The sequence below is a fragment of the Pogona vitticeps genome, chromosome 2 (genome assembly GCF_051106095.1).
Source record: "Pogona vitticeps strain Pit_001003342236 chromosome 2, PviZW2.1, whole genome shotgun sequence".
In the NCBI taxonomy this organism is placed as follows: Eukaryota; Metazoa; Chordata; class Lepidosauria; order Squamata; family Agamidae; genus Pogona; species Pogona vitticeps.
In genome coordinates, this window is record NC_135784.1 from 138487235 (window position 1) to 138589939 (window position 102705).

Consider the following 102705-nt stretch of genomic DNA (forward strand, 5'->3'; position numbering starts at 1 on the left):
GTTTTTGCTAGATAAAATAACTGCTCTTTTTTTCCTATATATTTTAGGACTATGCTTGATTGACTCTAATTGTATTAACTAACTAACCTGTAGGGATTGTTTATGTTGGACCAAGTTGGACCTAGCAGCAGTCACCAGTGGCTGCCATATTGATGCATGGTCCATGCTCTGCTGTAGTTATATAATCAAAGAGACATTACGTGGCCTGGTGAAAGCGTGGAGAGTCTACCTTGATCTTGTTCCTTGTTCAGCTACCTGCTACAGCTTTGTGCACACAGCATACCAGTCATGGCCACATGGCTGTGCTCACTGCAAGGAAACCCCACTGGAAATTCTTTTTAAATTCACAAATACTGACCAGAGATTTCATCGTTTTGATGGTCAATGATGTCTGCGACTTTCTACCTCTTAACTAGGCTGCATTCTGGTTCTTAACTGATACCGCTGTAGCAGAGCATAGCCATGCACTAATCATAAGAACTGATGGTGGTAACTGGGGCTAAGGCCAGATCATATATGTTTTATCCTAGTACAGGTGCCAAGCCCACAAAGGCCAGTGTTTATAAGCCACCAGGGCTGAGACATGATGAATTCACAGGACATCAAGGCGATTACGTGCAGGATTGTAGTCATTGTGACATTGTAGTTCAGTAATCCAGGCAGGTAAACTGAGTAATGTTATTGTACATTGTTTGACTTAATTAAACTATTTCTGTTGCGCTAAAAGCTAGTGTTATCTGGTTAGTAGAACACATTCTGACACAATTTCTCCAGGCATTCCCAATAACATTACAAATCAGGTCTTGCTGAAGACAGTAGAATTTATGTTCTCTGAGTGTATCAACATATGACAACAGCTTGTCACTATTTTAAGTGTAATGGAGTCATGCTACAAAATGCCAGGAATTGAAGTGTGATGGTACTTAGAATACCTTTGCTGGAGATCATCAACACACTGCTACAAACTCTAAGGGAGTGCCTCAAAATAGTATTAAACTGTTGCATCTGTACAGTGCAGATAAACAGCACATATGGTACCACAAAATAGGTAAATAGCTGTCCACGCTGTAGTCTATTACAGACAAAAAGCATTTCACCTGGTCATTGTATTGTCTATTCTTATCTCAGGATGATTTAGAAGAAAACTTGTTTTAACATGCTGCAATGAAAAATTACCTCATGACCATTCTTAGTCCATCATATGCTTTATGGAAAAGAAATTCCCTTCAAAACAAATTTCAGAGGAGAAATTTCAGATAAATTATCATGGGTGACGTCTAGGAATTCCTGCGCTTTTCTTTCTCATGAGGATCAGGAGTAAATATGCGTGTCTCTCTTTTCACTGTATATTCATCTCTGTGGCAACCAGGGCCTGCCCTTCCCATGCTTCTCACACAGGAACTATAGCCACAGGGAAGCTATCATAAGGTAACTCCTTCCACGGAGTTTTTACAGAAGAACTGTGGACAGTCTGAGAAGCCGCCTAGAGTGGTCGAAATGACTAGATAGGCGGGGTATAAATACAATAAATAAATAAATAAATAAATAAAATTGCATAGCTGACGAGACAATGTTTAATAGAATAACAAAATAAAAATGCAGTGTCCCAGCCACTTTAAATGTCTTACATTAAGCTCAAAAATAATCAAAAGAGCTGTATACACGAGGCAGAAAAATGGAGGCATCTTCCACGCAGAATTAAACTTTGAGGAAATTGGAAGGCAGATAATGACACTGCTCTAGCTTTTCCTTGTTCTGGGAACTGGGCGCAACACTGTCCTCATCCATACCCACTTATAGGGGTTATTTAAAAAAAGGCTCTCTGTGCATCTGCATTGGAGACTAAATGTACCTGCATATACAACCCAGAGATGTAACATTAAGAAGGAAAGTGCTGAGCCCTGAGAAATGATGGAAGTGTTGAACCAACCTTCTCATGAGAGATTTTTCTGAAAAACATTCTCAGATGTTCTTCTCATCCACTTGGACATCAAAAGCCACTTTGCAGATTGATGCTCAACATTTCTCCATCAGTTTTTGGATGGCTCTCCCCCCACCAACTCCATGCCCTAGGATAGCAGAGGCTCCTGTGGAGGAATCAAAACAGTGCCCTGGCTGCCAACCCCTTTTGTAGTCACAGTATGAAATACAGTACACCAAACTTTTGAGGGCAAAAGAACAAAGCTGTACTACAGCCATTGCTAATAATGAGTCCCACCTCAGGAAAAACTGCTGGAGAATGTTTCCCTCCCCTAGAGAAACTCACTAAAATTGTCCCAATTTTTATTCCCTCAGACATATATATGGAGAGTACCAAAAGACCATTTGTGCACAACTTTAGTTTTTTAAAAAGTGAGTTAATTTGCTGACCCTTATTTCAATTTCCCCCCTCATTCTGGTAAAGCTTTTGCCTGTCTAGTTCACTCAGGCCATCTTTGAAAATCCCAAAGTACTGTCATATTGCATTAACATTCACAAGCTGAAATACAAACACTATGGGTATATAAAGGAGAAAAATTCAGTTTTAAAGAGTGGCTTATTTACTTTGAGCCAAACATTAATTTTTCTTGTAATACAGTGCAAAACAGATAAATGTGTGGTACTACTTATGCCAGGGGTTTTAAACTCAATTTACCTGGGGGCCGCTAGAGACAGAGTCTGGGTGAGGCTGGGCCGCATCAGATTTTCCGCCAAGCTGAGCAAGAGCCCAAGGAAGCCACCCAGGAGTTTCCTTAGCCAGCAGACAGGTGGGCCGGCTGGCAGGCTGCAGTTCTGGATGGAGGGTGCAAGAGGTGCTGTCTTGCGAGAGAGCCGGCGAGCGAGGCAAGGCTTTTTTTTTACTCTTGACAGAAGAGGGGCGCTTTGGGGGAGGGCAGGCAAGGCGAGGGCCACAAACTATCATCTGGGGGCCGTAAATGGCCCCCGGGCCGCATGTTTGAGACCCCTGAATGCCCATTGTCAGATACAAACATTGAAGACAACCTGACAGCTAGTCAGGTTTTAACTCTGCATTGGCCTGACGAAGATCCAAATTGCATATATAATAATTCTGACTTACGGTAACCCTTTTTCAGGTTTTTCCAGATAGAAAGTACTCAGAAGCGGTTTACCATTCCCTTCTTCTGGGGTCCTTCTGGGACTCTGAAGCTTTCCCAAGGTCACAACACACAGGAGACACAGCAAGTAATCAAACTGCCAACCTCTGGCTCCACAGTCAGTTGAGGATCTAGTCGGCTCCCAAAGGGCAAGCAAAGCATAGATATTCATTTTTAGCTTATTAAGATAGCTATGGAAATGATAAAAACTGATTGTCCTAAACCACAGGTTTTTTCCAATGAATTATTAGAAACCATAAGAATTATTAGAAATAACAGAATACTGTATGGTGATAGATCTCTTCAGCAACAAGAGTGAATGTTCAAAGAAAGATCAGGTTCAGCTCAACCCATACATGTAAGTACAGTCTCTTGGTGCTATATGAACATATTATCCAGTGAAAATGCGACCTAAAGAGCATGATATGTTTTGTTATACAGCCAACTGAAAGGAGTATGAACTTAATTCCAAGGATATTACTTTCAATGGAATAGTAACTACATTATTTGTTAAATGTGTTATTTCCCATCCAAGATTTGTCCCGATACCTTCACTTCCCTTGTTTAAACATACAGTATTTAAATACTAATAGAAACCTATCAATTATATCTCCCTGCCACAACCAAAGGATAAATGGGATATGCAACTTAGTGTTAGAATATATTTTTCATATTGAAAGTGAAAAATGTAATCCAATTAAAAATATTTATCTTGTAGTATAACTGGAGGCTTGACCAACAGCTACTAGCAAAGTGAACAGCACTGGACAAAAAAGGTCAATGATTCCACTCAATCCAAGGTATCTTCAACTGCTGCTCAAAATAGTTTCTTAATATATCTAACATAGTATTTACATCTACTGTACTAGCCTAATAGACACAAACCAAGATACAAAAACTGTTCAAGCCATTATTAGTTGTTGAATTTCAGTATGCATAGGAAGTAAAATATCACATCAGGACCTGTCTGCTCAGTTTTGCCTGATGTCCCTATATCTCTTGTCCCAATTCTTCACAACTTTTTTCCAGTTTCTCCAAAACTTGCTAAGATGCTAAAAAGCATGCTGGATTCTATTCTAAGAATTTTAACACCCACCTGATCCTAACTTAAGGCCAATATGATGATTCAGTATCTTTTTATCCCAATGGTGCCTTTAGAACACCAGAACTTGTTGGCCAAATCTGACCCACTGTTGTGTGATTAAACACTGTTGAACAAGACAACATCACTCAAATTATCTGGGGGATTTGGAAATACCTACAAGAAATATTGTTTCATGGTTTATCCTTTAAAATGCCTGCAGAAATATCCACTGTTCAGCCACAGAATAGCTTACTTTTTGTGTTATACTGCCTCACATTTCACACATTTACATTTCTAGCAAAACCACATAGCTAATGCTCTTAGTCTAAAATGTTACATACTAAGGACAAAATCTTGTTGGTGTTTGAAGAGGGATACTGCAAGTTCCTGCAGCTAGCCACAGCTAATTAACAAGGTGCTCAGTGACTAGGCATGTATCCAACGTATGCTTGGCACTTCATCAATTAGTTAGAATTAGCCTAGCGACTTGCCCAGTCTCTCCAAGAACACAATGGGATGCTCAAATTTGTTTTAAATTTGTTAAATTCATTTAAAAGCAGTTTTTATCAATTCAGCTAGAGACAGGGTTTTATTGTATATATTGCATTTTGTGTGTTTGTACGATTGCACTTAGATTTTGATGTGTTGTGAATTGCTCAGAGTGTATGTGTCCACATGTATGGACTGATGGGGGTGGTATAGTAATCGAATCAAATAAAACCAAACCAAATTACTCACTCAATCAAGCAATGGCTGGGGTCTGTTTTATTTTTAAGGAAATAAGGAAAGAGAAATCTGTATCTAACAACTACTCAAGTTTCTAGCTTATAAAAACAGCACCTACATTATCCAAAAAACTGAACAAGTCACAATAAAGGCTATTTCTATTACCGGTGTAATTTAATGGCGGCAACCTGCAGCTAATTAACCAGTGCTGGTCACATTCTGGGCACACACCCAACCACGCAAACTGTACAATGGTAATTAACTGCAATTTGCCACCATGACTTACACCATTTACATACTCCAGAGTAAAATGACAGTACGCATGTTTCTGGCCACTTTAACCTAGTTCTTACTAGAAGCCATATACAACTCAACAGTCACTCAGTACAAAATAATTTTTAGCTCATATTTGCAGTATAATAGTCAACATGAACTGATCAGGCAGACAAAATGTCAGTGGAGGAACGAATGATGAAGCTTGTTCAAGCAAAACAAATATAATAAACCGTCATGGTTTTCCAATCTGATTAAAAAGCCCAGAACATTTTCCGGCTTGCATAAGAGATTACTAGGGTGCCATGAGATGGCACAGGAAGATGAAGAATTCAATTTTTCTTACAACAACCCACTGCTGGATGAAGAACAGAGGCTTCCCTCCTCCTCATTTGCTTTCTATTCTAGGCACAGAGGAGAAGCAGAACAAGTCCTGCCTTCTCCACCAGCCCACTCAAGCACCTGCATGGAATTCCATGCCCTTGCCCTGTGCATAATTCTCTACCAACCAGGACCTACCTAGCAAATGTTTGAATACTGACTCGGCTTTGGAAATTTTGTAAGCAGCATACCAGATCATCATAATGCATCAAGGCAGCATACTACTTTACATGACTGATTAGTCCACTCACTCTCTCCACTACTGTTGTTTACCCATTAAAACAAGACCACAAAAACTGGTGAATTTTAAAGAATTTTAATACAAACTTAATATAAACTATTTCAGTCCCTCTCTTTAACATAAGACACTGACTCAAAATACTTTTATACCTTTTTCAAGTATTGCACAATGTAGGTACAAAATTAATATTTACGATTACATTTTCTTTCATAATATATAGCAAAAAATCTTTAAACTTTTTAACAGAAAATACAATTTGTGTTTCTTTCTTGGAAAAGTATTCCATACAATTTGAATTCCACTGCTTAAGGAATATTTTGTACACTTTTTAGAACTGATGTTTTTTAAGATGGATTTTATAATTTCAGTAAAAAAAATACAACATGAAACTGCTGCAGTTGTCACAGATCACTGTAGTAAAAAGATAAAAATGCAATACCATGTTGTAGAAACAATATATACTCTGATATTTTACAAACTTCGTACTAAATTAAATTAGAAAAGACCAAGAAACCCACTTATTAGTGCCAATTTTTTATATATAAAAAAATCAGCCATGTCCTTGCTATATCTTAAATACTGTAAGAGGCCATATCTTGAGTATATTTAATGTACAGTCAGTAAAAAATAACTTTGTGCTTGGTTGGCAAATGAAAAAAAAAGATGCATGTTGTCCTTATCTAACCAAGCTTGAACGTATTCATACTACAAGCTTTTTTAAAAACTCAAGAGCGAAAAAGATACACCCTTGGGTACGTGCATTTCAACTTGTACAATATGATTTGCAAATTTTATTTTATTTCATTTTTTTTTAGTTAGCCATAACAGGCTGGAATTGCTGGTTAGAGTACTGCATGCTATTTAAGCTGAAATTCAAGCCATCCACAAAAGACTTCTCATTTAGACCTCCATAGGCTGCAAACATATCAAAGGCATTACTGTACTGGAGAGGACTAAGGTTAAGGGGACTGTCACCAGGGAACAAACTGCTTGTACTGCCTTGGCCCTGTACATTAGGGAAGATGAACTCTTTTGCGTTAGGAGAAAGGGCAGACGTCTTCTGCTGCTGTTGTGGTGGTTGCTGCTGTTGAGGAATTTGCTGGCTACCTAGGCCAAGACCGTAGAGAGAGTGCATGGAAGAGGAAAGGGCCTTCTGTTTCAGCAGATCATTGACATTCAAGCCCAGGTTAGTGGGAGAAGTGCGGGCAACTTTATTGGTACGGCTGCTGTTCTTCATTTTGGTTGAGCCAAACTTGGTGGCAGCAAATGTGGCAGTGGTGAACGTTAACGGCTGAGTGGACCGGGGCATGAAGGTTGGGCTCACAGTTGCAGAGTGACCAAAGGGAGGTGAAGGAGAACTTGAGACAGAAGATACTGGATCACTTATTGGCATGAACACCTGGGCCTCTGGATTAAAGCTATTCTTGATTTCCTTATCCAATTCACATCCATTTTCATTGGAGTCATCCACATAAAGCACTTTCACTGGTCCCTTTTCACCAATTTGGTATGAAACCTCAAATGGGTCAATCCAGACACTAAGATCCTGAGGCAGATTGCCACGCACATCATCAATGTCCAAACCACTCTCTTTGGATGCTTGTTCAATAACTGGGTCCACTTTCTCTCCTACATGTATACATCTAAACCCTGATCCTTTGTATGGCTTTTCTGGATACCAATGCCCTTCATACTTCTTCTTAAGGAGTCTTTCAAGTTCTTCTCCAAAAATGTTCACACGTCGTCTGGGAAGCTTATTGTACAAATATGAAATAATGAAATTGAGTGCTACTTGTATTTCAAGCTGCATAGCTGCTACGGCACAGAATTGCAAAGTCTCCGTTTTCAAACCACAAAGACCGGGGGGAAAATGTTCAAAATACCAGAGGAAAGCAAATTTTGTTCAAAGTGCTGATTCTAGCAGACTATTCTTCACCTTGAGTAGCGTTGTTCCTTTAAGAAAAAGAAAAGCAAAGATCCAGATAAGGAAAGTGCAACAGCAAGTTGACTTAGGCCTATTATTTTAGCCTTACACTTCACTTAAAATAGGTTACATTCTCTCTGCTGCAGACAGACATTTGCAACACACTGGCACTGCAAATGCCACTTAAAAGCTGACCACATTAAACACACCAAGCACAAATACAACAGCTTTATAGAAGGAAATACAGCAATAAGATATTAACAGGTATGATACATAGCATTTAAAACTCCAAGTATGCAATACAAAAAAATAAAACAGAGAAGAATAAGTATGTATTTAGAATGTAACCTGAGCAGTAGAAAATCAATTGAACTTCAGATATAAAAAAGGGTAGCTCTGATAGCACAAAACAAATTTCAAAAAGCTATTTACGCCTTTATTAGGCCTCACTATTAATTTTGGAATCTGTCAAGGTTCAGTGATCAAACCTCTATTTTGGTGATTATTAAACCCAGCTGTAACATGTTAGCATTCTTTTCAATATGCCTAAATTAAAAATTGTTTAGCTTTAAGTGCAATGGATTATTTTCAATATTGGCAGAATTCCAAATCTATTTCACCTCAAAGACAAATGTACCAAATACAATAATACCTACATCTGGAAATAAATCAGGAGCTTTGAAAGATGTGCCAAATTTCAGAACTATTATCAAAACAGGTGTATGCAATACAAATGTTCATTAAGACAAATCAAAAGAAACCGTTGTAATTGCATAAACATTTTTAAAAATTACAAATCCAAGCCAATCTCTAAAGAATATATTAATTTCTACAATGCAAATGTAATCCTTGTACAGTACTATATGAGAGATTTGGGTTCTATTCATATCAAAGTTAAAACAATTCCTATGTAGATCTAATAAAACATGAAATACAAAGTCAACATTAAAAAAGAAAAACCATACTGCTACAAACTAGAAGGTTCTAAATAGAAAAATTAGCACAAAGTTGTATTTCCTCCCCTGTTGATGGCTTGTTTTTGTTAACAGCACTGCACTGCAACATTGGTTTTAAAATCTAGTAAAGTTTGCAATCTGGAAAACAAGGACATTCAAAATAATTGGATTTTATTTCCGTGCCCCAAATGGTTGATTTTCAGTGGCTAACTCGGCTTCTGAAATCATTTCCCTTTTGTTCTGCCCTCTTTAAATGATAAGAAAACCACCAGCTGTATGATGAGGCGACCTTTAAACGATTGCTGGATCAGCACTGGGTGGGGATAAGGAAAGATCAAGGGCAAATAGACGATATTTACAAATGGAACACATCAGGTACAGAGGATCTGACTGGGGGAGTTGTACAGAACATTGAAAATGATTTATTAATCCATCTGTTTAACCTCCCCTGCAGTATAGGAAAGATATTATTCTTTCAAGGGGGGCAAAAATTAACACTATTCTTTATCCTCTCTTCTCTGACACAGAGAGCTAAGCTAATTAAACCTGAAACATTTCAAACATTTTCTGTCTATAACAAAGCCTGTTTAAAATTAGTTAAACCTGTTAATTGCATGAATCATAGCAGTGGTGGTGTCGGAGGTGGAGAGAATTATGAAGGGAAAACAAGGAATCTTAAGCAGAGTACACGGGTTACATAACCAGGCAGTTGGGTCTCATTAGATTTCTGCTCACAGCTTTTTGAGCTCCAGCAGCAGCTAAGGAGAAAGTGCTTTCTATGAAGGGTCCAATGATTGGCCAAGTTCTCTCTCTCTCTCTCTCCCCCCTGATCAAGCCCAGCAGGCCCAATTCTCCAGTGTCCCACTTCCAGTGTCCTTTCCCCTCCCTCTCCTTTTTCCACCAGCACAGGGTGTAGAGTAGAGCACAATTTATTAAAACCTCTTCTGTGGAAACGGGATCCCTGGCCTCAAGCTCCCCCCTCCTACTCTTCTCCCTGGAGAACCTACATCCCCTCCCTGCCTCCTCCCACCCACAAAACCAAACTGGCCTCCCAGTCTCAGCCCAGCTCCAGACTAGCTGCGGCCCTTAAAAAAAACAACTGCCCTTCCCCTCCCCCGACGCGCCTCTTCTCGGTGGGATTGTGCCAGTCCCTCCCCCCCACACACACACCGTCTCCAACTGCACTCCCCCCCCGACAGGCTGCGCCCCCCCTTCCACCCCTGCCAACCTTCGAGGGGGCAGTCCCAACACTTCAGCCGCCTCTCCCTCTCTCCTAACCAGGGGCGGGGCTCTGCCAGCCTCCATTCCCCACACAAGCACCCAGATGGTGGGAAGGGGGGGGGGAGGAGGAGAGAGCTGTGCCAAGCAGCAGAACACCCCCCCACACCTTAACCAAAGAGCCCCTCCCGCCGCGCGAGGCGGGTCTTGTGCCAACAACGCTGGCCCAGCCCCTCTTTCCCCCCCCTCCGAGGGGCTGCGCCCGCCAGCCATCTCCGCCTCCCTCCCTCCCTCCCTCCCTCCCTCCCTCCTCCTTCCTCTGCAGGGCTGTGTCAACACCCTCAGCCAGGGCTGCCCTGTCAAATCTCCTGCCAACACCCTTGCTCGCCTCCGTCCGAACTAACAGGCGAGCCTCCCTCGGCCGGTCAACCGTCCCGTCGTCCACTCCCCCCCCCAAAAAAAAACCCCAATTCTCCACACCCGTCCCACCCCGCTGCCTCAATGGGGGCAATGCCATCCTTCTTTAAAAAAAAACAACCACCACCCCGTTCTCCGTCACAGCTGCTCCCACAGCGTCTCTCTCTCTCGCTCTCTCTAAATATCTATCTCCTTCAGTGGGGGCAAGGCACAAAAGCTTCCCCCTCCTATACACACCCAGCCCTCCTTATGCCCCACCGAGGTCCATCTGTGGGGCTGCTTGGAACCTCCCCACTCACCCACACACCTCAAACCCGCGCTGCGAGGATGAGGGCGCGGTAATCGCTCCCCAGTACACTCACTCTCTCTCACACACACACACAACACACTCTTTCACACACAGAGAGAAGGCCTCTCCCCTCGCCGAAGCCCACCGGTCTGTGCCAAGTCACTGCTCTGCCACCGCCCGCTCTCCCTCAGAGCTAGTAGTAGGCTCGGTGGGAGCGGCTCCACCGTCCACCCCACTCGACGTACGCGCAGAGAGAGAGAAAGAAAGAAAGCGAGCGATACTCACCCGAGGTGAGTGGGGGAAGATGACGTGAATAGTGCAAACAGTCCCGGCGAAAGTCCGGGTAGGAGGGAGGGATAAAGGAAGAATGGAGGGGCTCAGTACCGAAAACCCATTCCCCAGAAAGGGCGCTAGGAGAAGGGAAGGTTGCGCTTCTCACACCCCTGGGCCACAGACAGCGGTCCCCCTCCGATGCAGCTGCTAGAAGTCTTCTTGTAGCGGCCGACCACGGCCCGCGCCCCTATATATGCCCTCCCTTGCCCCGCCCCTTCCCTCCTATGTGGTTACGCCCACCCGCTGTCCGCCCACAAGCCTCTCCGGCCCCACCCACTAACTTGCCAATCGATCGGCCCCGGCTCCGGACGCGGATTCCTATTGGGCTTCTTCTCATGCCAATAAAATTGTACTGCCAACCCACCCACCTTCCGTGTAACCCTCCTTCTGTCCCGTACGCTTCTCTCTTATCCTTGCCAGGAAACGGGGTGGTGGTGTTGCTTTCTCTCGAGCGGGCGGGGGGGGGGAACCTGCAAGCGCGAAAGCAGAAGAGCGGCCCAGAAGGTCTCTCTGTTCACCTGCGTCTGCTTTCCTCCGCCAGACAAACAACCGGGCAAAACGTATCTCCCTCCTCCTTAGTATTCTGGCCACATTTGCACCACTGGTGTTCTATTTTTCAGATCTCGTTTTTCTCTCTCTCCTCTTTCCCGGTCACTTCGTCGTCCTTCTTAGGCGTAGTGACGAAGCGGACTTGTCCACGAAAGCTCACATTAAAATAATAAATCTTCTCGGGCTTTTTTTCTTTTTCCACCGTTTTTTTCTTTCTGGCAGCTGTTTTCACACTTCTGCAGGGTTTTTTGTTGTTGTTGTTTGTTTTGAGTGTCCCCTCCCCACCTTGGAGGCTCCCCAGTCCTTGCAAGTGCCTCCTATATGTTCGCTCCCGGGTTCCCTGCCCCCGCCTTCGATACCCATATTTTCCTAGATTGGCATTAGATGGTGCTCATCGCCATTTTCTTGGCTGGGCTGCTGCTCTCCACTCCCCTTCCTCGGAGGGGCCAATGAGCATTAGTCCTTCCCTACGTTCACTCCCACCTCCCGCTGCTATGGGGCTGGCAGTGACGTCAAGCCTGTACGTCTGTCCTCTGGGCTTCTCGCCTCCTTTCCAGGGTGGCGGAAACTACATCTCCCAGGATGCTCTTCTGCCTTGGGCGTCGTAGAGGAAAGCGCCCCCTCGCCTTTACCGGGAGACTGCAGGGAAGGAGAGAACCGGGACCCAGCGCAGCGCCCCACCCGGGCGGATGCGGTGGCTTCCTTCGGAAAAAGGCCCGTCACCCTTTCCCTTATTATATATTCCTTCAGATGAAACAAATAAATCACTTGCCTGCTGGGGAATGAAATGATACTGTTGGGTGACGGAAGTGCCATTTAGGAAGGGGGCACGTCTCTCCGAAACTGTCCTACAAGATGGGCTCATTGTTCAGCAGCACCTCCAGCTTTGCGGAAATCGATGTTTTTATCCTTCAGGACTACCAACAGAAGGTAATTCCATCCCCCAAACTGAAGGGAGATTGAAGGAGCGCCGCACTTCCCAAATTTCTAGGTTTTCCTCCTCCTTCTCGGTACATGCATTTCTCTCTCTCTCTCTCTTGGGGGAGCAGTTTTTGCAGTTTCTAACAATTGTTTCTGGTGAAATCCGTTTGTCCAAAACAACAGTGTCTGCAATTCCTAGCATGCCAAAGGCACCGCGCTTACTTGAAATTTACAAAAAGCAAAAGGAAGACCCAGTTTGATCGGATAGTTGCTACAGTTATTATCTTTATAAAACCACCCCCGCTACTGTATATCATCAGACCCACACCTAGCATGACCAACAGAGGCCAGGGCATTCATCGAGACAAGAGGTGGCTTTATTAATGGCCCAATTCACCAAGGCAAGGAATCAAATGACCATAATCCACTAAGTGCACTCAAGTGAACCTCTTCATTTTTTTGCCCTTCTGTGAGGGGAAGTCAAGCACCTGTGAAGAGAAAAAAAAAACACAAGCCCACACTCATCTTGGATGGACTGAGTCATGACAGACGGATGTGTATGTGTGTGAGCTCGAGTAAGAAGAGTGTGCGCTTGCAATGCGTTTTGTGTATACAGCTACAGGCTCTCTTACACATACACATGATAGAACCCCTCCCTTCAAAAATATCTTTGCTTGCTGTCATGATGACGCATATTTTCTTAGCGCCATACGAAAGAAAATGCAACAAATCTTCCTAAAATATAAATAGGCTGCTGTTGTCCTTTGTTTTGTGAGTGCTCCCCCCCCCCCCCCAAGATCTGGCCTTTGGACTTCGGTAGAAAACCTTCCTCTTCTACTCACATTTTTTGCACTTAACCCTTTTTTTCGAGTTGTCCTTCTCCTTATATTCTCCGGCAGTAGTCCAGGGAGAGCCAGATCACTTCCCCCCCCACACACACACACCGCTCCAGAGGAAACAGAATGCGCCTTGTTTCGGATATATCCATACTAAAGATGAAAAGTACCCACAACTGAACATAATGGGGGTGAGCATGTCGGGAAAGAGGGGAACAACTGAGGACATCGGTGGGGAGAACATTTCCCCCCCCCCCCAGTTCCCTGAGTGCCAGCCGCAAGAGAAACAGAGCTCGGGAATGGCTAAGTGGGACCATCTCCCCATTAGGTAGAAAAAGTATCACCTAGTCCTACATTTGAAATAATTAAATCAGTCCCTTCCTTGTGGGTGTTCTCTTTTTCCCCCCACCTTGCAGGTAATGGGAACTGGCCTACCCAGGTGTTCCAACTCTTAATTTTTGCCATAGGACCGAGGCACTCTGGGTCAGCCCTCCCTTTTGTTGTCTTCGGATTGGCTCCCAAACCTGTCAGTCAGTAGTGACTGGGCAGCATACTCCGGGCGCGTCGCCTCTCCCTCTTTCCTTCCCCCCCACCTCCTTCCCGCCGCCGCCGCCCCGTCGAGGTGCGCCTCTCGCCCTGCGCGCTGGTGCGGCTGTAACTCTTTGGGCTGAACCAGGGTGGAAAAACCGGCAGCGCGACGGCGGCGGCAGGAGCGGAGGGCAAGACGCGGACCAGAGAAAGGGTGGCAGCCAGTTTTCCCCGCTTGTTGAGCTGGTGGGAGAAGGACGAAGGAAAGCCAGTGGTCGCGGAGATCCGCCCGCCGTCAGAAGGGAAATCCGGCTCCCGATTCTCTCTTTTGAGTACACCTAAAGGAAGCTTTGCTGTGCCGGGCAGGAGCCCTTGCAGTCTGGTCATGGCTCCGAGATTGGGAAGAGTTAGGCGCTCCTTCCTTTCTTCGCAAAAGCGGCTGCAATCCGCCCCAAGTCCTGGATGGGCATCCTCAAAGGTGATGCGGCGGCCGTCCGTCTGTGCCGGGAGTACGCGAAATACCTCGTGCGGTGGTTAGGTTGGCAGCAGTCCGTCGGCTTTCAGCAGGCAGGGGCATCTGGTTTCTTAACGTGAAACTGACTTTTCGGGTTATACGCATTCGGTTTTTCTCCGCTTCTTTCGCGGTCATAGGTTGCTTTTTCTAAATGACACAACTTACGCAAACACGTGGTGCAGTAATTGTATGAAGAGAATAAAATTCTTTTATTTTTTTCCCCCTTTCCCTTCTCATTACATTTCTTTTTTAATTCCTATTCGAGCTAAAAATATTGTCCACAGGTAGTAACGATTGCCGATTGGCTCCGTCGCCTCCTCCGCCTCCTCCGGATTGGTCCGCCGGTATCCAGGAGAAATCACGTCAAACATGCTGGGAGGGAGGGAGGCAGGGAGGGGGAGAGTTGGAAGGGAAGAAAAGCGGGGAGGGGAGGGTCAGGCGGAGGGAGGCCGTCGGGGGGCTTCTCCGCGGCGGCGCGCGGAGGCACGTGGCGGAGCGAGAGGACCGAGCATCGCAAAAAAAAAAAAAGCGCGCATTTGGCGCGCGGCCCCGCACCTCAGCTCAGAGGAGCCGCAGGCGTAGTAGACGAAGCTTTGCGCGCGGCTCGACGACCCCCTCCCCCCCGCCCAGTGAGGTGGAAACGGTTAGGGTCAAGGCCAGGTGGTTTTCGTACTAGAAAAGCCTCAACGGGGGGCGGGGGGGCAGCTCGTGAGCTCTCGTTGGTAGTGGAGGAGGGTAACGCTTCAAACACGAACTGTACATCTAGAGCTGCTGTTCTGGGGAAGGGCGTCCTCCTTCAAATGCCCGTTCAGCCACGGAGCTCACTAGCTATAACCTTTGGAGTCATCCCCATCTCACATGCTCAAGGAACATGTGTGCATGGGGAGGGCTCGCGCGGGGGGGGGGGAAAGGCAGGCCGTAGGAAAACATGAACTTGCCTTACCTGCCGCTCCCGCCATGCCGCGCAGCCGTGCGCCAGCACTATCCAGACACAGAGAGTACATCTTCCCACCTTTGGGACGGAGGGGCAGCCTGGGGAGGGCAGCGGCCTTCTGGGGGGCGCCTCTGTTCTATGCACGTGCCAGCGGACTTGGATTCAGTAAAGCCCTTCCTTCCTTCCTTCCTTCCTTCCCAGTGCGTTGATGGGGGTCACTGAGTGGCGCCCTGACAAGAAGAGACTGCATAACTTTGCAGCCGCCCAGGCCTTTCTTGAAAGAGGCGGGGGGGGGAGGGGGGAACGGATGGGGGGATCTGGACATCAGTCTGAAGTACTGCACAAGGTTGCTAGCAAGATAAAATGGGGCTAGGAAGAAAAGTGTGTCACTTTTGTGCAAAAGAATAGCAGTGTAACAATAATTGCATTGAATAATAATAATAATAATAATAATAATAATAATAATAATAATAATAATAATAATAATAATAATAATAATAATAATAATAATAATAATAATAATAATAGTTTGTTAAATCTTGTGCATGTTTGCTTGAAATAAATCTCACTGGTCAGTGGGACTTACTCTCTATTCAGTTGGTTCTGATCTCAGCCTTAATTCAGTTTCTATAAATACAGTATATAAATGAAAGAGGGAGTTCCCTTTGTAAGCATAGTTTAAGTGTTCTTATTTGTGGAGCTCACTGCAGCACACAGGTTTCTTTTCTCTAGGTCCATTTTGTCATAACAGTACTATGAGGTGTAAGTTAGGCTATAGGACAGAGTGACTGGACAGTCACTTTACAGCTTCAAGTCAACCTAAGTGTCTGTAGTCCAGCATGTGGGCCACAGCATGACACTAACTGTCAGTAGCCCTCTTATGAGGCATACACCTCATAAGATGCATCCTTTCCAAAGAAGCATTCCCCATAGGGAAAACAGAATACTTCAAATATGGCACATCCGCCCACATTCTTTTCTAACTGCCATATTAAAATAATTGCATAGCTTTAAAATTTGCTGTTGGATGAATCAGGAACACCTTTACAGTTTTTCATAAAAGTAAGGAAGCAATTTAGCCAATTATAAAAAAATAAACATTACAGCCTCAGAAACAGGATGAATACAAACACAGGTCATACACAAAATTCATAAGAGTATGACTTTGTTGCAACCATGGATCAAACTGTGAAAATTATGTTTAAAATGTGGGTGTTCATGAAGTTCTGAGCTGGCAGCAGAGCTATAAGATAGGAATTTGTTCTAAAGGGCTCATCTCCCAACTTTCTAGCATAACATACTATATAATCTAACTAGGATGTCCAGATTTGGTCATCCTTCAAACAAGCCCAATACAATCACTGAGTGAGCCATAACTAAATTCAGTATCACAGCTGAGTTCCTACAGGATAGAATCACTGTGTATTAGTTGTGTATCAGTGCATGCAGCCTTTTAGTTTGTGGCGCCTACAACTTGGTAAACAAACTTCGAATAATCTGTTTTCACAGTTAGTCCAACCCTACGATCCTGATTTATTGCTCTGAGCAATCTAGGATTTATAAGCCAATAATACAGTAAATACTTATTTTAAGTTCTGTCTCATAAAGGAAGACAGAAGCCAGGATCCTTGGTTCAGAGGCACAATTTCTGGTTTGTTCCAAGCAGGAAGAGCCATGCAGGAATGATTGGGTTGATATAGATTCATAGAACCATAGACTCATGAGGTTGGAAGGGGCTCATAAGCCATCGAGTCCAACTCCCTGCTCAATGCAGACATACAAATTGAAGGATATCTGCCAGGTGGTTGTTTCACTTGAATGCCTCCAGTGCTAAAACACTCACCACCTCTTGAGATCATTGGTTCCATTGCCGCCCTGCTCTAATAGTTAGGAAGTTTTTCCTGATATTCAACCGGAATCTGGCTTCTTGTAACTTGAACCCATTATTGCATGTCCTACACTATTCTGTGGGATGATCTTCTGTAAGAGTTAGTACTGCTAGATCCAGTCATTAATTCCTATGATCAATCATGAGAGCTATTCTTCATAGTATCAGAAAACTGCTGGAACCTCAATGGTGGTTTACCATTGGGGCTATACTGGGGATCTTGATGGGCTAAATGCACCCCATGGGCCATATGGGTCCCGCCTCTTATTGGCCTGTTTACCAAGTTCATGTTGACAGTAGTGCAGTACTATTAGAGATTATTGTGTCATTCTGGAATAGTTATTATTAATATGGGATAGAAAAAAATAACACTGCTGTGAAATTTCTATTGTGGATTTATGTTGGTATAAGTGTAGTTGTATAACTGCAGTGACAGATTATTCCTTAATACTGTAGTACATTGCTACTCACAGTCCTAGTTGTGCACCAGTTTATATCACTTCTTAATTAATGGCAGTTTGGCGTATTCTGTGCAATGAGAGACAGAGAGATTGGTCAGTGATGTTGTAGAATATGTGGCTGCAGGTGTGTCTATGTGAATATTCATGAAAACAATTGCTAAAGGCAATAATGACTATTGTGGCATAGAATATAATTCTCATCAGTCATGGGTTATCTCCAGATATCAGGCTACAGAAAGCATCCAGAGAAAGATGATTTTCCTGTGCCATCCTCTTTCTGTCAGCACTTAGGGCCCCTTTCTCCAGTGATGACATGGTATGTTTCTGTATCTTTAGGGTTATGCATCAAAGCTTGGAAATGTTGTGTTTTTGGACTTTGGTTCCTAAAATCTCCCTGGCCGTTCTGGCTCTAGGATATTGAGAGGTCCAGTTCAAAAAAGAATTTCTTCTAAACTCTTTATGTTATGTTAAGTCCTGTCAAGTTGGAATCAACTTATAGTGACCCTAACAGGGCTTTCAAGATAAGTAATGTATTGCATATGAATGTAAGAGAAGGGAGGTAAGGATAGCTAGTCACAGTAGTTTAATGGCACTTTTACGACTACAGGCAGAAGGGTATGCCTTAGAATTCCAGTTGGTGGGACGACAACGGGTAAATAGCAAGGGGAGGAGGATGCTTTGCTTGTGGACGTCTCTGAAGCATCTTGTTGGCCAACTGGTGGTCAACTGGAGAAGCCTACAATTAGATCCAGCCTATGAAATCTCATGCTTGAGCCATGTACATGATTATTGGCATATGACCCAAATTGAGCAGTTCTGCTTTCATTATTATATACAGTAGTGGGGAAAGATTGGTACACATGCCATCTACTGCACTTAGTTCCAGTAACTCCTGCATTGTGCCAGCTTCCAGAGTGATGCCTAAATTGATTAAGCCATTCAGGGCCATAAGGATTAAAGTAGCCTTACCAAGCAAAGATGCTGAAGATGAGTGAGAAATTGGTTCTATTCTTTGTGGCTCAGTCCTAGCATAATACAATCCATCCTTAATTCCCCAGCCCCCCCCCAGTAATAATTTATACATCTGGGTTTTCACCCACATTTTTTTCCTCAAGGGCGTATCTGGTTGATGCTGTCACTCCAAGGACAAATCCATTGAATTTGCTTTTGTGCAATTACTTGAATGTCATAATAATACCATGTGACCTGAAATATCACACAGACATCTGGACATTCAAGGCCTTTTGATCCTGTACTTGGAACCATGGTGCTGTTTCTCTTTCACCATATGACCCACTTTCACTGGGACAGAAGAAATCAACAGTGTACCAAGGCAACAAGAACTGCACTATAGCAGCATTGCTCCCCACCTTCAGAAAAAAATATATGTCCGTACACAGCCTGAAAATAAAACTTAACACTACCACTGCCATGTAACTCCTTTGCCTTGGTGTTTCCTGCAGACTAAGCTGAACCACTAGCAGATTCTTCTTCTTGCAAGTAAAATTACAATTCCAGGAAAGCTTTTTTCTAATTTCAGAGGAACTATGACAAAATATCTCTGCTTTGAAGAAGATTACAGTAAAATCTAAAGTACATTTGAATGGTGACAGAAATAACCCACAGACAATTAAGATGACAGATTATTTTTTAAATTGCCATCGGTGGATTTCAGTAGTACTACTTTCAGAGCTCTTATATAGGTAAAATAATACTTGGCCACAGATCTTAGGAAGAGGGATTATTTGTGTGTTTCAAGTAACTATGAAATGTAAGCTGCATGGTGAGATTATAAAATGCAGATAAATTGCCGCAAAATAGAGATTAGTATCTCCCATGAATAACCCTTGTTAAATTGAGAAACAGTTTGTAGACTAGACAAGAAATGTCTCTTTCCTCAAAAGCATGTGCAGTTGATTACTGGTTCTTTGCATGGTTGAGTAAGCACAACAAAATTCCGCTACAGTATTCTGTCATTCCTCCACAGCTCGCAATACCTTCCTGATTCTGGCAAATATTTTTAAAAGACTGTCACCTAAAATATCAGAGAGAGCATTGCCAAATCTGCTAGGCTTTTGATAAACATGAAACATGTGACCAGTTCCAACTTTCATTTTCACTCTGTTTTTAGTTTTTTGAGTGGATGTGAAGGTATAAAAAAATTAATACTGTTATGAAACCGAGTGGTGTTGGTAGGCAAAGCAAGGAAGGAAGAGAAACAGGAGAGGTCAAGGCACAAGAAGGGGAAGGGGTTGCCAAGAAGGAGGCATAAAAATTTCAAACACAGGAAAAGAAGAAACACCCATCCAGAGTGGGAAAGTGGGAAAATCAGGAACTCCCACTACCACAGAGCAAGTACACATTCATTATGGGTATACACAACAGTCACAATGCTGTCTCAGTGTGGGACACAAAAAGCCCTGAAGCTAACCTGCAGCTTACCCAAAGCCAATGCAAAGGTTATTTTGCTAGGGATTTTCCCCTTCTGTCATGTGAATTTCACGGATCAGATGAAGGTCCGTACCAAGATATATTGCCAGTTTGGTTCAGTTTGCGGCTGATGAGAATGTTCCTTTCTAAAGAGTCCTGCCAGTCAGATCAGACAACACCCATTGCTCATCAAGACAGACAAATAATCTGACCTAGCAGCTTCCTATGTTCTTGTCATTATGTTAACTCAAAGGAAGACAACCCTGTGGTCAATAGGCTGCATCTATTTTTCATTACCAAGCTTATCTAGCCACAGATGGCTCTACCTTTCAAAAATAAAAATAAAGATAGGTAAAAGAGTTGCCTGAAGTATTATTTTACTTTTCAGTAAGAACAACAATAATAAAAATATATTTTCACCATTCTCATGTTTTGTTCATACTGCTCCTAAAACTGTTAGGCACTATACTGTGCACTTTACTATACTGTAAAGACAACTCTAGGCTGAGATGTTCAGTGCTCACAGAGCCAGGAGGGAACAAGGCTGTCTAAATTAAAGACGAGCCTGGACAAAGCATAAAGAAAGAGGAAAGAGGGAGAAAGCAAGGGAGGATAACTAGGCAGAAGGAACAAGACCTTACAATGAGCTTAAATATAAGGAGTTTATAGCAATTACAAACAAGGTGGAATCTAGCTACGGTGGTAAAGGAAAAATAAGGAAGCGTTATAAGAGCCAAATGACAAGACATGAAAACTGAGGGTTTAAATGGGAGATGAAAGATGTGATAGGAAGAATAAAAGATTTATCAACAAAGAAAAGAACCAAAAACTGAACTCATTTCGGAATTAAGTATGTTATGTTAAATGCGTTGTATGCAATTTTAAATTTCTGTCTTTTAAAATTAGCTACATCTCCCACATGAGGCAATATGTCGACTGAGGTGGGCAACTCCCAGAGGGACAGCACAACTCCCATGCCCCTGCATGCCCAAAATATATATTTGTTAGAAATATATTTTTCTTCTATTTTTTCTATTGTAAAAAAATGCAATTTTTTAAGGCAAGTGGTGGAGCAGGGACGGAGGGACATGGCAGAATTGCCACCCTAAAGGGTAGAAGGGGCATGATTGGAGCAAAACAGACTAAAAGATTTGTTTGTTTATTGTATGATTTGTTTATGTGTGAGAGGGTTGGGGAGTCCCTCTGGTGATCCCCAGGAACAATATGCTGCCCGTGGAATACTGTTTGCCAAATCCTGGTTTATGCCAGACTTTGAACAGATCTAAATTATTGTCCTGCCCTTCAGAATGGAAGGTAATGGTAAACAACAAACAAAAAGAGAATCAGAGTAGCAAATATCCTTCCTTCCTTCCCTTATGCCCTGTCCTGTCAGCAGAAGCCCAGCAAGGCTTTGGGTGTAATCACAGAGTCTTCTGACCAATCTGACTTAATGGTAGGATCGTCCTCTTAATAGGTGACAGTGTAATATTATTAGCTCTGCCCATAGAAATGTGACAGATTTAGATTTGTCCCTGTTCAAATTAAGATGGTGGTGTTGAAAATAAAACAGCAGTCAATTTACAACAAAGAATAGAAGAAAATAACACTGAAGCATAAGTATGACAAATTCAAACCAAGCAAAAATTAGAAAAATTGTGTGTCGTCCTTAAAATTTCATAAATGAAAGAATTTGGTGACAGACCACTAAAAACTGAATAAACAGTGAGCTTTTGTGGATAAAATCCACTTCTTCAGGCTTAAGCACCAAAATTATATGGAGAGTGCAGATAATTTGTAAATAAGAGTCCAGAAATTTAATGTCAGATGTCTGTGCCATGTCTGCTTGAGGTGAGTTAAATGCTGGCTGCTGGTGCTTGAGCCTGAAGAAGTGGATGTCATCTACCAAAGCTCACTTTTTAAAAAAAAAAATTGGTGGTGGTCTAATAAATGTATCATCTACCCTTGTATTTTTGTCAAACCAAAGAAGTGACTCTGTTGGGCCATCAGGAAAAAGACAAGAAAAGAGGGGGAAAGACCTCCGTAGCAGAGAAAGATAAGATAGAGAGAGTATATCTCATGCTTCCCCTTTGTATTTTGCATAGTATATCTTGGCTATGCATGAATAGTGCTCTATAATTAACAGCCCTTAAGTGTCAAAGTCTGTTAGATGGATGATTTTAATGTGAAAGCCAGTCATCTCTGCCATAGCTTTCACCATTCACAATGCTCTGTTATTTATTTTGACCTTCACCCTACCTTTGCTTCTTATCTAACACCAGGACTTTACACTGGGGTGAAAAACAGTAGCCCTACAGATATTTTTGGCCAATTCCCATCCTAATCAGTGGTGATGGCTTATGGCAACTGTTGTCTGAAATAAAAAATGGGGAGGGTCACACTTGCCTTCCTTGCTTAATGGCTCCTGCACTACAAAGTGGTGGGAGTACATGGCTGTTAAAGTAATATCAGTCTTCCAGACCATTGGGGTTGCTAAAATAATATTTAATTGCATCAGAGATTTGCCCCCAAAGATCCAGAACGTCCATCAGTGAAACCCCAGCCCTGCCCTTAAAGAGATTCCTTGCTCTACTGTTTGAGGACTGAGAGTGCCCCTCATGTTTGGTCATAGCAAACATATACCAGACTAGTGGCTTTCTTTTCCATCTCTTTGTTCTCTTTGTGTTTTCCGTGGCTGGCATGAGAGGTGCTTCCAGCCAGAGGGCTCCTGGCACTGCCAGTCGAGAGACATTGTGTAGCTCGTATTCTGCCTTCTCTTCCTCAACAGAATATTTTGACAAAGGATGGAAGAAAAGGTAGGAAAACATGGGGAAGAAACTAGTGGTTGGCACCGTTGTCTGGACTCTTCCACTCCTTTGTGAAAACATCCGTGAAGGAGGCAGGTCACATTGCATGATGAAAGGTTCATCTAGAAATATCCTTAGAAGAAAATGTAGAACATTCCTATATGCATAGCCTTTGCATTACAGAACTGGGTTGAAAAGGATTTTTTTTTTTTTTAATTTCCTACCATGATTAGATCATACACTCTAGCAGTAGATCTGATAACTCGTGGTTTTGGCTGGCTTGCTTCAACTTTTCGAGTCTCATCCCATTTGAACAGTGAAATGAAAATCTGCACCTACTGGATCTATTTCTCTTGCACCAAGGTATAAAAATCTGAATAAAAACTGGATAAGGATGATTTATCACTGGCTTGCCCTATGATTAGATTAAATGGTGAAACATTTCAAACTATCTTCAAGCTCCCTGCCTCACCCCTGCACAACACTCATGCTAGAAGATGAAAGTTCCCTGCATATCTCTCTGTCCCTTAAACAAACACATTATGTGCTTTTTCTTGACCCAGCTCCCGTTTCCTCCTTCTCAGAACTGGATGTTTTAAAAAATCCACCTGCTGTCAGATAAAATCTATCTCTTTTCCTCCTTAGACTCTTGAAGAATTTTGCTGCTTATTCCCATATCTGTGCTTATATCTCATCAGGCACTTCTTCCAATTTCAGTCTTAATGTATAACAACCCCAGTCTCACCTCCTCTCATTGGACTTCTAACCTTCTAAGCCAGGGGTCTCAAACTCAATTTACCTGGGGGCCGCTAGAGACAGAGTCTGGGTGAGGCTGGGCCACATCAGATTTTCCGCCAAGTGGAGCAAGAGCCTGAGGAAGCCGCCCAGGAGTTTCCTTAGCCAGGAGACAGGTGGGCTGGCTGGCAGGCTGCAGTTCTGGATGGAGGGTGTAAGAGGTGCTGTCTTGGGAGAGAGCCGGCGAGCGAGGCGAGGCTTTTTTTTTTACTCTTGACAGCAGAGGATGTGTGGGCGCTTTGGGGGGGCAGGCAAGGTGAGGGCCACAAACTATCATCTGGGGGGCCGCAAATGGCCCCCGGGCCACATGTTTGAGACCCCCTGTTCTAAGCTGTGATGAGAAACCAAGGCTGTGATCTTAGGAAAATGTACTTAAAATGTTATTCTCTGTAGAACCAAACTGTTCTGTCAGGCTGCTTGAAAAATCTCCATATTTCCCACAGCATGATCTCTCCTCCCATTTCAAATGCCCCCACTCCAGTATATTTTTACAACTATCTAATTTTGCATTTATGAAGCTTTCATAATGGCATCTTTGAAGAATTTTAATGCGAAACAATATGAGAGAAGCAGAGGGAAAATGAAACATGTTTTGCCAAGTGGTACTCACAACTCATTAAACCTGGGAAGCAGCCATGATTTTTATGTAGGATAACCTCACTTATCTAAATGGCCTGTGAAATTTCCAAACCCTAATTAGACTTTAATTATGTTTTGAGTAAATAAATATACTACTTGGAGGATTTAATCAGAGTTTGAGTAAATACACATACTGTACTAGTTATATGAATGCATTGATATGGAACAATATGAACACAGTTCTACAGAAGAATTTGTAGAGAGTAGAGATGGGCATGAACCAAACCACGAATTGGAAATACTGACAAACTGGGCTGGTTTGCAGTTCAGTTTGTGACCCAGTTTGGGAATCCATTTTGCTGAAGCAAAAGAAAGCACCGAACTTTTTGCCCCTTGGCACTTGGCACTTGCTTTGGCAAGTGCCTTGAAAACTGAAATTTTACACATCCTTGACACATGCAGTTAGCAGGGCTGGCCCAAGACTATTTATTACCTGAAGCAAAAGACAAGATGTTCTTACACACCTTAAATGCCTAGGAGGTGACTTGGCTAGCAGTTTTAAGTTTCCTTTAACATATAGCAATGATAGGTTCCTGAGAGTGGGGTGGGGTGCAGTTTAGAGTGAGCAGGAAAGCAGGCCATTTTAGCTGTATAGAACACAGATCTGACCTCCGTTAAGAGGGAAGGACCGGAGACTTATGAACCATTGCTTCTACCTTCTGGTGACCTTAATAGGGTTTCCAAGGTCAAGTAGATGTTCAAGGCGTGGTTTACTATTGCTACCCTCTTCCCCACCCCCTGTGAATTTCCAAGAATGCCAGTGCAGGTCTTCTATTCTGGTTTGTCTCTCTGTTACCCCCACCCCCCCACCCCCAACACAGAGAGAGAAAGAAGTAGTAGTGAGTGTGGGATCTCCAAAGTGGATCAGAACTACAGTGCAGAGGGGAGGAGACCTCCCACAGCTCATATCTGAATCACTTGTACCTTATAGTTGCAGTGGGGGGGGGAATCCCATTACAGAATGCAGGCAGAGGGTATCTGATTCTGATGAGGAGGGCTTGGCAAGGAGACAATGTTCAAGCTCCTCTCCGCTCCGCTGCCATAACCAAGGAGGCTCTGTGCCCAGTCACACTAAGGCAGATATGTGGAAAAAAGCAGGGCTGCCACTACTTTACAGCAAAGCAAGGCTGCCATCTTATGTGCCAGGAGTTGTGGCCCACCAGGAACAGCCTCTGTCCTTTTCTCACGAACTCTCTCCACAGCTGTTCTCCTATTCTGGGTGACAAGAGCTGTGTCAGCCATACAACCTACATTCCAGGGCTTTCAAACTAGGCTGCCTATTCCAATAGCAGAGTTACAGGTTCAGCTGGCAGTCCAGTTGGCTTCTGTACATGGGACCTAAGTGGTACAGTCGTGGTTTTGCCTTACACAGCAAAAATGTCTTGGGCTGACCATGAAAAAATGGCTGAACACTGAGAGTATTAATTACCTGGACCCATACATTTGGCACCAGGCAAGTCTTCATGGAAAGCACATTCCAGAGTTGGAGGAGTAAGTGTACAGTTTGTGTATGGTTCCAAGGGCCCCCCAATGATAGTTTGATAGTAGCAAGTAAGCATCAGATAACAAATGGTGGTCTTTTACATATTTCAGGTCCAAGCTGTGTAAGACTTTAAAGGGGCAATAGCCACTGAATCAAGAAAGCAGGCCAAGGAAACCCCAACTTTTTAAATGCCACGAAAAGTTTCCTGCATTAAAAAAAAACCTAAATAAACCAAATGCTTACTCTTTAGTGTAATAAAAGAACTAGACTAATGTGTTCACTCAAGCTTGGGGAATATTAAATGGCTTCCAGGGTTGGGAGTTTTTGTTGGGTGGGGGCTGGATATTATCTTGGAACAATTTTAGGAATCAGTTATGTGCCTAAGGGTTGGGCCAGGCAACCTTGATTAAATTAAAGGACAAGGACACCAATCTCAAATTCTGCTGGCTCTAGCAATTAGGCATGCTAGCCCTCTGACCTTTTACTTCTCCCTGGAGGCGCCTCCTGCTTTGAAAGCAGCATGAGAAATAAGAGTGGAAGAATAACCATGACCTTAGTGTGGTAATGGAGGGAAGGGGCACCTGCAGTCATTAACCAAGTAGCCCACAACCCAATGCACAGGCACCGAACACAGGGGTCAGACTTTGGTTAATGGATCTTAGAGGCAACCACAGCCGAAATCAATCACATTTAACTTGGTGTTACCTTGCCAAGGCCATGATAGGGCCATGCATCACATATATGCTTGCTCAAGCCTGATATTCTGGATGTTTACTTTGAATTAGACCCTCCTGATTTCAATGCAACTTTCTACTATGTGAAGGGTACTTAGAATTATGTTGTTATTGTTGATATGGGCATTCAAGTTGCCTGTGACTTATGGCAACCCTATGAATGAGCAGTCTCCAAAATGTCCTGCCCTCAGCTGCCTTGCTCAACTCTTTGGAAACTCAGGCCCATGGCTTTCTTTATGCAGTCAGTCCATCCTATCTTTGACCTTCCTCTGTTCCTGCTGCCTTCCACTTTTCCCAGCATTATTGTCTTTTCTTGGCTTCTCATGATGTGCCCAAAATAGAACAGACTCAGTTTCAATATTTTTGCCTCCAGAGACAGTTCAGGATTGATTTGAACTAGGACTCACTTGTTCATTTTTCTGAGAGTCCAGGATATCTGCAGAGCTCTTTCTCCAGCACCACATTTCAAACAAATCTCCCCCCCCCCCCGCCACCCCCGGCAGCTTTCTTTCTTTTGTTAAATATATATTTTTATGAACATTTTAGTAATGGGAACCAAGAACAAAAACAACAAATGTAACTTTCAACTAAGAAACAACTAATCATGTGATTGGGCGTGCATCATATACAATTTAAAAATTAAACCAAATATTATATACAGTTGTAAGCAGTTTTTCCTTTATCAGGGTTATTTATCTAATTAACAATACAAATTACACTTAGTGGACTGTATGACACACTTCCACATCGCACTAAGCCTCAAAAAACTTTGGTATTGTATATGTGCTTCATGTGTTTGATAGGTACAGTATATCACAGAAGTGAGTACACCCCCTCACATTTCATAAATATTTTAGTATATCTTTGCATGTGGCAACACTGCAGAAATGAGACTTGGCTACATTGTAAAGCAGTGAGTATACAGCTTGTATAACAGTGTAAATGTGTTGTCCCCTCAAAATAACGCAACACACAACCATTAATGTCTAAACCACTGGCAACAAAAGTGAGTACACCCCTAAGTGAAAATGTCCAAATTGGGCAATATTTTGTGTGGCCACCATTATTTTCTAGCACTGCCTTAACCCTCTTGGGCATAGAGTTCACCAGAGCTTCACAGGTTGCCACTGGAGTCCTCTTCCACTCCTCCATGATGACATCACAAAGCTGGTGGATGTTTTACTTCTTTTACTACCTTGCACACTTCCACCTTCCGTTTCCCTGAAATTGAGCTGCAGCACAGTGGCCAAGACCATACAGTGGTTTAACAGGAGAGGTTCCACTCAGAACAGGTCATGCCACGGTCGACCATACAAGTTGAGTGCCTGTGCTCAGCGTCATATCCAGAGGTTGGCTTTGGGAAATAGATATATGAGTTGGTTGTGGGTTTTTCAGGCTCTTTGGCCATGTTCTGAAGGTTGTTCTTCCTAACGTTTCGCCAGTCTCTGTGGCCAGCATCTTCAGAGGACAGCACTCTGTGCTCTGGTGTAGTTGGCTTGGGAGTGGAGTATTTATGGCTGTGAGATGGGCTTTTGTCTTTTTCTGTAGATGGGTGATTAGTGTGTCTTGTGGGTGTATGCTGCCAGCATTGCTGCAGAGGTTGAAGGGGTCCAGCGGGTCAACCTGCCAGTGCTCAGACCATACACCACACACTGCATCAAATTGGTCTCCAGGGCTGTCATCCCAGAAGGAAGCCTCTTCTGAAGATGATGGATAAGAAAGCCTGCATACGGTTTGCTGCAGACAAGCAGACAAAGGACATGACTTTCTGGAACCATGTCCTGTGGTCTGGTGAGACCAAGATAAACTGATCTGGTTCAGATGGTGTCAAGTGTGTGTGGTGGCAGCCAGGTGAGGAGTACAAAAACAAGTATGTTGTGCCTACAGTCAAGCATGGTGGTGGGAGTGTCATGGTCTGGGGCTTCATGAGTGCTGCTGGCACTGGGGAGCTACAGTTCATTGAGGGAACCATGAATGGCAACAGTATGCCAACTGTGACATACTGAACCAGAGCGTGATCCCGTCCCTTCAGAGACCGGGCCGCAGGGCAGCATTCCAACATGATAACGACCCCAAACACATCTCCAAAACGACCACTGCCTTGCTAAAGAATCTGAGCCTGAAGGTGATGGACTGGACAAGCATGTCTCGAGACCTAAACCCTATTGAGCATCTATGGGGCATCCTCAAATGAAAGATGGAGGTGCACAGGGTCTCTTAACATCCACCAGCTCTGTGATGTTGTCATGAAGGAGTGGAAGAGGACTCCAATGGCAACCTGTGAAGCTCTGGTGAACTCTATGCCCAAGAGGGTTAAGTCAGTTGTAGTCATGAGCTCATGTGTGGGGTTATTTGCATGCACCAGTGGGAGTTGTTGGGAGGTGGAGCCAGATAAACTAAAAGGGAGAGGTGAGGCAGATAAGAGTCAGTTAGTCAGTTGGAGAGTTAGATAGAGAGTCTGATGTGAGAAGTCAGAGAGTCAGGAGTAAGAGAGGCAGTTGAGAGTGTGGAACGTATAGAGTTAAATCTGAAACAAATTATTACAAAACTACTGACTACTTTACAGTTTTTGAGGAACCTGTTCATGTGAACTATATCCAATAAACCTGTTTTGTTAAACTTTACAAGCAGTATGGACCTCCATCTTTCTAAATAAATATTTTTGACAGAGATCAACTGGTGGCAGCGTAAAAGGGAACGTGGCATGGGCCTCAAGCTAGTAAAATAAACTGGGGACACATGGGCATGTCACAGCAGTGCTGGAAAATAATGGTTCATACAAAATATTGACACTTTGTGCCCTATTTGGACATTGTCACTTAGTGGTGTACTCACTTTTGTTGCCAGCGGTTTAGACATTAATGGCTGTGTGTTGCATTATTTTGAGGGGACAGCACATTTACACTGTTATACAAGCTGTATATTAATTGCTTTACATTGAAGCCAAGTGTCATTTCTTTGGTGTTGTCACATGAAAAGATATAATAAAATATTTATGACATGTGAAAGGGTGTTCTCACTCCTGTGATATACTGTGAAGTTCTTAAGTATATGAGATCGCTGTACAGGTAAGTGGTAAGTGGTTTCTTGAATGTCCGCTTAGAAGTATAGCATGTTTTGATATATGGGGCTGCAGCTTTCTTTACTGTTCAGTGTTCACACCTGTTCATGTGTTTGGAAATACAAGAGTATGAATGATCTTGATCTCCAGTGCCACATCCTTACACATCCTTATCTAATTCCTTCATTGCCACCCTTCCAAGTCTTAGTCTTCTTCTGATTTCTTGGCTGTCCTCTCCATTTGAATTATAGCCTGACATATTTTATTGTAGGACAGGAATCACTGTTAGATCCCCTTTCTGCCAGTGAAACACACACTGGCCTGCTAGATACTACAGTGGCATAGTAACATGCAACACACACGCACATGTGCACACACACACACATGGGGGGGGGAGGAGTTTGGAAGGGTTAATGTTTTTATTACCAGTCCCAGAGTCACCAAGCAGGATGACTGTTGCCTGTACTGGGATTTGTGGTCCAAAAAGTAACGTTTTCAAGTTCCGGCCCCACAGTATCCCCTGGGAGGTAGACTAAGCTCAAAGAGTGAAAAGAAACTGGACCAAGGGCATACCCTTTGTTTCATGAATGAATGGGGAGTATAACCCTCTGCCACTCCCAGTAGTCAGAGAATATAGCTATTATCACACAAAATGTAGTGGCAATGAATGTTTTTTTTTTTAAAAAAGGAAGAAGGTTTCATACACAGAAAGATTATTCAAAGGTCACTTCTGGTCCTCATTCCAGTTTAATGATATGTCAACAAAGTAGGTGTTATTGGTAAAAATACTACTGTTGGAGTCACTGAAAAACTGAAAACATCGGTGCCCTCAGCCCCATCCCATAATGCGTTCCAGCTAACCTAGGAGTCAATCATGACAAGGCAACACGAGCATATGAGCCCCATCCATGGAACAGAACAAAACATATAGTAAAGTACAACATTGCTTATTCCCTCCGAGGTGTTAATAGAACATGTGTGTGTGTGCTCAGCTGGCTTGGGAATTCTGGGAATTATTGAAACTGCTGTGGTAACTTAACATACGCAGCACCAGAAGGCATCCGCTAACTGTTTTCAATATTGTATTTGTTAAGTTCTGATTTTAATGATTACAGTATGTCTATTGCTGTTATTATTTAAGGTTGTTATTATTGTCTTGCTGTGAACCGTGTAGAGTGGTCTTATAGCCAGATGGGCAGTATACGAATTAAACAAAAACAAATAGCAGAAAGAAACCAGATTCCTGTGGACTTAATGCCTATAGTACTTTTGGTTACTCCTAGGAAGACATACATGATGGGTATGCCAGGGGCGCCATGTTGTAACATTAGCGTTTGGGGGCCTCTTGAGAGCCTTCGTTTACATACAGGAAGAGTTTGTTTCCAGTGTTCTGTAGCCAAAAGAACAGTTATGTCTACAAGGTCTGATTGATCTTTGTCTGTTTTCCTGCTGCCACAAAAGACTGTGGCCCTTGCCCCGATGTCTTTGGCTGTATAACTGTTGCCAATAAACACATTTTTCTGTAGCATTACAACAGTGTCACTACTCCAGTTTCCGAATGAAACTTATCCTGGGAAGCCTCCACCTCATGGGGATTTGGGAGTGACAGACATATGAAGGAAGATTTTGTTTCACAGGTAGAATTCCAGCCACGTAGTCCAACTGTTGCCCCCAAACTACTAGTGGGAAAACACAAATTGGCAAGAGACAACGGGTTTCAAAAGAAGAATCCTTTCCCGAGGCCCCTCATTTAACTGGAACGTAGCACAGCATCAGAATTGCCTCATTCAGCTAAATAGCCCTGCCCTGGACTGACCTTAGAACAGAAGCAGCATATAAAATGTAGAGGATTTGAATGGAGAATCATTTCTGGTGGGAAACCTTGGTAAAATATGTCAGATATCTAAACTTCCTCTAATTTGTCACACGTCAAGTTTCTTAGTGGCCAATACCTGCCACTCCAGGCTGTTGCCTGTTTGTTAAAAGCTGCTGGCAGGCATAATGAATTCCCAAAGAATAAATGACTGGCAATTAGAAGAGCAGGTCAGAGAGGGAGTGATGACTCATAGAAAGAACAAAACCCATCTTAGTATCTGATGACGTGCAGCCCATATAGATGGCTGCATGCATCTCCATGGCACTTTGTAAAACGACTAGCTTTCACACCATTACCAGGAAATAGGAGACAAAGCAGATGCTTCCAATTTTGCTGGAGCCCCAAATTTAGAAGCACAAGAACAAAGACGTACGTATCCAGCATTAACAAAAAGATGTCAACACGTTCTGAAGGTTGGAGTTCATGGGAGATAGAGAACTGAAGCTGCTGAGTCACTGAGAGTGTGAGAGCTGCAAGCATCAAAACGTGGTGATGGCCGCAAGCTCAGGAGGCTTTTTGAAAAGAAGGGAGGATCTTAATGGGTTCTTCTCCTACTCACCAAATTAATTGTTCTGCTCCCTGTCTCCAGTAGTGGCACTCACAGGTGTAAGCGGGGGGGGGGGTAGAGAGAGAGGTATGTGCTTTCAGAATCATATGTGAAAATAGTATTGGCACCTTATATCTCCAGGGCTGCACCCTTAACATATAACCTTATGGAAATACCAAACACAGTCCTACCCATGGAAATCCTTCAGGTGGGCAAATGCCATTCAAATACTCTGGGCATGGAAAAAGCAACTATTGTCACCTACTGTGTAGCAATGGCACTATCTGCTATATTTGGGAAATCATGGTTAAAAAACATGTGCCCACATGACTGACAGCTACTCCAGCATCAGGGAACATGGGGCTTCCAGCGCTTGCTGAACCACAATGGCCATGAGCCTTCACAGTTGCTTCTGTTGATAGGGCTGATGGAAGTTGCAGTCCACCAACAACTGAAAGGTCATGTGTTCCCCACACTTTCTGTGAGGAGGACCTCACATATGCATGCTAGAAATGTCTCCTTATAACCACAGGCTTGCCCATTTCAATAAGCAGCCATTCTTCCTTTCAACTGATGTGCTTTACTGAATTATGGGCAATGTAATGAGATCTGGCAGGCACTCCAGTTGGGGCATGGAGCCCCTGGATGTGAAATAATAACAATGATCCTAGAACTGCAGTGCTGGAAGGGATCCTATGGATCATCAAGTCCAGCTCCTATCAAGAGCAGGAAAACAAACTCCCAACCTCTGGCTCCATGGCCAGATCTCTGTTCAGGTCAATGTGGTTCCCAACCTTGGGTCCCCAGATGTTTTTGGACCATAACTCAGAAATCCTGGGTAGTAAAGCAAGTGGTGAAGGTTTCTGGAAGTTTTAATTTAAAAACTTGTGGAGAAAAAGTTTGGGAACCGCTGGTTCAAGCCACATCTATCATTGACTAGGGCTGAACACCCACGCGAAGTTAAACCACTGAAGGCCACAGTCCTTGGGAGTAAGTCTTAGTGGGAATTATTTCTCAGTGATATTATGAGTGATTTTACTAGTTGGACTCCTTTTCTCAATAATTCTGTTACTTCCATAGAGTTGCATTGCAATAAGAGTTCAGCAGGCTCACCATTTCCAGGGCTGAAATTTCTATGATGTATTTTACTCTGCATGCAAGGTCAGATTACAATATGTCTTGGAAGCGCATCTTCTCCAAAACATAAAAGGAGGCATTGTTTTCATAGACGAGGACAAAACGCTGGCCATCATTTTGTACAGGATTGATGAATCTGGATACAACAGTTAAAAGGAATTATTGGGGCAAGCAATCAAACAACCTGGAGACACAATAATATTCAGTAAAGATGAAATATCCCAGCAGAAAACTAAAAAGAAAATCAAACAATGCAACAGAGTTTTCTGTAAAGTGTAAACTAATCTAGGTCAATATTTGCAAGAAATCTCTCTCGCAGTGATACCACGGCTAGCTATATTACTGAAACCCAGCATATCCTAGTTTGTGGCACTGGATAAGGCAGTTATCTATACAGTACTGTATTAAGATAAAGGACATGATATCCAAAGTGCCAGTATTTATTGTGCCAACAAATCCAACAATGTTTAGTACTTACACAGGCAGCTGTGGAGTCGTGGGACTGCTACTGAGGGTTGCTAGATGGCAGGGCGCTGGCTGAAATGTTAAGGAAGTGCTGTGCTTCTTGGGGTCTCCAGGCAGGGCTAGAAAGAAGACTGCCAGGGGAAGGAATGCAAGAGGAAAAGAAAGTTTCATTTATTTGTATAAGGTGGCTTTGAACTATACATCTCCACCTATTCCCAGCTAGCACCAGGGATTACTCTCTCACCAATAAAAATAAAAATAAAAAAATTATTTGCATATGTGTTGTGTTTGCTTCCCTCCCTTACCTATCTTATTTCTTCCAGTGACATCATGAAAACCTGCCAGCCTGTCTCACATTTTTGGTCGTACAGTCTCAGAAAATAGGATGCTACTGATTTAGCACCTTTAGAGCTACTGCAGTTGCACGGGCTAGAATGGGTATGTTGGTCAAATATAAAATAAGTCCTTTAGTCACATTTGAGCTTTTGGGACCTTTTACAGACATTTCTTTGGTCTGCCTTCTTTCAGACTCTTCAGAGATTGCAAACCTGCAAGTCTGGGACACATTTGGAATATTAAAGCATTTCTGAGAAACATCTCAGGTCATTCTGAGACAGACAGACAGAGACCACTAATTCATTATGTTTATTTATGAAGTATTGATGAAATCACATCCAGAATTTCAATGGATTCTCTTCTATGTGCATGATTTTTACATAGCAAAGGCCCATCAAAATGCTATAAAATCACAGATTCTATTTGTTCCTATGTACTGCTAAGCAAAAACTACAGATTCAGTGCTTGTCAGAGCCACCATGACACAAAAATGTGGATGCAAAACATAAATCCTTGCTCACAATGTCTATAAGGAATCCCCTTCCCAAATCACCAGTACAGTATACCATAAGCCATTTCTCTGTGTTTTGATACTAATTTAGTTCCCATCCCATGTAAAATCATAAAGAGTAAAGAGTGATGCCTTGAATCCACATTTTTGTGTCACAGTGGCTCTTCAATCTGGGTTGATCTGGTTTGATTTTAGTTTAGTGAGGTTCACTTTGATGTCTACAGTCAATAATGTAAGCTTTAAATTTGTGATAGTGCGGAAAGGTACTGCCAAAATCATACCTCTTCCATTTGAGTCACTCTAGACATCATGCAACTTTTGTTTTATTATGTCTTGAAAATACTACTTTTAAGCAAACAGGTAGGCAGAGAGACTATTAGAGAAGATCTTCAAACAGACAGACCCACATATTTCTCTTTTAAACTACAGGTCAAAAACAGCCCAGTGGAATTGCTAGTGGGAAGACTAAGCACAGACCCACTCCAACTCTAATAGAGAATCTCCTTCCAAAGTGGCCTGACCTAAAAAAAACTTAGCATGTTAAAACAAATTGTATGCCGTCTAGTGCTTTCACTTCCAAAAGAGCTATCAGCATACATGTTCATTAATCTTATTTGTATCCATGCTTAAGTCTCCAAATTAGCAAAAGAGAACTCCTGTCTGTACCACAGAAATATAGATTGGGCCCAGTTGGGGGGGGGGGTTTCCTCTCCCTTCCCCCGAGTCAAGAAAGTGTTGGGTACAAATATGACAAAGTGCATGTTAGGGATCTACATGTTCAGTCTAGCTATGTTTAGACCCCTTTTCCCCATTGGAAGGAGCAGATATTGTGGATTATACTTTTGACCATTTGGCCAATAGACTTTGAAGGGAAGTAGGAAGATCAATGAATAATCAAGTAAAATTGCTGGATACAGAACAAATTTTCAGTGACTGGAGAAATTCAGTCAATGTAGAACTTCTGTGCCTGCAATTTATGCCCGCCACTTCTACAAAAAACTGGCAGAGGTAGGCTGATTCTGGTCAAAAATAGTCTAATTATCTTAACATTTTAGTTTGTTCTGAAGTTTACCTTTATTTCATATATGTCCATAATTTTAAATTGTGCAACATTCTGATACAAATAAAGAAAGATCAATATGATGGGCCCAAAGTGGGCAATTTACGGTTGCCCACACATAGATGGTGATAGATCTTCTGGAAGGGAGAGCGCTGCATTTCATGCAAATAACTCCAAGGGATAAATAACAGATTCATGGGCACCCAAACAAATTGTTTCCATAGACATTTTTATATAATACAGTAAATGTTAGCATTATCTATCATACAGTTTTTTTCCCAACAGCCTAACTCAGGGGTAGACAACTATGGTCTTCCAGATGTTTTTAGCCTACAGTTCCTATCAGTACTAGCTCGTTTAGGTAATCATAAGGAATTAATGGCCCACTTTTGGTCTATCATATTGACAACCAACAATGGCTGCTCCTTCCAATGGAGAAAAAAAGGGTGGCTATTTTAAACATAGTTGGACGGAACATGTCCATCCCTAACCTGCACTTTCAGTTCTTGGAGGCTTCCAGCTGTACTATAAGAGCCCATTCATTCAGTCTTCTCTCTGAGTACCTATTGTACTTCACTTGCTCTTTCCCTCCTTTCTGTGGCACTGTGGCAGCCTTGTTTGAAAGTAATCTTGATTGCAGAGCACAGTGCACTTTTTTGAAGTGCTCCCGTGTCTTATGGGTCAGTAGTTTCCAAATGATTTGCCTGTGTGCCCTGTATATCTGGAATACCAGAAAGAACCTATGGTAAGTCAGAAAGAAAGCTCTTCTGTATTCACCTCTATGGTACAGAAGCAATGTCAGAGGAGAGCAGAAGCAAAGAATTTCTTGGAACTCACCCAAGTGAATTTGGTAACAAGGACCCACGGCTTTCCAATTAATGGAGTCTGAATCACAAGGGGTAGGTTCCACATACCTTTCTAGAGTTGCCCACCAAATTTCTAGAGTTGCCCAGAATTTCTGAGGCTGAGTCATAATGCTATCGACTTACAGATTGTCAACATGGAAGGACACAAACTAAGAAACAAAATCAGCCCCATTTGGGGGGAGTTAATGTTTGTGTAGGTCAGTTGTAGTACACAAGTACACCCATATGCAGAGAGAAGTTGTATCTTTGTATAAATGGTACACATCTGTCAGGCATGTGCGCACTTGTGCACCGTGCTACCACTATGGATGTATTAGCATTCTAGTTTGTCCTTGCACAATAAATGAGAAATCACAAGAATTTTGCTTCTTCCAGCAAGATGATGAAATTTTGATAGTTAGTGTCAGAAAGAATTTGTCCTTATGCACTAGTTTTTGAGCGTTTCTCTCTGTGCGGAATACAGAAGTGAGGCACAGGAAACTAGACCTACTGTAGCATGTACCCAAAATATCTGACGGAGGAGAATTCCTTCCATAGAGAAAAAGTCTGTGTCCGATGCCAGGCACTTGGAAAACAGATGTTGACAATTCTAACTTTTTTTTTGGGGGGGGTGTATTCATACGTCAGCTGTGCTTGAATTACAGAAGTGCAGCCACCCTAAGTAGAAAGCCTCTATGTTTGTCGAAAAGATGTTTTAAGTTTAGCAAAGGAGCATCTGTGAGAAAAATGAGCCCAAAAGCAAAGGAATATCTCTGCAAAGGACTGTGTGGACAAGTTCACTTGCAATCACTTTTGTAGATCATGGGGACCAATGTCCTACAGGCTGCATTTTCCCCCCAGGCATATAGGACAATCCTTGATATATCATCATGCTGTACGTGGTGTGTTGTTCTTCTACATTAACTGCATTCAAACCAAAACCACATGCAGAGCAACTGAAAACAGTACAAGGAGAGATCTCAAAGCATGAGAGACAGGTCCTCCATCCATTACCAGGCCCACTTATAGGGGGCAGAACATGCCAGCTGCCAGCTTTTGTTGCTGTTTAAAACAATTATTTCCTTGTGTCTTCAGGAGCACTCCCACAGCACCATCTACTGTTTCTGCAGCCTCAGCATGTAAAAGACAGAGGAGAACACTTGGAAAAAAATTCAGGGAGTAGTTTTCAGGTGGGTGGAGTGTATGTTGTTTGCCATTGTCACAGCTGAAGTAAAACACATCTTGTGCAATGAGCTCTTTGTTGGCCTCTTTGTGTGTGGTTTTGCAGCTGCTGCATTCCTTATTCACCTTTGCTGGCATTGCTAGGGCAACAGGAAGCAAATGGCATGGAATGACAAGACTTTTAGATAGGCCTGATTTTGGGGGTAGGGGCAGGTATAAACCATAGCACTCAATGCAACCTCAGTCCCTCTTGCTTGTATTTTATAGCAGCTGGTAGCTCATAATTAATGGGATGGTATAGGGAGGGTTGCATCCCAGTCAGAACAAAGCTTATTCCAGCCCCTAAACATTATGGATGTTTCCCTATCACAGAGCCTGTGGCATGTTTCAATATGCTGATTCGACTAAACGGATTTGAAATAATCACTCCCAACATCAGCTGCATCTCCACAGTTTCAGTACTGCTGCTTAATATTTGCTTAGTGATCCAGCTCGTCAGCATGAACCCCTATTTTGTCTGATTGAAGACTGGCTAAACGGAAGCCCTTCACATGCTGCTCGGATACTATGGGGCTAAGAGCTTCCATGTGGGAGTTTGGTCTCCCCCCATTGATGTCCAATCTCATGTCTAGATTTATTCCCAAATTGCATTTCGGTCATTCACATTTTTAGGACTGGATTAAGAGCGAAATCTTATTATTATTTTTTGTTTTTTTAATTTTTTTAACTGAACATCTAAATCTGCCAACTACAAACAAAATGCAGTACAGTATAAGATAAAAAAAGAAAAAGAAATGATAAAAATAATATTCCCCCCTCCCCTTTTTGAGGACAGAGATTCCAACCTCATTAAGTCCCAAATTTCCAAGTTTCCAGGGAGCATTGAAAGAAAGAAAAAAAACACAAATCATTTCGCCCTAAGCTTTGATCTCTCCCTGGGCCCAAACATGTATTAAGTTCCAGCTTTGTTTTGCATAGTCCCTTGGTTGTTCTCGTAGTGCTTCTGAGAGTGTGTCTAGTTCTATAATATCCAACAGCTTCTTCAGGAACTCCTCCATCGTAGGTATGTCTTCACTTTTCCATTTTTGGGCCCAGAGTAACCTAGCCGCTATAAATATATATATGAAACAATATTTAATTTCCTTATCAGTAATTTCTGGCATAATATTTAGTAGTGCTATTTCAGATTTGAAATTTAATTTCTTTTGAGTGAATCCTTTTATTATTTCCCTGAGCTGTAACCAATAACCCTTGGCTTTTTCACATGTCCACCACATATGATAATAAGTTCCTACTTTCTTTTTGATTGCAGCTTCACCATAGCTGGGTACGCACCCCCTTACTCATCCAGCTGGTGTGTCTCTGTTTGTGTTAAATGGAAACAGCAGAATATCACACACATTCAGTCCCCTCCCCATCCATCCATCCATCCATCCATCCATCCATCCATCCATCCATCCATCCATCCATCCATCCATCCATCCATCCATCCATCCATCCATCCATCCATCCATCCATCCATCCATCCATCCATCCAGTGGGCAAGAGCTGTCACTCAGGCTGCCCATACTGATTCAAAGCAAGGATGAAAATAATACTGCTGATACAATCCATCTGCAAAAGCTCTTTTGAGAAAGGACATTGCCGATATCACTACGTCATTTTGAATCAGTTCCATTTATCTGGACAAAGAGAAGAAAGCCTCTCTTTTTTTCCTTTTAAAGGTAATATCTGCATGGGGCAGATTCTGGGAATGCTAGAACGATAGACAGATGAGACAAAAATTTCCAGGGAAATTGGTTGCCCACTTTTCCCTTTCCTTTCCTTTCCTTTTCTGGCTCGTCGGTGGCTGACTGTGCTGGCAGTCATTGCCTTGCTACCCACCAGACAGCAATTCTAGGAAATGACGGCCAATCTTGGTTCTGGGAGAAATCACCATGAAAACTGCTAGGCATGTCTTTCAGAACTCACTGCCTGCTGCAGTTGGGGGAGAACAATCCAATTGTTTCTATCTGCCTTCCTCATTTTCTTTGTAGAGAAGGACTTTGGAAAACACTCAAGAGGCAAAGATGAGCCACACCCCCTTCCCTCCATAGCTCTTGCCATTTTTTGACCTTATCCCTTTTCTTTTACATAAAAGTCCTTAGAGGTTGAATGCTTGTTGCTCAGCCTTTCATGCACAAAAGCATCCATGTAGCCTTTGAAAACAATGGTTGCTTTTTTTCAAAAGATTAAAAAAGGATTTATGTAAACAGGTCAGGACAGTACATAATGAAAGATGTTCTGCTGAGCTAGAAACATGGTGACTCTGCAGGTATTTTTCCTTTCACCAGGAGAACATTATGTAGCCTACTTATAAACTTGCCATGGAGGCAAGACAAACAATTTGTAAGCAATTAATGCATACAGCATGGTAGAGTCAGTGTGGATTAGAGGACAGTGGTGTCAGAGTAGAAGCCATAGGCTTGGACTTGCATCTGATGTCCTATGGAGGGAGGATCAAGGACAAATAATTTTATGGCTGGATTTGTGCCTGGCCCTGCTCTAATTCGGAGGTTCTTTGATGCAACTGGAGTCTCATTATTTGCCAGCGCCATGCACTGGATTGCAATCACAGCTTTTCAAGATGTAATTTATTTATTAATATTTGCAGCCTGCATAGCAGAATGAACTAAGGCCTACCTTCATGCTTTGGGCTCAGGCAATCTAGAAAGTAGTGTGAAAATAAAAGAGTGGAGTGGTGGTGGCAACGTCTTAAATGGACCACTGGCCAATTTCATTCAAACAAGAAGTACCATTCTTCCCCAACACACATCCCAAATCTTCTTAGAGTTTGTTCAGATAACAAGTTGGTGCTTTTTCTATTACTCTTCTGCAGATGTCCACGCTAGATATTTTCTGAAAGCAAGACCATGCATAAGTCTAATCCCCAAAGGATTATAAAACTGTAACCACAAATAAGGGCAGCCTTCTGTGGACCTCAGTTTAATTTCATGTAGCCCTTGGCTTAATGTCAAGAGTCCTCTGTAGGAGATCAGATCCCTGCAACAATGTCCTGTCTCTCTTCCAGCAACTGGAGGGAAAGGGGGAAATCAGTAGAGATCAGGAGGATCCTTGGGAGAAGACAAAGAGGGAGGGAGGCACAAAGATAGAAAGAGGGAGCTCTGCCCGCTCTGCCTTTGGCCAAGAGCTCAGAAACATTACTTGCATGAATTAAAAATCACAGAATTCCCCTATCCAGTGTTGCCCTCAAATGACTGTGCTGGCTGGGGATTCTGTGTGCTATCCTGCAAAAAGTAACTTTTTCCAAACTCTGCTCTGCTAGCCCACAGCCCCCAAAAATTGACCCTGGGAGTATGTGCCTCTCAAAAGAGTTCCACCAAAACTCTATTATTTATTTATTTAAAATGTTTACATCCCACAATTCTCCTAGAAAGGACCCAAGGCGGCTTACAGCATTAAAAGAAAAAGAAAACAGTATTGAAAGCAAAGAACAATAGATCATTACAATATTATCACTACAATATTTTTAAATGATTAAATGTAATATTAAAAACTATTAAATAAAAACAGTACTAAAATCACATTAAAAACAACAGAAACACCGCAGTCCTGTTTTAAGAACTTTGCCTCAAGCAGCCCTGAAGAGAATTTCCATTTCTACCCAAAGGTGATGCAAATTAACTGTTGGTTACTTCATCTCAGTTCAGGCTCTTGAGCTGCCCACCATGTTGTCCTCACTGGCTGAAGTTTGTTGTCAAAGGAGGCTCCCTGCCCCGCCAGCCCTTTTTGGAAATGCCAAGGACTGAACCTAGGGTCTTGAACATGTGCAACATCTGTTTTACCACTGAGCTGGGGGGTGGCCTTTCCTACTTCTACATTTCTGCCCCCCTCTCTCCCCCTTCCTTTCAGATTTTAGCATTTTTCTTTGTAAAGAAAAATACTGACCATGGAGACTGGCTTTGCCTCTCAATATCAGGTTTATGAAATATTGATGACTTGTTAAACCAAGTACCCTAGTTACTATCAACACTTCGTAAATGCATTATCTTGTCTGTTGTCAAAGCCCCAAATTTGTTCCATTTTTCAAAAGCCGAAACATTAATAAACCACCTTCCTAGGTGGCTTCTTACACTTCACTGCACAAGACGACATCTATCTGGGCTCAATCACATGTTCAAAAAGGACTTGAGTTATACCTGTTTTTTTTTTCCATCTCTCTCTTTTCAGCTGGTAGATATATCAGCAGGAGTGTTTACATTGTTTTGAACTGCAGCACTACATTTCTTTCTATTTGAAACATTTTTGCGGGCTACACTGCTCTTTAATTTTGTATCAATTCATTTTCTCTACTGTTTCTTGGGGCAATCAGCCCCCCCCAGTGTCCTTTTAAAAATATATATTAGAAAACTGATACAGTATATCGATAAAGTGGTACAAGCCTTCTCTACTCCCCTTTTCCCTTCCCTCCTTTACTCACTCATCCCATTTTCCTTATTTCTCTGCATACCTCTCCCTCTTAGTTCTTGGGTTTCATTTTTCTTTCCTATTTTGAACAGTGTCTGGAGGAAGTAGTGGGTTTTCAAAGACTTGCAAAGTATTGTGAAGAGCAGGGTTAAAAAAAAAGAGAGAGAGGAGATGTTGACCCAAAGCCCCTTTCTTTACAATTCAAAGCAGGAAATGTCCATTTCTCTGCTCAACCCCTCTTTCACCTACAAGGGAAGGTGGAAGGTTGTCTCATTCTGAGCAATGTATTAATATTGTTTTTATGATGGCAGCTTTTAGCAATTTATTAATATCTCTTCTTAAACATTCAGAAAAAAGGGTACAAGTGCAGTGGCCATGAGATGGTCACAGCACCCAAAAACCTGACACATTTGCAAAGGAAATAATTCAATGGCAACATTCACATGCACTGAAACAATAAGGAATGGAGTAATACATGATCGATACATTTTAAAACAACCCTCCCGGTGAAGAGGAAATAGACTGATTGCTGGGTCAAATGAATCAACATTACTGTGTGTCAGTAAAAATTTGAAATGATCCAAATAACATCAAAAATGTTGCAACTGGAGTTCTTTTGGCCAGTTTGATTGAGCCGTCTGTTTAAAAAAATAAGACCAAGGATGGCATCAATGTTCATAACTCTGCAGATGTTATTTATCTTACAGATGCAAATTATTTAAACTGATTAACAATAGCTGTAACCTCAAAAAGAAAATACCTTCAGAGAGAGAACTGTCTTGTAAGGAAAGGACACAAACACAATGGCAAAGGTGTTGTGTATGTGGGGTGGGGGAAATCCACATGCGCAGATGTTTTCATACGATTACAGACACTGACAAGAGGAAAGAAGATAAGGTCAAAATCCACAACGAGTTCGCAAGGCTGCAGCCTTCCAATAACATTCTCCTCTGTCAGACACTTTCTCGCTCTGAATAAATGGGTATTTGTTTTTGCTGTAGGCACACAGTAGAGAATTTCAAAGCACTGCATGTCTTTATGTATCCCGTGGCTTACAGTTTTCTTCAGTGTAGTGGGGAGACACAGCAGGAGACCCAAAGAGCATTGAAGCCTACAGAGTGATGCTAGCAGCTATTCTGCGGGGGGGGGGGGGGGAGGGAATGGGATGCCCATCTGCTGATGCATCAGTCATGTACTTCTCCATGGACCACTACTGTTCTCAGCAAAATATTTCCTCCTGTTCATGTGAATGGAGATGGCTCATTCAGGCTGCTGCAATTGACCACACGTTTTATCTCCTTCCTTCTGTGGCAGCAGAAAATTTTTCCTCCCAGCAGGGGTAGGACTTGGGCGGCTGCTGCAGCAGCAGAGGGAAATAGGTAACATTTGTTTCAAATTGTCTTGATGCATGATAGTTCTACTGCAGAGGTCTGATAGAAACAGTTACTGAAGAGAAAGTACATCACCAGCAGACAAAGTGGCCAACAGCCAAGCATCACTATGGATAGAAGAGTCACAAATATAAATCCACATCTAATTAATGCATGAGATGTACATGAAAATACCAGAGGTGGGCCATTATGGCCCTCTAGGTATTGATGGATTGCAGTTCCCATCCAGGGATGAGAAATGTTCCTTTTTTTTGGGAAAGAGATCTTCCAGAAACTATCTCAGGCACCATGACCACTACTCTGCAAGCCACTTTGATAAAAATTAAGTAGCAGTGCTGGTTGGTTCTCCAGCTGTGGAGTAGCTTTGACAGCCTTCATTTTGCTTCCTGGTTAATCACGATGTACACAAAATTGGCTGTTAGGCCTCATAAAAAGAGCTTTGGTTACCTAGCAACTGCCCACGCCTCATGGGGGAAACCTATCTCTCTCTCTCTCTCTCTCTCTCTCTCTCTCCCTCTCTTGTTATGCAGAACTGGGTGAAGGGATGGCTGTCATCTTTTAACTTCTCGGTTTGTGCAGCTCTTAGAGGGTACAGAATTTCCTGAGGTTCCTGAACCGAGAGATGCATGAAGAGAAGTACACATAGTTTGGGAGAGAGACGGGGGGGGGAAAGGTGGTATATAAACAAACAAACAAACAAGCAAGCAAAGAAAGAAAGAAAGAAAGAAAGAAAGAAAGAAAGAAAGAAAGAAAGAAAGAAAGAAAGAAAGAAAGAAAGAAAGAAAGAAAGAAAGAAAGAAAGAAAGAAAGAAAGAAAGAAAGAAAGAAAGAAAGAAAGAAAAGCAAACAAATAATCCTTAACCGCAAAAGTATTCTGACTGAGTTGATTCAGCCCATACAGATGACACAAATCTGGAAATGTGGGGGTCATTTTCCATTGACTTCAATCTAAGGAATTTTTTGACAAGCAATCAGTGCAACAACAGACAAGTACAATTTCATTCTCCACAACATAACAAGGAATAGCGTACTGTATTAAGAAGCAGCTCCTCCCCTCTCATCACTACATGAAGAAGAATTCTTACTCGACTCCTCCTGATGAGCAGAACAAGGAGTTTGAGTCCTACATCAAGGGCTTCCATCACCATACCAGGCTGAGATAATAAGCAAAGGACACAATTTACCATACAATCTCTACCAGACAAAGTGTGATAATCTCAAAAACTATCCTATTGTTGTCACCAAAGAGGCCAATAAATGGCGAACAGTGGTTGTCATTGACACTTTGGACTAATATAGGAAGCTGAGGCCAGAAAGAGATATTACAGTTTGCCCGTCATTTAGAGCTGAAAGCAAATTAATGTTGCAGAGAGATGACAGAGGCTGTATTTCCATGTTTGTAAAATCTGCCTTCAAATAAATCCTATACTTCAGGCCTGAAGAACAGCAGTCACTAAACAAAGCATGCTAATTTGCCTCTTCCTGGAACTGAGAGAAGGCAGTGTTAGAACCCTGAGAAGTTCACAATAGTTAACCATTGCTATTTTTCAGCCATGGGCTGAAAAGTCTGTTTCTTGCCCGAGAGACCCCATTCCAAATGCCTCTAGCCACAGACATCACTGTGGAACAACCAAAAAGGAACTACAAAATTCCATGGAAATCTTCCCAGGGATATATGTGACCACATCCAAATCAATATGCCACAAGAGTCTCGATGGGGCACATTCTATCTGCTAAAACTGAATGAACAAACCAAGCAATCCTGTCAGTGACATCATTTGCATTATGCATGAGGAGCTGCACAGCAGGATTTCAGCCAATACCTATGCTGTCACATACATATTATTTGAAGGGCCAAGGGTTCCTTGACTTATAATAAACAGAGCTACATAGAGTTCCTTAAGCTTTTCAGTTAATGGCCGTCTCAATACAGATTTTTTTTTGCTTTAATTTGCATTTACATTTAAATCTTGTTTGCCATTTTGTTTCCCATTCACCAAGAGTTTCATATAACTTGCCACAGCAGTTTCAAACTTCTGATAACAGCCATCTTTAAAATTTAGAAAGTAGCAGTGATCTTCAAAATGCAATGTTTTGTTCTAATGTTTTGTTAATACAATTCAAGCCATTTTAAAAGCATCACCTGCAATGTGGAATTAATGAAGGTTATAAAACGCTATTTCCTGGGAAATAGAAGGGGAAGATATGGAGGCAGTGAGAGATTTTACTTTCTTGGGCTCCATGATCACTGCAGATGGAGACAGCAGCCATGAAATTAAAAGACGCCTGCTTCTTGGGAGGAAAGCGATGACAAACCTTGACAGCATCTTAAAAAGCAGAGACACCACCTTGCCAACAAAAGTCCGAATAGTCAAAGCTATGGTTTTTCCTGTAGTGATGTATGGGAGTGAGAGCTGAACCATAAAGAAAACTGACCGCCGAAGAATTGATGCCTTTGAATTGTGGTGCTGGAGGAGGTTCTTGAGAGTCCCCTGGACTGCAAGGAGAACAAACCTATCAATTCTAAAGGAAATCAAACCTGAGTGCTCACTGGAAGGACAGATCCTGAAGCTGAGGCTCCAATACCTTGGTCATGTCATGAGAAGAGAAGGCTCCTTGGAAAAGACCTTGATGTTGGGAAAGTGTGAAGGCAAGAGGAGAAGGGGACGACAGAGGACAAGATGGTTGGACAGTGTCATCGAAGGAACCAACATGAATTTGAGACAACTCTGGGAGGCAGTGGAAGATAGGAGGGCCTGATGTGCTCTGGTCCATGGAGTCACGAAGAGTCAGACACAACTAAACGACTAAACGAACTAACAATAAAATGCTGACTACATTCCAAGGAGATAAACTTGCACAAGACAAGATTCTGGAAACCATCAGATGACAAAAATATCTATATCTGTGCATTACAGTAGGAAAATTTAACTAGTTTTTTTCTATGCAAGATTTATAAACCAGGTGATACTTTTTTATAAAGTATCTCCAAGCTATTACTTCTTAGTGGTTATGCTAAGACACAGAGATATGTACATCAGAGATCTACATCCGTTGATAGATGTACAACTGAATGTGTGAACTGATTTTACTAAAACCTCTTAGCCACTGATGTTCTGTCATTTTACCTCTGAGAAAGTCAAACTAGATGACACACTGATTACGTGTTCAGAAGGAACTCTCCCTCAGGTGGCAAAAGTTGTCTGTTTGCTATAGCAGTGGTCCCCAACCTTGGGCCTCCAGATGTTCTTGGCCTTCAACTCCCAGAAATCCTGGCCAGAAGAGGTGGTGGTGTAGGCTTCTGGGAGTTGTAGTCCAAGAACATCTGGAGGCCCAAGGTTGGGGACCACTGTGCTATAGCACATACTTTCCTTCACATTCTGTCTCTTACATTCCAACTTGCTTTGTTTTGGGATTGGTCACTGATTTCAAGTCCTATGGAGACAAAAACAGGCCAATCAAAGAGAACACACATTCCGTTTAACATCTCATTTGTCCTGTGATGGTTCATTTACACATATCACCCCCTCAATAAAAAATAAATTGATCTCCACCCCATGTATAATTAAATTTTGATAATTGTTCATTCATTTATGAAGAGTCAGCCTCTCTTCACCTGGACCTGCAGCAACACAGGCATCAGTAACCCCCTGTTCAAATGTATATGGCATGCATTTATGTGAGTATTTCAACTATATGGAGAGACTCAATGGCATGGATCTTTCTCACGCCACTTTTGCCTGGCCTCTTTGTCAAGGATTGCATTACAATTTAGAAGGCATCACCAGGGGTTGCTTCTGCTGTCTCCCAACATCTACCATCTGAGATGGTTGCCGCCATCGACTTAATGGTAACACTGGCACCATAGCTTTGCTTGGTATATCGCCTTGGGTTGGAACTATTGATGGGGAGGCATTACACTACGTTTGTACCTCACCCAATAATCATTTAATTCCTTCCAAACAAGACGAGTGCCTTGTGTTGAAACCAAAGTAGAAATCAGGCCACAGAAACTATTTGTGAGTCTAGTCAGTGAGTACCCAGTAGGGAGTGGATTTGATTGCCTGCTGTTGCAGATGTCCTTGTTAAGTAGGCAATCATAAAGTGTTAAGTTTAACCTAAAATCTATAGCAATTTTAGATGAGGCTTTTATCACATCATCATGCCTGTCTTATTTGCTGAATTTTCTAAGAACTTGACATAACATTGTTCTTGACTCATAATTTTTCCTTGTTTTTCCAATGTTTCTTCTGACTTTTTTTTCTTCCTACAGAAAACCAGTTAAGGAGAAAATGATGGAATATTGTACAGCACCTTCTGATTGTCAAGGTGAAGGGTCCTCCCCATCTGGAAATACCCCAAAGATTATTCAACACCAGGAAAACCATCAGTAGCTGTTTTTTTCTGAAAATGTTTGCATTGTATCAAACATTTTCAGAATTGGGCAGAACTTGGTCTTGCCTAATGAGAATAAAGCCTTTCTTCCATGCTTATCAGAACAGATAACAATAACATGATTTTTGTACTGAGGGGCTCATTCAGGGGCTGGCAGGGAAAACCCAAACTGTCCTATTTCAAAGAAATGGCAGATACACTCCAGAAGTGAAGTGGTTCATAAGAACTGATGGCAAAGCAGTGTCATGTTTTCTTGGATTATATTGATTTGCTGAAGTCTTATTTTTGAACCTGAAACTGCCTTTGGTTGTCCTGATGAGTAGCCACTGCAGAAAGAATAGACAAAGGACTGTAATCATGTTGACTCTCTTGGGTCTTTAGAAGTTGACAATGGAATCTCTGCCTGATGGCAATTTTGGATTACCTACATTGGATGAACAAACTGGAACGTCATCCAAGTAAGGCAATGTGCTATTATCTGGGGCTTCAAATAATATTGAATTAAACAGGTCCTAGTGTGGTACAGTGGGGAGAGTAATAGGCTAAGGCTCTGGAGAACAGGGTGTGAATCAATGCTCAGCCATGGAAAATCACTGGGGGAGTGGAACTGGTAAAACCACTTATTAAATATCTCACTTACCTCAGAAGCCCTATTAGGGTTGCTATAAGTTGTTTCCCACTTGACAAAACACAACACACAAACAAGCTGGGGGATTGTACTCCCTATAAAGCAACAAGAGCAAGGTGATTAAATATAGCTCAGTTTAAACTGGACATTTTAGCAGATCCAGAACATAGCTGAAAGAAACTATCCAGTCAGATCATGTCTTATTGATCTTCTATGCATTTCACTACCGTGTTTCCCTAAAAATAAGACAGGGTCTTATATTAATTTTTCCTCCAAAATGCATTAGGGCTTATTTTCAGATGTTTTATTTTTTTTTTCATGTACAACAATCTACATTTATTCAAATACAGTCATGTCATCTTCTGGTTGCTGCACAATGGTGGAGGGCGGGGTTTCACATTAACTGGGGCTTTTTGGGGGGTAGGGCTTATATTATGAGCATCCTGAAAAATCATACTAGGGCTTATTTTCAGGTTAGGTCTTATTTGCAGGAAACAGAGAGTAGTTTTTAGATTTAATTTAAGGTGTTGGCTGTGTCCATTAAAGCCATAGAGGGGTTTAGATAAGTGCTAATTAGTGCGTGGAAATGAAGCTGCACTTTCCTTGTTCAGACAAAACTGGAAACTGATTTAACAAGATCTGGCCTTTTTGTATTAGAGCACATAAGCAGAGGAAAGAGTGAAGTTCTTAGTCCAATAATGGTTTATTAAACTAGCTTGATACATCCCAACCCAGGCCAAAGTTTCTTTCAGAGGCCTGCCTTGTTCTTGTGCATTTAACAGCAATCCACTGCACAGAAAGAAAGCATGTGATGACTTCCATTGCCTTTCTACCATGCCAGGGAAATCCTTATACAGCGTGTGTGCCAAATTGCTGCTTCGGTCATAAAAGTAGCCACAGCAAGAGAAGTAGCCATAGTGGCAACCCCACTTTCCATGCGTGCATTTCTACCTGGAGAAAACAATACAGTAATGCTGTTCCGTTCTCTAAGTCTGTTCCTCCCCAGGCATTCCATTCCAGGCAATAGCAGGCAACGCATGTCAGTCAAGAGAGGCAGAGCTTGTGCCAAGCTGTCTAATGCCAGGGCATTGCCACTGAGGTGCAACCTTCCAGGCTTCCATTTGGACGAAACTGCAGGCTGCTAGGAAACTGCACCTAGTGACAAAAATAAAGGCTTGAAACATTTTACAGCTCTCAGGTGTTGACGTATTTCTGGCACTCTTACATGACTCTGCTCTGATGAGCAGTTTTCATTATTTTCTAGAACTGCTTTCTCTATTCATAAAATAGCTGTCCAAGAGTAGTAACTTTACAATGCGACGGGTAGCCCCCTTTCCCCCTCTCCAGCTTTTAAAGCTGTACCATGCTGGCTGATGCAAAGCTTTGGCTTAGCTGGATTTGGCTTTCGGCCATTTAACAGCTTGTTTAAGAAACACACACGCACACACCAAAAAAACCTGCCTCGTATTCAAGGAACTCAATGTCCTGTTAGCCAGGCAGTACGTCAATGTTTCTATGGAAACCTACCCCAAAGATTCGCTCTCCTTCGCTGCTGCTGCATATTGTATGACAAGCTTTGTATGCCGCAATTTGTTACAGTGCTCTGAGGAAATAGGAGCAGGTTCGGCCCAAAGGAGTAAAGGTAATAATAAAAAGGTAACAATAACAACACCAACAGCAGTAATACAGAAGCTGAAGGCATAAGAACTGTTGAGTCATAAATGCAATCTGCTGTTCTACAGTGTTATGTAGCATGAATCTCTTCCAAATAGCTTCTTCTGATGAATACACAATGCACACGTCTGAGCCTGCTCATGTGCACACATGCACAGAGAGAGAGAGGGAGAGAGAGAGAGAGGGAGAGAGAGAGAATTATTTTCTATTAAGACACACTCTGAAGGAGAAAGTCCATATGACTCTCGTCATTATGACAGAATTGTTTTGAAGTCCTTCTAGATAAGAAATGAACTGATCCCCAAAAGTTCTCTACCTGGAAGAAACCAAGAGTCTGATCTAACTTGGGGAAGTAAGTCAGCATCCATGCACTGAGGAGAAAACCAACAGCATTCACTACATGGACTAGGACAGGTAGGTATGACATTCCAACAACATATAGAGGACCAAAAGTTATCATATAGCCCAGTGGTTCCCAAACTTGGGTAGCCCAGGTATTCTTGGACTTCACTTCCCAGAAACCCCAGCCGGCACAGCTAGTAGTCAAGGCTTCTGGGAACTGCAGTCCAAGAACATCTGTCCAAGACTGAGAACTACTGATATATCCTCTTCCTTTCTAGAAATTGTAGGCTCCTTTTCTACTTCTTCTGTGGTTATAAGACTAAGTAACTGAAGTTGTTTCACAAGCTACTATTTCTGTGGCTGTAACACTGGAGTAATGCATAGCAGATTGTCCTACTTTGGATTTTCTGTCCCAACATTTTAATGCAATCTCTTGCTTTCCTTCTGTTTCTCAGATTTGTGTCTCTGCTTTCACCAGCCGTACTGGAACTTCACTGGTCCCTAAAACTAATACATTCAGGTTAGGTTAAGTTCATGTGGCTGTATATACTGTACGTAAATGGCTGTAGGACCACTGTTTTGAAGGTCCCTTTCCTAATTTTTAAATTTTTGTCTTTAAAATAAATATCTTATAACTTGATAAGGAAAATGTATTGTACCTCATTACTCAATCAGAAGTAATCCCGCTTCTTTCAGAGTTCCAGCTGAAGACAAGAGCAAATCCTTCCCCCCCCTTTAAGCGATTCACATGTACATTTATGTGCAGATGTATAAATAATATTCCTTGGGTTACATTAAAATCCAAATGCAGATAGTGAGAAAGTTCTTGTCACCTCTCCATCTACCTTTTCCAACAACTCCATCCCCATGCTTGACCCACTCATCTTTTCTCCTCTTTCCCTCCCAACAGCCAATCAGCATTCTGTATGCACTGGGCATGCTCAGTTTTCACAAATTTATTGGGTATCTACAAATAAACAATTGAGGGTTTTCTATTTTGCTTCCATATATTTAAAGTAGATGGAGTTTATGTAGCTGGGATTAGGCAGCAGAGCATTTTCTTAGACCTCCAAATGTCTTTCCATGAGTTCTTATTTAATATGAAAACATGCAGGAGCAGCAATACAAGGAAATTCAGCTGGATCTGCTATGTTAAAATCAATGTTTGCTTTGAGACTGTCAGCAACAAGGATGATCCAGTTGTTGCTCATCTGCTGAAAGCGACATTCACTGTTGTAATGAATTCTTCACATCATTGGGTACTGCAGGGTATCTCTCTCACTGTGTTCTATCTATACCACAGGGTGTGACACAGCCACAAAGGAAACGACGGTATAATTGATCTGATATGACTTTTTAAAAATAATTGACTAGATCATATTTTTCCTACAATTTCCTTGCTCCCTCTTTTCTCTTACAGCCAAACTAAACACCACAAATCACCCACTGTTTGAGTTGATATCACTTTAGTGTTCAAGAAAGAGACTTAATGGATATAAGACAAGGTTTCTATATCTAGAAAGAGTGCTTCCTTAAGTGGCAAAAAGTTTTTATTGTGAAATCATGTGAGAGGTAGAAGGGTGAATGTTATCACAATTTTCTCAGATTGCAAACCACTGCTTCTTTTGTGTGTCTAATTTTGGAGACTTTCATAACAAAGGAGATCACAAGTCTTATACAACGTGTAAGAGCAGGAAAAATGCGTCACCCAAAGGTTTGTTTTGGTCTTGACAGAGACCTGTCTTTGGTGTCTGAGAAATCAAATATACAAAAGAAGAATATGCTTATGGCCTAAAGAGGAACCATAAAATATAGCTAGCTGATTTACAAATTGTAGAAGATAAGAAAAGTTGAAGCTCTTGCTGTAACAACCATACAACCATACAATTGTTCTAGTTGCTTGTAAAGTGTACTGTAATTGATCTCTTTGTGTGTCTGCTTACAAAGGCAGTCTTCGTACTTAGAGTAGGACCACTAAAATGAAAGTTTTGCTAGTCCCAATTAACATCAGTCCTATTGAGTTCAAAGAGTCTACTCTGGGTAGGGTTGATGTCAGATTTAGCCCAATGCCTTTTCCCAATCAACTTTCTTTTTAAAAGCAACTATAAAATGTGCACCGCCTTTTTATTAAAGTAGAATTCTGACAGTTCTGTTATTTTTAAAAAGTTCTTAAAAATAAAAATTGCTTTGAGAACAGAAGATTTTAACTAAAAAGAAGCATAGATAAAGATTTATGTGACTAGATAGGGACAAGGTAGCTCTTTTAAATCATTCCTTAAAATGGGTGCAATAGCACACTTTCATTTCAGCATTTTTACATACGTATTTTAGGATTTGGGTTTTGTTTTTTTTTTTAACTGTAGGGTTCAGTTTTACTGAAAATGGTGGCTGTCCTGGCTATGGATTATGGCAGGTGTGGTCTAACTACAAATTGGGGAAGACTGCTTGTAGGTAGCTCAAGGCTTGGCTACAGTACATTGTGTGTTTAAAATGCTTCAAAAGGTAAACTTCAGAGGATATTATTGTTTCCAAGGAAAGAAGAGAAAAACAAGAGATTATGGCTACCCTGCTGCTATAAGCACTGGGGAGAAACAGTTTTAATGGTTTAAAAATGATTCTACCTTTCCCCGATGCCACACTGCAGAATCTTATTAACTTTAATTGACATTCTCAGTTACGTGCTCACTGATTTAATGCAAAAAGCCTCTTTATGCAGGGAACATTGTATTCCCAGAATAAAATCCAGAGTATTTCGGAGCCTTGCAAACAATGTGCATGCTTCTGAAGAATATAATTTAAACAAAGGGAGAGCTTATTGCTACCTACGTAGCACTCATGGTTGTCAATTTAATACAGGAATGAAACGCTGAACTTTCTCCCCTTGCAAATCTAGCACAAAGGAAAACTCTCATACTTTCCTTTTGCTTCCTTCCATGTACTTCCTTACCTTGGCAGGATTCTGGGGCATTTTCAAGAGGATGTAAGGTGGCTGAGCCTCCTGTCTAATAAAAGGCAGCCTTTTGCTTGAAGGGCCAACAAAAACATTCCTCTGTTAGAAGGCATCCTCCGTATGAAGGGTTCTCCAGTCCGAGCCCAGTTTAAAGACAGAGAAACAACAAGAAGGAAATTAGGGGACATGACCTTGCCTATCAGCAGGGGGTACCCAGGCAGTAGACTGAGCTGTGGGCGTACCATGGGCATGGGGGTGAGTTTTATTCTACCTCCCTTTGACTGTTAGCAGTTATTTCTAAATGTTTGTCTACATGTTTGGTGGTAGGTAAAAACGAACATGTGGGTCCTAGAGCAAATCAAGCCTGAACTATTTCTGGAGCTTAAGACATGAAACTGAGGCTGTCCTAATTTGGGCACATTGTGAGAAGGGCAGGATTCTCTGGAAAAGACCATTGTGCTGGGAAAGGTTGAAGGCAGCAGGAAAAGAGGAAGGCCACATTTGAGATGGACTGAGCCCCTAAATTAAGTTTACAAGAGCTGAGCAGGGCTGTTGAGGGCAGGACCTTTTGCGGATGGCTCATTCTTAGGGTCAACATGAGTCAGAAGTGACTTGACAGCACATAACGACAAGTGGCCACTTAAAAAGATGTGCTGAGGGGGCTTGTTGCCATTCATTCATTCATTCATTCATTCATTCATTCATTCATCTGAAAGCTGCCGTGTGCACAGAATGAATGCTGGCCACCTAGACCAGTCCCCTATCACCATGTCATGTTATGGAGACTTCTTCTGGGACAGAGTTGCTTGCTCAAGGGCAAAAGTGTACAGTCCTTAAAAATTAGGAGAAGGGGATAACAGTGGAGAAAGAAGCATCCGAATCTCTTCAACACAGAGTAGGTAACGACAAATGGTGGAGGGAGTTTTCCAGCATACCTTGCAAATAAGTAACATCCTAGGCCTACATTCCACTTTCTACACAGGAAAAGGATAAGATGGCTAGGCTTCTTGGAATTAGAAATCACTCTGCTGGCAAACACAAGGGACGGGCAAAGTGCAAACCTCCAGATGCTGTTGGGCTGTTCGTAGCTCTCAGCAACTCTGGGTGGTGAGGGATGCTGGGAACGCAGTCGAACAACATCTCAAGAGCCACATTTTGCATGCACACACACATACAGAGCGCGAGCGAGCCTAAAGATACATTTACTTTTGAATAACAGCTTCCCTACAATAAGACAAAACTAGACTTCTAAAATGGTATAGTAATGATACACCCAGTGTGGTGGAGTGGATAGAGTGTTGGACTAGGACTCAGGAGGCCTGGGTTTGAATCCTTCCTCAGCCATGGAATCTTACTGGGTGAAGGGAACTGGTAAAGCCGCCCCTTAAATAGCTCACTGACCTGGAAAGCCCTATTGGAGTCATGATAAGTCGGTGGAGACTTGACGGGACATAACACACACCGTATAGTACCAACATGATTAGCAATCATGTCATGGGGTTTGAACATTCAATACTAGTCACAGTGGGAGCTTATGTTCTGTGTAGCAGCTGGTGGGCAAGTGCCACTTGTGGGCTGAGCCAACACCCCAGAACTGGATGAAGGTAAAAATCATCCCACATTCATACACTAACCAGCATCAGAAGGAGGGCTCCCCTTGCTGGCACAATGAAGGATGGCTCATGCAGTGGGAATGATGTTGTCTTCCCAGTATACCTGCCATGTGTAGAAAGGGCGGGGATTTTATCTATCTTTTCCCCTCAACTACATGGAAATCCTAACATATGGACTTATAAACACTGGTGAAACAGATTGCCCTGGGGGCAAAATCAATAGCAGACAATAGCTAATGGGGCTGCACAAAAATGTTGTTGTTCGTATCAAATTTTAAAAAGAAAAATCTGACCCATTATTTCCCAGATAGAGTAAAAAGGATCTCAGCTTCAAAAATTCTGAATATACAATGGAATATCCTAGCCAATTAAATAGATACAAAACGGATGGGTTTATCCATTTTTCTCACTGGACTTTTCTTCCTGCCCCACCCCAGAACCCATACTTTCTCATGATCTACACAAACACCAAAACTACTCTACCTTTCATTTGAATTACGGAGAACCTTGAGGACAGATACTCTGCACTGCACCATGAGAAAGACAAACATCTGGGTCCTAAATCAAATTGAGCCTGAATTTTCTCTGGTAGTAAAAATGATGAAACTGGGGCTGTCATAATTTGGGCTCATGAGAAGCCAAAGGTCATTGGAGAAGATACTGTATAATACAAGAAAAAGCTGAAGGCATCAGAAAAAGAAGAAAGCCAAATATGAGATCGATTGATTCCATAAAGGAAGCCACAGCCTGGTGTTTATGAGACCTGAGCAGGGGAGGACAGGACATTTTGGAGACCAGTCATGAGCAGGGTCACTGACTTGATGGCACATGACAATGTGATGTTTGCTACGCTGTCTCAGGATTTTGATTCAATTAAATATATCTGTGAGTACTAGTTGAGATTTCAAGCATATGCTGGTAGTGTTTTCCTGTTTGTCCAGCTGAGCAAATATTTTAACTGATAAAAACTGGATTAATTCAACTCTTCCAAACACACACACACACACACACACACACACACACACACACACACACACACACACTCACACACACACACACACACACACACACACACACACACACACCCCTCTGGTTTATGAATGTGAGTATTGTCCTTCTATATCCATGATTCAAAACACCATGAAATGGCCAAATATTGCTGCACAATATTGTGTTCACATTGCCAGCAGGAAAAAGGGTGTCAAGCTTTACATAGCAAAGGGCAGTCGGAATGTTGACAGCACCAATGGTAGCAATCAAGATGGTCTACGGAAGATACCATTCACGAAAAGACACCAAGCAAGGGGAAATGCCAGAAGTTGCCTCCTTTTTTCATCAGTTAACCACTTCTCACCCGAAACCAAAGCAATAGTGGGCGTTATCAAACCTGCCAAAAGAACCACAGCTACACCAAATCATTTCATGCCTCTGTTGGACCAATACATTTGTTTTTGCAGTCATGTGGTATATATGCCAAAAGGAGCGTTCATATTTTTAAAACTGTATTGATTCATTTCTTTCTATTTCAACCATTATATTAAGCTACGCTGCTCTTCATTTTGTATCAATTCATTTTTCTCTACTGTTTCTTGGGCAATCAGCCCCACTTGTCTGTTTTTTTAAAAAAAAATAACAAAAGTGATACATTGACAGTGCAACTGAGTGGACAGAGCCTTCTCTCCTCCTCCTCTTTTCCCTTCCCTCCTTTACCCAAACCCTTTGCAAAGGAAATAAATCAGCAACACAATACTTTGCAAGTCTTTTGCATAGTGAAGGAAGGAGAAAATGGGTTTTCAAAGACTTGCAAAGTATTGTGAAGAGCAGGGTTAAAAAAAGAGAGAGAGGAGATGTAACACTCCTTTCTTTACAATTAAAAGCTGGAAATGTGTATATAATTAAATGTATATTACAATTAATGTATATACAGTTAAATGTATATTACAATTAAAAGCCGCTCAAGCCCTCTTCCACCCACAAGAAGACTGTATCCTTCAAGCTGTCTCCTTCTGAGCAATATATTAATGTTGTTTTTGCTGGCAGCGTGTCAATATATCTTTAAAAGAAAAATGTTTTTAAAAGGGTACAAACGCTGTAGCCACAAAGTGGCCACAGCGCCCAAAAACCTGACCCCTTTGCAAAGGAAATAAATCAGCAGCAACGTTCACACAAGCTGAAACTATTAGGAATAAACTAATAATAATCCTTTGGCTGGGAAAATGAGTGTTGCGTCCACCCTCATGCCCCTTTGCTTGACCTTCAAGCCTCAGAGCACACAAAGGCAAACACTCTCTTCTTTTACACTTGCTGCCACCAGGTGATCTCTAAATCATTATTTACTTCAGAAAGATTCAGGTCCACACTTCAAGTTCTTTTAAAGAAAACTTTGGTTTATTGATTACAGAGATTCATAAATATCTTCAGTAGCTAATCACCTTAAATTTCCCAAACAACACACTCTATTACTCTGTTTGGCTTTTCTCTCTTGCCTGATTCTTACATTTCTCTCACTAACTTAAACTAACTCTCTGACTCCACCTCTTATAGCATCTCTCTTGACTCCGCCTCTCAGCAACATGAATATTCATAAACCAATGCATAATATAATACGAACCATAGACCTAATAAATGGAGAACGCTACAATGAATCAATCTTGACCATGCATTCTGTGATCAGAAATTAATTAAACCGGTGCTCAGGGAACAGGGGTAAATTACCCCAAATGGGCTAAAAGTGAAAATCTTGGGGGTAATGAGCAGAGCGCTAACCCCCTCCCTCCCACCCCCACCCCCTGCAGCCAAACCTCAAATTGTAAACCACCTCTCCCTGTTACTTCCTTGGTTGCAGCAGGGCACCATGTAAATCCTCCGTTCTTTCAGAGATCGAAGATAAGCCTGCTTGATTGGTTACAGCTGTGGAATAGCCCCAGGGAAAAAATCAATGGGGGGGGGGGCTTGTGAATGACTGCTTCCTCTGGAAATGACTGCAAGCAAGCAGGAGGTGGGAAAGGATCAAGTTAACAAGGGGAAGGAAGGTGCGAAAGACAGAGGACTTCATCAAGCTTATTTAAAAGTATGTAGAAAATGTATGTAGAAAATGGATGGATGGTGAGTGGGTGGACGTGTGTGTGTGTGTGTGTGTGAGAGAGAGAGAGAGAGAGAGAGAGAGAGACTGACTCAAAACTATGAAAAGAACAGGCAAGGCTTAAATTAAGGCAGGAAAAAAGGGTGGCTTCATCAAATCCTGTATCATTTCCTCCCTTTCAAATCAAGGGGGTAATGTTGGCTTATATAAATTTTTTTGGGGGGTAAAAGGTAAAAAAGTTCCCTGACCCCTGAATTAAACAATCTAAAAAACAGCCAAAGAGATATGACTGAGGTTCTTTTGACAGGTGCAATCAGGCCCTGTCATGACAATTTTTAAACAATTGTGAATGAAATGGTGTGAAGCAAAGGTGTGAATAAGTGCAATACATATGACAAAGAAATAAACACACCCTTTAATCTCTCAGGTAAACTAATATTGCCATGTCTATTACGCAGAATGCAGACTAGAAAGCTATGTTCCAATTTTCAAACCCTTACTTTGGGGTAGTCAACCTGAGAAAGAAAGCTATATCAGACCAAAAAGCTCTATGAACATGTTGTGTGCATGTTTTCCAAAAGATGTCCCCTAACTTTTTGAAATGATAATTAAAAAGGAGGGTTTAGATTTAGCAAAGGTTGTCACTGGAAACCAAGGTCAAAATCATCAATACTGTTGTAAAAGAAGGTCAGTAAAGAAAGTCAGGGGAAAATTACCAGATAATTGTATAGTGATAAGATGGGTAGAATGGTTGAGACTATGACAGGATATACGCACCAAATATCTGCTAACATTGGATAAGACTATATTCGTGAAGGCTTTCACGGCCGGGATCTAATGGTTGTTGTGGGTTTTTCAGGCTCTTTGGCCGTGTTCTGAAGGTTGTTCTTCCTAACGTTTCGCCAGTCTCTGTGGCCGGCATCTTCAGAGGACAGCACTCAGAGTGCTGTCCTCTGAAGGTGCCGGCCACAGAGACTGGTGAAACGTTAGGAAGAACAACCTTCAGAACACGGCCAAAGAGCTCGAAAAACCCACAACAACCATTGGATAAGACTATTTCCAGCAACAAAGCTAAAAACAGTAACTTCACAGATTAAATGAGTGAGTTTCTGAATATTTGTTCTCTTATTTTTTTTAATATCCTGATTGACAGATTCAAAAGTTCAGATTGCCCCAGACCTAGAACTGATTTCCCCTGTGAAAACTTGTGTCAGGAGTCTGCTCTCAGAAATCCTGAGATAATGTTTACTGAAAGCACTCGGGGCTGGGATAAACACAACTGCTCTGTGCTTTTGTAATGCAGAAATACTTTAAATATGCCTTGCAGAATTGTTTGTTAATTTCCTCAAGATACTATATATGGCAAAATGTCTGGAGGACTGTCACTCAAAAAAAACCTTTTTTTAACTCTTACATAACAGCTGTGAATTTTTGTTAGCCTGTATTTCTCCCTCCCACATCTGATACATTGTGTCATCTGCCTGGCAAGCCTATACTAGACATGCACGTTTTATAACAAAGTTACTGTTTTTCTCATTTGAAATACCTCTTTTGGAGGCCAGTATTTCAGCCCTTGCAGCCTGGATCCTTTCGAAATAGAAAAGCAGCTGGGGCTAACAATTATTTTTTTAAATACACAAGATTGGCATTTTCAATTTATATTTGTAACAGGCTACCCCTCTCCTAGGGAAGACCTAACTAATACATTCACATTTTTGATGTTGTCTTCCGCAGGCAAAGTGGGCTTCGAACACTGTACCATTCTGCATAGACTTAATGGAGGATCTATCATGGAATACTGGGACTATTGTGGATGAATATCCATGTTGGCAAAAAGATTGTGGTGAATACTGAAAACAGTGAAAATCATAAGCTTAGCAGTACTTTCCTTCCAAGTAGCTCTTGGATAAATATACATATGCATTGTGAGTGTCTTTGGCCACATATGGCCATCAACATGCACTCACAACATGAACCCAGAAGGAAATGTTTGCAGCAGGAATACACCATCCTCCTGGAACAGCAAGGCGTCATATTTATTTATTTATTTATTTATTTATTTATTTATTTATTTATTTATTTATTTACAGTATATCCTGCCTATCTGGTCGGTTAAGGCCACTCTAGGCGGCTAACAGCATAAAATAGTATACATTTTTTAAATAGAAGAAACGTTAGGAGAGGGAGGAAACAATAGGAAAGGGAGAGTAACCTTTACTTACAAGGTTGTTCTTTTCCCACCAGTATTTCCCTCCCTGGGATTTACAGCAGCAGAACAGATAGTCCTTGTCCTCAAGGAACTCAAATGGTATTTAGAGGGCTTCAAAGGGACCTTGCCCAGCTGTTTCACTCAGTGTTTGCTTGTCTAACCTATCAAAGAGACAAAGCCAGGAAGCTGAGCCCTGAAAGAGGCAATGACTGGGCCCCAAATGGATCTAATAATGCTTCCTCTTGAGTTCAGCCACAATAATCTGGCAAGGCCTTAAGGTGCCACAGGTCTCTTTGGTGTGTCTGAGCAAGGAACTGTAATGCATGTAGGAACATGGACCACTCATGCCTCCTCCACCCCACCTTCCGCTTGCCGTGCATTCTAGTACTAACCCACCAAAAAGACGCCCTCTCCGGTTTAATGAGGCTGATTCTGAGGTAAATGTCTATAGGATTGCAGCCTTGGGCTTTTCATTGCAGAGAGAGAAAGAGAGGAAACAGACAAAGATCAAATAATGATTGGAGAGAGAACACAGAGAAATCAATTTTTATCAGGTTTTGCAGAATAAGTTAGTATTGCATCTAAATTCTCAGAGTCTAAAAGAGTTTGGATGATTGTTTTGGGACCATCTGCCTGTCTTGCTGAAAGCTAAGAACTGCGCTTTGTGCATGGGAAACGAATTTTATCTTCATAAAAACAAACACAGAATGTGTAACGACTTCATTACATTTAGCATTACTGTTCCATATATAGTTGAGCTCTGACATAGCTTACATAACCGGACTGTTAATACTTTTTATACATTGGTGGAAACCGAAATAAAAAAAGAGAGAGAAAGAGAGAAATGATTCTCCCGATGCTCAACCCTAATCCCCATCTGTCTGTGTTTTTAATTTTCTGCACTTCCAAAGCTCCCCTGATCAAAAGGTCTTGAACAGATACCAGATTTTCCAATCTAGAATGCTTATGCAACCAAAAAATATAATGGTTTCTTTTCCTGGGGGTGATGAAGCATATATTTTCAGTTTGTCTCAATTTCTTAGTTCCAAGAAAGCTATAAACAGAAAGGAGCTTGACTTCGGTCTATTGGATTAACATGACAAGCAACATTTGTGGGGCTTTCTTCCTTTCTTCTTTTTTAATAAAAGGAGGCACCTGGGAGATGGCCCTGAGGCTTGGTAATGCGCCAAGAGGGCAAAGCAGAAAAGAACAGGATGAACTAAATAAAACTCACTTTTCACTTTCAGATGAAAAACAGATAGCAGTCCCAATCCATTCACAAGAATGATGTGAAGATAACAGCTGGGAACCACACATGCACATGTGGAGGCCTGCTTATAGATTCACTTTGTCTATGTGTGGCTTAATCCCTGGGAAGTGAAATCCATTCTCTTCCAATCACTCACCATTAAAATGCCCTCCACAGATCTCAGCCAGACAACAGTAATGCTTTGTAGTGAGTAAAGTTGGACCATCTTGTGGAACTGTACTGTATTTCCAGAGGCATTGGATATTGAATGGGCACCTCTGACCACCACAATACTGGTCCTGAGATTGTTATCCTGAGATTCTTATGTGGCTGCTTTATTGACTAAGCTGAATCATGTTTTACAGACATATTTTCTGAAAGATTATTCCTGATCTATTTTGAACTACCTTGTGAGCAATTTTTTTTCCTGAGAGAAAATGGCATATAAATTAAAAGGTAAAGGTAAAGGTTCCCCTTGACAATTTTTGTCCAGTCGTGTTCGACTCTAGGGGGAGGTGCTCATCCCCGTTTCCAAGCCATAGAGCCAGCGTTTTTGTCCAAAGACAATCTTCCGTGGTCACATGGCCAGTGCGACTTAGACAGGGAACGCCGTTACCTTCCCACTGAGGTGGTCCCTATTTATCTACTTGCATTTGCATGCTTTCGAACCACTAGGTTGGCGGGAGCTGGGACAAGCGACAGGTGCTTACTCCGTCACGTGGATTCGATCTTACGACTGCTGGTCTTCTGACCCTGCAGCACAGGCTTCTGCGGTTTAGCCCACAGCGCCACCACGTCCCTCTATATAAATTAAAACCCTATCTAAACCAGCTCCTTCCAGGGATTTGCTGATTCTTGTGACTAGCACTGATAGCCCACTTACTAAGAGCACCAGAATGGGTGATGCGTGGTTGTCATGCAACCCTTCTGGTAAGAATGGCATCAAAAGGTTTATCTAAATTAGATTAGATTAGGCATCCTTCAGTCTCGAGAGACTATGGTGACGTGCTCTGTATGGAGGATTTGGAACAGCATCTAGTGTGGCCGAGGAGGCCAAATCAAGAGTGACAATCCCTTCCACATGGAAGACAAATATCTGAGGTTCTTCCAGCTCCTTTGAGTTCTTCCAGCTGCTATCAATAAGCATTTTCATCATGAACTTATGATGAAACAGATTCTTCTCCACATTTCCATTGCCAGTGTCGACTGTATTTTTTCTGACAAACATTGGGTTGGATTCCAACTTAGTCATACATAGAGCACAACCAATGAAACCAATGGGACTTCAGCTAATCATGTTATCTGCATTCAAATTTGAATCCAACCCAAAGTACACAAATAATATAATTTGATGCTTCATACCACATAAGATTCAACATTCAGATATACCAAAAAGAAAAAAAAAGGAGTGAAAGCTAGGGGCAGATGAACAATACACATGGGAATAGGGATTTTGTTCCTATTTCAAGGAAGTTCAGCCTGAGCAAAGTGCCAGGCTCAGATCAGAATGAGAAAATGAATGGTAATTCACCTTATCTGAATCTGGCCTCTTTCTGGTTAAAATCAGGGTAGCGATGCTTTACTGAAAGGCCAGAACTCCTGAATATCAGAAGAGGAAGAATGAACAGTGCCAAATGTTCCGTGTTTTGATGGCAGAAAAAACACAAACCCTGTTGCTTTACACTGCCTAACAGAGGGGGCACAAGGCCAAGAGCTAGAGCTGTTCCACCTCACAAGGACAGCAACACCACAGGAGTCTTTAGCATGGGAACCTTCCCATCCAGGAATAGGAAGAAACAGGCAGAATACCTGCAACAGAAGGAAGGAGGTGGAAAGTCTGCTCAAGAAGAAATAGAGATGCTACACAGAAATAAAACTTGGACACTTGTAGAGCTGACTGCAAGCAAGAAGCATGTGGTGTGTGAGGGAATGTTCAAAGAAGAGCAAAAGGCAAAAGGGGTAATCTATCCTTGCAAGGCTATACTGGTAGCTAAGGGTTATTCCCAGAGGTGTCTAGCTGAACCCTTTGTATCAATTGTGAAGCACACCACAATAGGTATACTTTTAGCATCGCAGCTTTCAGAAAGATGCATTTTGAACACTTACACATCAAAACAACCACCATCCATTGAGAAGTCAATAACAATATCTACTAGGACCAGCCTCCTGGATTTGAAAAACAGGGGATGGGCCAATCACGTGCAAACTTCAGATAAACATCTTTGGCTGAAGCAAGCGGTTAGCGTATGGAATGAGAAATTGAGTAATATATTTATCAAAGAAGGTTTCATACAAGACCAACTTGATATGTGTCTCTCCATCCAATACAGAAATGACAGATGGATCTACATGCCGACATATAATTATGACATGGGTCCTAGCCTGTGAACATGGAGCTAATTGTGAAAAAGTCCTGGGCCATCTGAATAAGGAGAATGAAGTGAAGTCAGGAGGTATCAACCTACTAGTTTGGAATCCAAATGGAGGGAATGATGGAAACTACAGTGGTGCCTCGCTTAACGAGTGCACCGTTTAACGAAAAATCCATATAGCGATCCCTTTTTGGGGATCGCTATACGGATCAGCCCCAATCGCCGCACTCGCTTTGCGACGATTGGGGCTCCGGCGGCCATTTTGGAGCCGCCGAACAGCTGATCGGCGGCTCCAAAATGGCCGCCGCATGACCCGAAATGGCCCCTATCAGCGTTTTCGTGCCCTCCCCTTGCTTACGGAGGTCGCGAAAACGCTGCGGGGGGGCATTTCGGGCCATCCGCGGCCATTTTGGAGCCGCCGATCAGCTGATCGGCGGCTCCAAAATGGCCGCCGGACGCGAAAACATCGCTGGAGGGGTAAGTTTGCACACTTATTGGAACGCATTAAACTAAGTTTAATGCGTTCCAATAGGTTTTCCTTACCCGCACAGCGATGTTTTTGTATAGCGAAGGTTAATCCGGAACGGATTAATCTCGCTATACGGGGCACCACTGTACTTTCTCCACTGAAAACAGAAAATTAAGGAATTCCTAAAATACTTCAAACTCAATGATATTTATGCAGTGGCTACATCCATGGAAATGGGGTTCAGAAAAAACCCCAAGTTATAATGGCTTGCTTTATGACCTTTCACCTCACTTTTACAACCATTTCAGTGTTACTCAAACTCCCCCCCATGCACACACACTAGAAGATATGACCAAGATGGCACTGGTGGTGGGCGGGTAGCGATTTTACCGCCGCCGCCCAATTTGTATTCTATTTTCCTCTGCTACTACTTTGCCCTTTTAAATTTTGTTTTCTATTTTCTCTTTCCGCTGAGTTGCCTCTCTCTCCCCTTACTTGTCTAAAACCACTGGTGTGTGTGCTTAGGAAGAGTTCTCTGACCCGGGCTGCAGCTGTGAGTCGGAGCGGGTGCAGATGGAGTGCAGACGGAGCTGGAGCTTGAAACGCAGAGGTCGGCTGGTGGCTGCTCGGCGGAGCTCGGATGTTCCTTGCCTACCCAGAGGGCATTGTCGGGAGAGGATCCAGGGACTGGAGACCGGTAAGACCCTCCCGACGGAGTGCGCCCCAACAGAGTAAAGAACGCCTGGACTAGAAAACACCAGGAGAGCGCTGGATCCTTTTGTGGCTGTTTGGAGGCTATCGGAGGGCGCCTGTGAGGTCCAGAAGCGTCAGGACGCTGGCGCCATGTTGGATGACCAGAGGGCAGTTTTCTTTACAAAACCTTCTCTTTCCCCTGAGTTGCCTCTCTCTCCCCTTCCTTGTCTAAAACCTTCTCTCCCTGTCTGCTCTTTCTGGCTTAATGACTGCCTACCCGGTAAAGAAAGTGCCTTCTCCACTTTGGACTTTGGTGCTTCTGATGTCTTTTGTGTTTTTTACTGAGATCTCTATCTCCACCACCGAGAACTGTGTGATCTGCCCTACTAACAAGATCTATATTCAAGCACTGTTAGCAACATCAAGCCTAACAACATCAAAAAGGACAAGGCTACGTGGCAGGGGAAGACAACCCAGGACTATATGTGGGGGGTAAACATTATGAGTTTTTTTTTTCTTTTTTAATAAGTTAAATTTTTTTACTCTTGTTTTTTGGCTTTGTTTAGTACAGTTATAAAGTTATAATTTTATTTAGTATATTTATAATTTGCTTTATATTTCTGGGTTAGTTATTATATTGTATTTAGTTAATGTATTCCTGTGTTATGTAATTTATTTTTATGTAATTTTTTTATTACCTCCTCTTGTTCATGTATTTTTTTCTTTTTCTTCATTATTTAATTTGCTTATATTTAGTCAGCTAGTTTCCCCCCTCTCTTTTCCCCCCCTTCTCTGATATGGAGTGGAAGGCCTGCTCTCCCAGCGAGGGGCCTCTGAATATCCCTGTGATCATGGGTAGAGGGAGATATGGCGTTGGCACAGTCCCTACTCGTGTCAGAAGAAAGACGAGCAGATGTTTAAAGGCTGTCCGTTGTTCTGAGACTGTGACCAACTTCCAGTATCGAGGTAGCCAAACCAGCCAGCCCTCCACTCTAAAATTGGTGCTGTTGAATGCCAGGTCTGTGTCCAATAAGCTCCAGGTGATTTACGATCTTATCCTGGAGGAGGATGCAGACCTGGCATGCATAACCGAAACGTGGATAGGCGGAGAGGGGGGACCTCCCTTGGCTCTTGCCTGTCCACCCGGTTATGCTGTCTAGCACCAGGGTAGACTGGAGGGATGGGGGGGGAGTAGCCATTATATATAAAAACACTCTGGAGGTTACTAGGCGCTCCGCGGTGGTAAAACTGGGTCTAGAGGCTCTCCACATGTCGATTGGGGCCAGGGATGGTATTGGGATTTTGCTGAGTTACCGTGCTCCCTGCGACCCAGCAACTTCCCTACTGGAGCTGGTGGACTTTGTCTCCGTGGCATTGTTGAGATGCCCGAAGCTGCTGGTTTTGGGTGATTTCAAAGTGCATGCGGGGGCAGAGACCTTTGGGCCAGCTCTTGAGTTCCTGGAAACCATGGCTTCCTTGAACATGTCCCAACATGTCAGCGGCCCCACCCATGTGGGTGGCCACACGCTTGACCTGGTTTTTTCCACCAGTTGGAGCGAGTGTGGTCTGATGGTGACCGACCTTGTGTCGGTCTCCTTGTCATGGTCAGATCATCATCTAGTAAAATGTAACCTCCTAATGGCTCTCCCCCCTCGCAGGCAGCAAGGACCTATTTCTATGGTCTGCCCTCGAAGACTACTGGATCCTGTTGGATTCCAGGTTGCCATGAGAGGTGTTATGGCTGACCTGGTTGGCGCTCCTGTCGAGGCTCTGGTTGATGGTTGGTTCACCGACGCCTCCAGGGCTATAGACACGATCGCACCTAAACGCCCTCTCCACCACAGAGCTCGGCCTGCACCCTGGTTTAACCAGGACCTCCGAGCGATCAAGCGGCTTAGGAGATGGCTAGAGCGCAAGTGGAGGAAGAACCCGATGGATTACAATTGGATAGCTGTCAGGGTCGTGACTAACCTTTACCTGGCTAAGGTAAAGGCTGCCAGTCGAGCATACTTCGCTAACCAAATAAGCGAAGCATCCAATCAGCAGGTGGAATTATTCCATATAGTCCATGACCTATCCAGAATTGGTCTGAGTGATGAGTCTCCCCCTAGTTTTTCACCAGACCAATTTGCAACATTTTTTTTAATCTAAAGTGGAGGCCATCCACTGGGAGCTCTCTCCTTTTTTAAACGCAGTGAGTCAAGCAGAGATGTCCAGCGCTCCATCTTGCGCGGTGATCCTCGATCTTTTTCAGCCCGTGACGCCAGATGCTGTTGACGGGGTAAAATGTCTCTGTTGGTCCTCCTCGACATCTCAGCGGCCTTTGATACCGTCGACCACGGTATCCTCCTGGGGAGGCTCTCCGAGTTGGGAATTGGTGGCCTGGCGCTTGCCTGGCTCCGTTCCTTCTTGGAGGACCGCCCCCAGAGAGTACAGCTTGGGGAGAATGTCTCGGCCCCGTGGAGTCTCAATTGTGGGGTTCCACAGGGGTCAATTATCTCCCCAATGCTGTTTAATATCTATATGATGCCGCTCGGTGGGGTCATCAGGGGGTGTGGGGCCTTGTGTCACCAGTATACTGATGACACCCAGCTCTACATCTCCTTTTCACCAACTGCAGGTGATGCCGTCCTGTTCCTCCAGCGCTGCCTGGGGACCGTACTGCAATGGATGCAGGAAAATGTGCTAAGGCTGAACCCAGACAAGACGGAGGTGCTGAGGGTGGGTGCAACCACCACTGGCGGGCTGGGTGACTCCCTCTCATTTGGGGGGGTGACCCTTGCTGCAAAGAGTGGGGTACGCAGTCTGGGGATCCATCTGGACCCGGTGCTCACCATGGAGACTCAGGTGGCGTCCGTGGTCCACACCGCCTTTTTTCATCTCTGGCGGATAGCCCGGCTGCGACCCTATCTTGATGTGGGGGCGCTCACTCCCTTGGTACATGCGCTTGTAATCTCAAGATTAGACCTATGCGCTCTATGTGAGGCTGCCTTTGAGGTTGATGCAGAAACTCCAGGTGGTGCAGAATGCAGCGGCCAGACTCCTGACGGGAGCAAGAAAATTCCAACATATCTCTCCTATTCTGGCCGCATTGCATTGGCTGCCCATTCGGTTCTGCGTCGACTTCAAAGTTTTGATGCTTACGTATAAGGCCCTAAACAGTTTAGGACCTCGATATTTGGCGGAACGTCTACTCCCACCAAGTTCTACCCGTGTCACCCGCGCGAGCCAGGAGGTGAGGTTGAGGAGCCTGACGCTGAGGGAGGCCCAGAAGGAAAAAACAAGAAACCGGGCCTTCTCGGCGGTGGCTCCTCGCCTCTGGAACAATCTCCCTGCAGAGATTCGCGCTGCCCAGTCGCTGGGCATTTTTAAAAGTCAACTAAAAACCTGGATGTTCAGGCAGGCCTTCCCCTCCAGTTAATATTTGCAGTTCATTTTTCATTTTTCCCATCTTGATGTTTTTAATATTGATTGTAATCATTCTGTTTTTATTGCTGCTGTTATTATTCTGTTATTGTATTATGATGTTGTGAGCCGCCTAGAGTGGTTATGTTACCAGATAGGCGGGATATAAATAGAATGAATGAATGAATGAATGAATGAATGAATGAATGAATGAATGAATGAATAAATAAATAAATAAATAAATAAATAAATAAATAAATAAATAGTGTCCAAACCTCAGTTTTACAACCCCTAGCATAATAACATGGTGGCGCTGCGGGCTAAACCGCAGAAGCCTGTGCTGCAGGGTCAGAAGACCAAGCAGTCGTAAGATCGAATCCATGTGACGGAGTGAGCGCCCGTTGCTTGTCCCAGCTCCCGCCAACCTAGCGGTTCGAAAGCATGCAAATGCGAGTAGATAAATAGGGACCACTTTGGTGGGAAGGTAACAGCGTTCCGTGTCTAAGTCGCACTGGCCATGTGACCACGGAAGATTGTCTTCGGACAAACGCTGGTTCTATGGCTTGGAAACGGGGATGAGCACTGCCCCCTAGAGTCAAACACGACTGGACAAAAATTGTCAAGGGGAACCTTTACCTTTACCTTTACCTTAGCATAATAACATCAGGAAATACAACAAGAGAAGAAACAGAAAAGAACAGAGGTAACAGAGGGGAAGAGAAGGAGCAGGCAGGACAGTGAAGGAGAGAAAGAGGAAGGGAAAAGATAGCGGGTCAGAAGACCAGACAGGCAGGATATTAAATAGATAGATAGATAGATAGATAGATAGATAGATAGATAGACAGACAGACAGACAGACAGACAGACAGACAGACAGACAGACAGACAGACAGACAGACAGACAGATAGATAGATAGATAGATAGATAGATAGATAGATAGATAGATAGATAGATAGATAGATAGATAGATAGATAGATAGATAGATAACAATCAGGCAAGAAAGTGAAAGATGGATGGGAAAACATAACAAACAAACAAACAAACAAACATCTCGCTTTACTACCCTTGTTTGGCAATCAATTAACTCCTAAGTGCAGGCCTTTGTGGCACATAAAGAAAAATGAATTATTACCACCAAATAACCAATACAGAACTGCTGTAGGGAAGTTGCTGTACTTGACTACTAACACAAGATCAGCCAAATCAGCAGTAGCTGGAATCTTACACAAGAAAAAAAATCACCAAGCAAGAGAAACTGGAGAAGAGAGATCTAAATAGCACTGCACATCCAGAGCTAAGGCACTGAAAGTCACAGCCAGTCTGAAAGAAATGGCCTACACAGGCGCAGATTGGACCAGTGACATCACCCATTGCATGTTTACTAGTAGGAACCTGTTCTTTTATGAGCATGAGGGCTGGATGAACTGTGTCCGAGAGTACTGAGAGAATTGGCTGAAGACTTTCAGAACCTCTATCCATTATTTTCTTGAAAAATGGGAAACGTGTTAGGTGCCAGATGATTGGAGGAAGGCTAATGCTGTCCCTATCTTTTAAAAGGCCAAAAAAGAGAAACCTGGGATCTACAGACCAGTCAGCCTGACATCAATCTCAGGGAAAATTGTGGAATAAATTATAAAATGGTCACTATGCACAGATTTGTCAAGAACAAATCCTACCAAACTAATTTGATCTTGTTTTTTGATCAGGTCACCTCCCTGGATAGACAGAGGGAATGCTGTAGACCTAGTCTATATTGACTTCAGCAAAGTTTTTGACAAAGTGCCCCATGATATCCTGATTAGCAAGCTTAACTACTGTAGGTGTGGGCTGGATAGATCCAGTGTCAGGTGGATGCACAACTGGCTACAGAATCGTACTCAGAGGGTGATGATTAATGGCTCCTTCTCAAATTGGGAGGAGGTAACAAGTTATGTACCCTAGGCTCAATCCTGGGTCCGGTGCTCTTCAATATTTTTATTAATGACTTGGATGAGAGAATGCAGGGAACGCTTGTCATATTTGTGGATGATACAAAATTGGGTGGAATAGCTAATACCCTTGAAGATACAAACAGAATTCAAAATGATCTTGATAGGCTGTAGTACTGGGCTGAAAACAACAGAATGAAATTCAACAGGAATAAGTGCAAAGTACTGCACCTTGGAAAAAGAAAGCAAACACACAGTTACAAGATGGGGGACACCTGGCTCAAAAATACTACAAGGAAGATGGATTTTGGAATTCTCATAGATCACAAGCTAATTATGAGCCAACAGTGTGATGTGGCTAAAAAAAAGGCAAATGCTATTTTAGGCTGCATTAACAGAAGTATAGTTTCCAAATCCCGCAAGGTGCTGGTCCCCCTATCTATTCAGCACTGTTAGGCCTCACCCTGAGTACTGTGTCCAGTTCTGGACACCACACTTCAAGACGGATGCTGACAAATTGGAACAAATTCAGAGGAGGGCAACGTGGATGATCAGGGGGCTGGAAATCAAGCCTTATGAGGAAAGACTGAAAGAATTGGGCATGTTTAGCATTGAGAAAAGAAGACTGAGGGATGATATGATAACCCTTTTCAAATATTTGAAAGGCTGAGAAAGTCTGTTCTCAATCATCCCAGGACACGCAACAATGGGTTTAAGTTACAGGAAGCCAGATTTCGATTGAATATCAGGAAAAACATCCTAACTGTTAGAGCAGTGCAGCAGTGGAACCAATTACCTCAAGATGTGGTGAGTGCTCCAGCACTGGAGGCATTCAAGAGAAACTTAGACAATCACCTAGCAGATATCCTTCAATTTGTATCCTGCATCGAGCAGGGAGTTGGATGTGATGGCCTTACTGGCCCCTTCCAAATTCACTGTTCTATGAAACAACTAGCTGCAGAAACAGGAGGCAAGACACAGTAGTAATCTCATCTACTGAAGTAGAGTATCTGTCAGCTGCCTAAACATGTTGAGAAATTATTTGACCAAATATTAGAGGATCTGGATACTGAACCAGTCATAGAAAACAAAGCTGCAAAAAATTATCCAAGACTGAGAAGATGAGTCAATGTACAAAGTACACTGATGTGAGGCATGACCTATGGAGAGACCTATGAGAAGAGAAGACAATAGGCTTCTTGAAATGGAAAACTGCCCATTAAGAGATGTGATCGGAGATCTCCTCATACAGCACTTTCAAATCCTGCAAGAGAAGATGAACTTTGTGGACTTTTACAAGCACCTCTGCAGTCATGTTAGTTGAGATACTCTGAGAGCTGCTTTCTGAAAAAGTAACTTTTCCCATCTCTGGCAAATATTATTATGGTTACACTATTAAGCAAGTGATTGTCAAAATTTTTGAAAGATGACCTCTCCCATATGAATCTCCCTAGAGTCTATTAACAGAGGCCCCGCTGAGGGCAGATTGGTGCGTTCAGAAAGCAGGGCTTTCTCTGTATCAGCACCTCACCGAGGCAACTGCATCCAAAGAGATGTCAGGCTGGCTCCATCCCTGTTCAGATTCTCCAGGGTCATCAGAACTCTATTTTTCAATTTGGCCGTTGACTTTTAAACTTGGTTTTCAAAAATGGCTGATTTCAACATGTCCTCAAGAAAAGATTGGATACCCATCTGTCCGGGATGGTATCAGGTCTCCTGCCTTGGGCAGGGGGTTGGACTAGCAGACCTCCAAGGTCCCTTCCAACCCTATGATTCTTCTATTATTCTTCTATATTTTATTATACATTACCTTGGTGGCCCCAGTGGGCAGGAAAGCAACTAATAAGCACTACTTCTGCTGCTAATCATCATCATCACCAACATCATCTGTATTTCTATCAGAAAGCATGTGTGCAATTCCAACTGATATTTTCAAAATATCACCCCAAATCATGCTTATTAGGAAGTAAACTATATTGAGTACCATGGGTCACACTTTAGAGTAAGCTTGCATTGGAATATGTTCCTTATGATCTACTGACTGTGCAAACCTGTGGTAAACTGTTGTCACCAAAAGCAACCTTCTTCAATGTGGTCTGGTTCCGATAGCTTTAACTGACTCACATTCATGCTGCCTTTTTGCTGGTGGGTTTGTACTGAGTGATGTTGTGTTAAACAGTTATTTAATTTTGCTACTAGAGAATATGTTCAAGACGATATGTCGTAGTGTCAACAAAACCTGCACAAGAGGAATAATTTTCTGGGTCTGGACTATAATGCAAGTCCTCTTGCAAGGATCCTTAGCATGAAAACTATGAGCAGCACTAAATTTTTCCATATCAAAGTAGCAAGCTGTCACTCCAGGTAAAGGAGAGAAGAATAAATATTACCAGTGATTGATCAATTGGATGTGAATGAAAGATGCCTTAGTACAGAGAGCTGATATCTGTCTGGATTTTGCATGTTTGGGACTTAGATTTATCACTGATGCTACAGCACAGGAGGCAGCATGATCCACACTTTCTCCCATGTTAGCCCTTGGAAAGGCCCTGAAAAGGGCCAGTTGTTAAACCACTGGTAATCAATACACACCACTGGTGTTTCCTGCCCCACTTCCATATGTCAAAATGTCACTGTTCTAAGTGGCAAGCACCTGGTTTATAAATAACTCCAGATAGAGTTACTTCCTGACCTTCATTTCTCAGCTTTGGAAAATTTAGTCTGAGCCAATGAAAAAAAATCATCATCATGCTGGCTGAACAAATAATCCTCTGTGCGAGAGACTCCAATCCCAACACATTCCTGATAAGGAGTGCTTTCTGCTGAGGACCAGAATGTTTATATTGGCTCAATATACCGTGTCTTTGATCAGCCAGTGCCACGTGTAAGCAACAGGTAAGGTGTGCTTCTCCATGAAAGACAGCTTTGAACTAAATATTCTCAAAATTCACAGTTTAGAATGATGGCTCCATAGATTTTTTTTAATCCTCCTCCACTTATCATTTATACACATTATATTACCCTTTCAGTCTTTCTAACATATACAAGCTTCTGTTCCACACTCCCCTGTATTGAAAGCAGAGGTATTCTTTCCTATGTACATGGATTCTTTACCAACTATAAGAAAATGTTGCTTTTCTGGACCGCATCTCTTCCAGAATACCTCAGCTAGCGTGGCCACTGACCATGCCAACTAGAATATTCTGGGATAGTACAAAAAAAGTTATCTTCTCACCTCTGTTCAATAACCATATGGAAACAGACGTCTTCTCCTAACGCCTCATCCTGAGACTGCCTGTTACCCTACTTTGACAGATTTTTAATGACTTCAAATCATTTCCTCCTCCCCGAGATTCAAACAGATTCATTTTTATGTTTGGTTAATTATAATCCCCCAAGATTCCACTTGTAAAAATATATTACCCCCCAATTAATCAGTTTTCAATTCCCAAAGTTTGGATTTCTTCCATTGCATCCAAAGAAAGAAAAGATCAAAACGTCCCTTCCTTGTATTCCAGTTCTGCCTTCCCTCTAAATCACTAGGCACCAGTCATTTGTCTCTGCCTCCAGTTTAAAGAAGCACTGGAACCGTGTGTGTTGTGGTCAGGGGGGGTGCGGGTGGGGTGGGGGAGGTTGTTAGGCAGTCCGTTCTGTCCTCCTCACTTCTGTGAGCCATGCTACCAAGCAGGGCCAGCTCCCCTATTCAGGCAAGTGAAATGACTATCTCAGATGGCAATGCAAAGGGACAACAGTGGCAGCTCTCTGGCTGTTCCTTGGCCCTGTTCTGTTTCTTTCTGCTGGAGAAAAGAGTCATGTATATCATGTCCTCTGTTCTGAGTGCCTAAGTTAACCTGCTGCCCTCAGACGCGATGTACACTGTCCAGTGGCCAAACAATTTCTGATTGGGAGGGCAGGCAGGGGAGAAATGTCCTTTGCCCAATGTAGCAAAATGTTTTGGGGTGGTCCTGCTGTCCAACAGCAGAGGCGCTGAGACATCATTTGTAGGAACAGAAGGGTGAACCTTTCAATCTGTTTTCACCTACTAACCTGCTGCCACTGGCCACCGAGCCTCAAACACCTTTGTTAGCTTTGCTAAATGGTGCACGCGTGTGTTGAGGAGTCATTTTGCTTTAAGATCATGGTCATCTGTAAAAGAAGCCATCTCTGCATGTCTTCCCTAGGATGATCAGGATGCTGAAGGAATTAAAAAATGAAGTAGAACTTTCTTTTAATGGGGTATAGTATAATTAGAATAAATTATGTATGTGGACAAAAACAAAATGAAACGAAAAACATCAATTCCAGTTCTGCAGTTCTGCTCCTTCTTCTCCTTCTTCCATCCTGAACTGTCTTTAATATTAATACTGAGTTCATGGGATTCAGGTTGCTTCAGGAAGGTTCCCTGTTGCTACCGGTCAAAAGGGCTTGAGCAGCTCTTGTCTCTTCTTCCTTATTTTTATTTTTATGGTAAGAAAAAAGTTGTGGAAGATGGGCTGGGAAGAAATGGAAGGGATATAAATGGAAGGCAAAATCCTCTGCACTATTTTCTATGAGTGAGGCAGTTCTATTGCACAGTGAAATCCCTGTCTGGAAACATGGGTGGGAGAGGGAGCTCATTCTGACATTTCAAAGAGGGATGCCTCCCAGTCACAGTGAAGCTTCCAGCCAGGTGTATTTTCCTGCCAAAATCTCCTCACCCGGAAGATGCTATCCAGGTTGACACAGAATAGGACACACAAGAGACCATCTTTTTGGATTACTGATTATGTAAAGGAAATGTCCATCTGAAATTAATTGGTCTGTCTGAATTCAGTCATCTAATGCTTTGCATTTCAACAAAGGTACACTAAATGCACATCTGTACACAACACCTGTTCTAGAGAAAAATCCTCTTGGCCAAATGTCCTGGCAAGTTCTGCTCTAAAGCAAAGCTGGCAGAAATCCAAAGCTCTTTTCCCTTATGTAGGGCCAGGAGCTGAGAAAACACAGTGACTGAAAATGAGGAGAAAATGTGACTGCATCACATTCCCTGGAACCTGGAGATGACATTAACAGCCAGTCTGAGTGCTAAATGCACAGCCTGGAAAAAAAGGCTAATCATTTTGTTTTTTCTGGATTGAACATCCCTAGAACAAACGAATACACATTGCGCTAATATCTACTTGCACATTCCCTTTTATACTCCACAGTTGGCAATCAAAATGAGGAGAAAGGTTCGGTGGAATGCAAATGGAAGATGACTAGGCAGCCAGTGTTTAAATATTCATAGTACTTTATATTGTATAGTAGTGGTTCTATAAGTAAAATAAACTGCTTGTCGTGTTGACTTTGTGCCTTTGCCAGAGCAAAGAAGCCAGAGAAAGGCCTGATAGACTGAAAAATCCGAAGGAGGATGCAGTCTTTAACTCATGTGACAGTCTTCAGGAAATGAGGTAGCCACCTAGAGTGGTCGTAGGACCAAATGGGTGGGGTACAAATAAAATAAAATAAAATAAAAGGTGTCAAGAAAGAGTGGGAAATGATGGTCCTCCAGATGTTGTGAGACGCCAACCATCCTTCCCACTGGCTCTTCTGGCTATGGAAAATGAAATCCAAAAACATCTGGAGGACAGACATTCCCCAGTCCTGCAGGATAATCTATTGAATGTAAATACAACATACTGAAGGGCTTGTTCGCACTGTATGCAATCCCTGGTCATTCAAAGGCTGGGCTGAATCATTGTGGAATTTTAATAGATTGATGAGATACTGGCCCCTCAAGGTCTCACTCCCTTTTACCTATCATCTCTGCTCTCTCTCCCTGCCTTCTCCATTCTCCCTCCCTTTCCCTCCTTGTTTAACCCACCCATCACTCTCCTTCACTTTTTTGATACCATGCTTTCCAACATTGATATTAGAGATGGGGTTGTTGTTGTTTAGTTGTTTAGTTGTGTCTGACTCTTCGTGACCCCATGGACCAGAGCACGCCAGGCCCTCCTATCTTCTACTGCCTCCCGGAGTTGTGTCAAATTCATGTTGGTTGCTTCGCAGACACTGTCCAGCCATCTCAGCCTCGGTCGTCCCTTTCTCCTCTTGCCATCACACTTTCCCAACATCAGGGTCTTTTCCAGGGAGTCTTTTCTTCTCATTAGATGGCCAAAGTACTGGAGCCTCAGCTTCAGGATCTGTCCTTCCAGTGAGCACTCAGACTTGATTTCCTTTAGAATTGATAGGTTTGTTCTCCTTGCAGCCCAGGGGACTCTCAAGAGTCTCCTCCAGCACCACAATTCAAAGGCATCAGTTCTTCGGCGGTCTGCTTTCTTTATGGTCCAGCTCTCACTTCCCTTCATGGATTGCTGCCCCCTTCATGGATTGCTGCCCCTTCATGGATTGCTGCCTTGTCGTGGTGAAGGGGCTTGAGTAACTCAGAAAAGCTATGGGCTATGCCGTGCAGGGACACCCAAGACGGACAGGTCATAGTGGAGAGTTCCGACTAAATGCAATCCACCTGGAGCAGGAACTGGCAAGCTACTCCAGTATCTTTGCCAAGAATGCCCCATGATCAGAAACAAAAGACTAAAAGAGATGGGGACAAATATAAAAATGAATCACAACTTTTGATAAATATTGCCAATTTATCATATATTCATCAATTCATATTCATCGGTTTTGAAGATCCAACAAATACGATGTGATTGATATTTTCTTGGTTTTATTCATCAATATTCATCTATATCTGTTACCCTTTTGGGGGCTTCTCTGTGCCATCTCTGAGCTTGCTGGTGCCAATCAGAAACTCTGGCCGATCAGGAGATCCTGGATTGGCACCAATAGCACTGGTGAAAGGGCTGTGGAAGTGCACCTTTTTCAGAGGCTTTTCCCTGCAGCCATTTCCCACTTCTGATTCTCTTGAGAGTGAGAACAGTTTATTGCTGCTTGCTAGCTGTGGATGTGATTTCACTTTTATGGCAGCAAACACTTACTGTATTTTTCTTATTCAATTCATTTTTTACTTCATTCATTTCATTATTATTATTTGAATTTTACTGGGAATTTGGGGAAGGATTTCTTTAGCAGATTTCAGTTAGGCTACTTCTTTTTGGAGGCTTGTGTTGTGATCTCTGGGGGGGGGGATTTGTGTGTGACTGTGGAATCCCTTTCCCCAAAATTTATTTCCTGAGTGCTTGAGTGTCTTCAGAGTGCTCCTCCAGCCAAAACACATTAAATTTAAAATAAATGTATTCTTTAGAAATATCATTTTCATTAGTGGGAGAGTGGGAAGGGCTTTCTTTAGGCAGGTCACATTTTAGTTAAACAATTAAATCTATTTTGAGGGTTGCATTCAGGCAGGGTGGATGATCTTTGAGGGGAGTGTGTCTGTGTGTGGGTAGTGTGTTTCTTTTAGTTATTACTGGGTACAGTTAGGGTACAATTACTTCTCCCAATTACTCTTTTTTAAAAAATTAAAATAATCTGTTCAATTCCATCCTCGCCATGATTTAACAAATAAAATGTATTACACCCTCTCTGATCCTCTTAGTTTTTTGTTCCCCTCCCATTTATTTGTTTAGTGGTTTGGCAGGCAGGGATATAGGGCAGGTGAAAATGAAGGGCAGTCTCCACCACGCGGTATCCAAGGGGAAGAAGCCTGTGAAGCTGCGGGCAGGCAGTGGCACCAACACCAAACACCCACTGTTCCTCCTCCTCCTCCAGTGGTCTTGCAGGCAGGCATGGAAGCAGAGCTTCTAGTGGTGCCCAAAAAACTCTTTTTGTGCCACTCCTCTTCTTGGAGGAATCTGAGGAGTTACTGGTTCCTGAAGATCCAGAAACCTCTCACTCTGAGTCAGAACCAGTAACGGCATGGCAAGCCTCCCAACCCCCACCCTTGTCCCCAGAGTCATCTCTTGCCTCCTTCCAGACCAGCAGCACCACTGGCACACAGCCTTCTTCCCAGGCCAGCAGCAGTCAGGGGAAGGCAGTGAGTCGTCGTTTTGCCAAACAGGGCACAGGTATCATTTCACGGCGGTCAGCGATGACCCACAGCTGGCACACTGCAATGCCTGCCTTGTGGTGATCTGGAGGGGGTCAGACCTAAGGCATCTGTCCTCCACCGCCCTGTGCCAACATTTGGAGAGGCACTGACCAAGGCTCCTGTCTGGGGAAGGCAGTTTTTCACCACCATCTTGGGGGAGGAGGAGAGCAGCTCCAAGGGGAGTCATGGGGAGGCACAAGAAGGCACCTCCTTCCAAAAGGGCAGCCACAGAGCTCTTGACATTCACCAAGTATACCTAGTGTACCTCAGATTAATCCCCTCAAGTCCCATGTGCTGTTGTGGAGGTTGCCTACGGGCTGCAACACAGGGAAAGGAAAGGAAAAAGGATTGCGTGAGTTCACCAATGGTCTCTGGAAGAACCACAGTGAAAGGGAAGCAACTTTTCCTCCTTCTTCCTGGTTCCTGTGATTCACATGTATGGGAGACTGAAAAGTGATCTTATGAGAGGAAGCAGGTGTCAAGTGAGACTTGATAACAGAAAAAGCTTTCGCCCAGGTCTTGGCATCCAAACAATAGTGCTATATAAAGGTGGATAGTGAGGACTGTGTAGCTGCATGGTACAAACAGGTGAGCCCTCTGCTAGGTCAGGGAGATTTGGTTTTCAGCTCTCCTATGAGAATACTAGAGAGTGTTTGCTTTGTGTTCCTGGGTAGTACACAAAGGACAGATGAAGAGAATGACAAAAGGGAGATGTCCTTGAAACATAAAATGCCAGTGCCCTGTGAGTATCCAAGGGTGTTCAGCAAATATTCCAAGGCAGATGAAGGACTCTGATAAAATGTAGGTAACAAATGTCCTGATTCAAATGGAAGGAAGGTACTGTAGTACCTTTGACAGGAAAGTGATTTTCAGGGTGGAGTGCTTCATTGTTTCTGTGGAAGACAAGGTAGAGGAAGTCAGCTGAAAGCACACACAGCTCACGCACAGGGTGTCACAGTCACTTCCATCAGTCTTCCAGGACCGAAAGTGATGATTAGAGGATGCCATTGTTTCCAAGGGTTTTTCATTAACCTGCAAAACAACAACCGACAAAGACCTTGGAGGTACAGGTAGTTCCGCTTCCTTTATGGGGCAAGGGAATTGAATTCTGTGATGCACCCATCGCCAATAACAGTCAAAATGCATGCATCACTTGAGATGATATGCCGGGTAGATTAATGGCATGTGAGTCATCAATGTGGTAGTGATAGTGGAAGAGAGTGGAAAAAACGATATAAAGAATTGAAGAGTTAAAGACATTGATGAGTAGAAGCCTTTCTTAGAAGGAGGAAGATCAGTATTCAGACTGTGGATATGGCAGTTTCCACTCTGTTAATTGGAAAGAAGAGCAGGAAGTAGCAGGTGTTGATCACAGCATAAGTAGATCTCTGGTGAAGATAGTAGTAAAAGTCCAAGAACATCTGGGGACTGCAGTTTGAGAACCACTGCATTAGATAACTGGACCAAGTTTGTGGAAGGCATCCAACCAATGGTTTTCATTTCATAGCTTGATGCATGTCCTGCTGCTTCTATTTAAGGCAGAACATCTCTTCATGTGTTAAACCAAAAAATACCCTTGGCTATGCTACACTAGTAGTAAATCTAGTAGCTCAGCCATATATGAACAAGGTATAAAATATTGTTAGGACAATACCATATTCCACTGCTTAAATCTTTCCAAAAACCACAGAAAGAGAAATAGAGAGACCCATAACTCATCTAAAAATATGTTCCCATTAGTCAACTCTTCAACAATGGTGGTCTGGCAAATTCAGCAGCTCGGAATTTCCCCCTGCTAGGTGTAAATAAAAGATGCCAGACAAATTCTATTCTACTACATGCACAGAAGTCAAGCAATACATTGGTAGTGTAATGGAAATGTTTCAATTTTAAAATAGTTTAGGAAGGGCCTGCTTACCTGCCTCAGTCTTGCCCCATATGCATCAAATTGTACACTAAGAAGATTACATCATCCTTGAAATTACCATGTTGTCTCTTCTGACAATAGGACTGCAATGCTTGCCAAATAAGTCTGTGGATTTTCTTTCCTTTTTCTTTTTTCCTCTAATGGCGAACCATAAAGCATGCTATAGTGGAACGCAAGTTGTGGATGAGAAAGCATCTTTTTGGACAAACAGATGTCTTTCACCATTTAGGAAACACTGTTTTAAATATGTGTCAAGCCTATGGTCTAGTCTGACATTCAGTCATTCTGTGCTAAAACACAGCATTGCATAGGTACAGTGTCAGGTAAGTACTCAAATTCTTTTGATCGGAGGGTTCACTGCCAATTACCATGGTTAGCAACAGACAAGATGTTTATCTGAAGAACAAAGAAAACAAATGCACAGAAAATAGAATCAACATGATTAGATCTGTTCCGACCCAGCTAAATCCTTCTACCATCTACTCTTTTCCTTCTCTCATCGGTCAGTCTATCAAACTCCCCCCCCCCCCATTTTGGCATATTCAAGGTTGTTATCCAGACAGTGGCAGAAACATTCTATGGAGCTCGGGATGGGTTATACGTTGGGATGAACAGTGGCTCCTCCTCACCCCTCCACTGCCCAACTCTCTGTGTTGACAGGGAAACTACGACTTCCAAAATTCCAGTATTACATCACACTCCCACCACATATGGAAAAAGATACCTGTGTCTTGTCCACATCTCCAGCAAAAAAAGAGCTTAAAACAATTTAACTGTAGAAGCATCACAATCAGACAAAACCAAACAGGACAGACACACATTAATTCAGTATAGAAATAATTTTAAAAATAATGGCAATACATCAACCCATATTATTAAAAGAAGCATCATCTCCCACTTCCTAAAAGCAGTGAGAGAGGAAATTTCTCACAGCTCTGAAGGGAGTGCATTCTACAACCTTGATGCTGCCTCAGAAAAGAGAAAGCTGAGGGCTTGAGATGGTAGAAGAATAACTTTAGTGAAACACCTCCATTTTTAAGCAAGAGGCCAGGGGCTATACAGGGAGTGGAAAGAGCAAGTCTCTAAAAATGCTATTTTCCCATTCTCCAGGAGTGACTTGCAGGTTTCTTAGATCTTCTTCACCATGGCAACAGTGGTTCCTATGGAGATGGAGGCCCTAAGGCCATCCACATTTCGAGGAACATCCAGAGACGTATGACAAGATGCTTGCTGTGGAGGAACACCATCTGAACATATGTGGGATAACACTCTAGCAGTCCTGTTATCCACCTCCCCAGTCTTCCAGGACAGCAGAACACAATGTGGAGGCACCCTGTGGCTTGACTCTAATAGACTTGTATGTTGACCTAATGAAGGCCACCATGAAGGAACCAGAGATTACTGAATACTTACTTAAATCTGACAGTTTATTTAGTTCCAAGCCTGTGCCCCTCCCCACAAAGCTACACTGCAGCTATAAAGCTGGATGAGAGCAATTTTAAAAATAGTGTGTATATGTATTACAGATTTCAAAAATTACAAAAAGAGATGGTGTGACCAGTTCATGCTGGTACTCAATAAAGCCAGTGGAGTAAATAATGAACAGGATCTTAAAAGAAATGTTAAGAAAACCAGCTTCATGTTGATCAATATAAAGCAAGCAGCCCAAGAAATACAGTTAAAGATTCAAAGTATGGAGCATCTTGACAAATATAGCTAGCTTAGACTTTGGTGAGATGAGCACTGGGATCATGGCCATGCAATAAACATCAGAATATACAGCACATAGTTTGGAACAGCTTCATTAAGATGAAGAGTGCAACACACAACAAAAGTTTAGTTTTGAGAGTGCACCTAGTACAGCAGTACATATTTTAATTTTGACAAGGAACGGAACCATGGACTATTAACACAAGTATAAAATTCTGTTGCACAGTTACACGAGCAGAAGGGAAATGATGTGACTTACAGTGGCAAATTAATGCTAATGAGCAAGTCCCCACTTGAATTCCTGATTAAGCGCCAAGCTACCTGGTCAGTGAATAATAAGGAAGCTAAGTGAGCGCTTATTAATTCATGACAGTATCCCACGGTAAGTTACACCATTTCCCTTTGACTGGGATAACTAGGCAACAGGATTTCTTGGATCAAGATGGTGTCCAGCAAAGAAGAACAAGTAAGGACCAAGAAATTATAAAACTCATAAAAAGCAGAAAGCTAGAATATTCAGTCATATAGTAAGAAATGAGAAGTACACCTTGTGACAGCTGATCATTCAAGATAAAAATACATGGGGAAAGAAATGCAGGGGGAACTTACTGGTTGAAGAAGCAGGCTTGGATGGACCACAACATAATTATGTCTGAGATGCCACATCCAGTGTCCTTATTACCATGCCGGTGTACATTCTTGGAGAAGAAGAAGAGGAGAGGAGCAGCAGCAGCAGCATGCAGTATTTCTTTGGACACATCTGGTTGTCATGGAAATTGCACATTTTTCAAAAGATATTGTTAGGATTATCAAAGCAAAGCAAAGTGTGTTGCTTACATACAGCCCCATAGCACTTAAAGCACTCTCTGAGTCGTTCACAATTTTCCCATATTTTTCTGTGTATAAGACACCCCCCTTTTCTAACTCAAAATTAAGAAATCTAAGTGCGGCTTAGCAAGTGTAGGGGGAAAGGGATCAAAGCGCTGTAGGATCGCTTTGATCCCTGCTTTCTACCTTCGTGTTAAGCCCTGTGGGGCTTAGCAAAAGGAGGGGGAAAGGGATCAAAGCAATCCCGCAACTGCAAGATAACTTTGGTCCCTTTCTCCCCTATACAGCCACAAGATTGCTTTCTTTCCCCCCTCCTTTTGTTAAGCCCCATGGGACTTAGCAAGCAGAGGAGAAAGCAGGGATCAAAGCGATCCTGCAGCACTTTGATCCCTGCTTTCCTTTTGCTAAGGATTAGCAAGTGGAGGGGAAAACAGGGATCAAAGCCCTGCAGGAACAATTTGATCCCTACTTTCCCCTCCACTTGTTTTTGTACTCTCCTCAGCTTACTTCTGTGTATAAGACAACCCTCAATTTTTAGTCTGAAATTTTAAAACAAAAGTATAGTCTTATACACTGAAAAATATGGTAATTATGCAAGCTACATATTGGCCCCCCACCCGTAAGCTGGGTACTCAGTTTACTGGCGTTGATAGGATAGAAGGCAAAGTCAACATCAAGCTGGCTACCTGAGCCCAGTATCAAATTTAGGTCATGAGCAGAGCCTTCACTGCAGTACTGCAGTTTAACCATTGCACCATGAGGTTCCTCAGATCATATCATCAGTCATATTGCTTATCATGGCTTAGATATTGCCTGAAAAACATTGGAAGAAACCAAACTTATCTATGATAGACCTGCGGTTTCAAGTATCTTCTAAACTTCTAAAAATATTTTCCACTTTAAAAGTCTTTGGGACATATTCAGCTGAGATATATAGCTAAGTGGGGATGTTTTCTTTTCTCCCAAAACAAGAAAAATAATAAAGGAAATACTGAATACTCTATGCTTTCCTGCAGTTGTAATAATTTTTTCTGGTACAATTCTGGAATGCTGTCCCCTTTTTCCTTTCTATTTCATGAAAATACTAAATAGCTGAAAAGAAAGTAAGCTATTAAAATGTATTTAAATATTCACGAAAAATATGAAATAATGAAATTTAAAATACCATGTTCACAAAGATAATGCTGACTAATCATTGGCTGGTTACCAGGGTAACAGCTGGAGTTCTCTGTTGCATGCAAGCAAGTTGCATTCTGCATTGATGATTGCGTTTTCACAGTGTACTCTGGTAGAATAAGCATTTTCTCCTCTACCTACCCAACCCCCATCCCCCCAAAGCTCCTTGATGCTGTCAGAGAACAGTGGTGATGAATGACAAAGCCAGAAGCCTAAGGGCAACAACCATTTTTCTGACAGATATCCGTACCACTTATTTTCACTAGTGGCAAGGCTTTCTGTAGTGTTCCTTGTGCTGGCCTAATAAAGGTGTTACACCAATGTGGATAACAGATTTGTTTTTATGGCCAACATGACTAGCTTCTCTTGTTGTTAAGTCTGTAATCCTAAATGGCAGGAGCTGGATTCTTTCCAGCAGAGCAAATCCAGTCTGTCAGTTTCCCCTGCACTGGCTCAGCACACCACTACTTCCCATTCAATCAATGACAGAACATACCTGTCCTGTTCGTGTGATATCACAGCCCTTCCTGACTGAGGAGACCTGCTGGATGTGAGCAGAGCAGGCTCATCTGTGGTCCCTTCCACAACATTCTAAAAGGTGTTAAAGCAGTCTCTAATGCTAGTACAAAGGACCCACCCCACCCCACCCCCTGATAACTGTCAGGAGTGGGATTTAAGACCATTTCAACAGCAAGGCACTCAAAATTATTTATTTATTTAAAATATTTTTATCCCGCTTTTCTTCTTAAAATATCAAGGCAGCTTACTTCATTAAAAAGACAATGTGTAGAAGCTAAAAACAGTAGATATGCAAATATTTAAAAAGAATTACACAAATATAACATTAAAAACAGTAATAAAATCAAATGACTAACATTTCCTCACATGTTCGTCAAGGAGGGTGCAACTGGCCCATGTACCTATGGCAACTCAAACCAGTTTTTATGAGTAAAATGGCTCTTTCAGGTTGGGCTGGCCAGGACTGTATATTTAGTCAGCTGAAGCCAAACCTATTCACACTTACAGCAGAACCCTTCAAATTAATGGCCATAATTGAATTGGGAGGAAAAAAAAGCATGTATAAATTTTTCTTCATACATGCAGGTGCATGATTGGTCATGCATCTGATTTTGCAATCACAGCAACTTCAAGTGGAAAGGAAAAAAATATGTGATTTCACTTCCCAATTGTGAAGTAAACAGGATTCTGGCCAATAGGACTTAAAGCAGTCATAATTAATAATAAAAATAATAATTATATGCTGTCAAGTTGGTTATGGCAACCCTTCTCAGTTTTCTAGATATAAAGTATTCAGAACCATTCCCCTCTTCCGGGGAAAATTTGGGACTTGCAGCTTGCCCAAGGCCGCATAGCATGGCTCTTCTTCAAAAAGGTGCAGTGGAGAACTGAACTTCCAAACCCTTGGTTTGCAGCCAGGGTTTGTAACACTCTGAGCTATCCAACCATTACTAACAAACAAACAAACAAATAACTTACATCCTATTGATCTCAGCAGATCTACTCTGACTAAATCTAGATCCTGCCCACCATTTTGACTTCCTCCTCCTAGCAGTAAGATGCCCTAGGTAGACAATGGGGTCAGTTACCTTCAGAAGAAAGAACACTGAAGATCAGATATATTTACTGCATAATAATTTGTTGATTTACAGGTGTACAATTAAAGTAGGTATACCAAGGACACAGAAAGAAAAGGACACAGCAGGAGACCCTGTTCTCAGAAATAATTACTGCCTTATTAAAAAAAAAATAAACAGTGACTTCTCTGAAATGCATTATGAGATTAATAACAAATGTAAGGAAAAAGAATAATTGGAGAGTGGAAAGGTTCTTAATACAGAGAACAGTTCAAGAATGAAGTCTATCAACAGCGAAATTATAGGAGGCACACAATGTGTGTGGGAGAGTCTCTTAAGAAAAAACATTTATTTTTTTATCTAAACTAATTCTATCTGCTATCCCATTAGTTCCAGGTACTTTACCATTTCGGTATACTACATACTGAAGCTAAACTACTAGCTATCCATAAGACGATGCTTAAAAGAACCATTCACAAATTGATGCTAAAATAGCAATTATTCAAAAGACTTCTGTGAAATAGAAAGATAATCAGCATTTGAAAGCAGACACAGAAAATGTCTTTTTGTCTGCCCCCAGAGGGATTTGAAGGACCCTGATTTGCGTGGACTGTTGGGACACTAACATGAAAGGTAAGAGGGGCATTTAATTTTGGGGTAACAATGACCACTACTAGGGATCCCATAAATATAGACAACATTTCAGCAGTTATTCCTTGTGAGCATAATTTGGAACCCCTGTGGTTATTTCACTATGGTCCAAGGACTCCCCCTTCCTCCAAATATTCCTGTTGTGCATCCTTTCCAAATTGACTGTGTTGCCCGGGGCTTCACACTGTCTTCTTCCCTCAGCTGAGGCTGGCCTGTTTGTTTCCAGGTTGGCTAGGGAAGGATATAATCTTAGAACTATGTGACATTCAGGCTGCACCTAGAATGACCCAGATAGGCTGAGGCTGGATCAAGATAAGTCCTATGTGTTCTGGCAGAAATCCAAGGGCCAGTAATGCTGAGAAAGGCGCTGTGTCCACCTGTACCTGCTTCTGTCAGTCAAAACACCGCAGATGAGAATCAGCACAGATATGTCATCAGTCTGGGAATGAGGTTGTCATGGTGCTCCTTCATGTGACATCATGCCCACTTAAAAGAGATAAGTTTTTTTAAATATATACTGTATGTATCCTGATGTTTCTTTAAGGTAGCAGATATTGAGATTACTTATTTTACAACAATCCTGTCAAACCTCAGTTGTGGTACCATGGTTAAAATGTTCACCTACAACCCACTTGACTATGAAGCTCACTGGGAGACCTTGGGCCAGTTATGATCCCTTAACTTAACCAACCTGACAGGACAGCTGTGAATAAGGACAAACAAGGGTGGGGAGTTTGTGTGCACTACCTCCTTGAGCTGCTTGGAGGAAAGGTGGGATACAAATGGAAGAAATAAATAAATAGTAACTTAGGCTCTGTTGAGGAATAGCTGTCCATGATCATAAAGTGATTGTCACATTGGCACTTTTGTTTCAGTCTTGGTTTCAGCCTCACAACCACACACGCACAAAAGAGTAAGCTGACACCCCTGTAGACTGCAAAACAGGGCCGGTTAAAATGACAGAAAGTTGTGTGGCACTGCAAAGGCTAAGGAAGTTGATTCATCTTAAGCTTCTGTTTGGACTACAGCCCACTTTTTCAGCTGCAATTCACTTTAGCATGGTAAGCCACAACTTGAGTAGGCCCATTTGAATCAACAGAACTTACAGAGGATTTGACTCACCAGATCGCCACCAACTCAATGGCCTTGCTCTAGTGTGACTTATGATGTTAAGCAAAAAGGTTTAAGCCATTAATGGGCTGCAGCCAAGGAAAGCTCATGCCAAATAAAACACCTGCATTTTAAAGTTCCCTCAAGACTGTTCTCCCTGCAATGGAGAAAAACAGCTACTTCCCTAATCAAAATGATGCACTTCAAGGAATCTTGCCCCTGGCAATCGAAACATCTCACCTCTGGAAGAAACACATTATATGGGTTACTATTTTTTCCCTCATTGATGTTTGCTGTTCTATCAACTCATAATTTCTGGGTTGTTCCATAATTTGTTCCTCTATTTATATATTTTCTTCCACTATCCTGTCTACCTCTGCCTTCCATTTGTCTTCCATAATATGGTCATTGTTCTGTGTTGATTTTTCTTTTTCCATCTTTTCTAGTTCTTGCGATTCCAGCTCTGAAAACACTTTACTCCAGATGATAAACCTTCTCTGGTCCATTAATTGTTGTTTAGTTATGTCTCTACTTGAGTGTTTCCTTTTCCAAATTTCAACCATTCTTTTTTGAAAACCACAGGCTGTTGGTTTTGCCTTATAATAGGATTTCATAATTTCTCAATTTCATAATTTCTCATAATTTCTGGGGGAATATGAGAATATGGGAGTCATAATCCAACAAATAAGTTTTCCAAGCTGTGTGAAGCTAGTCAAACTATATTAAATTATGCTAGTGGGCTTTATTCTTTTACTTTTGCTATTCGCCATGCAGAGTTTTCAGGATCACACTGAGGGAGGGATTAAATAGTCCCTATGTGCATGCTGTGATCTTCAGCCAGCTCACAGGGAACCTCTGTTTGATTTTACTTTAAAAACAAAATGAGATGCTACTTCAAGAGACACACCGACAACAAGATAATGTTAATGTTTATTTTGTACAGCAAAAGAATTTCAGTCCTAAAACATGAAAAAGCTGGGGAAGATGGAACTCAGCTGCTACTGCCCTCCATGGTAAGCAAACTATCCTTTATGCTGTGATTAGTTCAGAAAAACATAGAGAGCCATATAGCAAAAAACAAAACAAAGTCATTCATCAAATTATTTCCATATTTGTTTTGGGCTTGGGTTTTCTCAAGCCAAAATGCCCAACATTCGTTACGCAGCAGGCTGGGCATTTTTCCTTTTAACATTCTGAGTTAAAGAGAGGATCAGCTTGAGAAATTTCGCTGCCTGAGGCAAACATAACTCTCTCCCCGCCCCACATTTCAATGTACAGAAAGCAACCTGGGCTGGCTTTGAATTATACTTCAACACTGGCAATGGGTTAATGTTTTCCGTTGCCCCCAAGGGCAGCAGGTTAGTAGAGAGGTGTGACCACCTCTACCCCGTGGATCACCTTTAAACTGCCCTTATTTTTACTAGGCTTGCCTTAAGTCCAAATCATAGGAGCCCAAATGGTTTTAAGCTTGAAATATAAAAATAAGATCTTTATTAAAACATAACAACTGGCAAAACTATATAGATTTTAACTTAAGGTTACATTGAAGTACATGCCAGCTTTTGCACATCAGACCTTCTCTCTTATGGCTCAATAAGAAGCTGACGATATACAGTTACAGTATATCAAGATCCAGGTCTATAGAGCCTGTGTCCTGAGCACACTCCTGTACTGCAGTGAGTCCTGGACCCTTTGTGCATGACAGGAGAGAAAGCTAACACTTTCCATGTGCATTGCCTCCAACGGATTTTTGGTATCACCTGTCAGGACAAAGTTCCAAACAGAGTAGTCCTAGAACGAGCTGGAATTTTTAGCATATATACATTACTAAAACAGTGACGTCTACGTTGGCTTGGGCATGTTGTGAGAATGACTGATGGTCGGATTCCAAAGGATTCCTGTATGGAGAATTAGTGCAAGGAAATCGCCCCAGAGGGAGACCACAGCTGTGATACAAGGACATCTGCAAGCGGGATCTGAAGGCCTTAGGAATGGACTTCAACAGATGGGAGACCCTGACATCTGAGCATTCAGCCTGGAGGCAGGTGTTGCATCATGGCCTCTCCCATTTTGAAGAGACCCTTGTCCAGCAAGCCGAGGCAAAGAGGAAGTCACAAAAGCGGCAAAATCAGGGAGCTGGACAGGGGACAGATTGTATTTGTCTTCAGTGTGGAAGGGATGGTCACTCTCTAATTGGCCTTCTCAGCCACACCAGACGCTATTCCAAGTCCTCCATACAGAACACGGTACCATAGTCTTTCGAGACTGAAGGATGCCTAACTGAGATTTATATACCGCCCACTAGAACGGGTCTACTCTGGGCGGTTTACATATAATATTAAAAATAAACTACTGTAAGATAAAATCCAGATAAATACAAACAGAATCAAGTGGGATGACAATGGCCATCTCATTTGGCCTTCATGGATCATATTTGCATAGCTGCAATGTGCCACTGTGCATGTTCTCGTATGAGATAGAAGTCTGTGCTGTTCACAAGGTCCTTGACCACATGTGGATTCAACTTTTGATAGGAGTAGATTTTACTGCCATGGCCGATTGTGCTGCTCCTCTTCACCACAGACAGTCTTCTTGTTTGCTACAATAATTCACAGACAACTTCATGCTGAGAAGCTGAAAAACATTCATGCCTGTAGTCATCTTTCAGCATTTCAACCCAGCAGCATGAAGTTCACTTCAGGTGGTCTCTGGAGGTATTTCAGCAAACACTGAATGACTGTTTCAAGCGGCTCTTTGTGTAAAATAGCTTTAGCTGACTCAAGGAAATATTTGGGGCCTCAAGAAATCCCATTTTTTTCTCTGGCATTTTTCCAAGTTTTTTCCCCCCTCTTCCTTGGATTGATGCTTCCCTTGCTTTTTAAAGTCAGGTATATATGTACACACTTGTAAACATATGAATGTACATTTGTGCAGATGTGTATATACCAAACACATTCTGCTGGTACCATCTGTTCAAAAACTCAGGTTGTAAGTGCATTCTTGGTGAAAAATTCTTGCCTCTACTTCATGAGCTACCGAAAAATACCGTCAAAATGATGTAAACAACAGAAGAAAGACATCACTGGCTGAAATATCATCTCTTAGCATGGTAAGCCACAACTAGAGTAGGTCCATTTGATTCACTGGATCATATGGACTAGACTTACCAAATCCCCACTGATTCAGTGGACCTTCCCTAGTGCAAATTACTATGTTAAGCAACAGAATTGCAGCCACTGTTTCTATGTAGGTTTAGAAATATATGCTAAATGAATGAGGGCTAATGAATGTTGTTTATAGTAATACCCAATTTTTCGTACATAGATAATCTATAATGTTCTGCATGTGCAGTTTCTCAGAGCAGACACCTTTAGACAATGGCTTCTCAGTTTTCCTCCTTTTAAGTTGCTAAATATACAAAAAGCATCTGAAATGCAGTACCTGGGATGTACACATACAAAAAGTCAAAATATGTAAACTTTCCTTTCTTAACTTAACATTTGATCCACAGTCAGTTATATTCTTTCTTTCTTTCACAGCAGGAGATCAAACATATCTAAGAACGAGATTCTTGTGATGTTTATCAAATACATCTGGGGGAAAAATTATTTCAAGTATGGACCGCTATATTAAAGAGAATTGTGCACCTGGCCCACATATACTGACCTGTAGTTTCATAATAGGTTCACTGCTAAGATTCTGTACAGCCAATGTAACTTTGGTACATCTAAAATATTATCCTTCTGTCACAACAGAAAAATTTTCTTAAAATGTCCTGGCTGCATTGAAATCAGCTTTCTAAGCTGTGTTGAGTGCAGTGAAAGTTTGAAGGTGATGGGTTAACAAAAAAAAAAAAAACCTCAATGGTGCAGAATCAACTTTTCATGCAAAGCGACATACAAAATGCCCTCTTTGTCTGGTTTGGACTTTACTATGTCGTGTTGAATTTGCATCTCAAAAATGTTGAATCTGCTCTAGCAGTACCATTGAGTTTTCCTTTACCCAGACCTCAGGCAGGAAGTTTTTCAATCATGTTCTCTATAGAGCAGCTGAAGTTAATGAGAAACCAAGATGTATATCAAGTAACAGAAATAAGGGTACAAAAATAGAGTGCAGATGTTCATAGAAGGCTAGTGGTTCAACTTGCCTATAAAATACTCACTAGGTTAAGGGTTCTTCTTGTGTCTGTTTGGATGGTCTAAGGTTCAAAATATGGAAGATTCCTTTTTCTGAGAGTTTTCATCTTCACACATGTATCTTCACACATTCACATGCATCTATACACATGATCCCAGCAATATAGGCACTGTTTCTGGATGGTGAAAGACACATCATGTAGAATCAGCCTCTGTATGATCTAAGGCAGTGGTTCCCAAACTTAGATAACCAAGGTTTTATTGGACTGCAACACCCAGAAGCCTTCAGCATTAGTTGTGCTGGCCGGGGTTTCTGGGAGTTGCAGTCCAAGGAAACGTGAGTTATCCAAGGTTGGGAACCACTGCTTTAAGGTCAGTACAAGACATTTCACTGTGTGCTGAGTTGCCAATGGTGTTCCCTCCCCCTGTCGAGGCGCCTAGTACCCGAGACTCACCAAGCTATTCTGGCAGATGAGACAGGAAAGATATAATAATATACAATAACATTACTTTAAATTTGCTGCCTAGACAAAACACATCAAATTTGGTGCCTGCGGCATCTGCCTCTGCCTGATGGCAGGGTTGGCTCTGGTGTGATCCCTTTTAATGGTGCTGAATGACTCGAATGTCTTAGGATCGTTCCATTCATATTCTCACACTGATCTCATGCACTTTTAGTTCCCATGCTGCTAGGAGCGTATCAAATCTTTGAAGTCCCCACAGTTTACAAATGTCTTCTCTCATTAAAAGGAGTCTCTACAGAAACAGCCTCAGTTGCTTCTCAGTTTACTTCAAAACAACATAATGTACGCCAGACTGGGTTATCACTGCAAAGAACCAGTGACCTCCAGTGGACAATCCGTATGACTGTATTTCTTCTAGATCTACCAAAAGCTACAGTTGTACTAAGATCAAATGTGCAAAGTAGCATTATTTCTCCAGTGGTTTTAGCTAGCGCTGGGAGATTTTAAAATAAGGGAGCCATATGAGTTCCATGAAGGTGCAATGCACTTCCAAGACATTTGGAATCAAAGGGTCTTGCAACTTGTCAATCCATTTTCAAACTGACCTCTTGGTGCAGTGCAAACCTATACAGCATGTGCCAAAAGCAAGTCTCCTTCTGTTCTTTTGGGTTATGACTCTTTGGGCAGAGTTTTTGTACAGTGCTAGGTGCACAGCTTGAGAAGTTACATTCCAGTGTCATTATTTGTAAGTTACTATTTCCAAGCATACTAAGTAGTTTTATAAACAATGGATGATAGTGATGATGATCACAATCATCCTTTCATTCTTCTGAGGTCAGTGAAATAAGTATCCAGCTTGCTGGGGTGCAAATCGTTGCATGTATAGTTATGTTGTGAACTGCCCAGAGAGGGCTTTAGCAGCAACTGTTTAATTCCTGGTTTATCTGATATGTTCTGGAATGTTCTGGCTTGGATCGCCATATATTTTTTTAAGCAACAGTGCTCTCTTAACACAAGACCTCTCTGACAACCCTCACTTGTGACAAGGGGTATGTGTATGTTGTTTGCCTGGGCTGATAGCAAGGAACGGCATGACCTCTATTTAAAACAGACTGCTCTTATCTGTATTTACTATTCTACCTCAGTAGTCTGTGTTTCTGAACACCTGGACAGGAAAATAATTAACTCATTATTCTTGTGAGTTGTGTGTATATTAGCACAGGTTCATATAAATCTGGGCAATTAAAGAACACTCAGACCTTGCATACAATACCAGTCTGTCACTGTGGATGTTCTCACAAAATATCTCCAACCCCTACCTCTCACTGCTCGTAATGCTCTAAAGCAGCCTGACTGACTGTACAAATTGCCTCAAATGTTCCACTCCAGCATGTCTGCTCATTCTTCCGATCATAGCATTTCCAGCTGTTTTTCATGTTTCAGGACTCTGGAGCCACATTCCTCACAGACAGAGAACAACCAATCAGGAAGGTTTAGCGCTGGGACTTGTGAAATTCCCAGATGGAATGGGCCTACTCTGAGGCAAGGCAAAAAATCACCTTGGTACTCCTGAACATGTGTCTCATGGGCCCAAGCACTATGACTTCTTCCTTCTTTTACAACACAGGCATCAGATAAGAAGAACGTTAAGTTTATTTACAGTCACAAATTCTCATTTTGTATCTGTAAATGTAGACCCCCTTAGGATAAGAGCTCAATGCAAAGGCACAGCTGGGAGGTAAATGATGTTGAAACTGAAATAACTAACTGACAGAACATTCATTTACAGAATGACTAAAATTAGCTCTAGCCTTGCCTCCAGAGAAAATGCTGGTAGAAGTCAATTTAGAGTTTTCACTTTAAAAATGAAAAGACAAGATAGTGAACATCACATCATATCAGCCTTGGAACATCATACCAGTTTTCTTCTAGATCAAAGTAACCTTTACAAGAGACTGGAAGGATGGTTCCATTCCTAACACTATTCCTAACTGGGCTCACTAACTCTCATTTATTTCTTTACGTAATGTATTTCATCAATCAACCCTGAGTGCTCACTGGAAGGACAGATCCTGAAGCTGAGGCTCCAATATTTTGGCCATCTCATGAGAAGAGAAGACTCTTTGGAAAAGGCCTTGATGTTGGGAAAGTGTGAAGACAAGGGGAGAAAGGGAAGGCAGAGGACGAGATGGTTGGACAGTGTCTGCGAAGCAACCAACATGAATTTGACCCAACTCCAGGAGGCAGTGGAAGACAGGAGGGCCTGGCATGCTCTGGTCCATGGGGTTAACGACTAAACAATTCATTTCATTCCCTTTCAAGACCATTTCGTATCATAAAACCGCTCTCTTTTTTGCCTTGAAAGCAGTGTAAGATTAGGTGCTCTTAAGACATCAGACTCGATCCGTTGCAAAAATTAGAACAAAGACTCTTCTGTGGGGCTGCAGAGATGGCATCTCTTTGTGGTATCCAATCTTTCTTTTAATCTGATGACAATCACACAATGGCGTGGAAGTTGCAGCCAAAGGCATTCCTCAGAAACCAGCAGATTTTCATCCCCTCTTCCTGGGAGGCCAACTTCTATCTGCTTGCTACCACATCTAGGTCATTAAAAACCAGAACACGGCCAAATAGCCCAAAAAACCTACAACAACCATCAGATCCTGGCTGTGAAATCCTTTGAGAATGCATAAATTTAAAACCCCTGAAACAGAAGAGGCCACTCAAGAGAAAGGTGTCCAGTCTGTGTGGAAAAGGTGGTGACCCTTGCCTTGTAATTTTTCTAAACAGAACTTTGTCGGTTGCAACAGGTAAAGCTTGGCCTGGGCTCGGTCTGGTTTTCTAACAGCAGTAAGCCCACAATAACATCCCAAATCAGGTGGGGAATAATTTTTTAACATCTTCCTGAGATATCTTAAAATATATGTCAGTTATTAAATAATTAATAGCTGAAATCTTGTTGCTCAGCATAGTACATTGCACTAGAGTAAGCCCCTGGGACTTGGTGAGCCCATGCCACTCTTCTGGAAGTTCTGTTCCATTTACTTCACTTAGAGTAGACCTTCTTCTAAGGGGTTATTCATTCATTCATTCATTCATTCATTCATTCATTCATTCATTCATTCATTCATTCATTTTTGCCACACTTCCCCTTAAAAGGACCCAAAGCAGCTTACATCATTAAAAGACAATATTTAAAACTAGCAGCACCTTGGGCACGTCGTGAGAATGGCTGATGGTCGGATTCCAAAGGACCTCCTGTATGGAGAATTAGTGCAGGGAACTCGCCCCAGAGATAGACCACAGCTGTGATACAAGGACATCTGCCAGCGGGATCTGAAGGCTTTAGGGATGGACCTCAACAGATGGGAAACCCTGACATCCGAGTGTTCAGCCTGGAGGCAGGCATTGCATCACGGCCTCTCCCAATTTGAAGAGACCCTTGTCCAGCAGGAGATGTGCTGAAATTTCTTCACCCCAGTTATTAATCTGGCCACCAAATTCTGAACCAGTTGTAGTCTCCGCATCAACCTCAAGGGTAGCCCCACATAGAGAGCACTGCAGTAGTCTATTCTTGAGATTATGGGTGCATGAATCAAAGTCGTGAGTGCCCCCTGCGTCTAGATAGGGACACAGTGGGCAATCCTCCAAAGATGGAAATGGGCTACCCAGGCCACAGATGTCACCTGAGTTTCCATGGTGAGATCCAGGTCCAGTCAGATGCCCAAGCTATGAACCTCATTCTTTGAGGGAAGTCACTCCCTGAAAGGAGAGTTTCCCAACCCATGCACAAGATTTCCTTCTTGTCCGGATTCTTCTGAAAGAAGTACAGTGGGGTCTTGACTTGAGAACTTAATCCGTATTGGAAGGCGGTTCTCAAGTCAAAAAGTTCTCAGGTCAAATCTGCATTTCCCATAGGAATGCATTGAAAACCATTTGATCCGTATCTGCTCTTTTCCGTCCATAGAAACTAATGGGAAGCTGCTATTCTGCCTTCGACCACTAGAGGGGGATATTTTGTTTCTCTTTTTTCTTAGGTCAAGAAAGGTTCAGGGAAGGCAGGGAAAATGCAGTACCAGGCAGTCTGAAGACTGTCTCCCAATCCACTCTCTAAACACTGGGAGGAGTGAGGAAGCAGACAGGCACCCTTTTCACTGGCCAACAGTTAACTGAAAGTTCACATTTTGCACTTTCCCTGCCTCCCATGTGGTTTTTTTTTTCAGTTCTTAACTCAAATCTAAGTATGTAAGTCAAGTCAATATTTTCCTATGAGAGTGGTTCTTAAGTCAAAATGTTCTTAACTCAAGCCGTTCTTAAGTCAAGACCCCACTGTATCAGAGGATGGAGAGGGTGAAGTAGATGTGAAGTCCATTTGCCACAGGGAGAGGCAAGGATTGAAGACACTGATGTTAAGGCATAGCCAGCATTTCACAGCTTTCTGGGTACTAATTGGCAACAGCTGAACACTGGGTGGGGGAAGCTGTCAGGAAGCTATGCATTCTGGGTGTTTGCTAACAAAGCTTTTGTGAATGATAATGTAAAAAATTTGTCTGCTATCTATCCTGCCTGTTCAGATTCTTGGAACCCTTAATGAAGAGACCCTGACAACCTCAGCTCCCTGTTGTGAAGATGATTGATTTACACAGTCTCATTTGCCTGGTTCATTAATGTGGACTGGATTAAGATGACACAGACTCAGTACTTCCTGCCTGACACATAACAATTTGCAGTACGTACTCCTGAATATTTTCAATGATTCTCCCAAATGGCTTCTTAAAACAGAGTATTTGTTTAAGAAAATGAATAAAATTGCAGCACAGTCTCTTCGTAGGGGTGACCAATGAAAAAGGTACTCATAATAACTTGTGAAAAACTGTACTTACAAGAGGCAGATGACATGTTGGAAATCCCCTGCCTTTCCCAATTATATCAAGACATTCGGACTGAAATCCTGTTGCATAGTGTAGTAAATTGCAACTAGAGAAAGCCCACTGAATTTGCTGAGTCAAATTCTATATGTGTATTCCATTGATTTAATGGGACTACTCTAGTTCTAACTTGCTACACTTAGCAGGATTTCATCCTTTGAGTCCTGTAACTCCATTCAAGACTATCCTAAAGAGTATGACCTTTTACTAATTCATTCTTAGAAAGTATATGAATTTTGCAGTTTCTCCAACCTCACATGCTGCCTTTAGTAGGGGTGGCTGGGAGGGACCTTTCTGGGCTGGACTAACTTTCAATCTATCCAGCAGTAAGCAATCATTCCTTCCCGAACTGAGAATTCAAAGAGCACTGCCTCTCTGCTGAGCTTTGTTTTCCCTCTCTAGAGACTGCTGTGGTCTGTTGTTGAAAGCAGTTTGCTGTTTGATCTGTTCAATTATGAGTAAAGAAACCTTTTATTCTTCTATTGTCTCAGAGTGAGCTGAGACTGTAAGTGCCGGTTAATGAGAAAAGGTGAGGACTAATCTGGGGGACTTTCTGAATATTGGCACATTCAAAATGGCCGCTGTGTAAATAAATGGTTGCCTACATTGTTGCTGACTAAAAACCTCAGAGTCAAGAGTAACTGCCTATCTACAGAAAAACACACTTTTACATCCATCACTCCTTGGATAGCAGTTCATTTTATGCGAGAGGTACACTATGCAGTGTTCAACATTCCTTCAAAGGGCCGTAATTGGAATAGGCTTCTTAAAAAATAAAAAGTCACAGCGTCTGTGCGCTGCTTCGTGCAATCTCATTTGTAAAGCTGAACTACTACAAAAATGTCTTTTTGTGTGTGTGTAGCTTCCCCATTTTCTTTTCCTTAAACTATACCATGCAAAAAGGAAAAAAAGATGTACAGTATTTGAAAACAGACACTGGCTGAAATCCTCTTGTGCAACCCCATGTGTGCACCATGTGAAGGTGTGTGGCAACGCTAGAGGAAGCGCAGCAAGATGGGAGAGATATTCACAAGGCATGTAGCCATGCATGCCATGCAACAGGTGAACCAGAGAGAAAAAATCTGGCCTCTGTGACGCATGACATGCGTATGCCGGTGTAACTTCAGACAAAGATAAACACGATTTTGGTCAGAGCTTACAAGGTGATTTGATTTGATTTGATTTTTTGATGGAAGTACACAGTGCATCAGGAATAAAGAGAAGAAGTGTATATGGGACATCAAATCAGAAATTGGCTTAGTACAGTAAGTTGCAAATAAAGTAGGCTATTGAAAGAATGAAAGTTATGAAGAAGTTGATTCACCACATTCCCACTAATTCAGTGGACCTCTTCTGGTTACTATGTACTACACTAAGCAACAGGATTTGAGCCGCTGGATTCAAAGGGATTTTCTTCCAAGTAAAGTCATTGAAGAATCAGTGAGATTATTAAGTCAAAGGGAAAGGGCCATTTCACAAATCTGTTTCTTGTTGAATCACTAGAGTGTGGAAAGGATAAGCCTCCCCTTCCTGCATGCGGTAGCACTAATACAGATTTAATCCCTCTAAACATGCACATTCTTCCTTGTAAATTAAAAGGCAGGGCTTGCCTGGACTGCATTTTGATGCATTGTGTACGTTAGCCTTCAGCCTCCAACCATTCCCCTTTGCAATGCAAATGGAAGTGAATGGATGATTCTGGCTGAAGGAATACTTTGTGTAGCTCTGTGCTTTCAGCATTTTCTCCTTGCAGGATATTAGCTTGATATGCATTGTAATTTTAGCTCTCAAACTAATTTTCATCCAACAGCACACTGATGTTTCTCTATTTTGGTTTACTCTGACTAAAGGTTGACCTCTTTTATGGGATAATCCTAGAATAAAAATGGTCTCTCTATTCCAACTGATTGCAACTATGCCTAGACAGCTGCAAGAGACATGAAATACAAGCCAGTTTGTTGAACTTCTCATGACCTGTGGAAGAAACTTGATCTCTGACATTCAACATTTCTTTTTCAGTTCTATTATGTCTAAGGGAGTACATTTCTGGTGATTTAAGGGTGTGAGCTTCCCTACTTTGTGGTCAAGGTTCCCACAGATTATTTGATGTTAAAAGGGTGAATGTGACAAAAAGAAATCCATAACCTATTTCCAGCTTTGCTGGTAGTAATTTATAAGCCTGAAGGAGGTAATAATTGCTCAGTGGGCCTGCTTTTCAGTTATTTGTTATCTTCTGCAAATTATTGGGAACAAAGCATCCATGCAGACATGGTGCAGGAAATTCATTTTCACTAATGTTAGCTAAATCTATTCCATCAGAACAATCCCTGCTCTGATACCAGCCTGCACATACGTACCCTGAAATCATCAGTTGATGGTCTCTCTTTGGGAGTCTCGGCTGTCAGAGATGAGTAGTAATCAGATAAAGGGCCTATAAGTGCTGGCACCTATCTGTAGTGTTCCCTCCCTAGGGAAACAGTCCTGGCACCGACACTGCTATCTTTTTGAGGCCAGTTGTAGGCTTTTTAAAGACTCCAGATTTTTAAAATATACTTTAAGGACTCAAAAATATTTTTAAAATTGTTTAAATCTTCTAAGGGCTGGTCCCAGAAATATTGCCGCCACCTGCAATGCATAACAAGATGGTGATGCCCCCTGTTTTCATGTACAGATACCAACTGGAGTGAAAGTTGTATCTTCAGTGTTGGTGATGGGACAACAACTTCCATTGTACCTAAAGGCTAAGAGGACCCAGAACAGGCTATACAGCACACGGCCCTCTTCTTTTTGCTCCTTTCCATCATTTTATGCCAGTCTGCCCAATGCTGCAGTGGGTGCTAATTTTTGCAAAGAAGGAGAAGCCATTATCTTTTGCACATTTCACTATTCACCAGCACAACGTCTATGGTATTGAATGAACATGTCACTGAACCAGAAGTTATCCCTATTTATTTCTTATATGCATGATATAGGAATGGCTTCCATATAATTGGTGTGCATGTGAGTTCCATTCAGATTACTTAGAACAGTGGTTCCAAATCTTGGGTGCCCAAATGTTCTTGGGCTACATCCCCCAGAAGCCTTCACCACTAGCTGTGTTGGCTAAGATTTCTGGGAGTTGTAGTCCATGAACACCTGGAGATCCAAGGTGTGGAACTACTGGCTCAGAGAGACAGACTTGCTTAAAATTCAAACATTAGGACCATTCTCTAGGCCAGCCATCCTCAACAGGGGCCATATGGCCCCCTGGGGGACCCTGGTACATTTGAAGGGAGCCACGGACTGGAAACAGTTCTTCACACACCACCTTATAAGGTTCATTATGTGACTTATACAATCCTGATTTGACTGATATTTCTTTCATATTGTGTTTGTGGCTGTGGCCAAAAAAATAAAAAGGTTGAAAATTGCTGCTCGAGGCCACTGTTCTCACCCCTCACCCTCACTCCCGGCCTTTTCCTGTTGCCTCAAAACAGGCTGGCTGGTCATTTTTAATTACAAAATCCTTTCAATCTATATATCATGGCTAGCAGTGTCTTTAAATTCTGAACCAAGAGTATTTGGGGGGGGAGGAATAACACAGCCCCCAACTGGAGTAGTACCTTAAATTTTAAAAGTATACTTTAAGTAATTCCTGCTTTCAAGGCATGCTGGGATATAATAAATCCCGTGTGCTATAGTCCTAATGGAAGGCTAAATGTATCCTTGACAACTGCCCAAAAAGAACCAACCAACCACCTGAACTCAGGATTCTTTTAAAGGAAGTCCAAACTGCCCCTTCAGACTTTTTGTCTCCAAGAAGTTGTTAACATCTTATCAATATGTTTGGCCGAGACACAGAAAGCTCAAATGCAAACACTAATAGCAGCACAAGCACAAATCCATCTTCCTCTGTAGCAATACTTTTACTGCCAAAGGTCAAAGGAGGGAGTCGATGCTAATAACCCTAGAGGTGCCAGATGCCATGAAAGGCAGCTGCATACATTGCATTGCTATGTATTTCCTAAGAATCCTAAAACTCTTTTTCATTCTTTTAAACCTTCTAGCTTTTCAATAGGATCCCAAAGGACATACCATTCTTCTACTGTAGGTCAGGCTATGGAAAGTTATGTGATGCCCTGTGCTTCCCTTGGATTTAGTACAAAGAAATGCCCTCTTTGCTTCGTCCACAAACAAATAGTTCTGTAAGTAGGGAAGTTTGAACTCTCTAACCTATACAGCCCAAAGCAGATCTGATTTATTATTTTTATTGATTTATTTGATTTTTATACCACCCATCTGGTTGCCAAGGCCACTCTGGGCGGTTTACAAAAACAGTAATAAAACAATAACATAAAAAAACAGGGATAATAAAAAAACAAACAAAGAAAATATAAGAGCTACTAAACAAATTATACTAAGAAATAACATAATAAAAGCATGGTGGGGGGGTTGAATGTTAGTTATTAAAAGCACTATTGCATCAGGGTGTTTCAAGATCTGGGAAGGCCTGTCTAAATAAATGTACTTTCAATGATCTTTCGAAGGTTCCCAATGAAGAGGTTAGGCGAATTTTGGGTGGGAGACGGTTCCATAGTTGCACCCACCCTCAGGACTTCTGTCATGTCCAGATTCACCCTCAGTCTATTATCCCTCATCCATCCCAGCACTGTGTCCAGGCAGCGCTGGACAGGGACGGGAAGGCATCCTCTGCAGAGGGATGGAAGGAGAGAGATACCTAGGTGTCATCCGCATATTGGTGACACAAAGCCCCAAAACTCCTGATGACCTTCCCCAGTGGCCTCCTATAGATATTAAAGAGCATTGATCAAGGGATCCTTCCATCTGATCAAGGGATCCTTCCCTCTGATCAAGGGATCCTTCCTTCTTTAATTCCCCTTTCCTCCGAGGAGAATAAAGTTCACATGCTGTTTGTCATGGAGTCAATTCTGACGCAGGACAACCTTTTCCAAGGTTTCCTAGCTGGAGAGTGTACTCCAAAGTGGCTTAGCATTTCCTCCTTCTGGGGACACCCCGGGACTCTGCAACTTTTGCAGGGCTACACAGGCTGCCTCTCCTACCGGGGGATACGCTGGGGAGTCAAACTCCCAGCTTCCACGCACCAGCCAAATGATATTTGTCATACTTTCTATACATACTGAGGGCTTGGGTAGCAGAACTGAGTCCAAAGAATAACGGTTGTGCAGCTGAGTGAAAAGCAAATCTACTTCAAAAGAGTCTGCTTCAGAAACACATGGCCAACCACAGAGGGGAAGTTTCGCAGCTGTGACTTATGCCCTCATGACCTTGCCCTTAAAGAATCGGGGCTTCTGTGTTGTGTTTGAGAATAAAGAAACAGACCGGTTGCCTCACCCTTGACTGTTCCCTGGTACATCCCTGCTGGTTGGGTGCTTCTGTTTCCTGCCAACACTGGCAAGGTGGCAGGACTTGTTCGACCAAAACCTGAAGTGGTGATTCAGTTGCCCTTCCCTCTGTCTGGTTGCCCTTCTGGTACTGTTGTGAGGGAAATAGCAGGGAACTGAGATTATATATTGACAGCTGGGCTCTCAGAACTGCGTTCTGTCGTGGAACCAATGCCCCATGCCTTTGATTCCAGAACTCCTGGAATGTCTGTAGGAAACCAAGACCTGCACAGTCTTTGACCTGAGAAATGCCTACAACTTGGTATGTGTTTGTGCAGGTAATGAACTGAAGATTGCTTCCCTGACTAAAGTATAGACACTATACTTACAGTCATGACATTTGGGCTTTTTCTTCTTCGTTCATGTCAGAAGCAATCCAGTGGTGCTCTGGATCTATTCTCAGACCCACCAGGGTGACATATAAC

The 102705-nt window shown here is 42.3% G+C and overlaps 1 protein-coding gene and 4 long non-coding RNA genes across 7 annotated transcripts; 2 read left to right on the top strand and 3 right to left on the bottom strand.

Annotated features, from left to right (window-relative positions):
* Nucleotides 1-5859: 5859 nt before the first annotated feature.
* Nucleotides 5860-11134, bottom strand: TOB1 (transducer of ERBB2, 1). Of its 3 annotated transcripts, none has more exons than XM_020815036.3 (2): nt 10890-11134; nt 5860-7753 (listed from the first exon to the last, which is right to left on the bottom strand). In XM_020815036.3, exon 2 carries the CDS (start codon nt 7608-7610, stop codon nt 6612-6614), a length of 999 nt encoding a protein of 332 aa, XP_020670695.1. In that variant the 5' UTR covers nt 7611-7753; nt 10890-11134; the 3' UTR covers nt 5860-6611. The 3 variants fall into 3 exon arrangements, with proteins under 3 accessions (XP_020670695.1, XP_078240360.1, XP_078240361.1); XM_078384234.1 differs by lacking the exon at nt 10890-11134 and adding an exon at nt 9909-10106; XM_078384235.1 differs by lacking the exon at nt 10890-11134 and adding an exon at nt 9416-9754.
* A 3336-nt stretch (nt 11135-14470) lies between these two features.
* Nucleotides 14471-15387, bottom strand: LOC144586280 (uncharacterized). The gene is made up of 2 exons (XR_013541014.1): nt 15229-15387; nt 14471-14657 (listed from the first exon to the last, which is right to left on the bottom strand). It is a non-coding gene; the product is annotated as an uncharacterized LOC144586280 (long non-coding RNA).
* An 18-nt stretch (nt 15388-15405) lies between these two features.
* On the top strand, nt 15406-47830 carry LOC140704570 (uncharacterized). The gene is made up of 3 exons (XR_012083830.2): nt 15406-33977; nt 37387-37481; nt 47605-47830. It is a non-coding gene; the product is annotated as an uncharacterized LOC140704570 (long non-coding RNA).
* Nucleotides 47831-47939: 109 nt separating this feature from the next.
* Nucleotides 47940-53003, top strand: LOC144586281 (uncharacterized). Its single transcript, XR_013541015.1, has 2 exons — nt 47940-48184; nt 50826-53003. It is a non-coding gene; the product is annotated as an uncharacterized LOC144586281 (long non-coding RNA).
* Nucleotides 53004-69123: 16120 nt separating this feature from the next.
* On the bottom strand, nt 69124-102238 carry LOC144586282 (uncharacterized). The gene is made up of 2 exons (XR_013541016.1): nt 80272-102238; nt 69124-74835 (listed from the first exon to the last, which is right to left on the bottom strand). It is a non-coding gene; the product is annotated as an uncharacterized LOC144586282 (long non-coding RNA).
* Between the last annotated feature and the right edge of the window lie 467 nt (nt 102239-102705).

Bases quoted from the DNA above. Each gene is read 5' to 3' on its own strand.
- TOB1 (XM_020815036.3), bottom strand. From the start codon at position 7,610: ATGCAGCTTGAAATACAAGTAGCACTCAATTTCATTATTTCATATTTG.